At 51.4% G+C, this 132,598-nt stretch overlaps 2 protein-coding genes across 2 annotated transcripts; one reads left to right on the top strand and one right to left on the bottom strand.

The window, feature by feature from the left end:
- Nucleotides 1–16,647: 16,647 nt before the first annotated feature.
- LOC115313994 lies at nucleotides 16,648–34,735 on the bottom strand. The gene is made up of 8 exons (XM_040219417.2): nucleotides 34,619–34,735; nucleotides 33,135–33,376; nucleotides 31,770–31,875; nucleotides 30,093–30,317; nucleotides 28,716–28,874; nucleotides 25,912–26,049; nucleotides 25,072–25,200; nucleotides 16,648–18,356 (listed from the first exon to the last, which is right to left on the bottom strand). The coding sequence occupies exons 1-8, from the start codon at nucleotides 34,733–34,735 to the stop codon at nucleotides 17,637–17,639; spliced, it is 1,836 nt and encodes a 611-aa protein (XP_040075351.1). The 3' UTR covers nucleotides 16,648–17,636.
- A 24,173-nt stretch (nucleotides 34,736–58,908) lies between these two features.
- Nucleotides 58,909–113,687, top strand: LOC115318168. Its single transcript, XM_040219418.1, has 8 exons — nucleotides 58,909–59,616; nucleotides 103,753–103,994; nucleotides 105,201–105,306; nucleotides 106,425–106,649; nucleotides 110,725–110,883; nucleotides 112,408–112,545; nucleotides 113,258–113,386; nucleotides 113,670–113,687. Exons 1-8 carry the CDS (start codon nucleotides 58,909–58,911, stop codon nucleotides 113,685–113,687), a joined length of 1,725 nt encoding a protein of 574 aa, XP_040075352.1.
- The last annotated feature ends 18,911 nt before the right edge of the window (nucleotides 113,688–132,598 follow it).

The following is a 132,598-nucleotide window of genomic DNA, read 5'->3' as shown; positions in this document are numbered from 1 at the left end:
CAGGAGTACGGGATGAGTCTCCTGCAACTTTTCGCTGCCGCCGCTGACAAAGAAAGTGTCGCCTCTCGAAGGCTCCCTTCAGCTAGTTGTGGTGCTGACGTGTTTCTGCCGGCCTGTCTTAGTGTAATCCTTTGCAGCTTATCCCAAAAAGATGACGGTTCGTTCGGGACAGGATCGTAGATGAGTCTGTAAACAGGAGTACGGGATGAGTCTTCTGCAACCTTCCGCTGCCGCCATTGCCAAAGAAAACTTGTAACTAATCATGCCCAGTAAGCTTTTAGTGTAAAATGTGCAGTCCATTGTGCACACTGCTTCATCAAGTGGTGTCCAACATCTACCTGCCGCTAACCTTTCTAAGTATATCATGACAGAGCGCCAAGAAGCCGTCACCAAATTTAGAGGTCAAATGCTAGACATTGGCTGATCTTCGTGCGACAACTTAAGGAAATGTATGCTGTAAAGACGAAAAAAATTCAGCGAAAAGCCAGTCAGGTGCATGGAGTAAAACTTATTGCTTCAAAAGTACGAGCTCGAAAAGGGGCCTTAAGGCACGACCACATTGTCGTTTCGGAGGCCTGCGGCGCGACGGTCGTCGCTGCCGGTTGCCGGCGGAAACCAGTTTTCGGCTTCAACGTCACAACGTGCGGCGCCGCACACCCAACCGCTCCTTGCGCGGTTCAGAGCTCAGCGCCGCACGCCGCAGAAGAGAGGAGCCAATGGGAGGTGGCGTAGATAGTGACGTCGCGATGCCATGGCAACGCTCAAGCCGGTCCTCGGCCCGTCTCGAAGCGAAGGACGTGTTTCGTGTCGTCTGCTCCCCCCCTTTTCCGCCGATGCCTTCCCCAACGGAGCGGTTCCTTGAAACTAACCGCTGGGAAATTATAGGAGAGGAATTCGGAATTACAAGTGAGTTTCTCCGTGGCACTTGTTGCATGTCGTCTCTGTTGTGACGGATGTCGTGTTGATTTGGTGACACTTTCAAGAATAGCCTTCATCTCTGGCGCGCCGCCGGGGCAGCAAAGCCCCGGCGGCGCGCCAGACCTGTCCTGTCCTTCGGTGATTCGGTAGAACCAACTCGGCCGGACCCAAAACCTGCGCCTCCTTCCCTTCAGAGCGCGGCGACGTCGCAATATCAACGAGCAGGCTAGGATAATCACGTTCACGCTGATCACCAGGTCATTATGAACTCCTACCGTCTAGACAGCGAGTGCGGAACGGAAGAATGTAACGAAGAGCAGACGACGAAAGAGCGGGAAATCCGACGGGAGGCGCGATCGCGGGATCCAGTGCTGTCACATGACGCCTGCAAAACGGAAGCCAATATGGACTCCTCGCGCTGGGACGGCGGACGGCGGTGCCGCCCGGCGGCGCCGTTCACGCCAATGTGGTCGGGCCTTTACAGATCTCGACTCATAGGCAGCGCAATAAATAAGAAAACTGTACTTACGTCGCTCCCGCTCGACGTCGATCGTTCATACGCCAGTTGAACAACCGTTGATGGTAGGAGTCTTGAAGTGCTTGACGATTTTTAGCGTAGCCGCGGTTAAAGAGGGCTCGAAATAGAGGAGCAGCGAAATGGAAAAAGCGCGCCATGGGGTCAGATAGACGTATGGATGCTGAATAAATCCCGATGTCTGTACCTTGGCGGTGCCCTTTATATACATCGCTTGCACTCAGGGGCGGAGTCAGGAATTTCCTGAGGGAGGAGTCAGGTGTTGGTCAGCCTACCATATGCTTAGAAACCCCTCCCCGTCTCCTTCGTTTTACGCCCCAAATTGTATACATGCAGAATTCAAGAGGGGGGTCAGGGGGGTCGAACGAGTGGGCGCGCGAAAAACGAGCGAAAAACGAGCGGGCGCGCGAAAAACGAGCGGGCGCGCGAAAAAAACGAGCGGTCGCGCGAAAAACGAGCGGTCGCGCGAAAAACGAGCGGTCGCGCGAAAAACGAGCGGTCGCGCAAAAAAACGAGCAGTCGCGCGAAAAAACGAGCAGTCGCGCGAAAACAGAGCGGGCGCGCGAAAACCGAGCGGGCGCGCGAAAAAACGAGCGGGCGCGCGAAAAACGAGCGGGCGCGCGAAAAAAGGAGCGGGCGCACGAAATACGAGCGGGCGCGCGAAATACGAGCGGGCGCGCGAAAAAACGAGCGGGCGCGCGAAAAAACGAGCGGGCGCGCGAAAAAAAGAGCGGGCGCGCGAAAACCGAGCGGGCGCGCGAAAAACGAGCGGGCGCGCAAAAAAACGAGCGGGCGCGCGAAAAACGAGCGGTCGTGCGAAAAAACGAGTGGTCGTGCGAAAAACGAGCGGTCGTGCGAAAAACGAGCGGGCGCGCGAAAAAACGAGCGGGCGCGCGAAAAACGAGCGGGCGCGCATAAAACGAGCGGCCGCGCAAAAAAACGAGCGGTCGGGCGAAAAACGAGCGGGCGCGCGAAAAACGAGCGGGCGCGCGAAAAACGAGCGGGCGCGCAAAAAAACGAGCCGGCGCGCGAAAACCGAGCGGGCGCTCAAAAAAACAAGCTGGCGCGCTAAATACGAGCGGTCGTGCAAAAAAACGAGCGGGCGCGCGAAAAACGAGCGGGCGCGCGAAAAAACGAGCGGGCGCGCGAAAAACGAGCGGGCGCGCGAAAAACGAGCGGGCGCGCGAAAAACGAGCGGGCGCGCGAAAAACGAGCGGGCGCGGGAAAAAACGAGCGGTCGCGCGAAAAACGAGCGGGCGCGCGAAAAAAACGAGCGGGCGCGCGAAAAAACGAGCGGGCGCGCGAAAAAACGAGCGGGCGCGCGAAAAAACGAGCGGTCGCGCGAAAAAACGAGAGGTCGCGCAAAAAAAACGAAAAACGAGCGGGCGCGCGAAAAACGAGCGGGCGCGCGAAAAAAAGAGCGGGCGCGCGAACAACGAGCGGGCGCGCAAAAAAACGAGGGGGGCGCGCGAAAAACGAGCGGTCGTGCGAAAAAACGAGCGGTCGTGCGAAAAAACGAGCGGGCGCGCGAAAAACGAGCGGTCGTGCGAAAAACGAGGGGTCGTGCGAAAAACGAGCGGTCGTGCGAAAAACGAGCGGGCGCGCGAAAAAACCAGCGGGCGCGCGAAAAACCAGCGGGCGCGCGAAAAAGGAGCGGGCGCGCGAAAAAACGAGCGGTCGCGCGAAAAACGAGCGGTCGCGCGTATTTCATCATCGCAAATAAAAACTACAGGTTGCAGCGGTTGCACTCCTTCGTCCGACCCATGACGTCGAACAGCAAGGCGCTAGTGTCGGTTTGAGGTCGGTACTCTTTCTGCAACATAGATGGCGACAGCATCAGTCTTCTGCCCCAGATTTCTGCACCTATTCTGCACTCGGTGCATTTGGCAAGTTCGTTGGAGGCCAGCTCTCCGTACGACACTCCGCGAGTGCGATACATTCTGGGAACTCGGACGGTGCCAGTGCGTGTGAAACGAACTCGCCTTTAGCATTTGTGTCCTCGAATATCACCCAGATTTCTCATTTTGCGCATTCCAGGCTTGTGCTCAAGTTCAAGGTATTACTGGTGCGTATACCGTATGAACTTGAAGTATGCGATTTATCACGCGTTTTTATCACCCGAGAAAAGTGATTGGTGTTAGCAATTCTGAATGCTCGCAACATCTGTGTTGTCACGAAATCATATTTCTACCTCGCTATATCCCTGCTAAGATTACATAGTGTTTTGTAATCGTAGCAAAGGCGTGTGGCGAGTTCAGTGGCGTCACAAAGGGGGGGGGGGGGGGGGGGGGGTCGCCGCGGGCTACCGGCCTGGGTACCGCTGACCCTAGTGAGACGCCACAGGGCGAGATTTGTACTATTGGCAAGTCGTGTATTAAAGTCGTGATCGCCCAGGACAGCGTACTGCGTCTTTTTCTTTCCTTTTTTTTCAGCTACTCTTCCCTGCAAACCTATCGTAAAAAAAAAAAAGCGCGAGGCCATACAAAATTGTTTATTTTCTGTTACCCCTTCTTTTTAGAGGCACCGCAAAAACAGCTGGCTGCGGCGTAGAAGCGGCCGCCGTGCTGACGACCCGCTGGGCTTGTTCCAGTGGTTGCAGCTGTGTGAACGCGCGACGCAGAGCGGTCGTTCCGGTCACAGTTAGTAGAGTATTGAAGACAGGAAATCAAAGGAAGTGTTGCTGGGCCTGTGGCCGAGGCTATCACCTTGTCAGGTATAGGGCTGAGGAGAATGAAAGATAAGAGAGATAGAGCTAGACTGAGTAGCAGCAGTCGCCCCAGCAAGCAGCGTCCGGCAACATCGCGCCGCCGCGCAAAGGAGGCGCAAACGCGAAGGCGACCGAGGTCGCCGATCCGAAACGGACGCGCAGTCTTAGATAACGCGCTCGTTGCAGATATCTGAACCAGAGATTGGAAAGTCGAAGCATCAGTTAGCGTTGCGGGAAAGCTTTGTTCATTTATCTCGGCTGAAAACGAATTCATCCATCGAACGGTAGCGTGCCGACCGCACAAGGACAGAAAATTTGTTGAGATGAGAAGACAGTCGGAACGCTGCTGCTTAGCCCAGCGAATCCAGATACTTTGATTGGAAAGCCGAAACATATGAGTGAAGTGTTGCGGGAAAGCTTTGTTCGCGCATAGCGCCTAAGAACGAACTAACGTGCTATCGAATGACGGTGTGCCGGTATCGGCGAAGCTTCCGTTTCGCGCTGCGAGTCGAAACCACAGAATTTCTGACAAATTTGAGGGTTTCCTGCGTCGACAAGCGGGTTCAAGAATGTCGTCTTTAATTTATATCGGAACAGCATGCATGGTCAATAAATAGATCGGCGCAGTTAGCTTTCCACAAATGTGCCGGGAGCGAGCCTTCAAACCTTTTAGGAATATTCAAACGTTCGTAGAAACTTTACCACGTCGCCGTCTCTTTTGCTTTAGGCTCTGCCGCTCCACACGGGCCTAATTAATTTATCTCCGAAATAATTTAGGCTTCTGCCACCCGCATCCAGGAGAAGCCGGGTTTATCATGGCCGTGCGGTCGGAAGGAGCTCGTGGGGCCCGTCGACAGTTTCGGGCCGTGTTCCAAAATTTACGCGATCTGACTCTAGGGTAAACGTTGGGTATACTCAAGCGCATAGGCGTACACTACGGGGGGTGGGGAGGGGGGAGGGGGGCATGGGGGCTCGTGCAAGGTGTTGGCTCGTGTATCCTCTGGAGATATCCGGGGGGGGGGGGGGGCAGAGCCCCTTCGGGTCAGGGCCAAGATCGTTGACGAGACGCTGTTTACGTACCTCGTAACGAGCGTCTAGTAGCGGCATGTAAACAAAATGACGCCCACGTTGCCTTTATTGCCAAAATACATGGGAAATGGGATCCCAGAGTGCTTTTGTTGGCTTCAATGTCCAGTTCTGGCGAAAAGATAACGCGCCAGGTCCCGTGAGCTGTCCTTCTGCCGGTTGAAGTTGTGGAGGGAGGCCTGGAAAAGTCTCGGGTACGGCTGTGACTTCGGCGCCGGTGTCGACCTTGAAGTTCAAGGAGTGACCGTCGACGGAGACTTGCGTGAACTTGGCTAAGGGGCGCGGCATCACCGCGTGCAGACATGTACAAATTACTCAAGAAAGGTAGTTAAGTTACTGAGTATCGACGCCAAAAGTAATTGGAGTAGAGTAGAAATTACGCATTTGTAATAGTAATTGAGTAAACTACTAACTACTGTAAAAAGTAGCGAGTCACTTTGAAGTTACTTTCGAAGTTACTTTTTTATATTTTTGTGGTAGCAAAATGAACAGCAGTTTTGATCAATGAAGAACCCTCCGAGCGTAAAATAAATGCAGTCTATTTATGCCTTGCGTTTTCGCCAAAATAGTTTTGTTCGCTCGCAGAAGCAATTCACTTTCAAAGTTCTTGATAGGAGAGTTTTCCCCTTTTCCTTCTAAAGACGTCCCCAGCCAAGCTAAATAGACGTTTCACCGACGGGCTGGATGGAACGACAGCGTTGAATTTGAGAAACAGGCTGTGCAGGGTCGGGTAAGCGAGTGTCGGCATCTTAGGTATCCACGACGAAGCATATGTGAAATTTGCCTCGGGTAGAGGGTCTTTTATAACAAACTCGCCTTCTTTTTTCTTCGTCAAGTTGAGATTGTTATGACTGGCCCCTCTTTATTCCGACGTCGTTCTGAGAGTACGCTGAGCGAGTGCACCAGACCGTCAAGGGTTCAAATCTCGCACCACGACGATGAGATCACCCGGACGACTGCGCGTCCCGTTGTAGTGCTAGTGTAGTGTAGTGCGTGCATTACCCGATTAGGTCAATACCCGACCAAGGCTGTTTAAGCATCTCTTCCTGCGTTCGTGCGTGCCGGTGTTATGTTTTGGCTGCTCGTCGCCACCTTGGCCCAAGGACGCCTTCCCGAACAAGGGGGCCCCTTGTTCGGGAATGCCACTTCATCTGCCGGCGTCTTATTCATTTCTGCGCTCAAACTTTCGTGATGGGCAAAATTAGCACTATATAATTTCGAAAGTAGTTAGTAATTTGAGCAGAAGTTACCTGAAAAAAGTAGTTAAATTAAACTACTAATTACCCAAATAAGGTTGTAATTGAAAGTCACCAAGTTACTCGAAAAAGTAGTTAAACTACAGTAGTTTGAGTAGAGTAGTTGAACTATGTCCAAGTCTGACCGCGTGCAGCTGAAGAGAGCCAAGTCGGTCCCGCTGTTCGCAAACCGCTGCGTAGTGACCTTTCCGCTTGCGGCGGTTGCATATGGCGTCTCGTGCCGGGCAGTTCGCACGGGGGTGAGCGGTGCGGCCGCAGTAACGGCAGAGGTTGTCGCAGCCGTGCTTGTCGTGGGCCGCGTGCTTGCCAGTGCGTGTGTTCTTGCGCTTTTGTTCCCCGGAGCGTTGTCGACCGTCGGAGTCGTGCTTGCGTGTCTCGGCGACCACGTGGCCGGGAACAGACTGTGCGAAGAGCGTGTCACGTGCACGCCCGCCGTCCTCGTGGACACGAGCATGGAGGCGGGCTTCGTCCAGCGATAGCTTGAGACTTCGGCAAAGTTCGTCGACGAGTGCCCTTGTCGCGAAGCCCCACGACGAAGTGGTCCCTTGCGAGTCGGTCTTCAACTGCTGTCGACGCGTAACCTCATTTCTTGACGAGCGACCGGAGCCCCGTGAAAAACGCGTCCACGCTTTCGCCGGGTTCTTGGATGCGAAGATGAAACACGACGCTTGCGTATGCCTCGTTGGTAGTGTGCACGAAGTGGCGTGTGAAGGCTTCTTTGGCGGCGTCGAAGGACAGTAGCGCTTCCGAAGACAGGCCGAATGTCTCGAGTACGCGCCGAGCCTCGTGGGAGCCCGTAAGTTAGAGAAGAGTGCGTACCTAGACTAAACACTTTATGAAAGTTTTAACAATATCGGATGCGTGTGCAAGTTTTGAGAAGGCAATTTCCAAGGCAATGGGGTTTGAAGCAGACGATTCTCGCTCGCAGCAGAGATGGGCTTTTTGGGTTGGCCGGAGCGGGTCACGTGAATGGTGTGACGTCGCCGTGTCGTCTGCTGCATGATGCCGCTCAGGCAATTTTCAAGAAAAAGTTACGTCCTTGCGTAACTTTTTGCGTTAAACCTAGCGCAAATTATTCTAAAATGTTTCATTATTATGTCAAAAACTATTGTTATTCCGTACATCCCCACAATACTGAAGAAAGAACGATTTCCTCACGTTCCCCATGCATTTCTGACCGCAGTTGGAACCTCCGGGCGTTCGCCGCTAGTCGCCGAGAGACGGCGCTCTAGATTGTGCTACTCTGCTCCGAAGGAGCTATGTAGTGCTCTAGCGGAGCCATGCCGGCCGTGTCGAGCGGGCGAGCGAGCGAGCGAAGCGAAACGAGGCGAGGAGAGCGAGTGAGGCGAGCGAGCGAGCGAGCGGGCGGGCGAGCGAGCGTCGCTGCCGGAGCCAAGCTGGCTGTGTCGAGCGAGCGATTGAAGCGAGGCGCCATGCTGGCTGTGTCGAGCGACCGAGCGAGGCGAGGCGAGGCGAGGAGAGCGAGTGAGGCGAGCGGGCGGGCGAGCGAGCGGGCGTTCCGCCGCTGCTATCATGACCGCTTGTGACACCATGTCGCGGAGTCGAGTGAGACGCAGACGCATCGGGTTCCAGTCGGCAAGTGAAGTGACTTTATTCAGAAAACATGGAGCTGTGGAGGCTAGCGGGGGCGCGCTATCGCCACGCCTGTCCGTTCTGTTCGCTTCGCGATCGTTGTGGTTCTGAGGAATGGATTATATCGTGCTGCTGCGAGAAGTAGCCGCGACAAAGCCGTTCCACGACTGCAACAGGTAGCGATTTATGGCGGACATGCTAAATACGGGCACGGAAGAAAAATCGCGGTGGCTTAGCTTGGCTATGTCAGAATATACGTAGCGTGAGCTTATCCGTAAAAAATGAGGGGCGCATTATGCTAGCCACGCGAAACTGCTCAACCTCGGCCAATAGCGAGTTTTAGTAGACCGTGTTTCCCGCTCCGCTAAGCCCCTCCGCTACCCGGAACACTACAAACAAGGCCATCGGCGCGCAGGCGCAGTGGCGGTTTCTTCGTAGGGGAGGGCTAGCGGAGCGGGAAACACGGTCTACTAAAACTCCCTATTGTGTGCAGCTTACGCTATAAAAAAAAAAAAAATCTTTGCAGTCTGTGGTGTTGCGAGCAAAGGGTGCGGCCTGCTCGGCCACTTTGTCGTGAGGACTGAATCGACCAAGGAAGCGAGCAAGTCGGCGGATATGAGGGATTTCCGTGGCGTTCGGTGAACAACGACTCAACAGAAGAGCTACGGTTGTTGTCATTCATTTTTGAAGATTTTTCCGGTGGCTTTGGCGTTTCACTCATATCGTATTGGCTCAGGTGCGGGTCCAGAACTCCGTTTTTTTGTTCGTTTTTTTTATTCTGGAAGGGGGGGGGGCGCCCCCGTCACTACTCCTTTGGATCCGCCCCTGTATTGGCTTGGACAGCTTGGCCGTCAGTTGTATTCAGTTGGAAACATTTACTTACAAAACAAGCAACAATTAGCCCGTTTTACAATTAAGTAGAAAAATGTTCTATTAAGATAACGACGTTAATAAACAAATTGCGAAGAATTGCTTTACAACACTGTTAGCTCTCGTACCGCTGTAATCCGCAGCGGGTTGCGAACGTTTACAAAAACTTAATAGGGAGTTTTAGTAGACCGTGTTTTCCGCTCCGCTAAGCCCCCCCGCTACCCGGAACCCTACAGCCAAGGCCATCGGCGCGCAGGCGCAGTGACGGTTTCTTCGTAGCGGAGGGCTAGCGGAGCGGGAAACACGGTCTCCTAAAACTCCCTAATATGGTGTTTCCCGCTCCGCTAGCCCTCCGCTACGAAGAAAGCGCCACTGCGCCTGCGCGCCGATGGCCTTGGCTGTAGAGTTCCGGGTTACGGAGTGGCTTAGCGGAGCGGGAAACACGGTCTACTAAAACTCGCTAGTGGAGCTTGTAGCGGATAGCGCAGCGGGAATGACTGAACGGTCAGTTTTAGTAGCCCGACCCGCGACAAAGGAACACAGAAGGGGACGAACATAACACAGCGGTTTTTTTTTCTTTCCGCGCCTCTGACGTTCCGCTGGTTGCACTCGGCCGCTCGAGACAAGGGCCTCGCGCACTGGCGCATTTGACGCTACTTGCAATACCAACGCGAACACATCGAGAGGCTTCACTCCCCTTTTTCGGTTGCCCTGGGCGCTGCAAAAGCGCGTTATCGCCTTGCTCGCCCTTCACCGCCTTTACTTCACAATACTCCTCTCCCAGATCACGTGTTGATTATGCGATTACGCTCTGCGCCCCGCGGCCCGCGTGCTGACTCCCGACCACTCTTTGTTCTTCGGTCTTCGACGTGTTAGCACAGGCGCAGAGCAGCGTCGCGTTGGTCTTCCCGAGCGGCGCGCTTGCCGCCGCGACTTCGCGGTGCATCGTCTGGCGTTTCAGGATTACTTGACGCCCATCCCAGCCTGGATGGGTACAAACCCAAAGGTGTTCTATTTTTCTTTTTTTCTCTCTTTTTTTCTCGCGATAATGGGCCGGGAATAACCCTGGCCAACCTAAGCATCCGAATGATAGATTCGGCAGCTCGTAAACCCAATGCATGGCGAGGGCCTGACATTTCAGCAAAGGCCGTGCACTTAATTTCTATCGCAGATCGCGTGGTTAGTTCAGCCAAACTACAAGGAAAGAATGACACTCCGCAGCACTCTGCGGAATGCCCCTTATACATACAGTAGGCTCGACCGTCCCAGTTTAGCGTACGGAAAATATTCTATGTTCCCCCCAATCCTTTCACAATGTAAGGAGTGGCCGACCCATTGCACTTTGGCTCGAAATATAGATATGCATGGCTCTTGTGGGCTTGGTGACAATACTTGGACAACTCGGACACCGCTTGCCCCGGACCAGGCGCTCACCCCTAGATTTTAATAATAATTGGGTTGTGTGTGTGTTTAAACAGCCTAGAACTTGGTCTGCCTCACAGGGGTGACGAGTCTCCCAGCTGTAGATGAGAAATTTAGCCAGTGCGGTACAGCCGCCAGCCTGGGGTCTTTAACGTGCACCACGCAGTAGTGATACACGACCGCACGCCGGTACGATGCTCATCCTGATCGAAACGGGCAAGGGTGGGGCTCGAACCCAGGATCCCTGGGTTCTGCAGAGCGAGCTTTCGCTCCACGTGCTCCGAGCTGGTGTGCGTTAGACCACTCGGCCACCGATCCCCCCACCCCTAGATTTTGTGCTGGTGTGCTCTGTGTGTGTGCTCTGTGCGCCGTGTTTGTGGTGACGTCTCAGCGACCGTGCGCCGCCGGAAATACCTCCGCTCTCTTCTGGACAAAAAGGTTCCTTCCTTCATCGGTTCTGCCGCCCCCCCCCCCCTTTCAGCCGCGGTTTCTCGCGCCCCGCTGTGTCGGCTTTTGCGAAACACAACCCTCCTCTCTTTCACAATTTTCTCTTCTATCAGCTGTTATCCCCCTGCCCCTGCCTAACGATGGCCCTTCCCTGTAACTTCCACGTTAGTTTTTCCTCTTTCGAAAGTCGCTCTCTCGCAGACTCCGACGGCTCGAGTGCAGGCAAGTGTTTTGTTGATTGAGCTCTCGTGCGGCTGCGGAGCCGTTAGGCCTAGTTTGTAAATGTTACTTTGTGTACGGGCGGACTGTGTATTGTAGTTGTGACCAGAGCCGTCTCTGGTTGTGACAAGTATGCAGCGCCCCCTCCAGTCCACCCGTCTGTGGCCGCCAGGCTCGGCGGGCAACATTGATCACCGCAGCAATAAACGCCGTGGAGCGCACACCGCCCCGTCCAGTCATCGTTGACCCTCACAACCAGGCTGCGAGTCGACTCTTCTCGACGTCGGCACCCTTCCTCCACGTTCGAGGCGGATCGTGACACTGGCGACGAGGAACCGTGGCACTGGAAGCGAACAACGTGCACGGTTCGGCCGACGCCGCCGAGAGAGTCCGAACACCGCCCCCCGCTCCTGTCGCCATGCCGCTGTACGGGAGGCTCGAGCCGTTCGAGGGAGATGGGTTCGCCTAGCCAGTCTACGAAGAACAAGTCCACGTGTTTTTTCCAGGCAAACGACACACCCGAGGCGAAACAGCAGAACATCTTCTTGGCCAGCTGCGGAACCCGCGTCTTCAGTCTCCTGCTCGACCTCCTCAAGCCGGCCACACCGCTCGTGAAAACGCCGGGTTAGCTGCGCTTGCACTCGCACAGCGCTCGCACTTCAGAACGGCTCCGTCCACGTTTATGGAGCGGTTCCGCTTCAATAACCGGAGCCGCCGGGACGGGGAGACCCTCGAGCAGTTCGTCGCTGCGCTACGAGGGTTAGCGAACACCTGCGCCTTCGGCGACCAGTTGGACTCGCTACTCCGCGGGACCGTTTCGGCTGTGTCATCAACAACCCCGCCATGCCGACGCGACTCCTGGAGCTCCCCGACCCCTCGCTGGACGACGCGATAAAGGCAGCGCAGGGGATGGAAGCCGCAGCAAAGGTGGCCAGCGAGATAGCGCGTGCGGCCGGCTCGCCGTCGACGAAGACGCGGAAGCGGCGATGAACAAGATGGAGGCGAGGAGCGGTGCCTGCAGCCGCTGCGGTGCTGCTCACAGTGCCAGTTCGCCCAAGCACAATAGGGAGTTTTAGTAGACCGTGTTTCCCGCTCCGCTAAGCCCCTCCGCTACCCGGATCTCTACATCCAAGGCCATCGGCGCGCAGGCGCAGTGGCGGTTTCTTCGTAGTGGAGGGCTAGCGGAGGGGGAAACACGGTCTACTAAAACTGCCTAATGTTTCACGTGCGGGAGAACCGGGCACGTCGCACGAGTCTGCCGAGGGGGGAGGACGAGCGGAGGCCAACAGCAGCAGCAGCCTGGTTCAAGCCCGGGTTCCAGCCAAGTCCCCGGCCAGGGTGGCCGTCGCAAGAAAACGCGGCGGGGACGAGCAGCACCAGGCCCGGGTCCCTCTTCCACGTCGTGATTCGCCCGGGTCCACGTTGTGGCCGAGGCCGCAGACTTGCGACGTGTGGCACACCAATAAAATTTCACCATCTGTGCCACCTTACTTGATGAGGGGAGTTAACTCGCGTTAACGCCCCTCATCAGCTGTGGCAGTAACATTCCGGCAAACAGATTCCCCACCCTGAACTCTAACGACCAAACCAATCTCGCTCGGAGTCATACCGCCGCTTCTCGGCACCGTCGCTGTTGTTCGTGAAGACCCTGCTGTTGCTAGTTGAGATGGTGATTTCACAACACCTTCCGTGTCACCTCTGGGAGTTCGAATAATTTCGCAAACCACTAGAACAGTGGTTCCCAAATGGGGGTCTGCGAAGCCACTTCAGAAGTCCGCAAGACCCTCAACAATTTTTTTTTTTTAGTTGGCACGTTTTTTGTACTTTAGTCTGGACGTGACTAATTTGCAACCTGCTTCCGGAACTACGAGAGCAATCCGCACGAGATCATCTCGGTCACCTCCTTTCCCTCTTCCGCACACCTTCCGAACTACGTGTCTCCGGTGCCCCGCGGCGGGATTATCGTATCGCATATCCTGATTTTCGACTGGCATCGGTGGCTGTGCCGTGGAGTCTCACCCGGTTGGCCTAGGACGCAAAGTTACGTGTTTGTCTGAGCCGCGTAGCCATGTCCAAGTAGCAATAAAAGGTACCTGTTTCATGCTCCAGATCTGTTAACTTACTTATGTACCCCCCCCCCCCCCCCCCCCCCCCCCGCTGAAAGGGGTCCCCGACACATCTATGCCTGGGAACCACTGCACTAGAACGTTGTCACGAGAGCGTTTGAGACGCACACAGCACCGAACCAACCGATGATAACGGTCGTTTTCATATCTCACTTGTCCCCTTCTTGACACACTGGCGAAGCGCACGCAGGCACACAACTGTTGATAGCTGCCGCGCCGAAAACGGTATCTTCGGCATGGCTCTTTTTCTTTCGTTGTTCTTGGCAGCAGCCGATAAAAGTCGGCCGCGCCGCCGCCGGTTTGTGACATATTGAGCTTCCGGCTCAGCAACAGTTCCTTTGATTTCCTCCTCTCAATACTCTGACTGACTGCCGGTTTTGCACTTCGGAGTTCGTCTCTCGGCGAGCCTGCTTGGGGTTAAAAAGTCCGTCTGCTCTGCTTCGAGTTGTTTTCTTGGCGTGGCCTGGAGCCCCTCTCGGCCGAACGCAACAGGTGGTGACAGCGGTGGGATCGCGGATCTACGGGAGTGCTTCCGCAGCGGTCGATGGGGCTTTGGCTCTTGCCTTTCTAGAAAAGATTTGGAAAGGCGAAGGAAACGAGGTTCGCAAGGTCGCCGTATTGGCCGTAAAGGCCGGGACGTCAAGTTGGATCTGTTCGGATGCGTCGGTTGTTATCGCGGGATTGTGACGGCTCGAACGCTTGTATCTCGCGTAGACAACGAATGCAAAGCAGGGGCTGGAGCGTGGCAAGTTGCAAGCACTGACCTCTGTTATCGTGAGAGGAAGAACGAGAAAAAGACCGACAGACAGTCCGAAGGACGCAGACGCAAGGTTAGGCCTGTTCATTTTGCCGCCACTGATTGTTTACTTTTTTATACTGCTCGCCGCCGGCGTTTTTACGTGGAATAAAGCATGAACAGATTAGGCAACGACTGTGCAAGTGATGGTTTGTTACCTTTTTGTGTTTATTAAAGTCGTATCAGCAATCTGAGCTCTACCGATGGCAATCGCTGTGCACGCTTCGCCGTTTCGAGGCGGCCGGAAGGTGACGGTTGCCGAACGCGGTCGTCTTCTATGCCATGGGCTCCGTAGTACGGATAATTTCGCCCAGCCCGTGTCGCGTATTATTTCTGCAGCTCAGCAGTGACAGTTGTCACTGGTTGTCGGAAAGATCAATCGGCTGAAGCGTTGGTCGGCTTGTCAAGTTCGAGCAGCGGCCATTTCTAACGGCCGACCGTCTGGCGCAGGTCGGTTGGTCGCTCCAAGAATGCGAGTCCATCTTCCGTTCGTCGACTCGAAGCTGGTCCCACGGACCAGAATTTCGCCTGCCTGACTACGAAAGTTATCTGAATCGCCAAACTGAATCGTGACAACATTTTGACGTCACCCCTAACTTTATTATTTCAACAGCATAGCTCGAAGTCCATCGAAATCCGTAGGGAAAAACTCAATCCCAACGTCACACCACGTGACCAAAAGGGCAGCCAATCAGCGACCGATTGAGTTAACTTCATCGTTGAGTTTGCGATCTATAGTCAGTTACAGGTTAAGAAGGTAGCGGCAAATGCCCCTCAAAGGGAATCAGATATCCCTCCGCCACCTCCGCATCCAATAGCGTCCCACCGTTTCCGTGACGTCGCGGCCAACGCGCGAGGAGGGTCTTGGCTTTCTGTACATATTTGCTTTATCTTTCGACCTTGACTTAGCATTGTGGAAGCCACGAGAGGGAGATTAGAGTTCTCCCCCACCCACGGAAACAAATACGACTTTCGGGGATTAGCTTCCCCCCCGATGGATAGAAAGGCTGCTTTCAGGGGCTCGGTTAGCCTCTCCGATGAATACAAAGGTCGCTTTCTTAAACAGTGGGATCGGGGACAGGTTGGAATCCATTGAAGTGGAACAAGAAGCGTTTCCAGTGAACTCTTCTTTCGACTGCGGAGAGATTTGAAACGGGCACATCACACTTGTGGGAGGAGCTTCTCCTACCTTCTTGACTTGTAACCGACTATAGCATAGGCAGACAGATCGTCCTCCTCCCGAAAAAGGCTGCACGGAGAACTACTCTGGACCGCTCGACGATCTCCATGCGGCACACGGAGAGATTGCTCATATCTGGCGAGAAGAACAAGAATCCGCTCGGCGAGCGCGCGCCGAATGCTCGCTATTTGCCAGGAGAAGGGGCTGTTAGATTGGAAAGCCGAAGCATAAGTTAGCATTCCGGGAAAGGTTCGTTCGTGCATCTCGCTTGAAAACGAATTGGCGTGCAATCTATTGAACGACGGTGCGCCGGTATCGGTGTAGGCCATAGACGGCTTCTGTCTGGCACTGCAAGACGGAGGCACAAAATATCTGACAGGTTTGAGAGTTTTCTGCGTCGACAAGCGGGTTCAAGAATGTTGTCTTTACTTTAAATCTGAACAGTACACATGGTCTAAAAAAAAGATCGGCACAGAGTAACATTCCACATATCTGCTCGAAGCTATAGTCTTCAAAACTTCCAGGTGTTTTAAAACGTTGGTAGAAACTTGACGACGTCGCCTTCTTTTTGTTTTAGACTTTGCCGCTCCACGCGGGGGCCTAACTAATATGTCTCCAAAATAATTTCGGCTTCTGGCACCCGCGTCCACGAGATGCCGGGTTCGTCATGCCCGTGCGGTCGGTAGGAGCTCCTTCGGTTCGTCGATAGCTTCGGTGAGTCGCGCTCCTGTACGCCATGCGCCGTTTAGTTGCTGCACTCGGAGTATGAAACTCGGAGTGTCAGAGCAGGAGTAAAGGAGCGCGGACTTACGTGCCCAGTCGATACTGAAAATCGTAAGCAGAGTCGGACCAAGTAAATCAGTCCTAACAAGTCGGATGGCCACTGGAAACAATGATAAACATCTTGTATCTAATGTTCACACCGAGCCTTAACCCAACCAACCTTCATACTTAAAAGTTTTCGAGGTATGCACTTCTCCTCGCAATTACCCGGCCAACGTTTGGTCAACGGGCCGGTGTCAACTGGAAGAGCAGACGACGAGCAGAACCGTTTAAAAGAGCAGACAACAGTTCGAACGACCAGGCGGCCGTTTGAAGTTGAAGACGCAATGAACGTAGTCCGCAGATGGTTCGTACAACTTGCCACTTTTTCCCGCGATCATGCTGGAACAAAACAAATAAATTTGATGACCACATGTATCCGTGAAGTCAATCCAAAGTGCTTCCTGCCCAAGCAATTGTGGTCCGACAGCATTCGGTTTTCCCTTTTCACGGTGGGCAAGGAGGGCAAGGAGGGCCCGGATGCAATCCACGCTCTATCCTTTTAGGAAACATCAACAGGACAACCTACGAAGAGGTTGGCTTTAGCTGGAGCGGCGTTCCGTAAGTTTATGTCTGGTTAGCGACACCGTACTCTTTCCCTGCAGCCAAGACAGTGGCCGTTCAGCACCGGTTCAGCATGGCAGGCCGTAGTGCAACAAGGAAATGACAGTTGAAAGCTCTCACGCTCTTTATTCCCTTTTAAACCGTTTGTACACGTACATGTGGACAATTGAAGATGGCACAGACTGAGAATCACTGAACAAAAATTTTGTTTTCCTATGTAACACTGTAGAAAAAAAAAAAAACACCATGACACAAAATTGAGCAATATGTGTAGAAGCATACAGAGGATAACAATTGTCACCTGGCCTTAGATGAGCTGTGATATCCTTGCTATGGCAGTTATAGAACGGGGATCAATGTATGCATATGTTAAGAACAACGCCGCGGCATGGCAATAATACTTGAAGAAAGTTTGCGTCGTAGTCTTTTGTTTTAAAGCTTATTTAGAGGTGTCTGCTGGTCCTTCAGTGAGAGACCTTGCAAGTGCGGGAAACACAACAGGTTGTAACAAGAAAACTAAATGCACATGCAAATATACACCTCTCTTCCACTGGTTTCAAGGTATTCAGTCGTTGTATAAGGATAGCATTATTGTGACCACTAATGAGTGAGTATAGTCACTGCTTCTCTGGCCAAGTGGACCTTCGATAGGGGAGACAGATGTTGCCATATTCTCGACACAGCAACTTAGTGTCTGAGAATCATACAGTTGCTATTTCTCTTGAGGCTTTGGCACTGTCCTAAGAGAGATCTGGACAGCTTAAGGCACTGTAGCTGCAGCCTCAAACAACTAACCATCTAGAAGAAAAAAAACTTCTAATCCGCACAAAAGGCTTTGCAATCTTACATGATTGGTTCCTGGAGTCACATGTTTGCAACAATGTGAGATCCATAAGCTCCAACACTTTTGCCTCGGGCAATTTGGACACCAAACTAACCCATGCAGTATGATCAGGGAAAACAGTCATTAAAAATGGAACGTTTATATCAACAAAATGTGGCTGTGTGTCTGCGCTGTGTCTGCCTTTCTTGATCTGGTCCCTCGTCCTTTGTTCTGCTTTAATTTAAAAAAAAATAACATATAATGAACACACGTTAAATGGGCGTTTTCGTAGTAGAGACGTTCCTTATAACATTTGACCGTACAATGTTACTGCGTTGCATTCGCTTATTCGGTTCATTTGACAAGATGAACCGAATAAGCGTGCTCTTACGCCTATTGCGTATTCCTACGCTCTTAAGTATTCGACGAGATATAATGTTTACTTCAGTTTTCACCTCGCGAATTGCTGCATTCACCCCAAGAGGGTCTTCTTTTATTCTTGCAACCTCATTGATAGATTCAAGTTGTGCCATTCGGCTGTTGATATTCCTTATGCCTGCATTTATTTCCCTTAGTTTGTCCATTGTTTCTTTTATATACTGTTTGTTTGATTCCTCAGATTCCTTCACAGCTACTAGCATTTCATTAAGCTTATCATGGTCTAGGTCTGTTTCTACATCACCAGCGGACATCAACAGTTGGGTCGAACAATGTCGTGAGACATGGTTCCACGCATTATTTCTTGTGTTGTTCCACACGACGTCTCCCACGACAATGTCTGACGAAGGCCGGCCCTTCGGCTGGTTCTTCAAGACGAGCTCGTAGCACTGGTCAGGGAAGAGCCACAGCTTGCGCACGATGGCTTTGATTTGGCCACTGATGTTATCCCTGGTCTCTCTCGTGACCGTCTCGCTGAGGTCCACTTCCGGGTGGAAGATGAACGAAATAGCGGGCCCCGGTCGTGCCAGGGCGTGTCCCAGGCAATCCAGGACCTTGGGCGGGACAAAGAAACAAGAGTCCAGAGTTCAAGCAGATTCCACGGTCGCCTCTCCCAGGTGCGAGCCGAGGGGATCGAATGTATCTAGTTTTTTTCTTCGGCTCTTTGGGCGAGTGCCGTAGGGCGTCGAGAGAAGCGCATTTCAACACGAAAGAAATAATGTGTTTTTTTCCTGCATGAACCTTGTGTTTTTACTTAATCAAGGACATTTTGAACTTTTTCGCCTTCGTCCCTATTTTGACAAAAATCAACCTGGCGGTTGCTTTTTCAGGTTAATCTCTATGGTACATTGAAAACGTGGAACCCCACTTATGAATGTCAAGGATTCGTTTTAACCTGCGTTTGGCAAAAGTAAAACAAAACAAAACAAAATTGTTCCGTGTCTTTTTTTAAAGTTTACGGCAGCTGGGGCTTGCTGAACCAACCCATATAACTCATCCACTCCTCGGTACAATTCTTAACGGGTATAGGAGACTGCATGTTCTAGCTCCCGAATATGTTTTTACACTACCTGTAACATTACTTTCACCCTTTTAACCTTACTAACTTTTGACTCCGTTTTTGTCTCTTCCAGCTTGCATATTAATATAGACTGCCATCTAAGTCAGTGCAGACTATAATGACTGACATGTTGAGAACGGCCGGTGGTCCTTTAATTACCCCCACCCAGCGCGACTGCACGTTTCCACGTGCGGGACTCCTGGGCCTGCACAACATCCTACCAGGCTCTAGCTGGGACCATCGACACTCCCCGAATACAGCCTTGAGGGATCTCACATTCCAGTCCTTACTGCCCGGACATGAGCAGTGTAAATCAGTTCTGCGGGATCGCCACTCCCGAGTTGGAATGATTCCGGAACGATTCCGCACTTTCGCGACCACGGAAAGGAATGAAGTGGGGGCAGCACCAGGGGGAATGGAATGGGAATGCAATTAGATGCAGTTTGCCCGGAATTGAATAGAAATTGAATAGGTTCGGCTGATGGCACACTTTGCTAGCGCATATGAAATGGCTCTTGAAACAGCATTATTGCATTGGAGGTGACCGACGGCTTGATTGTCTCACTGGTTTAATGATCATTCGAGGATGAAAATGGCAGCGCCCTCAGTAGTGCAAACAAAACTGAATAGTTGTAGGCGGACAATATGTCGTTCCTGGTGCCGCGAGACGTGACAAAGCGGCTGTTGTAGTCGCGCGATTCTCATGTCGCTTTAACGAAGGAGTCGAACCAAAAACCGGAGAAAAACCGTTACTTTTAGCTGAACCAGAAAAAAACTGCAAATGAAATCGGACATTTGATATTAAACCACAAATAGAACGGAACCGTAATCTCATGTGGCAGTTACCGGTTCATTGGAAACGGTTTGGCTTAATAAAGTGTGATCCGCGCCTTCTTGCGGGTGGCGACGCGAAGTCGATTAAATATTCCTGACGGTGGCATCAGCGGCTTAGTTACCACACAAACGGCAGCAATGAAATGGTGACAGCTCAATAATAATGAAACAAAATAAGCATATTTCATGTCTATGTGCATCACGAACTCGCCTGCGCGAGTTCGTGATGTGGTGGCGTACACTTCTATGACTTGTTTTAGGACGGACCGCAAAGGATGCTACAAGTCACCAGAGCCAATAATAGCTCGGAGGGTGTCTCGCGTCCTACTAGTTGGGAGGATCGACGTGCACTCTAAGAAAAAAGGGAGGAGAAAGGTAGCAAAAGCGACTGTCCCTCCTTGTCGCGGACAAGTTGCCCAGAGAAGGGAGGAACGGCAGTTCAGATGAAAGGAGGAGGGCGAGTTCCTCCTTGTTCAGTTGGCGCAGGGGTAGAACATCGCGCTACTGACCAAGTGGTCAACGGTTCACTCCCCAGGAAAGTGTTTTTTTTTTTTTTGTGGTTTTTTTTTTTTTTTGTTTATTAAAACACACATAAACAAACCCAGACCGATGAAAGGAAAACTAAAGTCCTTATTATTCTCCGAGACGTTTTCCTCGTCCAGGCAGACCGGAGAAAGCTTTCGCCCTCCCGACCCATCTTCTTTCGGTTTCGTTTTTCGAGCACATCGCGCACGTTGTTTAATAAATTAATGTTGAGTTGATTGAGCTTCAGCGGCAGCGAAGGCCGCCTGTAATTCCGTCTTCTAGTCCAAACGTGCAGAACATTTCGGTTGCATTGACGTTTTTACCACTAATTTTATCAAACGAGCTAACGAAGCCGCTAGAAACAGCGAAGTTCCGGAGCAGTGCCAGCAGCGCTACATACACTGGGTAAGACGGCCGTCTCCAATTTGCGGGACACACGCGGAACTACAGCAGCGAAACCACGAGGAACTGTGTCGACGTTTTCGACGTTATGGAAATCGCGGGAACTGCGTCCAAGGAAGGCAGGTTTTCCTGCCGGCTGCCTGGGTGCCTTCCGTGCTGAGTTCGGTTCCGTTCTCCCGTGCCGAGTGCCAACCGGCGTTCAAGGTGATTCTTCTGCGTGTCAGCAACATCGTCAAAGTGGTTCTGTATTTCTTCGTGTCAGCGACATCGTGATGGCAGTGTTGTGGGTTGTGAACAGAAGTCTGGAATTATCGCCGATGTGACTGTGTGTTCGCGTATCAGTGGTGTAACAACAAGATGAGATGACGTAAACTGTCGGGCCGTTATCGGAGGGGCCGGGGTGTCGCAGGATGACATTCCGCTTTACATTAAAAAGTTTAAAACCACTTGAGGGATTAGGTGCAGTCGATCGACGTGTGGATAGTCATGTTGGAACGCTGGTCTGAAAGGTAAGCTCCTATCGTAAAGTGGCCAATGTGACTGTCGGTCCCTGAGAGCGATTGCGCTCTGGGGAAAAGACAACACTACGAAAGTATGACGGAAAGTACGTATATTTATAATGGAAGTTTAGCATAAAAAAAAAGACAGGCAAAATCGAAAAAAAAACAAAAAAACGCTATCCTTTATTTTACTGTTTAAATATATTACGGTTCCTGTAGAAACTGCCCTCTAAGTGGCGCGCTGGGATGAGCGCTAGAAGTTTTCGAGCTCGCAACGGCGCAGCTCCGTACACTTAACAGTTGTCGGAAGTCGCGGCTTTGACTGCATTCAAGTTGATCGAAAAGCGATTTTTGTGCCCGTGAAGCATCACTTCCAGCTGAGTGGATATCCGCTCTACAGAGATTAATTCAAGACGGCAATTGCAGCTTTGCGCGAACAGCATAAATAGAAAAACGAACACTACAATATAAATACTGGCTACGAAGGGCCATGCGGGAAAACAAACTCATGGCTTGGAACCACATTGGCGTGGCTCGATTTATTGGCTTTCAAATAATTATGGCATGATCGAGCGCCTTCTTTTTAATAAGAGATTCATCCCCTGAGCCATTAAAGATAGCCTCAGATGTATGACATTGCTGGAAAAAAATGAACATGTTCGGAATATTTTTTTTTGCTTAGGGAGTCACCGAAAAATTCCGTACGTTCAAAACGACCAGTATAAAAGACGGAAACGCAGGGCTCGGGTGTAGTGATCGGGGTAGTGTGCTGTTGTATTGATGTTTGTATGTGCGATGCCTGTGTATGCGTTCAATATATGTTGACCTGATGTTTGTAATGTGCGCAACGTGTCTCTATGTGTTAAAGATTCCGAAGAAAAGCAAACGCAATTGTGGCGTAAGGAAATGCAAATATTTTTTTGTGAAAACATGAATTGGGCGGTACCTAGCGCCACCTAGCCTAGCTACGTGCGATTACTCTGCTTGACCCTGCCATCTGGTGGCAAGCGATTTAACATCCTTTGACGCTACGCGGCTACGCCATAATTTCGTGTTACCGTGCTGAGTGAGCTAAGCCAAGAGGTTGCTTCGGATTTGCTTTTTTTTTTTGAGAGACGCTTTTGGTTTTGCGGGCGAATGATTTTCACTCCGTGATGTGCGGTTGACGCAACGGTTGACGAAGGAATTGTGGCTCGAGGAATAGCAAAGGTAGGATATAAAGTGCGCGAACTGAGTGCCGGTTATCTCCGTTGAACATCGCAGTGCTGACGATGAGAAGACTGAGTGACTGCATGCTTTCGAAACGTAAGTTTCTTTACCTGCAGGGGTAAAGAAACTTCGGAAATAAATCCAGTTCGCGGAAAGCTCGTGTTACGTTTTTATTTCCTGCTCCTCTCGCTTCGTGCAATAGACTTAGTGTTCTCGTTAAGCCTTACCGAGCTCGATTTGCTCGATTCGTGGCCGCCATAATGAGATGCAGTCGACGCAGGAACTTTTCCTCCCCTGCTTAAGGGACGAAAGTTTCTCCCTTTCTGAAGGAACATATGTGTCAAGAGCGTTCCTATCTTTAGGGAGGACTATACTGACCCTTTTTTCTAAGAGTGTGGGGATCGCTAAGTCGCGAGACTAGAAAGTGTTGATTGGCTAGTGTAGCTCGTGGCGTCCATCGCAGTACATCGTTAGATGAAACAGTACATCTGACTCACGAGAGGCTAAAGTGCCATTATTTGAGAGTGCGCGGGTGTGCACAACTTTCTGTTAAGCAATATTCCTCAAGGAAGAAGAAAGCGAGCCTAAACATAAAAATAAAACCAAAAAATTGACGGCTGTCAGCGCGTTTGGTCTGCGGTGGCAAAATCTGTATGCGCCAAGCGGCGAAACCGCATTACTGCGGCGCCGAAGGCCGGGACGTCGCCCAAAGCCCTGGACGCTGCTTGAAGAAAGTTTTTTCTGTGTGCGTTTCCAGAAACAACAAGTCGCCTGTTGTCGTTTATGTTCTTCTTTGTTTTCACAGTCTCTCGACCGGACCTCGCTGTCTTTCTGCTCTTCAACTCAGTCGTTCGAGCAAGTCGTTCGGGCGTACGGTGTGGGTATAGTTTGCCGTTTCAACCTGGACGAACATCGCCGGCGTGCGGTCGTGTATCGACTGCGTGATGCCCGTTAAAAGACCTACAATCAGCAATCGTACTGCGTTGGCTAAATTGCTCGTCTACAGTGGGTAACAATGTCGCCATAGTATGACGGACGAAACTCCTGTTGTTTAAACAACTATACGACTAATTTGTTTTTCAGGGTAGTTTGGGATTACGGTGCATGCTACCGTCACGACTCACGGTGTCACAGTGCGTGCCGGATGATTGACTTCACATGCGACAACTGTACTTTAATAGGGTTTCCAAGTGCCTGTACAATGACGTAATTTTCATATAACGGCATTTCCATTAAAAGGTAAAGACCACAAAACTAAATTAAGCGCACATTTGTTTTCCTTCCCTCGTTTCTGCAGCAGATCTTCTGATGAACTATTTTTTTTTGTTCAATTCAGTGAGAAGAAAGGTGTTGAATCCACCTTTTCTTCTCACTGACTGGAAGTTTACTTTTTTTGTTTCTTGAACCGCGCCGGTAACCGACCCATTATTTGAAAAGCATCACTGAACCAGAACGGAACCGGAACAAAATGCAAAGCTACTGAACTCTCAGCTTTTGAACCCATCCGATCTTCTAGTGTTTGTATGGAACACAAATAAAGAATTGGACGGAATATGTTAGGAAATAAAAAGCATCGTGCAGCAAGAGTAAACGTTCACGTTTTCAGGCGCGCTTCATAATAGGGTGCTACAGTCTCCTGTGCTGGCGCTGTGTACCGATCGCACTTTGTCAGCGGTTTTCTTTTCTTGCCGCAGTGCATGGAGATTTGGGAAAGGTATGCGCCCTGAAACTGAGGGAGAGGAGAAGACGAGAGCGCGCGGGGACGTCTGAACACCGAGCTCTGATTGGAGAGATTAGAGGGTAGACCAAGAGCTGTAGCTGCCCTTGTCTTCACTGCAGTCGTCGAACCCGTCTGAATGCGAACGTTAAAAGCCAGACGCCGGCATTCCGCGTTCTGACGCGTTCCACGAGTGTAGTGAAGACACAGGCAGCTAGCTTTAGGTCTAATCACTAATCATTTCAATCAGAACTTGGCGTTCTAAAGTCACTCTACTCTCATCTTCCTCAGTTTCTCGGCAGATACGCGGCGTGGCTTGGAAGAACGAACGAGTGGTACTGTTGGGCAAGTATTCGAAGCCCTGGACAAACTATAGACATTTTTAAGGCCTTATCAGACAAACAAAACGCTAAATACGTATCTATAAAGTATAACTAACGCTCGCAAAAAAAGATTTTTTTTTTTATGTTTGGCGTTTGTTGCCACTCACAAGCCTTTTGCGCTAGATCGCGCGATCGATGTTTGCAGTGACACGAAGTGCCCCAAAGTGCTTTGTGCGACAACCCTTCGGCTTTGTAGAAATAGCGCTTTGAGGAAGCATTCGTACGTTTTTTCACTCGTCTCCGCGTTCTATAACGTTAACAGCTTTATGATCCTTTTTTTCCAGTAACGCAGGGTGGCTGTCAGTGGCTGGCCGTTTTCCTTACGTTTGGGGATCAGAGGAATGAAACTCTCTGGAATGGAGTTGGAATAAAATGGGGAGGTTTCCATTCCGCAACACCGGTGTAAATAAACTTTTTTTTTTCTCTTTCCAGCGGAGCTTTCTGTCTTCAACTGTGCTTCGGCATTTCTGAAGCCTCACGCGTGCTTGCGCAGCCAAAGCACGACGGAAAGCAGAGGGCTCGTCCTGGAGGTCGAACATTCGGAAGGGAACCAAACGAAATGCACCCAGTGTTGCCGTGCACGTTTGTGCGCGCCGACACCAGCCGCTCGGGGGAAGTACTAAGAAACAGCCCGCTCACCCTGACGAAAAGCATCCCTTGGTTGTCAGGGTGCCAATATTGCGCGTCGTCATTTTCCAGGACCTGGCTCATGACAAACGTCTTGAGGGAATACGACGAGAGATTCCAGCCGTACGAGTCCCTCATGGCCTGGAGAAAAATTCGACAGTCACACTTTCGTTCGCCAGTCTGGCACTGCGATCTGACAATTGCAAATTGGCTCGCTTAGACGTGCAGTCGAACGCGAAGAATGGGAGATGGCGCTATTCCCCGCCAAATTTGACGGGAAAATTGTGACATCGTGTCGTGCGGTACTGACACCCCGATGACATGTCACACCATATCATGTGACACCGTTGTGCCACGTGAAACCAAAAGGTCGCATGGCAATGTGATGTCTTGCGACACCGTGCGACGCCACGTGAGAATGTGCTGTCGGACCAACACGACCCAGAAAGATCCGCGGAGGGTTCCCAAATAAAGGCGTAATTTTAAAAGTGCCGACTGGAGACAACAGACTGTCTCGAGTTCACCACTGCGGCATAACGATTGACCGCCGATTTCATTGTTTAGCCAAACTATAATCTAAAGTGTAAAAAGAAAAAAAAAAGAATGTTTTTTGTCCGTGAACCCCCCCCCCCCCCCCCCCAAAAAAAAAAAATCTAGGTTTATTTAGCCTTTCATTTTTATAGGGATATTTCTTTACTCAAATGGTGCTGATTCCCCTTATAGTGCTAATACACACCAAACAGATGGCAACGCCTTTCAGTAGAGGGGGCGGCGTCCCCTTGCCAAAACCACGGCAGCTGAGTTTTCGTCTACGGAGGTCCTCTCATGTACATCTCAGAATGTTCACGGTACCTTGAGTAAGCGAATGATGGGCTTCACACAACCCGTGTCTTCGATTAGCCTCTTTTCCATGTTCGGGAAGTGGAGCCGCCATAGGTGGGACTTGGGCATGGACATGGGAGGCTTGGGAATCAGGAACCAGTTGCAATCCTTCAGTAGGAAAGAAGATAGAAAAGTAAACACTGCGATAACAAGGAACTCTAGGTAAAAAAAAAGGAAAGCCGTTTACAACTCCCTGCAACGCCGAATTGGAGCGCAGCTCTTGAGGAGGAGGAGGGAAGGGTACTAAGGGGAGGGTAGACCACTCCTCCTCCTCCTCCTTCTCCTCCGCCTTCTCCACCTCGTCCCCTCAATCTCGAATATGCTCCGGGGGTTCACCTGACTCCCGGTGTCGCGTGACCTCGGGGAGGGGGTCACGTGACTTGGGGAGCCGTGACCTTGGGGGTCACGTGACCTCTGGGAGTTACGTGACCTCGGGTGTCACGTGACCTTGGGGTCACATGACCTTGGGGGGTCGCTGGGGGTCACGTGGACTTGGGGGTCACGTGACCTTGGTGGGTCCCGTGGCCTTGGGGTGGCCTTGGGGGGGGGGTCACGGAACCTCGCGGTTACGCCGACGGCGACGGCGACGCCGACGCCGCTCAAGCCGGAAACGGGAGCCTAAGAGCTGCGCTCTAAAAGTTAATAAGAGAAAACAACAAACAGTCAGTCCTAATCAAGATTAAAAATTAAAACACCGCAAGGACACGGACAAGAACAAGAAGGTAGGCGAACAAGGCGCGTTGTTCGTCTACCTTATTGTTCTTGTAGACGAACAAGCGCCTTGTTCATCTACCTTCTTGTTCTCGTCCGTGACCTCGCGCTGTTTTAATTTTTAATCATGAAATACCAACTAGCCCAAAACTTCCACGTTAGTCAACTTCATACCTAATCAAGAGTGAGTTAGGTAATCTGGTCGCTGGGCTCTTGCAGTCTCAGCCATTGATAAGCTCATCCGTTCCAATTGCATGGCGTGTGTCATATATTCTTATCATCTCTAGTCATGGCGTCATCTTCCATACCCCCCGGTCATTTCTGTGTGATTCTGTGTGACTCGAAATCTCAGGGAAGGTTGGCTCCTACAGGTAAGAAGATTGATCTATAAAAATGACAAGGAGGCTAAGCAAGCATGACCTCTCTGCTAGTTGTGCACGCGTCCCCTTTTCCCAATTTGTTTTCCTGTGCATGTAGCCAGATTCGATTGATTGGTTGTTAAAGGAACATTGAAGTGAATTCCAAGCCAGAATGTAATCGATATATTGGGATTGCATTTTCCCACAGATTTTCATTGAGTTAAATGTACAGGAGGGGCTTTGCAGCAGCCAAAAATCCAAAACCTAGGAACATCAAGAAGTTTGTAGCTTGCGGCGCTCCAACACCCATGACCACTGCTATGGCGATGTAGTCAAATTGTGAAGGCGAAGTAAAAATATTTTGGGTGAAATTCACGATTTTCAAAAGAACTGTGGCCTTTTGTTAGAAAGGGTGAACTTATGAAGACTTGCTCTGAGGATTCCTAGATAAAAAAAGGGCAAGATTAAAGGGGTAAGAAACCAGCATCTTTGAACGAACTTGGGAACAAAAGATAAGCCACATTGTGCACAGAAAGGACTATGTTAGAAGTGAATCTAAGTTCCTGCCAACGAGATCCAACAATATATAGCTTCATCGCTCAAGAGTCGAGCTCAAGCTTGCTCATGCCATGATCACGCACACTTTCTACCAAAACTTTTAAACCGGCGACTTCTGAAAACGGTAGGTTATGTATGGGCATGAACTGTGACTAATGTTTTGGTCACAAATGCGGCTGCTTCCCACCTTTATGATGAAAGTAATTCCCACGAGGAAGAAACCAAGAGGGACAAAGGACGAACACGAATCTCCAAACAAAGCTAGGTGACTGGCGCGCGACCTAAGAAATCCGCCAGCTCCTGGATCGCACCAGGGACCTCTCCATTTCCAATGAAGCAGTCTGCCAGCCGAGCTAACCAGAAGTTAGACGTCAGCAGAGCAAACGGGTTTTATCAACTGCCACTAGACTAACACCAATCAGGGCGAACGACTTGCATTTTTAAGGTATTAATTATTATGCAATTAAATGGAAAGGTGCAAGCGAGCTGGACAATAGTGCAGAATGCAATACATAGTTATGAGCTACAAAAGTGTTTTTATACCTCTAAAGAGCGTTGAGAATCCTAACTCATATTTCTCAAACAGGTTATTCCCAAAACCGATCAATTTTAAACCAGAACCAATTCATTGATCGTCATCATCACCGGCTCGGGGTGTCACGTGAAAATATTGTGTCCTTAATCGCCTGCTGCTGGTTCAAACATCTCCGAGTTGTCTGAGTTGCTCGTCCGTTTCGAGCCGGACGCGATCTGAGCAATTCGTCTTGTACATGGGATAGCCAGAGGAACTGCTCGCCAGCAACGCCGGAATTGCTGGGAAAGTTTTCTTGTCTGAAGCGGGCCTAAGGGCGCCCTGCCCCGGAGGTCACCCATCCCGTTTCTCTTGGTAAATATTCATAGCATCGTCACTTTAGACGAGATCGCTTGCACCTTACATTCATTTGCATTATCAATACCACCTGTCTCCCCAAAGAAGTTTACTACAAGAGTCGCTCGACCGTTTTGACGCCTTTCCGATGTCAAGCTCGCGTGTCTGTTTTTTGATTATGATTATTATGTTTTTATTATAATAAGGGCGGCAGTCGAGAGCAATGACAAAGCTGTACGCATCCAAGACTAAACTCCGAATGCTCTACAAAAGCTCACCTCTGGTAACATATTAGCCATCCAGCCTTTCTTCTGGACGCCTGTGGGCCAACTAGGGTGGCGAAATTCTATCACAGGCACGAGGTCCACGTCAATCTGGTTGCCATTTTTGAGTTTGATATGAAGTGTCACGGCAGGGCCGTGCTGCCTCAGCCGTATCTGAAAAAAAACAAAAAAAAAAAAACGTAAAAAACAACCCTCTCCCTCCATCTTTTTTTTTTTTTTTCACAAACGGAAAGTCCTTAATGGCTCAATAGACCACCTTCCTCTCGGGAAATAAAACTTCGAGCCTGTCCCAGCTGGAAATTTAACTTAATTTAAGCATGCATAACTTCAGCCAATATTTCAGGTCATTGCCATTGTAAGTTTTACTGTGTCCTTCTCCCCGGCGTAGGCCTTTGTGGAGGCTCGCAACTCCCGCTTGAGTGCCTCGGCATCTCGGTAAGACAAGAGAAGGTCGGCTATGGCGGCTCAATCTGGCGCGCGCTGAGAGCGTCTATACAATGCAACCCACTTGTAACGATAATGAGAAAACCCGAAATTTTAATCGTCATAATCGTTGTATCTGGACTACAAACTGATCGTTATCGGCGGTATATCGTTAAATGTGGTAAGGTCATAAATGGATTGCACTGTACCACGTTTCATCTTAGGACAGACCGCAACGAATGCTGCAAGCCGTTGAGGGCAATCCAATGGCGTGCGAGCGTCACACGACCTTTCAGAGGAACGCAGTGACGTGTGGGGTGCGAAGTCTCGGAATGAGGTAAAGTTTCGTTAAATAGAATCTTTTCGAAATTCAGTGCCATCTGGGGGTTTAGAAAGCAGTTTCACTTTCGACATACTGATGGTGGTCATAAAACTGCAGTTTATCGGGCACCGTCACCTTCGCACGTCAGTAGCACGCGAGAATAATCCATTCTTGATTTGTTTCGGTTTCCATTATGCAAACACAAGAACTGATCCATGAGCCCCTCGATTCAATTTATGTCATCGAAGGAGACCAAACTTGTGCCGAGAGATTGGTAGGACCAGACCCCGAAAGAAACACTTATGCAGTCATTTTATTCAATTCGTGCTTTTTTGTTACACTGATATCTCGCACGTACAGGCCTCGTATGTCCTACACTTGGTAGTACTTTCTTCAACTTCTTTCTTCGTCGGTCTCAATGAGTCCGCCATTAGGGGCTGGCATACACCAAGATGGTGATAGTGATCAAAGTTGCTACACTGAATTTAGCAAAGGCAAAAAGGGTCTATTGGGTGCGTCGAAACCAAGTTTCGAGCTCCGAAGCAAAACAGAACGCGCATAGAAAAACCGACTCGCGAATGGTGAAATTCGAATGCCCAACCACAACTACCGCGGACAGCCCTCACCTTTTCAATGGCCGAGCAGGGCCCAGAGGAGACGACGTAGGTCCCGAGAACAGAGCCGAGAACCGATTCGAGCCATTGTGTGACCCTGTCTGGAACGAGCCTCCTCTCGCCATCCATCCAATCCAGCAGGAGCGGAACCCACTTGGCGTCCCCCTCCCGGTGCAGCCTGTCCACGGCTGCCGGACTGACTTCGTAGCCGACGTGGCCGGGACATCCGTGCAACGCCTGGAAGGTGCGATTGACGTCGTTCAGAGGACGTACCTGGTACGTAGTTCCGCAGGGTACGGCCACTGACGAGGTGAGAAAGGAAGGGATGAGCTTCGCCTGTCTCGTCTCCAGTGCCTGCTTCCTACCTTCAACAATGCTTCAACGTATTGTGCACTTCGAGCGTGCACGCGCAGCCAAAGCACTGTGGAAGGCATGGAGCATGTGCTGGAGGCTGGGCATTTCAACAACATGGCCTGCCGTTCTCGCTTTGTAAGGGACTCAATCATAATCATCACCAAAGCGCTCGTGAAGGACTAGCGGCGTCATACGTATCCTGTGGTATGCAATCTTTCCGTTAAAAAAAGTGAAAGCCGTTTACGACTCCCTGTAACGCCGAATTGCGGTGCAGCTCTTGAGGAGGGGAGGAAGGTACTGAGGGGAGGGTAGACTCCTCCTGCTCCTCCTTCTCCTCCTCCTCCCCTCATTCTTTAATATGCTCCGGGGGGTCACCTGACCTCGGGGGGAGGGGGTGACGTGACCTCGGGGGGGGGGGGGTTGTCACGTGACTTCGGGGTCACGTGACCTTGGGAGGTCACGTGGTGTGGGGGTCACGTGACCTTGAGGTGACCTCGGGGGGTCGCGTGACCTTGGGGTGACCTTGGTTACGACGACGGAAACGGGCGCCTAAGAGCTGCGCTCTAAATTGAAGGACGTTTACAAATCTCTGTAACGCGAAATTAGAGCGCAGCTCTTGAGGAGGAGGGGGGAGGGTATGCCCCTCTTTCTCCTCCATGACTTTCCATCCTCCCACAGTTTCCCCGTCAAATTTAGCTGAAAAGTTGATGCCAGGTGACCGCAACAGCAATTCAATTCCCCGCTAAATGTGAATTGAATTGCTGTTGAGGTCACGTGAACTTAATTTTCCTGCTAAATTTAGCGCGGTTAGGCCGACACCGCGTCGCCCGGAACCTGGCGCCTAAGAGCTGCGCTCTAAAAGCACGTAGCTCGCCCTTGAATTGGGTTCTTTCTTGTGCCTTTTCTATCTCGAAATAGCCTTTCAGAAAAGCGTCTTGGTCATTTAACAGCAACCTGACTCGCACAAAATGAGACAACCAATTCTAGTGAAGCCGACACTTGATTTGTCAACTGCCATGTTGTATCTTTCTGCAGACTGGTACAATAATGTGAGACAACGGGTTAAATATTACTGTAGGGTAACCTGCACTAACACCTAACTGCACACACAAAAAAAACCTTTGAAAGGACAGGCCTATGGTCAATATGTTGACTCGATAAACACGCTAGTAAGTGATTGTCCCCTCACATATATATTAAAAAACCCGTCTGTTTATTTGCGTATGACCACGAATGACTTCACCCCGCTGCTTTAATCCGATGATACCGTCAATATACGTAAAAAATTAGTTAATAATAAACGATGGTTGTCACCGGTGCAGCTGCAAAACTTACGGTGAATTCGTCCTTCTCGAAAGGAAGGTTCAGCACAAGGTCAATGTCAAACTCGTCTGCCTTTTTGATCCGCAGCCCGTCATTGTAGCTTCCGGTGAATTCGAGCCTGGGAAGCAGCACATTGAAGTATGAGTCCTTACGAATGTTTGTGTGCTCTCAATCAATGGTTCCCACTTGATTTTAGTCCTTTTACAGTTGTCGCCGTACATGAGGCGGTGATTTCATACTTGAAATTTCCCGCACAAACGCCATACAATGTGCAACCCGACAGGTGTACGGTGTTAAAAAAAAAAAAAAGATTGGTTTGCTCTGTATGTTTATACAGCCTTGATGGAGATACGCCACGACGGGTAATCGGTCTCTTAGCTCTAGATGAGAAATTTAGCCAGTGCGGTACAACCGCTAACCTGGGATTTTTAACGTGCATCACGCACTAGTGTAGTGATTACATGAACGCGTGCCGGTACGAAACTCATCCAGATCGAAACGGGCGGGGGCGGTGGGGAATCGAACCCAGGAGGTTCCCAGCGCAAGCGTTCGCTTCACACTCCGAGCTGAGACGCGTTATCCCACTTGATCCCCTTGTACGGTGTTTTGCTTTGCTGTGGCTATTTATAGTTTCAAAGCAAAATAATTCGCGCACCTGATACGCCCGGAATTGTCGCTTCCCATGTCAACTGTTCGGACGATAGTGGCAATCGGAGCGCCGGCTATTTAGGTTACGATTTTTTCACACTATTCAAATATAAGTTCAGATGATGAGAGATTATCAGCCGATGAAGAAGCTTTGTAAAGTACCTTCGGTTCAGAATCAGAGATCCCCAGAGGTTCGCAGACGCTGGCATGTCAAAGTGAAATCGAATGAAAGAAAGGCGACATTTCCTCCTCAATATTCGCATTTGATGCTTCTCAACTGGAACAGCTTGCAAGTGCTGTTTGTGCTCCCATTAAATAAGATATAAAAAAATCCTGCGCATTGATTCTTTCTTGGTCATCCCCTTAAAAAACAACCCCCCCCCCAAAAAAAAAACAAAAAAAAAAACATCTTGTGGAAAAGAATTGCGAAAGGAATTTAAGAAAAAAAAAAGTTAAAAGGTCCTCAATAACGCACGCAACGTTTTCAAGGGCATGGGAACCAGAGTGTTCCCTATTTAAGGAGAAACAGTTTTATGAAGACTAGCGTATTGAGACGAAGGGAAGAAGTTCTATCCTTCTCTTCTAAAGAGAAAGCTTCTGCTTTCTCAACACGAGAAAGCAGACACTTATTTTTGCATATTTTAGGTTGCAAATGAGGAGGCTTTGATTATCGAATTGCCTAGTTCCACCGTCTACCTGAAGCCCACTAAAGAAGAGCAATTTCCTCACCTCTTGAAAAGCAGATGGAAGAGAGGATCCTTCCGCTTCATCTGAACTAAGATGTCGTCCAACAGGCTGTTCAGAATGGTAACATTGGTGGCGGTGACTTCGCTGTTCAGCTTGAGCGACGCATAGATCGACTGAAGCTGAGGCTTCAGATTGGCGTTCAGATCTCTCTCAGCGTGGTCGAAGGGCAGAGATAAACTTACTGTTAGCGGTCTACCAGAATTGGGTTCGTTTTCTCTGGTTCCCTGCACAGTGACATAGCAGAAACACTTTCAGCGCACTTCAAATTGAGGCGGCCATCCTGCCCTTGGCGCACCAGACATCCGAAATTGGCCACGGTAAACCTAGAGCCACTGAATGATCCCAGAGTAGAAGAACCTCATATGCTTCGGTTTGGAACGGCGGAGCAGTGCTTGAATATCGACGGCTACGGTGTGGTGGCACTCTGCAATCAGATTGAGTAGGGAAGACAAACCATAAATAGCCTTCTTCTTTTTTGTCCGATCGCCTTCCGAGTTTCGTCGAATTCTGAATAAATGTACTGTACCTCACCACGTTTTCAGAGTTCTAGTACGCGCACGTTTTTTTATTTCTCGCTTAGTTCCTCTAGAGCGCCGAGGCGCCCAGCCACGGCCGATGTCGTGCGGAACTCGGAGAACATTCACTGGCTCTAGGGGAAGTCACGTGAGGGACGAAAAATCCGCATGTTAGAAAGTGAAGCAAACAGAGTTTTCTGAAGAAGCAAAATGTAGAGGGCGAAGCAGTTGGGTGGTGTGAGCCGTGAACACCTGCTCAAAAACGGCATGCGCTAATGGCTCGCACGCAGCCTATTTCAATGGCACTTTCAATGTATAGACAAAAAGGAGTACTGTTACTTCAAAAGCCACGAGCTAATGGCTCGTGGTTTTCGAAGTACTAGCACTCCCGTTGCGTGAAACATAAAGAGAATAGTTTTGTTAACCACAGCATGGCTTTCCCAACTATGTTGGTACAAACTTACCCAAGTTCTTTTCCAACCTCTAAAATATTAGTCGAAGGCATTTAGGTTTGCTGTAGACGTGTTATATCTGTGTTTATACGGTACCATAGGCGAAGATCTGTCCAAACACACATTTTCAGCCGAGTTTTCTTCTTTGCAAGTGTCATGCCAAGCGGGCATGACGACGAATTGCTGCCGTTACGCGATTACATATGTCGATATCGCACGGAGCAGTCGGTTCGTCAATCAACTTATCAATTTTCTTCGCAGCTTCCGATCGATTTTCATTCGTCACCGGCGGAACGTTCTGGATTTCTATGTTGTGGTTTAGAGAGTATCGCTTGCAGCGCTAGCCGACTTTCATTCGGTTTAGCTTGTTTTTTTAAGGTTGCACATTCTTCGCGAAGACGAGCGTTTTCAGTTCCCGAACTGTCATGTTCTTTTTTTTTTTTTTTTTTCTCAACCCGTATTTTCTGAAAAAAACTTGGTTGAAACTTTCGAGACTGACCTTTATCACTCCGAGTTCTTTTCGCATTTCTCTCTCGAAAGCACAACGAAAGCCTCTTAGTTCTTGCCATAACTCTGTTTTAATGTTTTCACAGAATTTAGCGAAGTCTGCTGTCATTGTACAACTTACTAAACAAGAACGCAGAAGAGCAAAACACTAAGTGGCAGCAGCGTCCGCGCTACAAGAGACAAACGGATATGCGATAAAAAGATTTGTTCCCAACCTGTAAACAGGAGTACGGCACGAGTTTCCTGCAACTTTTCGCTGCCGCCGCTGACAAAGAAAGTGTCGCCTCTCGAAGGCTCCCTTCAGCTGCTTGTGGTGCTGACATTTTTCTGCCAGCCTGTCTTGGTTTAATCCATGGCAGCTTATCCCAAAAAGCTGACGGTTCGTTCGGGACAGGATCGTAGATGAGTCTGTAAACAGGAGTACGGAAGTCTTCTGCAACCTTCCGCTGCCGCCGCTGCCAAAGAAATCTTGTATTTAATCATGCCCAGTAAGCTTTTAGTGTAAAATGTGCAGTCCATTGTGCACACTGCTTCATCAAGTGGTGTCCAACATCTACCTGCCGCTAACCTTCCTAAATATATCATGACAGAGCGCCAAGAAGCCGTCACCAAATTTAGAGGTCAGATGCTAGACATTGGCTGATCACCGTGTGACAACTTAAGGAAATGTACGCTGTAAAGACGAAAAAAATTCAGTGAAAAGCCAATCACGTGCATGAAGTAGTGCTTATTGCTTCAACAGTACAAGCTCGAAAAGGGACCTCACAGATCTCGATTCATAGGCAGCGCAATAAAGAATAAAGCTGTACTTACGTCGCTCCCGCTCGTCGTCGATCGTTCATATGCCAGTTGAACAACCGTTGATGGCAGGAATCTTGAAGTGATTGACGATTTTTAGCGTAGCCGCGGTCAAAGAGGGCCCCAAATAGAGGAGCCGCGAAATGGAAAAAGCGCGCCATGGGCTCAGATAGATGGATGGATGCTGAACAAATCCTAATGTCTGTACCGTGGCGGTGCCCTTTATATACATCGCTTGCACTGACGTCACATCCCATACCTTTGACCACCATGTAAGAGGAGGAGAGGGAAGCTGTCCTTGTAAGAATTTTGAAGGACGGGTTAATCTACTATGATCTTCTATAGGAGGTGAATAGCGACGCTTGTGTCGACGTGGGTGTGAGTCCCCGTGCTCTTTTTAGCGTTTGAACTGTTGATTCCAGATCCTCCTGGCAATGTCTGACTAGTTGAGCGGCCTCAGTGAAATTACCGAGGCTCGTTACACAGCAAAACTTCGCGTGAATAATAGGCGAGTTAAGTCCGTGCTCCAGAGCGCCAGAGTTTGGCGCTCCCTTCACTGAACGGACAGGAGTGTGCCCGTTCACACACTTGCGTTCGGAGCGACCACTACGCTTACGAACGAATGTAACCGGTTGGAACGACGAGTTTCCATACCAGCGAAGTGCCAAACTGCCGTTTCGTTCGTGTTCGTTCGCAACGCAAGGAGTTGAGCCGGGCTGAATGTTTTCCTAACTCATGTTCACAAGCGAACCGGAGCGCCCCTGGTGGACGCCACCGGCGCCGCGCATGCACGATGGGAGCGTTGGCAAGAAGCTCGCTGTCGCCCATAAACAAACCACTGGAATGGGATGTTGTCGGCGTCGGTGTGAGTCCCCGCGCTCTTTTTCGCGTTTGAGTGAGTAGACGAGAGCTCGAACGATGAGGCGGCCGTTTGTGTTTATGTGTTTATTTTTCCACCTTGTAAAAATACAAATGGAGGGGCTGTGAAAAAAAAAAAACGCTGCGCTTAGAAGTTTGACGAGCCCACAGTCCCTGCATTAATGGCAACTAAGCAGCACTACGGTGCAAGTTGGCGGTTTTCCCGCGTTCATTCTGGGACAAAACAAATAAATCTGACGATCACAAGTATCCGTGAATTCAATCCTAAGTGCTTTCCGCCCAAGCAATCGTGGTCCGACGGCGTCTGTTTTTCCTTTTTCGCGGCCCCTGTTCAGGTTTTCTGACGAACCGAGCAGGCAGAAAACGCATAAAAACAGACCTTCAAACCTTTCCCGACCCTTTTGGTAAAGGCTCAGTCGCGGCGTTTTGACAAGAAGGCAAGTTTTGTCGGGTTTCTTCCGAAGTAACACAATAATGCACGTGCCCCATGGCCGCTTCCGCCCACAGCCTCAGACCGGAAGTGCGTCCGACGCGCCACCACCGCGCCGTGACGTAACAGACGCGAGTTCGGGAACGAAGGGAGCGACCACACCGACAGACAATCACAGGTCAGCGCGTTGCATGCCGGTGGTGCCGGTCGCGGTTCCTGCTATCTGCACACATAGCGTCGGTGGTGATCGTCGACGTGGTCGGCGTAGTGGAAGCTCATCGTTCAGCGGGAAAAGCGCAATCCTTAGGCGCGTGAATTCGGCCCTCCTTTACCTTTATCTGACCGCTCCGAGTTTCATATTCCGAGCGCTGCAACTACACGACGCATGGCGTACAGGAGCGCAAAATACCGAAACTAGGGACGAGCCGAACGAGCTCCTTCCGACCGCACGGTTATGGCGAACCCGCCATCTAGTGGATGCGGCTGGCAGAAGCCGAAATGATTTCGAAGCGAAAAATTAATTAGGCCTGTGTGGAGCGGCAGAGTAAGAGACGGTGACGTTATGAAGTTTCTACGAACGTTTTAATATTTCTGAAACGTTTCAGGACTCTCTTCCAGCACATTGGTGAAAAGTTACCTCGGCCGACCTACCTAGTGACCGTGCATGCTGTTCATATATAAATTTAAGATATGAACATATTTGAGCCCGCTTGTCCACGGAGGAAATCCTCAGTCTTGTCGGATATTTCGTAGTTCCGTCTAAAAGCACGAGACGGAAGCTGTCGATGTGGCCGATACCGGCACATCGTCATTCAATATACAGTACGGCAGTTCGTTTTCAGGCGAGAAGCATGAACAAACCTTTTCCGCGACGCTAATCGCAGCATCGCGCAGCCGCATAAAGGAGGCGCAAACGCGAAGGCGCCCGAGGGCGCCGATCCGAAACGGTCGGGCAGTCGTAGATAGCGCGCTCGTTGCAGATGTCTGAACCAGAGATTGGAAAGCCGAAGCATCAGTTGGCGTTGCGGGAAAGCTTTGTTCATTTATCTCGGCTGAAAACGAATTCATCCATCGAACGGTAGCGTGCCGACCGCACAGCGACAGAAAATTTGTTGAGATGAGACGACAGTCGGAACGCTGCATGCTGCTTTGCCCAGCGAATCAAGATACTTTGATTGGAAAGCCGAAACATATGAGTGAAGTGTTGCGGGAAAGCTTTGTTTGTGCATACCGCCTAAAAACGAACTGACGTGCTATCGAATGACGGTGTGCCGGTATCGGCGAAGCTTCGGTTTAACGCTGCGAGTCGGAACCACAGAATTTCTCACAAATTTGAGAATTTCCTGCGTCGACAAGCGGGTTCAAGAATGTCGTCTTTAATTTCAGTCGGACAAGCATGCATGGTCAATAAATAGATCGGCGCAGTTAGCTTTCCACATATATGCCGGGAACGAGCCTTCAAACCTTTTAGGAGTATTCAAACGTTCGTAGAAACTTTACAACGTCGCCGTCTCTTTTGCTTTATGCTCTGCCGCTCCACACACAAGCACATAATTTATCTTCGAAATAATTTCGGCTTCTGCCACCCGTATCCAGGAGAAGCCGTGTTCGTCATACCCGTGCGGTCGGAAGGAGCTCGTGGGGCCCGTCGACAGTTTCGGGCCGTGTTCCAAAGGTCCCGTGAGCTGTCCTTCTGCCGGTTGAAGTTGTGGAGGGAGGCCTGGAAAAGTCTCGGGTACGGCTGTGACTTCGGCGCCGGTGTCGACCTTGATGTTCACGGAGTGACCGTCGACGGAGACTTGCGTGAACTTGGCTAAGGGGCGCGGCATCACCGCGTGCAGCTGAAGAGAGCCAAGTCGGTCCCGCTGTTCGCAAACGGCTGCGTAGTGACCTTTCCGCTTGCGGCGGTTGCACGGGGGTGAGCGGTGCGGCCGCAGTAACGGCAGAGGTTGTCGCTGCCGTGCTTGTCGCGGGCCGCGTGCTTGCCAGTGCGTGTGTTCTTGCGCTTTTTTTGCCCCGGAGCGTTGTCGACCCTCGGAGTCGTGCTTGCGTGTCTCGGCGACCACGTGGCCAGGAACAGACTGTGCGAAGAGCGTGTTACGTGCACGCCCGGCGTCCTCGTGGACACGAGCCTGGAGGCGGGCTTCGTCCAGCGATAGCTTGGGACTTCGGCAAAGTTTGTTGACGACTGCCCTTGTAGTGAAGCCCCACGACGAAGCGGTCCCTTGCGAGTCGGTCTTCAACTGCTGTCGACGCGTAACCGCTTTTCTTGACGAGGGACCGGAGCCCCGTGAAAAACGCGTCCACGCTTTCGCCGGGTTCTTGGATGCGACGATGAAACACGACGCTTGCGTATACCTCGTTGGTGGGATGCACGAAGTGGCGTGTGAAGGCTTCTTTCACGGCGTCGAAGGACAGTAGCGCTTCCGAAGACAGGCCGAATGTCTCGAGTACGCGCCGAGCCTCGTGGGAGCCCATGAGGTGGAGAAGAGTCCGTACCTGGACTTCGTCGGCGGCTAGGTGTAGTCCCGAAGCGAAGCCGAAGTCTTCGAAGACTGTAATTCATTGTTCCCAAGTGCTGGGGATCGCAAAGTCGAACGCAGGCGGCGACGGGAGGGACATGTGGGGGGACTGTCGAGCGGCTGTCCGCTAAGACTTGTCTCCTGCTGCGTAGCTGGCGGAGCCATGCCGGCCGTGTCGAGCGAGCGTAGCTGGCGGAGCCATGCCGGCCGTGTCGAGCGAGCGGGCGAGCCAGCGAGCGTAGCTGCGTAGCTGGCGGAGCCATGCCGGCCGTGTCGAGCGAGCGTAGCTGGCGGAGCCATGCCGGCCGTGTCGAGCGGGCGAGCGAGCGAGCGTAGCTGCGTAGCTGGCGGAGCCATGCCGGCCGTGTCGAGCGGGCGAGCGAGCGAGCGTAGCTGCGTAGCTGGCGGAGCCTAGAGGACTGTATAGCTCCTACGGAGCAGAGTAGCGCAATCCTTTGAACCGCGTGTTTTTACGACAACATGGCCGACAGAGCGGTTCGGCGCGTTTCAAGTGGTACGCAGGGTTCCAGGAGGCGGCCCCCCTATGGGAGGTTACATGGAGATCTACACAACACGGGTAATTAAAAAATGAACGGCAAGTTCACACTTTTAAAAACTAGTCTGTCGTGAAGTTAGTAAAGCACTAAACACTTTATCAGAGTTTTAACAATATCGGATGCGTGTGCAAGTTTTGAGAATGCAATTTCCAAGGCAATGGCGTTTGAAGCAGACGATTCTTGCTCGCAGCGGAGATGGGCTTTTTGGGTTGGCCGAAGTGGGTCATGTGAATGGTGTGACGTCGACGTGTCATCTGCTGCATGATGCCGACAAGCAATTTAAAAAAAAAAGTTACGTCCTTGCGTGGCACAAACCTTGGCGGAAATTATTCTAAAATGTTTCATTATTATGTCAAAAACTATTGCTATTCCGTACATCCCCACAATACTGAAGAAACAACGATTTCCTCACGTTCCCCATGCATTTCTGACCGCAGTTGGAACCTCCGGGCGTTCGCCGCTAGTCGCCGAGAGACGGCGCTGCTCTAGATTGTGCTACTCTGCTCCGAAGGAGCTATATAGTGCTCTAGCGGAGCCATGCCGGCCGTGTCGAGGGGTCGAGCGAGCGTAGCTGGCGGAGCCATGCTGGCTGTGTCAAGCGAGCGAGCGAGTGAGGAGAGCGAACGGGCGGGCGAGCGAGCGTAGCTGGCGGAGCCATGCTGGCTGTGTCGAGCGAGCGAGCGAAGCGAGGCGAGGCGAGCGAGTGAGGCGAGCGAACGGGCGGGCGGGCGAGCGTAGCTGGCGGAGCCATGCTGGCTGTGTCGAGCGAGCGAGCGAAGCGAGGCGAGGCGAGCGAGTGAGGCGAGCGAACGGGCGGGCGAGCGAGCGCAGCTGGCGGAGCCATGCTGGCTGTGTCGAGCGAGCGAAGCGAGGAGAGGCGAGGCGAGCGAGTGAGGCGAGCGAGCGGGCGGGCGAGCGAGCGTAGCTGGCGGAGCCATGCTGGCTGTGTCGAGCGAGCGAGCGAAGCGAGGCGAGGCGAGCGAGTGAGGCGAGCGAACGGGCGGGCGAGCGAGCGTAGCTGGCGGAGCCATGCTGGCTGTGTCGAGCGAGCGAGCGAAGCGAGGCGAGGCGAGCGAGTGAGGCGAGCGAGCGGGCGGGCGAGCGAGCGCAGCTGGCGGAGCCATGCTGGCTGTGTCGAGCGAGCGAAGCGAGGAGAGGCGAGGCGAGCGAGTTAGGCGAGCGAACGGGCGGGCGGGCGAGCGTAGCTGGCGGAGCCATGCTGGCTGTGTCGAGCGAGCGAGCGAAGCGAGGCGAGGCGAGCGAGTGAGGCGAGCGAACGGGCGGGCGAGCGAGCGTAGCTGGCGGAGCCATGCTGGCTGTGTCGAGCGAGCGAGCGAAGCGAGGCGAGGCGAGCGAGTTAGGCGAGCGAACGGGCGGGCGGGCGAGCGTAGCTGGCGGAGCCATGCTGGCTGTGTCGAGCGAGCGAGCGAAGCGAGGCGAGGCGAGCGAGTTAGGCGAGCGAACGGGCGGGCGGGCGAGCGTAGCTGGCGGAGCCATGCTGGCTGTGTCGAGCGAGCGAGCGAAGCGAGGCGAGGCGAGCGAGTGAGGCGAGCGAACGGGCGGGCGAGCGAGCGTAGCTGGCGGAGCCATGCTGGCTGCGTCGAGCGAGCGAGCGAAGCGAGGCGAGGCGAGCGAGTGAGGCGAGCGAACGGGCGGGCGAGCGAGCGTAGCTGGCGGAGCCATGCTGGCTGTGTCGAGCGAGCGAGCGAAGCGAGGCGAGGCGAGCGAGTGAGGCGAGCGAACGGGCGGGCGAGCGAGCGTAGCTGGCGGAGCCATGCTGGCTGCGTCGAGCGAGCGAGCGAAGCGAGGCGAGGCGAGCGAGTGAGGCGAGCGAACGGGCGGGCGAGCGAGCGTAGCTGGCGGAGCCATGCTGGCTGTGTCGAGCGAGCGAGCGAAGCGAGGCGAGGCGAGCGAGTGAGGCGAGCGGACGGGCGGGCGAGCGAGCGTAGCTGGCGGAGTCATGCCGGCCGTGTCGATCGAGCGAAGCGAAGCGAGGCGAGGCGAGCGAGTGAGGCGAGCGAGCGGGCGGGCAGATTTCGTTAAAAACGTGACCACTTTTCTCCGGAGCTGAATGCCGCCGCAACATCGAGCTACAAGACCCCCCTCGTGGAACAAAAGCCGTATTCTGAGAGCAGATTTCGTTAAAAACGTGACCACTTTTCTCCGGAGCTCAGTGGCACCGCAACACCGAGCTAAGAGACCCCCTCGTGCAACAAAAGCTGGTTTTTGAGAGCAGATTTCGTTAAAAACGTGACCACTTTTCTCCGGAGCTGAATGCCGCCGCAACATCGAGCTACAAGACCCCCCTCGTGGAACAAAAGCCGTATTCTGAGAGCAGATTTCGTTAAAACTGTGACCACTTTTCTCCGGAGCTCAGTGGCACCGCAACACCGAGCTAAGAGACCCCCTCGTGCAACAAAAGCTGGTTTTTGAGAGCAGATTTCGTTAAAAACGTGACCACTTTTCTCCGGAGCTGAATGCCGCCGCAACATCGAGCTACAAGACCCCCCTCGTGGAACAAAAGCCGTATTCTGAGAGCAGATTTCGTTAAAAACGTGACCACTTTTCTCCGGAGCTCAGTGGCACCGCAACACCGAGCTAAGAGACCCCCTCGTGCAACAAAAGCTGGTTTTTGAGAGCAGATTTCGTTAAAAACGTGACCACTTTTCTCCGGAGCTGAATGCCGCCGCAACATCGAGCTACAAGACCCCCCTCGTGGAACAAAAGCCGTATTCTGAGAGCAGATTTCGTTAAAAACGTGACCACTTTTCTCCGGAGCTCAGTGGCACCGCAACACCGAGCTAAGAGACCCCCTCGTGCAACAAAAGCTGGTTTTTGAGAGCAGATTTCGTTAAAAACGTGACCACTTTTCTCCGGAGCTGAATGCCGCCGCAACATCGAGCTACAAGACCCCCCTCGTGGAACAAAAGCCGTATTCTGAGAGCAGATTTCGTTAAAAACGTGACCACTTTTCTCCGGAGCTCAGTGGCACCGCAACACCGAGCTAAGAGACCCCCTCGTGCAACAAAAGCTGGTTTTTGAGAGCAGATTTCGTTAAAAACGTGACCACTTTTCTCCGGAGCTGAATGCCGCCGCAACATCGAGCTACAAGACCCCCCTCGTGGAACAAAAGCCGTATTCTGAGAGCAGATTTCGTTAAAAACGTGACCACTTTTCTCCGGAGCTGAATGCCGCCGCAACATCGAGCTAAGAGACCCCCTCGTGCAACAAAAGCTGGTTTTTGAGAGCAGATTTCGTTAAAAACGTGACCACTTTTCTCCGGAGCTGAATGCCGCTGCAACATCGAGCTAAAAGACCCCCCTCGTGCAACAAAAGCCGTATTTTGAGAACAGATTTCGTTAAAACTGTGACCACTTTTCTGCGGAGCCGAATGGCACCGCAACATCGAGCTACAAGACCCCCCTCGTACAACAAAAGCTGTATTTTGAGAACAGATTTCGTTAAAACTGCGACCACTTTTCTGCGGAGCCGAATGGCACCGCAACATCGAGCTACAAGACCCCCCTCGTGGAACAAAAGCCGTATTCTGAGAGCAGATTTCGTTAAAAACGTGACCACTTTTCTCCGGAGCTGAATGCCGCCGCAACATCGAGCTACAAGACCCCCCTCGTACAACAAAAGCTGTATTTTGAGAACAGATTTCGTTAAAACTGTGACCACTTTTCTACGGAGCCGAATGGCACCGCAACATCGAGCTACAAGACCCCCCTCGTGCAACAAAAGCCGTATTCTGAGAGCAGATTTCGTTAAAAACGTGACCACTTTTCTCCGGAGCTCAGTGGCACCGCAACACCGAGCTAAGAGACCCCCTCGTGCAACAAAAGCTGGTTTTTGAGAACAGATTTCGTTAAAAACGTGACCACTTTTCTCCGGAGCTGAATGCCGCCGCAACATCGAGCTACAAGACCCCCCTCGTGCAACAAAAGCCGCATTTTGAGAACAGATTTCGTTAAAACTGTGACCACTTTTCTGCGGAGCCGAATGGCACCGCAACATCGAGCTACAAGTCCCCCCTCGTGCAACAAAAGCCGTATTCTGAGAGCAGATTTCGTTAAAAACGTGACCACTTTTCTCCGGAGCTCAGTGGCACCGCAACACCGAGCTAAGAGACCCCCTCGTGCAACAAAAGCTGGTTTTTGAGAGCAGATTTCGTTAAAAACGTGACCACTTTTCTCCGGAGCTGAATGCCGCCGCAACATCGAGCTACAAGACCCCCCTCGTGCAACAAAAGCCGCATTTTGAGAACAGATTTCGTTAAAACTGTGATCACTTTTCTGCGGAGCCGAATGGCACCGCAACATCGAGCTACAAGTCCCCCCTCGTGCAACAAAAGCCGTATTCTGAGAGCAGATTTCGTTAAAAACGTGACCACTTTTCTCCGGAGCTCAGTGGCACCGCAACACCGAGCTAAGAGACCCCCTCGTGCAACAAAAGCTGGTTTTTGAGAGCAGATTTCGTTAAAAACGTGACCACTTTTCTCCGGAGCTGAATGCCGCCGCAACATCGAGCTACAAGACCCCCCTCGTGCAACAAAAGCCGCATTTTGAGAACAGATTTCGTTAAAACTGTGACCACTTTTCTCCGGAGCTGAATGCCGCCGCAACATCGAGCTACAAGACCCCCCTCGTGGAACAAAAGCCGTATTCTGAGAGCAGATTTCGTTAAAAACGTGACCACTTTTCTCCGGAGCTCAGTGGCACCGCAACACCGAGCTAAGAGACCCCCTCGTGCAACAAAAGCTGGTTTTTGAGAGCAGATTTCGTTAAAAACGTGACCACTTTTCTCCGGAGCTGAATGCCGCCGCAACATCGAGCTACAAGACCCCCCTCGTGGAACAAAAGCCGTATTCTGAGAGCAGATTTCGTTAAAAACGTGACCACTTTTCTCCGGAGCTCAGTGGCACCGCAACACCGAGCTAAGAGACCCCCTCGTGCAACAAAAGCTGGTTTTTGAGAGCAGATTTCGTTAAAAACGTGACCACTTTTCTCCGGAGCTGAATGCCGCTGCAACATCGAGCTAAAAGACCCCCCTCGTGCAACAAAAGCCGTATTTTGAGAACAGATTTCGTTAAAACTGTGACCACTTTTCTGCGGAGCCGAATGGCACCGCAACATCGAGCTACAAGACCCCCCTCGTACAACAAAAGCTGTATTTTGAGAACAGATTTCGTTAAAACTGCGACCACTTTTCTGCGGAGCCGAATGGCACCGCAACATCGAGCTACAAGACCCCCCTCGTGCAACAAAAGCCGTATTCTGAGAGCAGATTTCGTTAAAAACGTGACCACTTTTCTCCGGAGCTCAGTGGCACCGCAACACCGAGCTAAGAGACCCCCTCGTGCAACAAAAGCTGGTTTTTGAGAGCAGATTTCGTTAAAAACGTGACCACTTTTCTCCGGAGCTGAATGCCGCCGCAACATCGAGCTACAAGACCCCCCTCGTGCAACAAAAGCCGCATTTTGAGAACAGATTTCGTTAAAACTGTGATCACTTTTCTGCGGAGCCGAATGGCACCGCAACATCGAGCTACAAGTCCCCCCTCGTGCAACAAAAGCCGTATTCTGAGAGCAGATTTCGTTAAAAACGTGACCACTTTTCTCCGGAGCTCAGTGGCACCGCAACACCGAGCTAAGAGACCCCCTCGTGCAACAAAAGCTGGTTTTTGAGAGCAGATTTCGTTAAAAACGTGACCACTTTTCTCCGGAGCTGAATGCCGCCGCAACATCGAGCTACAAGACCCCCCTCGTGCAACAAAAGCCGCATTTTGAGAACAGATTTCGTTAAAACTGTGATCACTTTTCTGCGGAGCCGAATGGCACCGCAACATCGAGCTACAAGTCCCCCCTCGTGCAACAAAAGCCGTATTCTGAGAGCAGATTTCGTTAAAAACGTGACCACTTTTCTCCGGAGCTCAGTGGCACCGCAACACCGAGCTAAGAGACCCCCTCGTGCAACAAAAGCTGGTTTTTGAGAACAGATTTCGTTAAAAACGTGACCACTTTTCTCCGGAGCTGAATGCCGCCGCAACATCGAGCTACAAGACCCCCCTCGTGCAACAAAAGCCGCATTTTGAGAACAGATTTCGTTAAAACTGTGACCACTTTTCTACGGAGCCGAATGGCACCGCAACATCGAGCTACAAGACCCCCCTCGTGCAACAAAAGCCGTATTCTGAGAGCAGATTTCGTTAAAAACGTGACCACTTTTCTCCGGAGCTCAGTGGCACCGCAACACCGAGCTAAGAGACCCCCTCGTGCAACAAAAGCTGGTTTTTGAGAACAGATTTCGTTAAAAACGTGACCACTTTTCTCCGGAGCTGAATGCCGCCGCAACATCGAGCTACAAGACCCCCCTCGTGCAACAAAAGCCGCATTTTGAGAACAGATTTCGTTAAAACTGTGACCACTTTTCTGCGGAGCCGAATGGCACCGCAACATCGAGCTACAAGTCCCCCCTCGTGCAACAAAAGCCGTATTCTGAGAGCAGATTTCGTTAAAAACGTGACCACTTTTCTCCGGAGCTCAGTGGCACCGCAACACCGAGCTAAGAGACCCCCTCGTGCAACAAAAGCTGGTTTTTGAGAGCAGATTTCGTTAAAAACGTGACCACCTTTCTCCGGAGCTCAGTGGCACCGCAACACCGAGCTAAGAGACCCCCTCGTGCAACAAAAGCTGGTTTTTGAGAACAGATTTCGTTAAAAACGTGACCACTTTTCTCCGGAGCTGAATGCCGCCGCAACATCGAGCTACAAGACCCCCCTCGTGCAACAAAAGCCGCATTTTGAGAACAGATTTCGTTAAAACTGTGACCACTTTTCTGCGGAGCCGAATGGCACCGCAACATCGAGCTACAAGTCCCCCCTCGTGCAACAAAAGCCGTATTCTGAGAGCAGATTTCGTTAAAAACGTGACCACTTTTCTCCGGAGCTCAGTGGCACCGCAACACCGAGCTAAGAGACCCCCTCGTGCAACAAAAGCTGGTTTTTGAGAGCAGATTTCGTTAAAAACGTGACCACCTTTCTCCGGAGCTCAGTGGCACCGCAACACCGAGCTAAGAGACCCCCTCGTGCAACAAAAGCTGGTTTTTGAGAGCAGATTTCGTTAAAAACGTGACCACTTTTCTCCGGAGCTCAGTGGCACCGCAACACCGAGCTAAGAGACCCCCTCGTGCAACAAAAGCTGGTTTTTGAGAGCAGATTTCGTTAAAAACGTGACCACTTTTCTCCGGAGCTCAGTGGCACCGCAACACCGAGCTAAGAGACCCCCTCGTGCAACAAAAGCTGGTTTTTGAGAGCAGATTTCGTTAAAAACGTGACCACCTTTCTCCGGAGCTCAGTGGCACCGCAACACCGAGCTAAGAGACCCCCTCGTGCAACAAAAGCTGGTTTTTGAGAACAGATTTCGTTAAAAACGTGACCACTTTTCTCCGGAGCTGAATGCCGCCGCAACATCGAGCTACAAGACCCCCCTCGTGCAACAAAAGCCGCATTTTGAGAACAGATTTCGTTAAAACTGTGACCACTTTTCTGCGGAGCCGAATGGCACCGCAACATCGAGCTACAAGTCCCCCCTCGTGCAACAAAAGCCGTATTCTGAGAGCAGATTTCGTTAAAAACGTGACCACTTTTCTCCGGAGCTCAGTGGCACCGCAACACCGAGCTAAGAGACCCCCTCGTGCAACAAAAGCTGGTTTTTGAGAACAGATTTCGTTAAAAACGTGACCACTTTTCTCCGGAGCTGAATGCCGCCGCAACATCGAGCTACAAGACCCCCCTCGTGCAACAAAAGCCGCATTTTGAGAACAGATTTCGTTAAAACTGTGACCACTTTTCTGCGGAGCCGAATGGCACCGCAACATCGAGCTACAAGTCCCCCCTCGTGCAACAAAAGCCGTATTCTGAGAGCAGATTTCGTTAAAAACGTGACCACTTTTCTCCGGAGCTCAGTGGCACCGCAACACCGAGCTAAGAGACCCCCTCGTGCAACAAAAGCTGGTTTTTGAGAGCAGATTTCGTTAAAAACGTGACCACTTTTCTCCGGAGCTGAATGCCGCCGCAACATCGAGCTAAAAGACCCCCCTCGTGCAACAAAAGCCGTATTTTGAGAACAGATTTCGTTAAAACTGTGACCACTTTTCTGCGGAGCCGAATGGCACCGCAACATCGAGGTACAAGACCCCCCTCGTGCAACAAAAGCTGTATTCTGAGAGCAGATTTCGTTAAAAACGTGGCCACTTTTTTCCGGAGCCCAGTGGCGCCGCAAACTCGATCGAAAAGACCCCCCTCGTGCAACAAAAGCCGTATTCTGAGAGCAGATTTCGTTAAAAACGTGACCGCTTTTTTCTGGAGCTTAGTGGCACCGCAACATCGAGCTAAAAGACCCCCCTCGTGCAACGAAAGCCGTATTCTGAGAGCAGATTTCGTTAAAAACGTGACCACTTTTTTCCGCAGCTTAGTTGCACCGCAACATCGATCGAAAAGACCCCCCTCGTGCAACAAAAGCTGGTTTTTTGAGAAGAGATTTCGTTAAAAACGTGGCCACTTTTCTCCGGAGCTTAGTGGCACCGCAACATCGAGCTAAAAGGCCCCCCTCGTGCAACAAAGGCTGGTTTTTTGAGAACAGATTTCGTTAAAAACGTGGCCACTCTTCTCCGGAGCTTAGTGGCACCGCAACATCGAGCTAAAAGGCCCCCCTCGTGCAACAAAAGCTGGTTTTTTGAGAACAGATTTCGTTAAAAACGTGGCCACTCTTCTCCGGAGCTTAGTGGCACCGCAACATCGAGCTAAAAGGCCCCCCTCATGCAACAAAAGCTGGTTTTTTGAGAACAGATTTCGTTAAAAACGTGGCCACTCTTCTCCGGAGCTTAGTGGCACCGCAACATCGAGCTAAAAGGCCCCCCTCGTGCAACAAAAGCTGGTTTTTTGAGAACAGATTTCGTTAAAAACGTGGCCACTTTTCTCCGGAGCTTAGTGGCACCGCAACATCGAGCTAAAAGGCCCCCCTCGTGCAACAAAAGCTGGTTTTTTGAGAACAGATTTCGTTAAAAACGTGGCCACTCTTCTCCGGAGCTTAGTGGCACCGCAACATCGAGCTAAAAGGCCCCCCTCGTGCAACAAAAGCTGGTTTTTTGAGAACAGATTTCGTTAAAAACGTGGCCACTTTTCTCCGGAGCTTAGTGGCACCGCAACATCGAGCTAAAAGGCCCCCCTCGTGCAACAAAAGCTGGTTTTTTGAGAACAGATTTCGTTAAAAACGTGGCCACTCTTCTCCGGAGCTTAGTGGCACCGCAACATCGAGCTAAAAGGCCCCCCTCGTGCAACAAAAGCTGGTTTTTTGAGAACAGATTTCGTTAAAAACGTGGCCACTCTTCTCCGGAGCTTAGTGGCACCGCAACATCGAGCTAAAAGGCCCCCCTCGTGCAACAAAAGCTGGTTTTTTGAGAACAGATTTCGTTAAAAACGTGGCCACTCTTCTCCGGAGCTTAGTGGCACCGCAACATCGAGCTAAAAGGCCCCCCTCGTGCAACAAAAGCTGGTTTTTTGAGAACAGATTTCGTTAAAAACGTGGCCACTTTTCTCCGGAGCTTAGTGGCACCGCAACATCGAGCTAAAAGGCCCCCCTCGTGCAACAAAAGCTGGTTTTTTGAGAACAGATTTCGTTAAAAACGTGGCCACTCTTCTCCGGAGCTTAGTGGCACCGCAACATCGAGCTAAAAGGCCCCCCTCGTGCAACAAAAGCTGGTTTTTTGAGAACAGATTTCGTTAAAAACGTGGCCACTCTTCTCCGGAGCTTAGTGGCACCACAACATCGAGCTAAAAGGCCCCCCTCGTGCAACAAAAGCTGGTTTTTTGAGAACAGATTTCGTTAAAAACGTGGCCACTCTTCTCCGGAGCTTAGTGGCACCGCAACATCGAGCTAAAAGGCCCCCCTCGTGCAACAAAAGCTGGTTTTTTGAGAACAGATTTCGTTAAAAACGTGGCCACTTTTCTCCGGAGCTTAGTGGCACCGCAACATCGAGCTAAAAGGCCCCCCTCGTGCAACAAAAGCTGGTTTTTTGAGAACAGATTTCGTTAAAAACGTGGCCACTCTTCTCCGGAGCTTAGTGGCACCGCAACATCGAGCTAAAAGGCCCCCCTCGTGCAACAAAAGCTGGTTTTTTGAGAACAGATTTCGTTAAGAACGTGGCCACTTTTCTCCGGAGCTTAGTGGCACCGCAGCATCGAGCTAAAAGGCCCCCCTCGTGCAACAAAGGCTGGTTTTTTGAGAACAGATTTCGTTAAAAACGTGGCCACTTTTCTCCGGCGCTTAGTGGCACCGCAACATCGAGCTAAAAGGCCCCCCTCGTGCAACAAAAGCTGGTTTTTTGAGAACAGATTTCGTTAAAAACGTGGCCACTTTTCTCCGGAGCTTAGTGGCACCGCAACATCGAGCTAAAAGGCCCCCCTCGTGCAACAAAAGCTGGTTTTTTGAGAACAGATTTCGTTAAAAATGTGGCCACTCTTCTCCGGAGCTTAGTGGCACCGCAACATCGAGCTAAAAGGCCCCCCTCGTGCAACAAAAGCTGGTTTTTTGAGAACAGATTTCGTTAAAAACGTGGCCACTTTTCTCCGGAGCTTAGTGGCACAGCAACATCGAGCTAAAAGGCCCCCCTCGTGCAACAAAAGCTGGTTTTTTGAGAACAGATTTCGTTAAAAACGTGGCCACTTTTCTCCGGAGCTTAGTGGCACCGCAACATCGAGCTAAAAGGCCCCCCTCGTGCAACAAAAGCTGGTTTTTTGAGAACAGATTTCGTTAAAAACGTGGCCACTCTTCTCCGGAGCTTAGTGGCACCGCAACATCGAGCTAAAAGGCCCCCCTCGTGCAACAAAAGCTGGTTTTTTGAGAACAGATTTCGTTAAAAACGTGGCCACTCTTCTCCGGAGCTTAGTGGCACCGCAACATCGAGCTAAAAGGCCCCCCTCGTGCAACAAAAGCTGGTTTTTTGAGAACAGATTTCGTTAAAAACGTGGCCACTCTTCTCCGGAGCTTAGTGGCACCGCAACATCGAGCTAAAAGGCCCCCCTCGTGCAACAAAAGCTGGTTTTTTGAGAACAGATTTCGTTAAAAACGTGGCCACTTTTCTCCGGAGCTTAGTGGCACCGCAACATCGAGCTAAAAGGCCCCCCTCGTGCAACAAAAGCTGGTTTTTTGAGAACAGATTTCGTTAAAAACGTGGCCACTCTTCTCCGGAGCTTAGTGGCACCGCAACATCGAGCTAAAAGGCCCCCCTCGTGCAACAAAAGCTGGTTTTTTGAGAACAGATTTCGTTAAAAACGTGGCCACTCTTCTCCGGAGCTTAGTGGCACCACAACATCGAGCTAAAAGGCCCCCCTCGTGCAACAAAAGCTGGTTTTTTGAGAACAGATTTCGTTAAAAACGTGGCCACTCTTCTCCGGAGCTTAGTGGCACCGCAACATCGAGCTAAAAGGCCCCCCTCGTGCAACAAAAGCTGGTTTTTTGAGAACAGATTTCGTTAAAAACGTGGCCACTTTTCTCCGGAGCTTAGTGGCACCGCAACATCGAGCTAAAAGGCCCCCCTCGTGCAACAAAAGCTGGTTTTTTGAGAACAGATTTCGTTAAAAACGTGGCCACTCTTCTCCGGAGCTTAGTGGCACCGCAACATCGAGCTAAAAGGCCCCCCTCGTGCAACAAAAGCTGGTTTTTTGAGAACAGATTTCGTTAAGAACGTGGCCACTTTTCTCCGGAGCTTAGTGGCACCGCAGCATCGAGCTAAAAGGCCCCCCTCGTGCAACAAAGGCTGGTTTTTTGAGAACAGATTTCGTTAAAAACGTGGCCACTTTTCTCCGGCGCTTAGTGGCACCGCAACATCGAGCTAAAAGGCCCCCCTCGTGCAACAAAAGCTGGTTTTTTGAGAACAGATTTCGTTAAAAACGTGGCCACTTTTCTCCGGAGCTTAGTGGCACCGCAACATCGAGCTAAAAGGCCCCCCTCGTGCAACAAAAGCTGGTTTTTTGAGAACAGATTTCGTTAAAAATGTGGCCACTCTTCTCCGGAGCTTAGTGGCACCGCAACATGGAGCTAAAAGGCCCCCCTCGTGCAACAAAAGCTGGTTTTTTGAGAACAGATTTCGTTAAAAACGTGGCCACTTTTCTCCGGAGCTTAGTGGCACAGCAACATCGAGCTAAAAGGCCCCCCTCGTGCAACAAAAGCTGGTTTTTTGAGAACAGATTTCGTTAAAAACGTGGCCACTTTTCTCCGGAGCTTAGTGGCACCGCAACATCGAGCTAAAAGGCCCCCCTCGTGCAACAAAAGCTGGTTTTTTGAGAACAGATTTCGTTACAAACGTGGCCACTTTTCTCCGGAGCTTAGTTGCACCGCAACATCGATCGAAAAGACCCCCCTCGTGCAACAAAAGCTGGTTTTTTGAGAACAGATTTCGTTAAAAACGTGGCCACTTTTCTCCGGAGCTTAGTGGCACCGCAACATCGAGCTAAAAGGCCCCCCTCGTGCAACAAAAGCTGGTTTTTTTAGAACAGATTTCGTTAAAAACGTGGCCACTTATTTTCCGGAGCTCAGTGGGACCGCAACATCGATCTAAAATACCCCCCTCGTGCAACAAAAGCTGTATTCTGAGAGCAGATTTCGTTAAAAACGTGGCCACGTATTTTCGGAGCCCAGTGGCACCGCAAACTCGATCTAAAAGACCCCCCTCGTGCAACAAAAGCCGTATTTTAAGAGTTGATTTCGTTAAAAACGTGACCACTGTTTTTTTTTCGGAGCCCCTGGTTTGGAACGCACGTCCGTTTATTCTACACCTTGAATATTGGCGTGACTAAAACCTTACATGCACGAAGTTTTCCGTCGCCGAGATCTAAACTTTTTCACTCTAACGACGCTAAAACGATTCAAATTAGTCATGTCACAAACTTAGAGCACACGACCACCACTAGGGGCTGTTTCTCGGGCTGTGGTTGTTGGCCCCGAAATGAGCGCCTATTCAAACCAAATGTATGGCCAAACTCTCTCAATAAACGGCTCTGGATCGAGAAGACCCCCCTCGTGCACCAAAAGCCGTATTCTGAGAGCAGATTTCTTTAAAACTGTGACCACTTTTCTGCGGAGCCGAATGGCACCGCAACATCGAGTTACAAGACCCCCCTCGTACAACGAAAGCTGTATTTTGGAGAACAGATTTCGTTAAAACTGTTACCACTTTTCTGCGGAGCCGAATGGCACCGCAACATCGAGTTACAAGACCCCCCTCGTACAATAAAAGCTGTATTTTGAGAACAGATTTCGTTAAAACTGTGACCACTTTTCTGCGGAGCCGAATGGCACCGCAACATCGAGTTACAAGACCCCCCTCGTACAACAAAAGCTGTATTTTGAGAACAGATTTCGTTAAAACTGTGACCACTTTTCTGCGGAGCCGAATGGCACCGCAACATCGAGTTACAAGACCCCCTCGTGCAACAAAAGCTGGATTTTGAGAACAGATTTCGTTAAAACTGTGACCACTTTTCTTCAGAGCCGAATGGCGCCGCAACATCGAACTAAAAGACCCCCCTCGTGCAACAAAAGCTGTATTCTGAGAGCAAATTTCGTTAAAAACGTGGCCACTTTTTTTTTTTTTTGGAGCCCCTGGTTTGGAACGCACGTCCGTTTATTCTACACCTTGAATATTGGCGTGACTAAAACCTTACATGCACGAAGTTTTCCGTCGCCGAGATCTAAACCTTTTCACTCTAACGACGCTAAAACGATTCAAATTAGTCATGTCACAAACTTAGAGCACACGACCACCACTAGGGGCTGTTTCTCGGGCTGTGGTTGTTGGCCCCGAAATGAGCGCCTATTCAAACCAAATGTATGGCCAAACTCTCTCAATAAACGGCTCTGGATCGCAAAAGCCCCCCTCGTGCAACAAAAGCTGTATTTTGAGAACAGATTTCGTTAAAAACGTGGCCACTTTTCTGCGGAGCCTAGTGGCACCGCAAACTCGATCGAAAAGACCCCCCTCGTGCAACAAAAGCTGTATTTTGAGAACAGATTTCGTTAAAAACGTGGCCACTTTTCTGCGGAGCCTAGTGGCACCGCAAACTCGATCGAAAAGACCCTCCTCGTGCAACAAAAGCTGTATTTTGAGAACAGATTTCGTTAAAAACGTGGCCCCTTTTCTGCGGAGCCTAGTGGCACCGCAAACTCGATCGAAAAGACCCCCCTCGTGCACCAAAAGCCGTATTCTGAGAGCAGATTTCTTTAAAACTGTGACCACTTTTCTGCGGAGCCGAATGGCACCGCAACATCGAGTTGCAAGACCCCCCTCGTACAACAAAAGCTGTATTTTGAGAACAGATTTCGTTAAAACTGTGACCACTTTTCTGCGGAGCCGAATGGCACCGCAACATCGAGTTACAAGACCCCCCTCGTACAACAAAAGCTGTATTTTGAGAACAGATTTCGTTAAAACTGTGACCACTTTTCTGCGGAGCCGAATGGCACCGCAACATCGAGTTACAAGACCCCCCTCGTACAACAAAAGCTGTATTTTGAGAACAGATTTCGTTAAAACTGTGACCACTTTTCTGCGGAGCCGAATGGCACCGCAACATCGAGTTACAAGACCCCCCTCGTACAACAAAAGCTGTATTTTGAGAACAGATTTCGTTAAAACTGTGACCACTTTTCTGCGGAGCCGAATGGCACCGCAACATCGAGTTACAAGACCCCCCTCGTACAACAAAAGCTGTATTTTGAGAACAGATTTCGTTAAAACTGTGACCACTTTTCTGCGGAGCCGAATGGCACCGCAACATCGAGTTACAAGACCCCCCTCGTACAACAAAAGCTGTATTTTGAGAACAGATTTCGTTAAAACTGTGACCACTTTTCTGCGGAGCCGAATGGCACCGCAACATCGAGTTACAAGACCCCCCTCGTACAACAAAAGCTGTATTTTGAGAACAGATTTCGTTAAAACTGTGACCACTTTTCTGCGGAGCCGAATGGCACCGCAACATCGAGTTACAAGACCGCCCTCGTGCAACAAAAGCTGGATTTTGAGAACAGATTTCGTTAAAACTGTGACCACTTTTCTGCGGAGCCGAATGGCACCGCAACATCGAGTTACAAGACCCCCCTCGTACAACAAAAGCTGTATTTTGAGAACAGATTTCGTTAAAACTGTGACCACTTTTCTACGGAGCCGAATGGCACCGCAACATCGAGTTACAAGACCCCCCTCGTACAACAAAAGCTGTATTTTGAGAACAGATTTCGTTAAAACTGTGACCACTTTTCTGCGGAGCCGAATGGCACCGCAACATCGAGTTACAAGACCCCCCTCGTGCAACAAAAGCTGTATTTTGAGAACAGATTTCGTGAAAACTGTGACCACTTTTCTGCGGAGCCGAATGGCACCGCAACATCGAGTTACAAGACCCCCCTCGTACAACAAAAGCTGTATTTCGAGAACAGATTTCGTTAAAACTGTGACCACTTTTCTGCGGAGCCGAATGGCACCGCAACATCGAGTTACAAGACCCCCCTCGTGCAACAAAAGCTGTATTTTGAGAACAGATTTCGTGAAAACTGTGACCACTTTTCTGCGGAGCCGAATGGCACCGCAACATCGAGTTACAAGACCCCCCTCGTGCAACAAAAGCTGTATTTTGAGAACAGATTTCGTTAAAACTGTGACCACTTTTCTGCGGAGCCGAATGGCACCGCAACATCGAGTTACAAGACCCCCCTCGTACAACAAAAGCTGTATTTCGAGAACAGATTTCGTTAAAACTGTGACCACTTTTCTGCGGAGCCGAATGGCACCGCAACATCGAGTTACAAGACCCCCCTCGTGCAACAAAAGCTGGATTTTGAGAACAGATTTCGTTAAAACTGTGACCACTTTTCTGCGGAGCCGAATGGCACCGCAACATCGAGTTACAAGACCCCCCTCGTACAACAAAAGCTGTATTTTGAGAACAGATTTCGTTAAAACTGTGACCACTTTTCTGCGGAGCCGAATGGCACCGCAACATCGAGCTACAAGACCCCCCTCGTGCAACAAAAGCTGGATTTTGAGAACAGATTTCGTTAAAAACGTGACCACTTTTTTCCGGAGCCGAATGGCGCCGCAACATCGAGCTAAAACACCCCCCTCGTGCAACAAAAGCTCTATTTTGAGAGCAGATTTCGTTAAAAACGGGACTAATTTTTTTTTCTGTCGACGATTTCCCTCTCGACGTATAGGGGAAAGTCTAATAAAATATCACATGTACACGTTAGAAGACGTGGTCTGTCATTACAACAAACACTCGAACGAACTGGCCACCGTGATCTTAGCCGCCAGACTCACGAGGGATCCGGAGCGCACGAGTCCACGAGGGATCCGGAAGCGGCCCTCGTGGACCTGTGGCGCACGTACGGGTCCGTCTTCGACGCTCTGGATCTTTTCCGAACACGCGGCACGCGTTCGACGCAAGGGCGTCAGGGATCTCATGCACGCCGTCGTTCCGTGGGAAGCTTCCGTAGACACTTCCTTCGTAGATCACGGTTTTCGCAAGTGCTGGTGGAGCGTTTACTTGCGAGATCACCTGGCCGTCGAACCGTTGAGCCCTAAAGAAAGGAAAGTCTACCTCGCAGATTTACGTTCGTTGGGAATAGACGATTGGAAACCCGTCGCGAATAACAACGAGAGGGCGATCCCTTCCTCGGCTCGAGTGCGAGGAGGAGGGCCCGTGGCCGGACGTCCCAAATACGACCCTCGATTCGCTTACTGGCGAGACAACGTCAAAGACGATCCGACTAATCTACTCGGCGAAGAGACTTGGATATACGCATCCCACTTCCAAAAACAACTTCGGAGACGCATCGAAGAGATCGATCGTTACAGGAGCGTCTACGACGTAAAAGAAGAAGAAATACCGCGGCATTCGGACTACGAAAGACGGACGACGTTAACGCTCAAAAAGTACGGAGTGGCCGCCGACAAAAACGTGGCGCGAGAGTTTGCGCACTTGGAAATGGCGTACGCCGGACTTCGCGACCTGACCGAAACGGAAACGTACGTCGCGCGCACCAACGCCAGAAAAGCGTCTCCGGCGACGTACGAGGCGTTCGACGGGTTGCTGGTCACGCGAGACGCGCCCGCGAATCGCAGGATCGCGGCTTTCTATAGACTGGCGAGCGAGGCGGTGACCGGAGAAGTACTCCAGGCCCTGCGCGAATTGATCGTCGGACGACTGGAAATCGGATCGCGGCAGTTGCCGCCGCCGCAACGGCGGCCGCGTTCGGAGGAGACCGACGACGATCGGGAAGCCGTCTCCTCGTTTCTCCGTTTCCGACCGCCGCCACCACCACCACCGCCTTCGTCTAAAGAAAAAGAGACCGTAGTAGTAGATTTGGATCGGCTTACGACAAAGTCTTTATTTCCTTACAAACTATGTACTTACTGGGAGAAGCGAGTGAGGGACGCGGGAGGTCCCGGTCCATTACGACGCGTGGCTGTTCTTGGAAATGGCACACCGTTTTGGTGACGCGATCGATAGCGCTCGAACCAACGTTCTGTACGGATTGCCGAGGTCTCTCGAAGACTTTGTAGGTAGAGACTTGTCTTTCGAATGCGAAACGTCCGCCGAGTACCTGCGAATGCGGAGAGACGCCCTGCGAAGTCTGAACCTGGCCGCCTCCGACGACATCGAATACCGTCTACAGCTCGTTTCGTTACACGAACTCTCCCAAGAGATCGGGCGTTTGAATCGATCCGAAATCGAACGGGCGCGGACCGCAGTCGCCGGTGCGGCGGCCGTTCTGTTCGAGGTGTTTCGTCTTTCGGAAATTCCATTTTACGTAAAGATGCACATGTTACGTCCCGTACAACACCTCCTGACCACCAGTCTCCTCGAAGACGTCTTGACGGTGGTCACGTTTCGTCTGGGTGGAACGACGACGAAAAAAGACTCCGAGACTAGAGCCAGGATACTGGCGAAAGCTCGGGCGTACGTACTACCACCACCGCCGCCGCCACTACTAAAGACGGTTGCCCGACACGCTAACGAGTCCGGAGTTTTGAGTTATCTCGTGGTAGAAGGTCTGACCGCTGCCGCGGTGACCACCGCCGTAGCGGTAGCCGCCACGACGAGACGCGAACGTTGAAGAAAAAAACAAAAACATTCCGTTTATCACCTATACACGAAAGACTACGCGATGTCCGTCAAAGTCACCGCCGCGTACTGGGTCCGTTACATTCGCAATCGCACGCCGACTGGGACTCATTTGGCCGGATGGAAAATATTGGAGTATCTGCGTACCAAGCCGAGGGTATTCGTCGAATGGTTCAGAAACCTTCCAGATGCCAACGACGAATGGATCCTGTCGTGTTACGAATCGCTGAGCAAATCGTACGACGAACCCCAATTGCGCAGCGGCGCTTATTTAGAAGAGTCGGAGGGGATATTTAGAGAGATGAAGTTGTTGTCTGCCATCGGCTTGCAAGAACTTAGGTCTCTATACAACAGATTGAAAGAGTTTCCCGAAGATCTTGGCACTCGCCGTACTTGGCGATTCGAGTCCGAGGCCTGGAGCCTGATGGAATTGCTGCGTTACTACATTAGCAATGGCGAGGACTTTTCCAATTTCTTCGAACGCTTTCAATCGGGACCGTCCGACATCAAAAACCGTCATTTACTCGCTTCGGATTGCCATCAAAGAAGATTCGTCGTCCCCTATAGACGTCTTTCTTCCGAACAATTCGAATCGTACTCCAAAGACTTTGAAGGCTTCTCTTTACGACTTGGACACGAAACACTTGAACGACATACGAGTGGTGGGACCCAGGGACCGCGATCCTTCGCCACCACTTCCACCTGGTTTAAAGGACCGCGAAGAACCCCCGCAACCACCTCAACAGCAGCAGCAAGAGCAGCAGCAAGAGCAACAGCAGACGTTCGACGACACGGAAGTGTCCGACGCGAAACCTTCGGCCGCGTCAAATTTCTACGCGTACGCCATACCGGCGTCTGTCGTCGCGTTCTGTCTTTCGGCCGTGGTCGTCGCCAAGTCGTAACAAAAAAAAAAATGTTTTTCTTCTGGCCGGTCTACGAAGTCTACATGAACGATTACGAAAATTCGGTTCTAGCCACTCGAGCGTTTTGGTATCGACACGTTCGTGATCGCGAACCGACCGACGTCCAAACGAACCCCTGGAAAGTCATGGAATATCTGCGCACGAGACCGTCCAAACCGGCTTTCGTCAAATGGACGAAATCGACGGAGGAAGGATACAACACTCGAGTTCGCAGAGTACTCGTGGAGGCCTTGAAAGTTCGCGAAAAGTACATTTCGGAGTATTACGACGAAATCTACGCCGAACATCTCGAACGAATCTTTAGAGAAATGAAATTGTTTTCTCTGGCGGCTCTGCGCAATTTGGCTTCTCTATACAACGTACTGAACGAAAAGCCCAAAGAAACCCTACTGTCTCTTTTGATGCAGACGTGGCGATTGAAATCGCCGGGATGGATCCTGTTGGAGCTGATGCGCTACCACCTTCGCCGGGGAGACGACTTGGAAACGTTTCGACAACGAATTCAATCGATGGGACCTTCGGAGATGAAAAACGCGAGAGAAATCCGTTTAATACGAACTCGTCTGGACGAAAACGAGAATAAACGAGTAGACTTTCGCGTTTCGTTCGAAGACTTGGAATCCTATTCCAGAGATTTAAGGAGCGTCGTAGAAACTTACGACATAGACGCGCAGCATTTGGACGCCATGCACCCTTTCGTGCGCGCTCCCGCTCGGGACGACACTTCTTTACTACCGCATTGGTCCCCGCCGTCGAAGAAGAACCGCCATCGTCGCCGTCGCCACCGCCACCGCCGTCGCCGGAGATAACGGACGCGGGGTCGTCGTCGTGGTCGTCGACCCAGACGTACTACGCGCACGCCGTACCAATTTCGATAGTTGCTTTCGGTATGTCGGTGTTGGTTGCGACGAAAATACGGAAGAATCAATAAATATTGGGGGGGGGGGGGGTATAGAACACAAGTGGTCACGTTTTTAACGAAATCTGCTCTCGAAATACGGATTTTGTTGCACGAGGGGGATCTTTTAGTTCGATGTTGCGACGCCATTCGGCTCCCGAAAATAAGTGGTCACGTTTTTAACGAAATCTGCTCTCGAAATACGGCTTTTGTTGCACGAGGGGGTTCTTTTAGTTCGATGTTGCGACGCCATTCGGCTCCCGAAAATAAGTGGTCACGTTTTTAACGAAATCTGCTCTCGAAATACGGATTTTGTTGCACGAGGGGGGTCTTTTAGCTCGATGTTGCGGCGCCACTAAGCTCCGAAAATAAAATGGACACGTTTTTAACGAAATCTGCTCTCGAAATACGGCTTTTGTTGCACGAGGGGGGTCTTTTAGCTCGATGTTGCGGTGCCACTAAGCTCCGAAAATAAAGTGGACACGTTTTTGACGAAATCGCATCTCAGAATATAGCTTTTGTTGCACGAGGGGGGTCTTTTAGTTCGATGTTGCGGTGCCATTCGGCTCCGGAGAAAAGTGGTCACGTTTTTAACGAAATCTGCTCTCGAAATACGGATTTCGTTGCACGAGGGGGGTCTTTTAGCTCGATGTTGCGGCGCCACTAAGCTCCGAAAATAAAATGGACACGTTTTTAACGAAATCTGCTCTCGAAATACGGCTTTTGTAGCACGAGGGGGGTCTTTTAGCTCGATGTTGCGGTGCCACTAAGCTCCGAAAATAAAGTGGACACGTTTTTGACGAAATCGCATCTCAGAATATAGCTTTTGTTGCACGAGGGGGGTCTTTTAGCTCGATGTTGCGGCGCCATTCGGCTCCGGAAAAAAGTGGTCACAGTTTTAACGAAATCTGTTCTCGAAATACGGCTTTTGTTGCACGAGGGGGGTCTTGTAGCTCGATTTTGCGGTGCCATTCGGCTCCGGAAAAAAGTGGTCACAGTTTTAACGAAATCTGTTCTCGAAATACGGCTTTTGCTGCACGAGGGGGGTCTTTTAGCTCGATGTTGCGGTGCCAGTAAGCTCCGAAAATAAAGTGGACACGTTTTTGACGAAATCGCATCTCAGAATATAGCTTTTGTTGCACGAGGGGGGTCTTTTAGCTCGATGTTGCGGCGCCATTCGGCTCCGGAAAAAAGTGGTCACAGTTTTAACGAAATCTGTTCTCGAAATACGGCTTTTGCTGCACGAGGGGGGTCTTGTAGCTCGATGTTGCGGTGCCACTAAGCTCCGAAAATAAAGTGGACACGTTTTTGACGAAATCGCATCTCAGAATATAGCTTTTGTTGCACGAGGGGGGTCTTTTAGCTCGATGTTGCGGCGCCATTCGGCTCCGGAAAAAAGTGGTCACAGTTTTAACGAAATCTGTTCTCGAAATACGGCTTTTGCTGCACGAGGGGGGTCTTGTAGCTCAATGTTGCGGCGCCATTCGGCTCCGGAAAAAAGTGGTCACAGTTTTAACGAAATCTGTTCTCGAAATACGGCTTTTGTTGCACGAGGGGGGTCTTGTAGCTCGATGTTGCGGCGCCATTCGGCTCCGGAAAAAAGTGGTCACAGTTTTAACGAAATCTGTTCTCGAAATACGGCTTTTGTTGCACGAGGGGGGTCTTGTAGCTCGATTTTGCGGTGCCATTCGGCTCCGGAAAAAAGTGGTCACAGTTTTAACGAAATCTCTTCTCGAAATACGGCTTTTGTTGCACGAGGGGGGTCTTGTAGCTCGATGTTGCGGCGCCATTCGGCTCCGGAAAAAAGTGGTCACAGTTTTAACGAAATCTCTTCTCGAAATACGGCTTTTGTTGCACGAGGGGGGTCTTGTAGCTCGATGTTGCGGCGCCATTCGGCTCCGGAAAAAAGTGGTCACAGTTTTAACGAAATCTGTTCTCGAAATACGGCTTTTGTTGCACGAGGGGGGTCTTGTAGCTCGATTTTGCGGCGCCATTCGGCTCCGGAAAAAAGTGGTCACAGTTTTAACGAAATCTGTTCTCGAAATACGGCTTTTGCTGCACGAGGGGGGTCTTGTAGCTCGATGTTGCGGTGCCACTAAGCTCCGAAAATAAAGTGGACACGTTTTTGACGAAATCGCATCTCAGAATATAGCTTTTGTTGCACGAGGGGGGTCTTTTAGCTCGATGTTGCGGCGCCATTCGGCTCCGGAAAAAAGTGGTCACAGTTTTAACGAAATCTGTTCTCGAAATACGGCTTTTGCTGCACGAGGGGGGTCTTGTAGCTCAATGTTGCGGCGCCATTCGGCTCCGGAAAAAAGTGGTCACAGTTTTAACGAAATCTGTTCTCGAAATACGGCTTTTGTTGCACGAGGGGGGTCTTGTAGCTCGATGTTGCGGCGCCATTCGGCTCCGGAAAAAAGTGGTCACAGTTTTAACGAAATCTGTTCTCGAAATACGGCTTTTGTTGCACGAGGGGGGTCTTGTAGCTCGATGTTGCGGCGCCATTCGGCTCCGGAAAAAAGTGGCCACAGTTTTAACGAAATCTGTTCTCGAAATACGGCTTTTGCTGCACGAGGGGGGTCTTGTAGCTCGATGTTGCGGTGCCACTAAGCTCCGAAAATAAAGTGGACACGTTTTTGACGAAATCGCATCTCAGAATATAGCTTTTGTTGCACGAGGGGGGTCTTTTAGCTCGATGTTGCGGCGCCATTCGGCTCCGGAAAAAAGTGGTCACAGTTTTAACGAAATCTGTTCTCGAAATACGGCTTTTGCTGCACGAGGGGGGTCTTGTAGCTCAATGTTGCGGCGCCATTCGGCTCCGGAAAAAAGTGGTCACAGTTTTAACGAAATCTGTTCTCGAAATACGGCTTTTGTTGCACGAGGGGGGTCTTGTAGCTCGATGTTGCGGCGCCATTCGGCTCCGGAAAAAAGTGGTCACAGTTTTAACGAAATCTGTTCTCGAAATACGGCTTTTGTTGCACGAGGGGGGTCTTGTAGCTCGATTTTGCGGTGCCATTCGGCTCCGGAAAAAAGTGGTCACAGTTTTAACGAAATCTCTTCTCGAAATACGGCTTTTGTTGCACGAGGGGGGTCTTGTAGCTCGATGTTGCGGCGCCATTCGGCTCCGGAAAAAAGTGGTCACAGTTTTAACGAAATCTCTTCTCGAAATACGGCTTTTGTTGCACGAGGGGGGTCTTGTAGCTCGATGTTGCGGCGCCATTCGGCTCCGGAAAAAAGTGGTCACAGTTTTAACGAAATCTGTTCTCGAAATACGGCTTTTGTTGCACGAGGGGGGTCTTGTAGCTCGATTTTGCGGCGCCATTCGGCTCCGGAAAAAAGTGGTCACAGTTTTAACGAAATCTGTTCTCGAAATACGGCTTTTGTTGCACGAGGGGGGTCTTGTAGCTCGATTTTGCGGTGCCATTCGGCTCCGGAAAAAAGTGGTCACAGTTTTAACGAAATCTCTTCTCGAAATACGGCTTTTGTTGCACGAGGGGGGTCTTGTAGCTCGATGTTGCGGTGCCATTCGGCTCCGGAAAAAAGTGGTCACAGTTTTAACGAAATCTCTTCTCGAAATACGGCTTTTGTTGCACGAGGGGGGTCTTGTAGCTCGATGTTGCGGTGCCATTCGGCTCCGGAAAAAAGTGGTCACAGTTTTAACGAAATCTCTTCTCGAAATACGGCTTTTGTTGCACGAGGGGGGTCTTGTAGCTCGATGTTGCGGCGCCATTCGGCTCCGGAAAAAAGTGGTCACAGTTTTAACGAAATCTCTTCTCGAAATACGGCTTTTGTTGCACGAGGGGGGTCTTGTAGCTCGATGTTGCGGCGCCATTCGGCTCCGGAAAAAAGTGGTCACAGTTTTAACGAAATCTCTTCTCGAAATACGGCTTTTGTTGCACGAGGGGGGTCTTGTAGCTCGATTTTGCGGTGCCATTCGGCTCCGGAAAAAAGTGGTCATAGTTTTAACGAAATCTCTTCTCGAAATACGGCTTTTGTTGCACGAGGGGGGTCTTGTAGCTCGATGTTGCGGCGCCATTCGGCTCCGGAAAAAAGTGGTCACAGTTTTAACGAAATCTCTTCTCGAAATACGGCTTTTGTTGCACGAGGGGGGTCTTGTAGCTCGATTTTGCGGTGCCATTCGGCTCCGGAAAAAAGTGGTCACAGTTTTAACGAAATCTCTTCTCGAAATACGGCTTTTGTTGCACGAGGGGGGTCTTGTAGCTCGATGTTGCGGTGCCATTCGGCTCCGGAAAAAAGTGGTCACAGTTTTAACGAAATCTCTTCTCGAAATACGGCTTTTGTTGCACGAGGGGGGTCTTGTAGCTCGATGTTGCGGTGCCATTCGGCTCCGGAAAAAAGTGGTCACAGTTTTAACGAAATCTCTTCTCGAAATACGGCTTTTGTTGCACGAGGGGGGTCTTGTAGCTCGATGTTGCGGTGCCATTCGGCTCCGGAAAAAAGTGGTCACAGTTTTAACGAAATCTCTTCTCGAAATACGGCTTTTGTTGCACGAGGGGGGTCTTGTAGCTCGATGTTGCGGTGCCATTCGGCTCCGGAAAAAAGTGGTCACAGTTTTAACGAAATCTCTTCTCGAAATACGGCTTTTGTTGCACGAGGGGGGTCTTGTAGCTCGATGTTGCGGTGCCATTCGGCTCCGGAAAAAAGTGGTCACAGTTTTAACGAAATCTCTTCTCGAAATACGGCTTTTGTTGCACGAGGGGGGTCTTGTAGCTCGATGTTGCGGTGCCATTCGGCTCCGGAAAAAAGTGGTCACAGTTTTAACGAAATCTCTTCTCGAAATACGGCTTTTGTTGCACGAGGGGGGTCTTGTAGCTCGATTTTGCGGCGCCATTCGGCTCCGGAAAAAAGTGGTCACAGTTTTAACGAAATCTGTTCTCGAAATACGGCTTTTGTTGCACGAGGGGGGTCTTGTAGCTCGATGTTGCGGTGCCATTCGGCTCCGGAAAAAAGTGGTCACAGTTTTAACGAAATCTCTTCTCGAAATACGGCTTTTGTTGCACGAGGGGGGTCTTGTAGCTCGATGTTGCGGTGCCATTCGGCTCCGGAAAAAAGTGGTCACAGTTTTAACGAAATCTCTTCTCGAAATACGGCTTTTGTTGCACGAGGGGGGTCTTGTAGCTCGATGTTGCGGTGCCATTCGGCTCCGGAAAAAAGTGGTCACAGTTTTAACGAAATCTCTTCTCGAAATACGGCTTTTGTTGCACGAGGGGGGTCTTGTAGCTCGATGTTGCGGTGCCATTCGGCTCCGGAAAAAAGTGGTCACAGTTTTAACGAAATCTCTTCTCGAAATACGGCTTTTGTTGCACGAGGGGGGTCTTGTAGCTCGATGTTGCGGTGCCATTCGGCTCCGGAAAAAAGTGGTCACAGTTTTAACGAAATCTCTTCTCGAAATACGGCTTTTGTTGCACGAGGGGGGTCTTGTAGCTCGATGTTGCGGTGCCATTCGGCTCCGGAAAAAAGTGGTCACAGTTTTAACGAAATCTCTTCTCGAAATACGGCTTTTGTTGCACGAGGGGGGTCTTGTAGCTCGATTTTGCGGCGCCATTCGGCTCCGGAAAAAAGTGGTCACAGTTTTAACGAAATCTGTTCTCGAAATGCGGCTTTTGTTGCACGAGGGGGGTCTTGTAGCTCGATTTTGCGGTGCCATTCGGCTCCGGAAAAAAGTGGTCACAGTTTTAACGAAATCTCTTCTCGAAATACGGCTTTTGTTGCACGAGGGGGGTCTTGTAGCTCGATGTTGCGGTGCCATTCGGCTCCGGAAAAAAGTGGTCACAGTTTTAACGAAATCTCTTCTCGAAATACGGCTTTTGTTGCACGAGGGGGGTCTTGTAGCTCGATGTTGCGGTGCCATTCGGCTCCGGAAAAAAGTGGTCACAGTTTTAACGAAATCTGTTCTCGAAATACGGCTTTTGTTGCACGAGGGGGGTCTTGTAGCTCGATGTTGCGGCGCCATTCGGCTCCGGAAAAAAGTGGTCACAGTTTTAACGAAATCTGTTCTCGAAATACGGCTTTTGTTGCACGAGGGGGGTCTTGTAGCTCGATTTTGCGGCGCCATTCGGCTCCGGAAAAAAGTGGTCACAGTTTTAACGAAATCTGTTCTCGAAATACGGCTTTTGTTGCACGAGGGGGGTCTTGTAGCTCGATTTTGCGGTGCCATTCGGCTCCGGAAAAAAGTGGTCACAGTTTTAACGAAATCTCTTCTCGAAATACGGCTTTTGTTGCACGAGGGGGGTCTTGTAGCTCGATGTTGCGGTGCCATTCGGCTCCGGAAAAAAGTGGTCACAGTTTTAACGAAATCTCTTCTCGAAATACGGCTTTTGTTGCACGAGGGGGGTCTTGTAGCTCGATGTTGCGGTGCCATTCGGCTCCGGAAAAAAGTGGTCACAGTTTTAACGAAATCTCTTCTCGAAATACGGCTTTTGTTGCACGAGGGGGGTCTTGTAGCTCGATGTTGCGGCGCCATTCGGCTCCGGAAAAAAGTGGTCACAGTTTTAACGAAATCTCTTCTCGAAATACGGCTTTTGTTGCACGAGGGGGGTCTTGTAGCTCGATGTTGCGGCGCCATTCGGCTCCGGAAAAAAGTGGTCACAGTTTTAACGAAATCTGTTCTCGAAATACGGCTTTTGTTGCACGAGGGGGGTCTTGTAGCTCGATTTTGCGGCGCCATTCGGCTCCGGAAAAAAGTGGTCACAGTTTTAACGAAATCTGTTCTCGAAATACGGCTTTTGTTGCACGAGGGGGGTCTTGTAGCTCGATTTTGCGGTGCCATTCGGCTCCGGAAAAAAGTGGTCACAGTTTTAACGAAATCTCTTCTCGAAATACGGCTTTTGTTGCACGAGGGGGGTCTTGTAGCTCGATGTTGCGGTGCCATTCGGCTCCGGAAAAAAGTGGTCACAGTTTTAACGAAATCTCTTCTCGAAATACGGCTTTTGTTGCACGAGGGGGGTCTTGTAGCTCGATGTTGCGGTGCCATTCGGCTCCGGAAAAAAGTGGTCACAGTTTTAACGAAATCTCTTCTCGAAATACGGCTTTTGTTGCACGAGGGGGGTCTTGTAGCTCGATGTTGCGGCGCCATTCGGCTCCGGAAAAAAGTGGTCACAGTTTTAACGAAATCTCTTCTCGAAATACGGCTTTTGTTGCACGAGAGGGGTCTTGTAGCTCGATGTTGCGGCGCCATTCGGCTCCGGAAAAAAGTGGTCACAGTTTTAACGAAATCTCTTCTCGAAATACGGCTTTTGTTGCACGAGGGGGGTCTTGTAGCTCGATGTTGCGGCGCCATTCGGCTCCGGAAAAAAGTGGTCACAGTTTTAACGAAATCTCTTCTCGAAATACGGCTTTTGTTGCACGAGGGGGGTCTTGTAGCTCGATTTTGCGGTGCCATTCGGCTCCGGAAAAAAGTGGTCACAGTTTTAACGAAATCTCTTCTCGAAATACGGCTTTTGTTGCACGAGGGGGGTCTTGTAGCTCGATGTTGCGGCGCCATTCGGCTCCGGAAAAAAGTGGTCACAGTTTTAACGAAATCTCTTCTCGAAATACGGCTTTTGTTGCACGAGGGGGGTCTTGTAGCTCGATTTTGCGGTGCCATTCGGCTCCGGAAAAAAGTGGTCACAGTTTTAACGAAATCTCTTCTCGAAATACGGCTTTTGTTGCACGAGGGGGGTCTTGTAGCTCGATGTTGCGGTGCCATTCGGCTCCGGAAAAAAGTGGTCACAGTTTTAACGAAATCTCTTCTCGAAATACGGCTTTTGTTGCACGAGGGGGGTCTTGTAGCTCGATTTTGCGGCGCCATTCGGCTCCGGAAAAAAGTGGTCACAGTTTTAACGAAATATGTTCTCGAAATACGGCTTTTGTTGCACGAGGGGGGTCTTGTAGCTCGATTTTGCGGTGCCATTCGGCTCCGGAAAAAAGTGGTCACAGTTTTAACGAAATCTCTTCTCGAAATACGGCTTTTGTTGCACGAGGGGGGTCTTGTAGCTCGATGTTGCGGTGCCATTCGGCTCCGGAAAAAAGTGGTCACAGTTTTAACGAAATCTCTTCTCGAAATACGGCTTTTGTTGCACGAGGGGGGTCTTGTAGCTCGATGTTGCGGCGCCATTCGGCTCCGGAAAAAAGTGGTCACAGTTTTAACGAAATCTGTTCTCGAAATACGGCTTTTGTTGCACGAGGGCGGTCTTGTAGCTCAATGTTGCGGCGCCATTCGGCTCCGGAAAAAAGTGGTCACAGTTTTAACGAAATCTGTTCTCGAAATACGGCTTTTGTTGCACGAGGGAAGTCTTGTAGCTCAATGTTGCGGTGCCATTCGGCTCCGGAAAAAAGTGGTCACAGTTTTAACGAAATCTCTTCTCGAAATACGGCTTTTGTTGCACGAGGGAAGTCTTGTAGCTCAATGTTGCGGCGCCATTCGGCTCCGGAAAAAAGTGGTCACAGTTTTAACGAAATCTCTTCTCGAAATACGGCTTTTGTTGCACGAGGGAAGTCTTGTAGCTCAATGTTGCGGTGCCATTCGGCTCCGGAAAAAAGTGGTCACAGTTTTAACGAAATCTCTTCTCGAAATACGGCTTTTGTTGCACGAGGGAAGTCTTGTAGCTCAATGTTGCGGTGCCATTCGGCTCCGGAAAAAAGTGGTCACAGTTTTAACGAAATCTCTTCTCGAAATACGGCTTTTGTTGCACGAGGGAAGTCTTGTAGCTCAATGTTGCGGTGCCATTCGGCTCCGGAAAAAAGTGGTCACAGTTTTAACGAAATCTCTTCTCGAAATACGGCTTTTGTTGCACGAGGGAAGTCTTGTAGCTCAATGTTGCGGCGCCATTCGGCTCCGGAAAAAAGTGGTCACAGTTTTAACGAAATCTCTTCTCGAAATACGGCTTTTGTTGCACGAGGGGGGTCTTGTAGCTCGATGTTGCGGCGCCATTCGGCTCCGGAAAAAAGTGGTCACAGTTTTAACGAAATCTGTTCTCGAAATACGGCTTTTGTTGCACGAGGGCGGTCTTGTAGCTCAATGTTGCGGCGCCATTCGGCTCCGGAAAAAAGTGGTGACAGTTTTAACGAAATCTGTTCTCGAAATACGGCTTTTGTTGCACGAGGGGAGTCTTGTAGCTCAATGTTGCGGCGCCATTCGGCTCCGGAAAAAAGTGGTCACAGTTTTAACGAAATCTCTTCTCGAAATACGGCTTTTGTTGCACGAGGGGGGTCTTGTAGCTCGATGTTGCGGCGCCATTCGGCTCCGGAAAAAAGTGGTCACAGTTTTAACGAAATCTGTTCTCGAAATACGGCTTTTGTTGCACGAGGGAAGTCTTGTAGCTCAATGTTGCGGTGCCATTCGGCTCCGGAAAAAAGTGGTCACAGTTTTAACGAAATCTCTTCTCGAAATACGGCTTTTGTTGCACGAGGGAAGTCTTGTAGCTCAATGTTGCGGCGCCATTCGGCTCCGGAAAAAAGTGGTCACAGTTTTAACGAAATCTCTTCTCGAAATACGGCTTTTGTTGCACGAGGGGGGTCTTGTAGCTCGATGTTGCGGCGCCATTCGGCTCCGGAAAAAAGTGGTCACAGTTTTAACGAAATCTGTTCTCGAAATACGGCTTTTGTTGCACGAGGGCGGTCTTGTAGCTCAATGTTGCGGCGCCATTCGGCTCCGGAAAAAAGTGGTGACAGTTTTAACGAAATCTGTTCTCGAAATACGGCTTTTGTTGCACGAGGGGAGTCTTGTAGCTCAATGTTGCGGCGCCATTCGGCTCCGGAAAAAAGTGGTCACAGTTTTAACGAAATCTCTTCTCGAAATACGGCTTTTGTTGCACGAGGGGGGTCTTGTAGCTCGATGTTGCGGCGCCATTCGGCTCCGGAAAAAAGTGGTCACAGTTTTAACGAAATCTGTTCTCGAAATACGGCTTTTGTTGCACGAGGGGGGTCTTGTAGCTCGATGTTGCGGCGCCATTCGGCTCCGGAAAAAAGTGGTCACAGTTTTAACGAAATCTCTTCTCGAAATACGGCTTTTGTTGCACGAGGGGGGTCTTGTAGCTCGATGTTGTGGCGCCATTCGGCTCCGGAAAAAAGTGGTCACAGTTTTAACGAAATCTGTTCTCGAAATACGGCTTTTGTTGCACGAGGGCGGTCTTGTAGCTCAATGTTGCGGCGCCATTCGGCTCCGGAAAAAAGTGGTCACAGTTTTAACGAAATCTGTTCTCGAAATACGGCTTTTGTTGCACGAGGGGAGTCTTGTAGCTCAATGTTGCGGCGCCATTCGGCTCCGGAAAAAAGTGGTCACAGTTTTAACGAAATCTCTTCTCGAAATACGGCTTTTGTTGCACGAGGGGGGTCTTGTAGCTCAATGTTGCGGTGCCATTCGGCTCCGGAAAAAAGTGGTCACAGTTTTAACGAAATCTGTTCTCGAAATACGGCTTTTGTTGCACGAGGGCGGTCTTGTAGCTCAATGTTGCGGCGCCATTCGGCTCCGGAAAAAAGTGGTCACAGTTTTAACGAAATCTGTTCTCGAAATACGGCTTTTGTTGCACGAGGGGAGTCTTGTAGCTCAATGTTGCGGCGCCATTCGGCTCCGGAAAAAAGTGGTCACAGTTTTAACGAAATCTCTTCTCGAAATACGGCTTTTGTTGCACGAGGGGGGTCTTGTAGCTCAATGTTGCGGTGCCATTCGGCTCCGGAAAAAAGTGGTCACAGTTTTAACGAAATCTGTTCTCGAAATACGGCTTTTGTTGCACGAGGGGGGTCTTGTAGCTCGATGTTGCGGTGCCATTCGGCTCCGGAAAAAAGTGGTCACAGTTTTAACGAAATCTGTTCTCGAAATACGGCTTTTGTTGCACGAGGGGGGTCTTGTAGCTCGATGTTGCGGCACCATTCGGCTCCGGAAAAAAGTGGTCACAGTTTTAACGAAATCTCTTCTCGAAATACGGCTTTTGTTGCACGAGGGGGGTCTTGTAGCTCGATGTTGTGGTGCCATTCGGCTCCGGAAAAAAGTGGTCACAGTTTTAACGAAATCTGTTCTCGAAATACGGCTTTTGTTGCACGAGGGGGGTCTTGTAGCTCAATGTTGCGGCGCCATTCGGCTCCGGAAAAAAGTGGTCACAGTTTTAACGAAATCTGTTCTCGAAATACGGCTTTTGTTGCACGAGGGGGGTCTTGTAGCTCAATGTTGCGGCGCCATTCGGCTCCGGAAAAAAGTGGTCACAGTTTTAACGAAATCTGTTCTCGAAATACGGCTTTTGTTGCACGAGGGGGGTCTTGTAGCTCGATGTTGCGGTGCCATTCGGCTCCGGAAAAAAGTGGTCACAGTTTTAACGAAATCTGTTCTCGAAATACGGCTTTTGTTGCACGAGGGGGGTCTTGTAGCTCAATGTTGCGGCGCCATTCGGCTCCGGAAAAAAGTGGTCACAGTTTTAACGAAATCTGTTCTCGAAATACGGCTTTTGATGCACGAGGGGGGTCTTGTAGCTCAATATTGCGGCGCCATTCGGCTCCGGAAAAAAGTGGTCACAGTTTTAACGAAATCCGTTCTCGAAATACGGCTTTTGTTGCACGAGGGGGGTCTTGTAGCTCAATGTTGCGGTGCCATTCGGCTCCGGAAAAAAGTGGTCACAGTTTTAACGAAATCTGTTCTCGAAATACGGCTTTTGTTGCACGAGGGGGGTCTTGTAGCTCAATGTTGCGGCGCCATTCGGCTCCGGAAAAAAGTGGTCACAGTTTTAACGAAATCTCTTCTCGAAATACGGCTTTTGTTGCACGAGGGGGGTCTTGTAGCTCAATGTTGCGGTGCCATTCGGCTCCGGAAAAAAGTGGTCACAGTTTTAACGAAATCTGTTCTCGAAATACGGCTTTTGTTGCACGAGGGCGGTCTTGTAGCTCAATGTTGCGGCGCCATTCGGCTCCGGAAAAAAGTGGTCACAGTTTTAACGAAATCTGTTCTCGAAATACGGCTTTTGTTGCACGAGGGGAGTCTTGTAGCTCAATGTTGCGGCGCCATTCGGCTCCGGAAAAAAGTGGTCACAGTTTTAACGAAATCTCTTCTCGAAATACGGCTTTTGTTGCACGAGGGGGGTCTTGTAGCTCGATGTTGCGGCGCCATTCGGCTCCGGAAAAAAGTGGTCACAGTTTTAACGAAATCTCTTCTCGAAATACGGCTTTTGTTGCACGAGGGGGGTCTTGTAGCTCGATGTTGCGGCGCCATTCGGCTCCGGAAAAAAGTGGTCACAGTTTTAACGAAATCTGTTCTCGAAATACGGCTTTTGTTGCACGAGGGCGGTCTTGTAGCTCAATGTTGCGGCGCCATTCGGCTCCGGAAAAAAGTGGTCACAGTTTTAACGAAATCTGTTCTCGAAATACGGCTTTTGTTGCACGAGGGGAGTCTTGTAGCTCAATGTTGCGGCGCCATTCGGCTCCGGAAAAAAGTGGTCACAGTTTTAACGAAATCTCTTCTCGAAATACGGCTTTTGTTGCACGAGGGGGGTCTTGTAGCTCAATGTTGCGGTGCCATTCGGCTCCGGAAAAAAGTGGTCACAGTTTTAACGAAATCTGTTCTCGAAATACGGCTTTTGTTGCACGAGGGCGGTCTTGTAGCTCAATGTTGCGGCGCCATTCGGCTCCGGAAAAAAGTGGTCACAGTTTTAACGAAATCTGTTCTCGAAATACGGCTTTTGTTGCACGAGGGGAGTCTTGTAGCTCAATGTTGCGGCGCCATTCGGCTCCGGAAAAAAGTGGTCACAGTTTTAACGAAATCTCTTCTCGAAATACGGCTTTTGTTGCACGAGGGGGGTCTTGTAGCTCGATGTTGCGGCGCCATTCGGCTCCGGAAAAAAGTGGTCACAGTTTTAACGAAATCTCTTCTCGAAATACGGCTTTTGTTGCACGAGGGGGGTCTTGTAGCTCGATGTTGCGGCGCCATTCGGCTCCGGAAAAAAGTGGTCACAGTTTTAACGAAATCTGTTCTCGAAATACGGCTTTTGTTGCACGAGGGCGGTCTTGTAGCTCAATGTTGCGGCGCCATTCGGCTCCGGAAAAAAGTGGTCACAGTTTTAACGAAATCTGTTCTCGAAATACGGCTTTTGTTGCACGAGGGAAGTCTTGTAGCTCAATGTTGCGGTGCCATTCGGCTCCGGAAAAAAGTGGTCACAGTTTTAACGAAATCTCTTCTCGAAATACGGCTTTTGTTGCACGAGGGAAGTCTTGTAGCTCAATGTTGCGGCGCCATTCGGCTCCGGAAAAAAGTGGTCACAGTTTTAACGAAATCTCTTCTCGAAATACGGCTTTTGTTGCACGAGGGGGGTCTTGTAGCTCGATGTTGCGGCGCCATTCGGCTCCGGAAAAAAGTGGTCACAGTTTTAACGAAATCTGTTCTCGAAATACGGCTTTTGTTGCACGAGGGCGGTCTTGTAGCTCAATGTTGCGGCGCCATTCGGCTCCGGAAAAAAGTGGTCACAGTTTTAACGAAATCTGTTCTCGAAATACGGCTTTTGTTGCACGAGGGGAGTCTTGTAGCTCAATGTTGCGGCGCCATTCGGCTCCGGAAAAAAGTGGTCACAGTTTTAACGAAATCTCTTCTCGAAATACGGCTTTTGTTGCACGAGGGGGGTCTTGTAGCTCGATGTTGCGGCGCCATTCGGCTCCGGAAAAAAGTGGTCACAGTTTTAACGAAATCTCTTCTCGAAATACGGCTTTTGTTGCACGAGGGGGGTCTTGTAGCTCGATGTTGCGGCGCCATTCGGCTCCGGAAAAAAGTGGTCACAGTTTTAACGAAATCTGTTCTCGAAATACGGCTTTTGTTGCACGAGGGGGGTCTTGTAGCTCGATGTTGCGGCGCCATTCGGCTCCGGAAAAAAGTGGTCACAGTTTTAACGAAATCTCTTCTCGAAATACGGCTTTTGTTGCACGAGGGGGGTCTTGTAGCTCGATGTTGCGGCGCCATTCGGCTCCGGAAAAAAGTGGTCACAGTTTTAACGAAATCTCTTCTCGAAATACGGCTTTTGTTGCACGAGGGGGGTCTTGTAGCTCGATGTTGCGGCGCCATTCGGCTCCGGAAAAAAGTGGTCACAGTTTTAACGAAATCTGTTCTCGAAATACGGCTTTTGTTGCACGAGAGGGGTCTTGTAGCTCGATGTTGCGGCGCCATTCGGCTCCGGAAAAAAGTGGTCACAGTTTTAACGAAATCTCTTCTCGAAATACGGCTTTTGTTGCACGAGGGGGGTCTTGTAGCTCGATGTTGCGGCGCCATTCGGCTCCGGAAAAAAGTGGTCACAGTTTTAACGAAATCTCTTCTCGAAATACGGCTTTTGTTGCACGAGGGGGGTCTTGTAGCTCGATGTTGCGGCGCCATTCGGCTCCGGAAAAAAGTGGTCACAGTTTTAACGAAATCTGTTCTCGAAATACGGCTTTTGTGGCACGAGGGGGGTCTTGTAGCTCGATGTTGCGGCGCCATTCGGCTCCGGAAAAAAGTGGTCACAGTTTTAACGAAATCTGTTCTCGAAATACGGCTTTTGTTGCACGAGGGGGGTCTTGTAGCTCGATGTTGCGGCGCCATTCGGCTCCGGAAAAAAGTGGTCACAGTTTTAACGAAATCTGTTCTCGAAATACGGCTTTTGTTGCACGAGGGGGGTCTTGTAGCTCGATGTTGCGGCGCCATTCGGCTCCGGAAAAAAGTGGTCACAGTTTTAACGAAATCTCTTCTCGAAATACGGCTTTTGTTGCACGAGGGGGGTCTTGTAGCTCGATGTTGCGGCGCCATTCGGCTCCGGAAAAAAGTGGTCACAGTTTTAACGAAATCTCTTCTCGAAATACGGCTTTTGTTGCACGAGGGGGGTCTTGTAGCTCGATGTTGCGGCGCCATTCGGCTCCGGAAAAAAGTGGTCACAGTTTTAACGAAATCTGTTCTCGAAATACGGCTTTTGTTGCACGAGAGGGGTCTTGTAGCTCGATGTTGCGGCGCCATTCGGCTCCGGAAAAAAGTGGTCACAGTTTTAACGAAATCTCTTCTCGAAATACGGCTTTTGTTGCACGAGGGAAGTCTTGTAGCTCAATGTTGCGGCGCCATTCGGCTCCGGAAAAAAGTGGTCACAGTTTTAACGAAATCTGTTCTCGAAATACGGCTTTTGTTGCACGAGGGAAGTCTTGTAGCTCAATGTTGCGGTGCCATTCGGCTCCGGAAAAAAGTGGTCACAGTTTTAACGAAATCTCTTCTCGAAATACGGCTTTTGTTGCACGAGGGAAGTCTTGTAGCTCAATGTTGCGGCGCCATTCGGCTCCGGAAAAAAGTGGTCACAGTTTTAACGAAATCTGTTCTCGAAATACGGCTTTTGTTGCACGAGAGGGGTCTTGTAGCTCGATGTTGCGGCGCCATTCGGCTCCGGAAAAAAGTGGTCACAGTTTTAACGAAATCTCTTCTCGAAATACGGCTTTTGTTGCACGAGAGGGGTCTTGTAGCTCGATGTTGCGGCGCCATTCGGCTCCGGAAAAAAGTGGTCACAGTTTTAACGAAATCTCTTCTCGAAATACGGCTTTTGTTGCACGAGGGAAGTCTTGTAGCTCAATGTTGCGGCGCCATTCGGCTCCGGAAAAAAGTGGTCACAGTTTTAACGAAATCTGTTCTCGAAATACGGCTTTTGTTGCACGAGGGAAGTCTTGTAGCTCAATGTTGCGGTGCCATTCGGCTCCGGAAAAAAGTGGTCACAGTTTTAACGAAATCTCTTCTCGAAATACGGCTTTTGTTGCACGAGGGAAGTCTTGTAGCTCAATGTTGCGGCGCCATTCGGCTCCGGAAAAAAGTGGTCACAGTTTTAACGAAATCTCTTCTCGAAATACGGCTTTTGTTGCACGAGGGGGGTCTTGTAGCTCGATGTTGCGGCGCCATTCGGCTCCGGAAAAAAGTGGTCACAGTTTTAACGAAATCTCTTCTCGAAATACGGCTTTTGTTGCACGAGGGAAGTCTTGTAGCTCGATGTTGCGGCGCCATTCGGCTCCGGAAAAAAGTGGTCACAGTTTTAACGAAATCTCTTCTCGAAATACGGCTTTTATTGCACGAGGGGGGTCTTGTAGCTCGATGTTGCGGCGCCATTCGGCTCCGGAAAAAAGTGGTCACAGTTTTAACGAAATCTCTTCTCGAAATACGGCTTTTGTTGCACGAGGGGGGTCTTGTAGCTCGATGTTGCGGCGCCATTCGGCTCCGGAAAAAAGTGGTCACAGTTTTAACGAAATCTCTTCTCGAAATACGGCTTTTGTTGCACGAGGGAAGTCTTGTAGCTCGATGTTGCGGCGCCATTCGGCTCCGGAAAAAAGTGGTCACAGTTTTAACGAAATCTCTTCTCGAAATACGGCTTTTGTTGCACGAGGGGGGTCTTGTAGCTCGATGTTGCGGCGCCATTCGGCTCCGGAAAAAAGTGGTCACAGTTTTAACGAAATCTCTTCTCGAAATACGGCTTTTGTTGCACGAGGGAAGTCTTGTAGCTCAATGTTGCGGCGCCATTCGGCTCCGGAAAAAAGTGGTCACAGTTTTAACGAAATCTCTTCTCGAAATACGGCTTTTGTTGCACGAGGGAAGTCTTGTAGCTCGATGTTGCGGCGCCATTCGGCTCCGGAAAAAAGTGGTCACAGTTTTAACGAAATCTCTTCTCGAAATACGGCTTTTGTTGCACGAGGGGGGTCTTGTAGCTCGATGTTGCGGCGCCATTCGGCTCCGGAAAAAAGTGGTCACAGTTTTAACGAAATCTCTTCTCGAAATACGGCTTTTGTTGCACGAGGGAAGTCTTGTAGCTCAATGTTGCGGTGCCATTCGGCTCCGGAAAAAAGTGGTCACAGTTTTAACGAAATCTCTTCTCGAAATACGGCTTTTGTTGCACGAGGGGGGTCTTGTAGCTCGATGTTGCGGCGCCATTCGGCTCCGGAAAAAAGTGGTCACAGTTTTAACGAAATCTCTTCTCGAAATACGGCTTTTGTTGCACGAGGGAAGTCTTGTAGCTCAATGTTGCGGCGCCATTCGGCTCCGGAAAAAAGTGGTCACAGTTTTAACGAAATCTCTTCTCGAAATACGGCTTTTGTTGCACGAGGGAAGTCTTGTAGCTCGATGTTGCGGCGCCATTCGGCTCCGGAAAAAAGTGGTCACAGTTTTAACGAAATCTCTTCTCGAAATACGGCTTTTGTTGCACGAGGGGGGTCTTGTAGCTCGATGTTGCGGCGCCATTCGGCTCCGGAAAAAAGTGGTCACAGTTTTAACGAAATCTCTTCTCGAAATACGGCTTTTGTTGCACGAGGGAAGTCTTGTAGCTCGATGTTGCGGCGCCATTCGGCTCCGGAAAAAAGTGGTCACAGTTTTAACGAAATCTCTTCTCGAAATACGGCTTTTGTTGCACGAGGGGGGTCTTGTAGCTCGATGTTGCGGCGCCATTCGGCTCCGGAAAAAAGTGGTCACAGTTTTAACGAAATCTCTTCTCGAAATACGGCTTTTGTTGCACGAGGGAAGTCTTGTAGCTCAATGTTGCGGTGCCATTCGGCTCCGGAAAAAAGTGGTCACAGTTTTAACGAAATCTCTTCTCGAAATACGGCTTTTGTTGCACGAGGGGGGTCTTGTAGCTCGATGTTGCGGCGCCATTCGGCTCCGGAAAAAAGTGGTCACAGTTTTAACGAAATCTCTTCTCGAAATACGGCTTTTGTTGCACGAGGGAAGTCTTGTAGCTCAATGTTGCGGCGCCATTCGGCTCCGGAAAAAAGTGGTCACAGTTTTAACGAAATCTCTTCTCGAAATACGGCTTTTGTTGCACGAGGGAAGTCTTGTAGCTCGATGTTGCGGCGCCATTCGGCTCCGGAAAAAAGTGGTCACAGTTTTAACGAAATCTCTTCTCGAAATACGGCTTTTGTTGCACGAGGGGGGTCTTGTAGCTCGATGTTGCGGCGCCATTCGGCTCCGGAAAAAAGTGGTCACAGTTTTAACGAAATCTCTTCTCGAAATACGGCTTTTGTTGCACGAGGGAAGTCTTGTAGCTCAATGTTGCGGTGCCATTCGGCTCCGGAAAAAAGTGGTCACAGTTTTAACGAAATCTCTTCTCGAAATACGGCTTTTGTTGCACGAGGGAAGTCTTGTAGCTCAATGTTGCGGCGCCATTCGGCTCCGGAAAAAAGTGGTCACAGTTTTAACGAAATCTGTTCTCGAAATACGGCTTTTGTTGCACGAGAGGGGTCTTGTAGCTCGATGTTGCGGCGCCATTCGGCTCCGGAAAAAAGTGGTCACAGTTTTAACGAAATCTCTTCTCGAAATACGGCTTTTGTTGCACGAGAGGGGTCTTGTAGCTCGATGTTGCGGCGCCATTCGGCTCCGGAAAAAAGTGGTCACAGTTTTAACGAAATCTCTTCTCGAAATACGGCTTTTGTTGCACGAGGGAAGTCTTGTAGCTCAATGTTGCGGCGCCATTCGGCTCCGGAAAAAAGTGGTCACAGTTTTAACGAAATCTGTTCTCGAAATACGGCTTTTGTTGCACGAGGGAAGTCTTGTAGCTCAATGTTGCGGTGCCATTCGGCTCCGGAAAAAAGTGGTCACAGTTTTAACGAAATCTCTTCTCGAAATACGGCTTTTGTTGCACGAGGGAAGTCTTGTAGCTCAATGTTGCGGCGCCATTCGGCTCCGGAAAAAAGTGGTCACAGTTTTAACGAAATCTCTTCTCGAAATACGGCTTTTGTTGCACGAGGGGGGTCTTGTAGCTCGATGTTGCGGCGCCATTCGGCTCCGGAAAAAAGTGGTCACAGTTTTAACGAAATCTCTTCTCGAAATACGGCTTTTGTTGCACGAGGGAAGTCTTGTAGCTCGATGTTGCGGCGCCATTCGGCTCCGGAAAAAAGTGGTCACAGTTTTAACGAAATCTCTTCTCGAAATACGGCTTTTGTTGCACGAGGGGGGTCTTGTAGCTCGATGTTGCGGCGCCATTCGGCTCCGGAAAAAAGTGGTCACAGTTTTAACGAAATCTCTTCTCGAAATACGGCTTTTGTTGCACGAGGGGGGTCTTGTAGCTCGATGTTGCGGCGCCATTCGGCTCCGGAAAAAAGTGGTCACAGTTTTAACGAAATCTCTTCTCGAAATACGGCTTTTGTTGCACGAGGGGGGTCTTGTAGCTCGATGTTGCGGCGCCATTCGGCTCCGGAAAAAAGTGGTCACAGTTTTAACGAAATCTCTTCTCGAAATACGGCTTTTGTTGCACGAGAGGGGTCTTGTAGCTCGATGTTGCGGCGCCATTCGGCTCCGGAAAAAAGTGGTCACAGTTTTAACGAAATCTCTTCTCGAAATACGGCTTTTGTTGCACGAGAGGGGTCTTGTAGCTCGATGTTGCGGCGCCATTCGGCTCCGGAAAAAAGTGGTCACAGTTTTAACGAAATCTCTTCTCGAAATACGGCTTTTGTTGCACGAGGGGGGTCTTGTAGCTCGATGTTGCGGCGCCATTCGGCTCCGGAAAAAAGTGGTCACAGTTTTAACGAAATCTCTTCTCGAAATACGGCTTTTGTTGCACGAGGGAAGTCTTGTAGCTCAATGTTGCGGCGCCATTCGGCTCCGGAAAAAAGTGGTCACAGTTTTAACGAAATCTCTTCTCGAAATACGGCTTTTGTTGCACGAGGGGGGTCTTGTAGCTCGATGTTGCGGCGCCATTCGGCTCCGGAAAAAAGTGGTCACAGTTTTAACGAAATCTCTTCTCGAAATACGGCTTTTGTTGCACGAGGGAAGTCTTGTAGCTCGATGTTGCGGCGCCATTCGGCTCCGGAAAAAAGTGGTCACAGTTTTAACGAAATCTCTTCTCGAAATACGGCTTTTGTTGCACGAGGGAAGTCTTGTAGCTCAATGTTGCGGCGCCATTCGGCTCCGGAAAAAAGTGGTCACAGTTTTAACGAAATCTCTTCTCGAAATACGGCTTTTGTTGCACGAGGGGGGTCTTGTAGCTCGATGTTGCGGCGCCATTCGGCTCCGGAAAAAAGTGGTCACAGTTTTAACGAAATCTCTTCTCGAAATACGGCTTTTGTTGCACGAGGGAAGTCTTGTAGCTCGATGTTGCGGCGCCATTCGGCTCCGGAAAAAAGTGGTCACAGTTTTAACGAAATCTCTTCTCGAAATACGGCTTTTGTTGCACGAGGGAAGTCTTGTAGCTCGATGTTGCGGCGCCATTCGGCTCCGGAAAAAAGTGGTCACAGTTTTAACGAAATCTCTTCTCGAAATACGGCTTTTGTTGCACGAGGGAAGTCTTGTAGCTCAATGTTGCGGCGCCATTCGGCTCCGGAAAAAAGTGGTCACAGTTTTAACGAAATCTCTTCTCGAAATACGGCTTTTGTTGCACGAGGGGGGTCTTGTAGCTCGATGTTGCGGCGCCATTCGGCTCCGGAAAAAAGTGGTCACAGTTTTAACGAAATCTCTTCTCGAAATACGGCTTTTGTTGCACGAGGGGGGTCTTGTAGCTCGATGTTGCGGCGCCATTCGGCTCCGGAAAAAAGTGGTCACAGTTTTAACGAAATCTGTTCTCGAAATACGGCTTTTGTTGCACGAGGGGGGTCTTGTAGCTCGATGTTGCGGCGCCATTCGGCTCCGGAAAAAAGTGGTCACAGTTTTAACGAAATCTCTTCTCGAAATACGGCTTTTGTTGCACGAGGGGGGTCTTGTAGCTCGATGTTGCGGCGCCATTCGGCTCCGGAAAAAAGTGGTCACAGTTTTAACGAAATCTGTTCTCGAAATACGGCTTTTGTTGCACGAGGGGGGTCTTGTAGCTCGATGTTGCGGCGCCATTCGGCTCCGGAAAAAAGTGGTCACAGATTTAACGAAATCTCTTCTCGAAATACGGCTTTTGTTGCACGAGGGGGGTCTTGTAGCTCGATGTTGCGGCGCCATTCGGCTCCGGAAAAAAGTGGTCACAGTTTTAACGAAATCTCTTCTCGAAATACGGCTTTTGTTGCACGAGGGGGGTCTTGTAGCTCGATGTTGCGGCGCCATTCGGCTCCGGAAAAAAGTGGTCACAGTTTTAACGAAATCTGTTCTCGAAATACGGCTTTTGTTGCACGAGAGGGGTCTTGTAGCTCGATGTTGCGGCGCCATTCGGCTCCGGAAAAAAGTGGTCACAGTTTTAACGAAATCTCTTCTCGAAATACGGCTTTTGTTGCACGAGGGAAGTCTTGTAGCTCAATGTTGCGGCGCCATTCGGCTCCGGAAAAAAGTGGTCACAGTTTTAACGAAATCTGTTCTCGAAATACGGCTTTTGTTGCACGAGGGAAGTCTTGTAGCTCAATGTTGCGGTGCCATTCGGCTCCGGAAAAAAGTGGTCACAGTTTTAACGAAATCTCTTCTCGAAATACGGCTTTTGTTGCACGAGGGAAGTCTTGTAGCTCAATGTTGCGGCGCCATTCGGCTCCGGAAAAAAGTGGTCACAGTTTTAACGAAATCTGTTCTCGAAATACGGCTTTTGTTGCACGAGAGGGGTCTTGTAGCTCGATGTTGCGGCGCCATTCGGCTCCGGAAAAAAGTGGTCACAGTTTTAACGAAATCTCTTCTCGAAATACGGCTTTTGTTGCACGAGGGAAGTCTTGTAGCTCAATGTTGCGGCGCCATTCGGCTCCGGAAAAAAGTGGTCACAGTTTTAACGAAATCTGTTCTCGAAATACGGCTTTTGTTGCACGAGGGAAGTCTTGTAGCTCAATGTTGCGGTGCCATTCGGCTCCGGAAAAAAGTGGTCACAGTTTTAACGAAATCTCTTCTCGAAATACGGCTTTTGTTGCACGAGGGAAGTCTTGTAGCTCAATGTTGCGGCGCCATTCGGCTCCGGAAAAAAGTGGTCACAGTTTTAACGAAATCTCTTCTCGAAATACGGCTTTTGTTGCACGAGGGGGGTCTTGTAGCTCGATGTTGCGGCGCCATTCGGCTCCGGAAAAAAGTGGTCACAGTTTTAACGAAATCTGTTCTCGAAATACGGCTTTTGTTGCACGAGGGCGGTCTTGTAGCTCAATGTTGCGGCGCCATTCGGCTCCGGAAAAAAGTGGTCACAGTTTTAACGAAATCTGTTCTCGAAATACGGCTTTTGTTGCACGAGGGGAGTCTTGTAGCTCAATGTTGCGGCGCCATTCGGCTCCGGAAAAAAGTGGTCACAGTTTTAACGAAATCTCTTCTCGAAATACGGCTTTTGTTGCACGAGGGGGGTCTTGTAGCTCGATGTTGCGGCGCCATTCGGCTCCGGAAAAAAGTGGTCACAGTTTTAACGAAATCTCTTCTCGAAATACGGCTTTTGTTGCACGAGGGGAGTCTTGTAGCTCAATGTTGCGGCGCCATTCGGCTCCGGAAAAAAGTGGTCACAGTTTTAACGAAATCTCTTCTCGAAATACGGCTTTTGTTGCACGAGGGGGGTCTTGTAGCTCGATGTTGCGGCGCCATTCGGCTCCGGAAAAAAGTGGTCACAGTTTTAACGAAATCTCTTCTCGAAATACGGCTTTTGTTGCACGAGGGGAGTCTTGTAGCTCAATGTTGCGGCGCCATTCGGCTCCGGAAAAAAGTGGTCACAGTTTTAACGAAATCTCTTCTCGAAATACGGCTTTTGTTGCACGAGGGGGGTCTTGTAGCTCGATGTTGCGGCGCCATTCGGCTCCGGAAAAAAGTGGTCACAGTTTTAACGAAATCTGTTCTCGAAATACGGCTTTTGTTGCACGAGGGGAGTCTTGTAGCTCAATGTTGCGGCGCCATTCGGCTCCGGAAAAAAGTGGTCACAGTTTTAACGAAATCTCTTCTCGAAATACGGCTTTTGTTGCACGAGGGGGGTCTTGTAGCTCGATGTTGCGGCGCCATTCGGCTCCGGAAAAAAGTGGTCACAGTTTTAACGAAATCTCTTCTCGAAATACGGCTTTTGTTGCACGAGGGGGGTCTTGTAGCTCGATGTTGCGGCGCCATTCGGCTCCGGAAAAAAGTGGTCACAGTTTTAACGAAATCTGTTCTCGAAATACGGCTTTTGTTGCACGAGGGGGGTCTTGTAGCTCGATGTTGCGGCGCCATTCGGCTCCGGAAAAAAGTGGTCACAGTTTTAACGAAATCTCTTCTCGAAATACGGCTTTTGTTGCACGAGGGGGGTCTTGTAGCTCGATGTTGCGGCGCCATTCGGCTCCGGAAAAAAGTGGTCACAGTTTTAACGAAATCTCTTCTCGAAATACGGCTTTTGTTGCACGAGGGGGGTCTTGTAGCTCGATGTTGCGGCGCCATTCGGCTCCGGAAAAAAGTGGTCACAGTTTTAACGAAATCTCTTCTCGAAATACGGCTTTTGTTGCACGAGGGAAGTCTTGTAGCTCGATGTTGCGGCGCCATTCGGCTCCGGAAAAAAGTGGTCACAGTTTTAACGAAATCTCTTCTCGAAATACGGCTTTTGTTGCACGAGGGAAGTCTTGTAGCTCGATGTTGCGGCGCCATTCGGCTCCGGAAAAAAGTGGTCACAGTTTTAACGAAATCTCTTCTCGAAATACGGCTTTTGTTGCACGAGGGAAGTCTTGTAGCTCAATGTTGCGGCGCCATTCGGCTCCGGAAAAAAGTGGTCACAGTTTTAACGAAATCTCTTCTCGAAATACGGCTTTTGTTGCACGAGGGGGGTCTTGTAGCTCGATGTTGCGGCGCCATTCGGCTCCGGAAAAAAGTGGTCACAGTTTTAACGAAATCTCTTCTCGAAATACGGCTTTTGTTGCACGAGGGGGGTCTTGTAGCTCGATGTTGCGGCGCCATTCGGCTCCGGAAAAAAGTGGTCACAGTTTTAACGAAATCTGTTCTCGAAATACGGCTTTTGTTGCACGAGGGGGGTCTTGTAGCTCGATGTTGCGGCGCCATTCGGCTCCGGAAAAAAGTGGTCACAGTTTTAACGAAATCTCTTCTCGAAATACGGCTTTTGTTGCACGAGGGGGGTCTTGTAGCTCGATGTTGCGGCGCCATTCGGCTCCGGAAAAAAGTGGTCACAGTTTTAACGAAATCTGTTCTCGAAATACGGCTTTTGTTGCACGAGGGGGGTCTTGTAGCTCGATGTTGCGGCGCCATTCGGCTCCGGAAAAAAGTGGTCACAGATTTAACGAAATCTCTTCTCGAAATACGGCTTTTGTTGCACGAGGGGGGTCTTGTAGCTCGATGTTGCGGCGCCATTCGGCTCCGGAAAAAAGTGGTCACAGTTTTAACGAAATCTCTTCTCGAAATACGGCTTTTGTTGCACGAGGGGGGTCTTGTAGCTCGATGTTGCGGCGCCATTCGGCTCCGGAAAAAAGTGGTCACAGTTTTAACGAAATCTGTTCTCGAAATACGGCTTTTGTTGCACGAGAGGGGTCTTGTAGCTCGATGTTGCGGCGCCATTCGGCTCCGGAAAAAAGTGGTCACAGTTTTAACGAAATCTCTTCTCGAAATACGGCTTTTGTTGCACGAGGGAAGTCTTGTAGCTCAATGTTGCGGCGCCATTCGGCTCCGGAAAAAAGTGGTCACAGTTTTAACGAAATCTGTTCTCGAAATACGGCTTTTGTTGCACGAGGGAAGTCTTGTAGCTCAATGTTGCGGTGCCATTCGGCTCCGGAAAAAAGTGGTCACAGTTTTAACGAAATCTCTTCTCGAAATACGGCTTTTGTTGCACGAGGGAAGTCTTGTAGCTCAATGTTGCGGCGCCATTCGGCTCCGGAAAAAAGTGGTCACAGTTTTAACGAAATCTGTTCTCGAAATACGGCTTTTGTTGCACGAGAGGGGTCTTGTAGCTCGATGTTGCGGCGCCATTCGGCTCCGGAAAAAAGTGGTCACAGTTTTAACGAAATCTCTTCTCGAAATACGGCTTTTGTTGCACGAGGGAAGTCTTGTAGCTCAATGTTGCGGCGCCATTCGGCTCCGGAAAAAAGTGGTCACAGTTTTAACGAAATCTGTTCTCGAAATACGGCTTTTGTTGCACGAGGGAAGTCTTGTAGCTCAATGTTGCGGTGCCATTCGGCTCCGGAAAAAAGTGGTCACAGTTTTAACGAAATCTCTTCTCGAAATACGGCTTTTGTTGCACGAGGGAAGTCTTGTAGCTCAATGTTGCGGCGCCATTCGGCTCCGGAAAAAAGTGGTCACAGTTTTAACAAAATCTCTTCTCGAAATACGGCTTTTGTTGCACGAGGGGGGTCTTGTAGCTCGATGTTGCGGCGCCATTCGGCTCCGGAAAAAAGTGGTCACAGTTTTAACGAAATCTGTTCTCGAAATACGGCTTTTGTTGCACGAGGGCGGTCTTGTAGCTCAATGTTGCGGCGCCATTCGGCTCCGGAAAAAAGTGGTCACAGTTTTAACGAAATCTGTTCTCGAAATACGGCTTTTGTTGCACGAGGGGAGTCTTGTAGCTCAATGTTGCGGCGCCATTCGGCTCCGGAAAAAAGTGGTCACAGTTTTAACGAAATCTCTTCTCGAAATACGGCTTTTGTTGCACGAGGGGGGTCTTGTAGCTCGATGTTGCGGCGCCATTCGGCTCCGGAAAAAAGTGGTCACAGTTTTAACGAAATCTCTTCTCGAAATACGGCTTTTGTTGCACGAGGGGAGTCTTGTAGCTCAATGTTGCGGCGCCATTCGGCTCCGGAAAAAAGTGGTCACAGTTTTAACGAAATCTCTTCTCGAAATACGGCTTTTGTTGCACGAGGGGGGTCTTGTAGCTCGATGTTGCGGCGCCATTCGGCTCCGGAAAAAAGTGGTCACAGTTTTAACGAAATCTCTTCTCGAAATACGGCTTTTGTTGCACGAGGGGAGTCTTGTAGCTCAATGTTGCGGCGCCATTCGGCTCCGGAAAAAAGTGGTCACAGTTTTAACGAAATCTCTTCTCGAAATACGGCTTTTGTTGCACGAGGGGGGTCTTGTAGCTCGATGTTGCGGCGCCATTCGGCTCCGGAAAAAAGTGGTCACAGTTTTAACGAAATCTGTTCTCGAAATACGGCTTTTGTTGCACGAGGGGAGTCTTGTAGCTCAATGTTGCGGCGCCATTCGGCTCCGGAAAAAAGTGGTCACAGTTTTAACGAAATCTCTTCTCGAAATACGGCTTTTGTTGCACGAGGGGGGTCTTGTAGCTCGATGTTGCGGCGCCATTCGGCTCCGGAAAAAAGTGGTCACAGTTTTAACGAAATCTCTTCTCGAAATACGGCTTTTGTTGCACGAGGGGGGTCTTGTAGCTCGATGTTGCGGCGCCATTCGGCTCCGGAAAAAAGTGGTCACAGTTTTAACGAAATCTGTTCTCGAAATACGGCTTTTGTTGCACGAGGGGGGTCTTGTAGCTCGATGTTGCGGCGCCATTCGGCTCCGGAAAAAAGTGGTCACAGTTTTAACGAAATCTCTTCTCGAAATACGGCTTTTGTTGCACGAGGGGGGTCTTGTAGCTCGATGTTGCGGCGCCATTCGGCTCCGGAAAAAAGTGGTCACAGTTTTAACGAAATCTCTTCTCGAAATACGGCTTTTGTTGCACGAGGGGGGTCTTGTAGCTCGATGTTGCGGCGCCATTCGGCTCCGGAAAAAAGTGGTCACAGTTTTAACGAAATCTGTTCTCGAAATACGGCTTTTGTTGCACGAGAGGGGTCTTGTAGCTCGATGTTGCGGCGCCATTCGGCTCCGGAAAAAAGTGGTCACAGTTTTAACGAAATCTCTTCTCGAAATACGGCTTTTGTTGCACGAGGGGGGTCTTGTAGCTCGATGTTGCGGCGCCATTCGGCTCCGGAAAAAAGTGGTCACAGTTTTAACGAAATCTCTTCTCGAAATACGGCTTTTGTTGCACGAGGGGGGTCTTGTAGCTCGATGTTGCGGCGCCATTCGGCTCCGGAAAAAAGTGGTCACAGTTTTAACGAAATCTGTTCTCGAAATACGGCTTTTGTTGCACGAGGGGGGTCTTGTAGCTCGATGTTGCGGCGCCATTCGGCTCCGGAAAAAAGTGGTCACAGTTTTAACGAAATCTCTTCTCGAAATACGGCTTTTGTTGCACGAGGGGGGTCTTGTAGCTCGATGTTGCGGCGCCATTCGGCTCCGGAAAAAAGTGGTCACAGTTTTAACGAAATCTGTTCTCGAAATACGGCTTTTGTTGCACGAGGGGGGTCTTGTAGCTCGATGTTGCGGCGCCATTCGGCTCCGGAAAAAAGTGGTCACAGTTTTAACGAAATCTCTTCTCGAAATACGGCTTTTGTTGCACGAGGGGGGTCTTGTAGCTCGATGTTGCGGCGCCATTCGGCTCCGGAAAAAAGTGGTCACAGTTTTAACGAAATCTCTTCTCGAAATACGGCTTTTGTTGCACGAGGGGGGTCTTGTAGCTCGATGTTGCGGCGCCATTCGGCTCCGGAAAAAAGTGGTCACAGTTTTAACGAAATCTGTTCTCGAAATACGGCTTTTGTTGCACGAGAGGGGTCTTGTAGCTCGATGTTGCGGCGCCATTCGGCTCCGGAAAAAAGTGGTCACAGTTTTAACGAAATCTCTTCTCGAAATACGGCTTTTGTTGCACGAGGGGGGTCTTGTAGCTCGATGTTGCGGCGCCATTCGGCTCCGGAAAAAAGTGGTCACAGTTTTAACGAAATCTCTTCTCGAAATACGGCTTTTGTTGCACGAGGGGGGTCTTGTAGCTCGATGTTGCGGTGCCATTCGGCTCCGGAAAAAAGTGGTCACAGTTTTAACGAAATCTGTTCTCGAAATACGGCTTTTGTTGCACGAGGGGGGTCTTGTAGCTCGATGTTGCGGCGCCATTCGGCTCCGGAAAAAAGTGGTCACAGTTTTAACGAAATCTCTTCTCGAAATACGGCTTTTGTTGCACGAGGGGGGTCTTGTAGCTCGATGTTGCGGCGCCATTCGGCTCCGGAAAAAAGTGGTCACAGTTTTAACGAAATCTCTTCTCGAAATACGGCTTTTGTTGCACGAGGGGGGTCTTGTAGCTCGATGTTGCGGCGCCATTCGGCTCCGGAAAAAAGTGGTCACAGTTTTAACGAAATCTGTTCTCGAAATACGGCTTTTGTTGCACGAGGGGGGTCTTGTAGCTCGATGTTGCGGTGCCATTCGGCTCCGGAAAAAAGTGGTCACAGTTTTAACGAAATCTGTTCTCGAAATACGGCTTTTGTTGCACGAGGGGGGTCTTTTAACTCGATGTTGCGGCGCCATTCGGCTCCGGAAAAAAGTGGTCACAGTTTTAACGAAATCTGTTCTCGAAATACGGCTTTTGTTGCACGAGGGGGGTCTTTTAACTCGATGTTGCGGCGCCATTCGGCTCCGGAAAAAAGTGGTCACAGTTTTAACGAAATCTCTTCTCGAAATACGGCTTTTGTTGCACGAGGGGGGTCTTGTAGCTCGATGTTGCGGCGCCATTCGGCTCCGGAAAAAAGTGGTCACAGTTTTAACGAAATCTCTTCTCGAAATACGGCTTTTGTTGCACGAGGGGGGTCTTGTAGCTCGATGTTGCGGTGCCATTCGGCTCCGGAAAAAAGTGGTCACAGTTTTAACGAAATCTGTTCTCGAAATACGGCTTTTGTTGCACGAGAGGGGTCTTTTAACTCGATGTTGCGGCGCCATTCGGCTCCGGAAAAAAGTGGTCACAGTTTTAACGAAATCTGTTCTCGAAATACGGCTTTTGTTGCACGAGGGGGGTCTTGTAGCTCGATGTTGCGGTGCCATTCGGCTCCGGAAAAAAGTGGTCACAGTTTTAACGAAATCTGTTCTCGAAATACGGCTTTTGTTGCACGAGGGGGGTCTTTTAACTCGATGTTGCGGCGCCATTCGGCTCCGGAAAAAAGTGGTCACAGTTTTAACGAAATCTGTTCTCGAAATACGGCTTTTGTTGCACGAGGGGGGTCTTGTAGCTCGATGTTGCGGCGCCATTCGGCTCCGGAAAAAAGTGGTCACAGTTTTAACGAAATCTGTTCTCGAAATACGGCTTTTGTTGCACGAGGGGGGTCTTTTAACTCGATGTTGCGGCGCCATTCGGCTCCGGAAAAAAGTGGTCACAGTTTTAACGAAATCTGTTCTCGAAATACGGCTTTTGTTGCACGAGGGGGGTCTTTTAACTCGATGTTGCGGCGCCATTCGGCTCCGGAAAAAAGTGGTCACAGTTTTAACGAAATCTGTTCTCGAAATACGGCTTTTGTTGCACGAGGGGGGTCTTGTAGCTCGATGTTGCGGCGCCATTCGGCTCCGGAAAAAAGTGGTCACAGTTTTAACGAAATCTCTTCTCGAAATACGGCTTTTGTTGCACGAGGGGGGTCTTGTAGCTCGATGTTGCGGTGCCATTCGGCTCCGGAAAAAAGTGGTCACAGTTTTAACGAAATCTCTTCTCGAAATACGGCTTTTGTTGCACGAGGGGGGTCTTTTAACTCGATGTTGCGGTGCCATTCGGCTCCGGAAAAAAGTGGTCACAGTTTTAACGAAATCTGTTCTCGAAATACGGCTTTTGTTGCACGAGGGGGGTCTTGTAGCTCGATGTTGCGGCGCCATTCGGCTCCGGAAAAAAGTGGTCACAGTTTTAACGAAATCTCTTCTCGAAATACGGCTTTTGTTGCACGAGGGGGGTCTTGTAGCTCGATGTTGCGGTGCCATTCGGCTCCGGAAAAAAGTGGTCACAGTTTTAACGAAATCTGTTCTCGAAATACGGCTTTTGTTGCACGAGGGGGGTCTTGTAGCTCGATGTTGCGGCGCCATTCGGCTCCGGAAAAAAGTGGTCACAGTTTTAACGAAATCTCTTCTCGAAATACGGCTTTTGTTGCACGAGGGGGGTCTTTTAACTCGATGTTGCGGCGCCATTCGGCTCCGGAAAAAAGTGGTCACAGTTTTAACGAAATCTGTTCTCGAAATACGGCTTTTGTTGCACGAGGGGGGTCTTGTAGCTCGATGTTGCGGCGCCATTCGGCTCCGGAAAAAAGTGGTCACAGTTTTAACGAAATCTCTTCTCGAAATACGGCTTTTGTTGCACGAGGGGGGTCTTGTAGCTCGATGTTGCGGTGCCATTCGGCTCCGGAAAAAAGTGGTCACAGTTTTAACGAAATCTGTTCTCGAAATACGGCTTTTGTTGCACGAGGGGGGTCTTGTAGCTCGATGTTGCGGCGCCATTCGGCTCCGGAAAAAAGTGGTCACAGTTTTAACGAAATCTGTTCTCGAAATACGGCTTTTGTTGCACGAGGGGGGTCTTTTAACTCGATGTTGCGGCGCCATTCGGCTCCGGAAAAAAGTGGTCACAGTTTTAACGAAATCTCTTCTCGAAATACGGCTTTTGTTGCACGAGGGGGGTCTTTTAACTCGATGTTGCGGTGCCATTCGGCTCCGGAAAAAAGTGGTCACAGTTTTAACGAAATCTGTTCTCGAAATACGGCTTTTGTTGCACGAGGGGGGTCTTGTAGCTCGATGTTGCGGTGCCATTCGGCTCCGGAAAAAAGTGGTCACAGTTTTAACGAAATCTGTTCTCGAAATACGGCTTTTGTTGCACGAGGGGGGTCTTGTAGCTCGATGTTGCGGCGCCATTCGGCTCCGGAAAAAAGTGGTCACAGTTTTAACGAAATCTGTTCTCGAAATACGGCTTTTGTTGCACGAGGGGGGTCTTTTAACTCGATGTTGCGGCGCCATTCGGCTCCGGAAAAAAGTGGTCACAGTTTTAACGAAATCTCTTCTCGAAATACGGCTTTTGTTGCACGAGGGGGGTCTTTTAACTCGATGTTGCGGTGCCATTCGGCTCCGGAAAAAAGTGGTCACAGTTTTAACGAAATCTGTTCTCGAAATACGGCTTTTGTTGCACGAGGGGGGTCTTGTAGCTCGATGTTGCGGCGCCATTCGGCTCCGGAAAAAAGTGGTCACAGTTTTAACGAAATCTCTTCTCGAAATACGGCTTTTGTTGCACGAGGGGGGTCTTGTAGCTCGATGTTGCGGTGCCATTCGGCTCCGGAAAAAAGTGGTCACAGTTTTAACGAAATCTGTTCTCGAAATACGGCTTTTGTTGCACGAGGGGGGTCTTGTAGCTCGATGTTGCGGCGCCATTCGGCTCCGGAAAAAAGTGGTCACAGTTTTAACGAAATCTCTTCTCGAAATACGGCTTTTGTTGCACGAGAGGGGTCTTGTAGCTCGATGTTGCGGTGCCATTCGGCTCCGGAAAAAAGTGGTCACAGTTTTAACGAAATCTGTTCTCGAAATACGGCTTTTGTTGCACGAGGGGGGTCTTGTAGCTCGATGTTGCGGTGCCATTCGGCTCCGGAAAAAAGTGGTCACAGTTTTAACGAAATCTGTTCTCGAAATACGGCTTTTGTTGCACGAGGGGGGTCTTGTAGCTCGATGTTGCGGTGCCATTGGGCTCCGGAAAAAAGTGGTCACAGTTTTAACGAAATCTGTTCTCGAAACACGGCTTTTGTTGCACGAGGGGGGTCTTGTAGCTCGATGTTGCGGCGCCATTCGGCTCCGGAAAAAAGTGGTCACAGTTTTAACGAAATCTGTTCTCGAAATACGGCTTTTGTTGCACGAGGGGGGTCTTTTAGCTCGATGTTGCGGCGCCATTCGGCTCCGGAAAAAAGTGGTCACAGTTTTAACGATATCTGTTCTCGAAATACGGCTTTTGTTGCACGAGGGGGGTCTTGTAGCTCGATGTTGCGGTGCCATTCGGCTCCGGAAAAAAGTGGTCACAGTTTTAACGAAATCTGTTCTCGAAATACGGCTTTTGTTGCACGAGGGGGGTCTTTTAGCTCAATGTTTTGGCGCCATTCGGCTCCGGAAAAAAGTGGTCACAGTTTTAACGAAATCTCTTCTCGAAATACGGCTTTTGTTGCACGAGGGGGGTCTTTTAACTCGATGTTGCGGCGCCATTCGGCTCCGGAAAAAAGTGGTCACAGTTTTAACGAAATCTGTTCTCGAAATACGGCTTTTGTTGCACGAGGGGGGTCTTGTAGCTCGATGTTGCGGCGCCATTCGGCTCCGGAAAAAAGTGGTCACAGTTTTAACGAAATCTCTTCTCGAAATACGGCTTTTGTTGCACGAGGGGGGTCTTGTAGCTCGATGTTGCGGCGCCATTCGGCTCCGGAAAAAAGTGGTCACAGTTTTAACGAAATCTGTTCTCGAAATACGGCTTTTGTTGCACGAGGGGGGTCTTGTAGCTCGATGTTGCGGCGCCATTCGGCTCCGGAAAAAAGTGGTCACAGTTTTAACGAAATCTCTTCTCGAAATACGGCTTTTGTTGCACGAGGGGGGTCTTGTAGCTCGATGTTGCGGCGCCATTCGGCTCCGGAAAAAAGTGGTCACAGTTTTAACGAAATCTGTTCTCGAAATACGGCTTTTGTTGCACGAGGGGGGTCTTGTAGCTCGATGTTGCGGCGCCATTCGGCTCCGGAAAAAAGTGGTCACAGTTTTAACGAAATCTCTTCTCGAAATACGGCTTTTGTTGCACGAGGGGGGTCTTGTAGCTCGATGTTGCGGCGCCATTCGGCTCCGGAAAAAAGTGGTCACAGTTTTAACGAAATCTCTTCTCGAAATACGGCTTTTGTTGCACGAGGGGGGTCTTGTAGCTCGATGTTGCGGCGCCATTCGGCTCCGGAAAAAAGTGGTCACAGTTTTAACGAAATCGCTTCTCGAAATACGGCTTTTGTTGCACGAGGGGGGTCTTGTAGCTCGATGTTGCGGCGCCATTCGGCTCCGGAAAAAAGTGGTCACAGTTTTAACGAAATCTCTTCTCGAAATACGGCTTTTGTTGCACGAGGGGGGTCTTGTAGCTCGATGTTGCGGTGCCATTCGGCTCCGGAAAAAAGTGGTCACAGTTTTAACGAAATCTGTTCTCGAAATACGGCTTTTGTTGCACGAGGGGGGTCTTGTAGCTCGATGTTGCGGCGCCATTCGGCTCCGGAAAAAAGTGGTCACAGTTTTAACGAAATCTGTTCTCGAAATACGGCTTTTGTTGCACGAGGGGGGTCTTGTAGCTCGATGTTGCGGTGCCATTCGGCTCCGGAAAAAAGTGGTCACAGTTTTAACGAAATCTCTTCTCGAAATACGGCTTTTGTTGCACGAGGGGGGTCTTGTAGCTCGATGTTGCGGCGCCATTCGGCTCCGGAAAAAAGTGGTCACAGTTTTAACGAAATCTGTTCTCGAAATACGGCTTTTGTTGCACGAGGGGGGTCTTGTAGCTCGATGTTGCGGTGCCATTCGGCTCCGGAAAAAAGTGGTCACAGTTTTAACGAAATCTCTTCTCGAAATACGGCTTTTGTTGCACGAGGGGGGTCTTGTAGCTCGATGTTGCGGTGCCATTCGGCTCCGGAAAAAAGTGGTCACAGTTTTAACGAAATCTGTTCTCGAAACACGGCTTTTGTTGCACGAGGGGGGTCTTGTAGCTCGATGTTGCGGCGCCATTCGGCTCCGGAAAAAAGTGGTCACAGTTTTAACGAAATCTGTTCTCGAAATACGGCTTTTGTTGCACGAGGGGGGTCTTTTAGCTCGATGTTGCGGCGCCATTCGGCTCCGGAAAAAAGTGGTCACAGTTTTAACGAAATCTGTTCTCGAAATACGGCTTTTGTTGCACGAGGGGGGTCTTGTAGCTCGATGTTGCGGTGCCATTCGGCTCCGGAAAAAAGTGGTCACAGTTTTAACGAAATCTGTTCTCGAAATACGGCTCTTGTTGCACGAGGGGGGTCTTTTAGCTCGATGTTGCGGCGCCATTCGGCTCCGGAAAAAAGTGGTCACAGTTTTAACGAAATCTGTTCTCGAAATACGGCTTTTGTTGCACGAGGGGGGTCTTGTAGCTCGATGTTGCGGTGCCATTCGGCTCCGGAAAAAAGTGGTCACAGTTTTAACGAAATCTGTTCTCGAAATACGGCTTTTGTTGCACGATGGGGGTCTTGTAGCTCGATGTTGCGGTGCCATTCGGCTCCGGAAAAAAGTGGTCACAGTTTTAACGAAATCTGTTCTCGAAATACGGCTTTTGTTGCACGAGGGGGGTCTTTTAGCTCGATGTTGGGGCGCCATTCGGCTCCGGAAAAAAGTGGTCACAGTTTTAACGAAATCTGTTCTCGAAATACGGCTTTTGTTGCACAAGGGGGGTCTTGTAGCTCGATGTTTCGGTGCCATTCGGCTCCGGAAAAAAGTGGTCACAGTTTTAACGAAATCTGTTCTCGAAATACGGCTTTTGTTGCACGAGGGGGGTCTTGTAGCTCGATGTTGCGGTGCCATTCGGCTCCGGAAAAAAGTGGTCACAGTTTTAACGAAATCTGTTCTCGAAATACGGCTTTTGTTGCACGAGGGGGGTCTTTTAGCTCGATGTTGCGGTGCCATTCGGCTCCGGAAAAAAGTGGTCACAGTTTTAACGAAATCTGTTCTCAAAATACGGCTTTTGTTGCACGAGGGGGGTCTTGTAGCTCGATGTTGCGGTGCCATTCGGCTCCGGAAAAAAGTGGTCACAGTTTTAACGAAATCTGTTCTCGAAATACGGCTTTTGTTGCACGAGGGGGGTCTTGTAGCTCGATGTTGCGGTGCCATTCGGCTCCGGAAAAAAGTGGTCACAGTTTTAACGAAATCTGTTCTCGAAATACGGCTTTTGTTGCACGAGGGGGGTCTTGTAGCTCGATGTTGCGGTGCCATTCGGCTCCGGAAAAAAGTGGTCACAGTTTTAACGAAATCTGTTCTCGAAATACGGCTTTTGTTGCACGAGGGGGGTCTTGTAGCTCGATGTTGCGGTGCCATTCGGCTCCGGAAAAAAGTGGTCACAGTTTTAACAAAATCTGTTCTCGAAATACGGCTTTTGTTGCACGAGGGGGGTCTTGTAGCTCGATGTTGCGGTGCCATTCGGCTCCGGAAAAACGTGGTCACAGTTTTAACGAAATCTGTTCTCGAAATACGGCTTTTGTTGCACGAGGGGGGTCTTGTAGCTCGATGTTGCGGTGCCATTCGGCTCCGGAAAAAAGTGGTCACAGTTTTAACGAAATCTGTTCTCGAAATACGGCTTTTGTTGCACGAGGGGGGTCTTGTAGCTCGATGTTGCGGTGCCATTCGGCTCCGGAAAAAAGTGGTCACAGTTTTAACGAAATCTGTTCTCGAAATACGGCTTTTGTTGCACGAGGGGGGTCTTGTAGCTCGATGTTGCGGTGCCATTCGGCTCCGGAAAAAAGTGGTCACAGTTTTAACGAAATCTGTTCTCGAAATACGGCTTTTGTTGCACGAGGGGGGTCTTGTAGCTCGATGTTGCGGTGCCATTCGGCTCCGGAAAAAAGTGGTCACAGTTTTAACGAAATCTGTTCTCGAAATACGGCTTTTGTTGCACGAGGGGGGTCTTTTAGCTCGATGTTGCGGCGCCATTCGGCTCCGGAAAAAAGTGGTCACAGTTTTAACGAAATCTGTTCTCGAAATACGGCTTTTGTTGCACGAGGGGGGTCTTGTAGCTCGATGTTGCGGTGCCATTCGGCTCCGGAAAAAAGTGGTCACAGTTTTAACGAAATCTGTTCTCGAAATACGGCTTTTGTTGCACGAGGGGGGTCTTGTAGCTCGATGTTGCGGTGCCATTCGGCTCCGGAAAAAAGTGGTCACAGTTTTAACGAAATCTGTTCTCGAAATACGGCTTTTGTTGCACGAGGGGGGTCTTGTAGCTCGATGTTGCGGCGCCATTCGGCTCCGGAAAAAAGTGGTCACAGTTTAAACGAAATCTGTTCTCGAAATACGGCTTTTGTTGCACGAGGGTTGTCTTTTAGCTCGCTCGCCCGCTCGACACGGCCGGCATGGCTCCGCCAGCTACGCTCGCTCGCCCGCCCGTTCGCTCGCCTCACTCGCTCGCCTCGCCTCGCTTCGCTCGCTCGCTCGACACAGCCAGCATGGCTCCGCCAGCTACGCTCGCTCGCCCGCCCGTTCGCACGCCTCACTCGCTCGCCTCGCCTCGCTTCGCTCGCTCGCTCGACACAGCCAGCATGGCTCCGCCAGCTACGCTCGCTGGCCCGCCCGTTCGCTCGCCTCACTCGCTCGCCTCGCCTCGCTTCGCTCGCTCGCTCGACACAGCCAGCATGGCTCCGCCAGCTAAGCTCGCTCGCCCGCCCGTTCGCTCGCCTCACTCGCTCGCCTCGCCTCGCTTCGCTCGCTCGCTCGACACAGCCAGCATGGCTCCGCCAGCTACGCTCGCTCGCCCGCCCGTTCGCTCGCCTCACTCGCTCGCCTCGCCTCGCTTCGCTCGCTCGCTCGACACAGCCAGCATGGCTCCGCCAGCTACGCTCGCTCGCCCGCCCGTTCGCTCGCCTCACTCGCTCGCCTCGCCTCGCTTCGCTCGCTCGCTCGACACAGCCAGCATGGCTCCGCCAGCTACGCTCGCTCGCCCGCCCGTTCGCTCGCCTCACTCGCTCGCCTCGCCTCGCTTCGCTCGCTCGCTCGACACAGCCAGCATGGCTCCGCCAGCTACGCTCGCTCGCCCGCCCGTTCGCTCGCCTCACTCGCTCGCCTCGCCTCGCTTCGCTCGCTCGCTCGACGCAGCCAGCATGGCTCCGCCAGCTACGCTCGCTCGCCCGCCCGTTCGCTCGCCTCACTCGCTCGCCTCGCCTCGCTTCGCTCGCTCGCTCGACACAGCCAGCATGGCTCCGCCAGCTACGCTCGCTCGCCCGCCCGTTCGCTCGCCTCACTCGCTCGCCTGCTTGACACAGCCAGCATGGCTCCGCCAGCTACGCTCGCTCGACCCCTCGACACGGCCGGCATGGCTCCGCTAGAGCACTATATAGCTCCTTCGGAGCAGAGTAGCACAATCTCGAGCGTCGTTTCTCGGCGACTAGCGGCGAACGCCCGGAGGTTCCAACTGCGGTCAGAAATGCATGGGGAACGTGAGGAAATCGTTGTTTCTTCAGTATTGTGGGGATGTACGGAATAGCAATAGTTTTTGACATAGTAATGAAACATTTTAGAATAATTTCCGCCAAGGTTTGTGCCACGCAAGGACGTAACTTTTTTTTTTAAATTGCTTGTCGGCATCATGCAGCAGATGACACGTCGACGTCACACCATTCACATGACCCACTTCGGCCAACCCAAAAAGCCCATCTCCGCTGCGAGCAAGAATCGTCTGCTTCAAACGCCATTGCCTTGGAAATTGCATTCTCAAAACTTGCACACGCATCCGATATTGTTAAAACTTTGATAAAGTGTTTAGTGCTTTACTAACTTCACGACAGACTAGTTTTTAAAAGTGTGAACTTGCCGTTCATTTTTTAATTACCCGTGTTGTGTAGATCTCCATGTAACCTCCCATAGGGGGGCCGCCTCCTGGAACCTTGAGTACCACTTGACACGCGCCGAGCCGCTCTGTCGGCCATGTTGTCGGAAAAACACGCGGTTCAAAGGATTGCGCTACTCTGCTCCGTAGGCTCCGCCAGCTACGCAGCTACGCTCGCTCGCTCGCCCGCTCGACACGGCCGGCATGGCTCCGCCAGCTACGCTCGCTCGACACGGCCGGCATGGCTCCGCCAGCTACGCTCGCTCGACACGGCCGGCATGGCTCCGCCAGCTACGCAGCAGGAGACAAGTCTTAGCGGACAGCCGCTCGACAGTCCCCCCACATGTCCCTCCCGTCGCCGCCTGCGTTCGACTTTGCGATCCCCAGCACTTGCGAACAATGAATTACAGTCTTCGAAGACTTCGGCTTCGCTTCGGGACTACACCTAGCCGCCGACGAAGTCCAGGTACGGACTCTTCTCCACCTCATGGGCTCCCACGAGGCTCGGCGCGTACTCGAGACATTCGGCCTGTCTTCGGAAGCGCTACTGTCCTTCGACGCCGTCAAAGGAGCCTTCACACGCCACTTCGTGCATCCCACCAACGAGGTATACGCAAGCGTCGTGTTTCATCGTCGCATCCAAGAACCCGGCGAAAGCGTGGACGCGTTTTTCACGGGGCTCCGGTCCCTCGTCAAGAAATGCGGTTACGCGTCGACAGCAGTTGAAGACCGACTCGCAAGGGACCGCTTCGTCGTGGGGCTTCGCTACAAGGGCAGTCGTCAACAAACTTTGCCGAAGTCCCAAGCTATCGCTGGACGAAGCCCGCCTCCAGGCTCGTGTCCACGAGGACGCCGGGCGTGCACGTGACACGCTCTTCGCACAGTCTGTTCCTGGCCACGTGGTCGCCGAGACACGCAAGCACGACTCCGAGGGTCGACAACGCTCCGGGGAAAAAAAAAGCGCAAGAACACACGCACTGGCAAGCACGCGGCCCGCGACAAGCACGGCAGCGACAACCTCTGCCGTTACTGCGGCCGCACCGCTCACCCCCGTGCAACCGCCGCAAGCGGAAAGGTCACTACGCAGCGGTTTGCGAACAGCGGGACCGACTTGGCTCTCTTCAGCTGCACGCGGTGATGCCGCGCCCCTTAGCCAAGTTCACGCAAGTCTCCGTCGACGGTCGCTCTGTGAACTTCAAGGTCGACACCGGCGCCGAAGTCACAGCCGTACCCGAGACTTTTCCATGCCTCCCTCCACAACTTCAACCGGCAGAAGGACAGCTCACGGGACCTTTGGAACACGGCCTGAAACTGTCGACGGGCCCCACGAGCTCCTTCCGACCGCACGGGTATGACGAACACGGCTTCTCCTGGATACGGGTGGCAGAAGCCGAAATTATTTCGAAGATAAATTATGTGCTTGTGTGTGGAGCGGCAGAGCATAAAGCAAAAGAGACGGCGACGTTATAAAGTCGCTTCGAACGTTTTAATATTTCTAGAAAGTTTGAAGGCTCGCTTCGGGCACATATGTGGAAAGCTAACTGCGCCGATCTATTTATTGACCATGCATGCTTGTCCGACTGAAATTAAAGACGACATTCTTGAACCCGCTTGTCGACGCAGGAAATTCTCAAATTTGTCAGAAATTCTGTGGTTCCGACTCGCAGCGTGAAACGGAAGCTTCGCCGATACCGGCACACCGTCATTCGATAGCACGTCAGTCCGTTTTTAGGCGGTATGCACAAACAAAGCTTTCCCGCAACACTTCACTCCTATGTTTCGGCTTTCCAATCAAAGTATCTTGATTCGCTGGGCTAAGCAGCAGCGTTCCGACTGTCTTCTCATCTGAACAAATTTTCTGTCCTTGTGCGGTCGGCACGCTACCGTTCGATGGATGAATTTGTTTTCAGCCGAGATAAATGAACAAAGCTTTCCCGCAACGCCAACTGATGCTTCGGCTTTCCAATCTCTGGTTCAGACATCTGCAACGAGCGCGTTATCTACGACTGCCCGACCGTTTCGGATCGGCGCCCTCGGGCGCCTTCGCGTTTGCGCCTCCTTTATGCGGCTGCGCGATGCTGCGATTAGCGTCGCGGAAAAGGTTTGTTCATGCTTCTCGCCTGAAAACGAACTGCCGTACTGTGTATTGAATGACGATGTGCCGGTATCGGCCACATCGACAGCTTCCGTCTCGTGCTTTTAGACGGAACTACGAAATATCCGACAAGGCTGAGGATTTCCTCCGTGGACAAGCGGGTTCAAATAAGTTGATATCTTAAATTTATATCTGAACAGCATGCACGGTCACTAGGTAGGTCGGCCGAGGTAACTTTTCACCGATGTGCTAGAAGAGAGTCCTGAAACGTTTCAGAAATATTAAAACGTTCGTAGAAACTTCATAACGTCACCGTCTCATACTCTGCCGCTCCACACAGGCCTAATTAATTTTTCGCTTCGAAATCATTTCGGCTTCTGCCAGCCGCATCCACGAGATAACGGGTTCGCCATAACCGTGCGGTCGGAAGGAGCTCGTTCGGCTCGTCCCTAGTTTCGTTATTTTGCGCTCCTGTACGCCATGCGTCGTGTAGTTGCAGCGCTCGGAATATGAAACTCGGAGCGGTCAGATAAAGGTAAAGGAGGGCCGAATTCACGCGCCTAAGGATTGCGCTTTTCCCGCTGAACGATGAGCTTCCACTACGCCGACCACGTCGACGATCACCACCGACGCTATGTGTGCAGATAGCAGGAACCGCGACCGGCACCACCGGCATGCAACGCGCTGACCTGTGATTGTCTGTCGGTGTGGTCGCTCCCTTCGTTCCCGAACTCGCGTCTGTTACGTCACGGCGCGGTGGTGGCGCGTCGGACGCACTTCCGGTCTGAGGCTGTGGGCGGAAGCGGCCATGGGGCACGTGCATTATTGTGTTACTTCGGAAGAAACCGGACAAAACTTGCCTTCTTGTCAAAACGCCGCGACTGAGCCTTTACCAAAAGGGTCGGGAAAGGTTTGAAGGTCTGTTTTTATGCGTTTTCTGCCTGCTCGGTTCGTCAGAAAACCTGAACAGGGGCCGCGAAAAAGGAAAAACAGACGCCGTCGGACCACGATTGCTTGGGCGGAAAGCACTTAGGATTGAATTCACGGATACTTGTGATCGTCAGATTTATTTGTTTTTTCCCAGAATGAACGCGGGAAAACCGCCAACTTGCACCGTAGTGCTGTTTGTTTGCCATTAATGCAGGGACTGTGGGCTCGTCAAACTGCTAAGCGCAGCGTTTTTTTTTTCTCCACAGCCCCTCCATTTGTATTTTTACAAGGTGGAAAAATAAACACATAAACACAAACGGCCGCCTCATCGTTCGAGCTGTCGTCTACTCACTCAAACATTTCTGCTTGTCGTCTGCTCGTCCAAACGACAGCGGCCCGTAGACCAAGCGTTGAACCGGTAATTCCGATAAGAAGTGCAGACCTCAAAAAACGTTTAAGTTTGAAGGTTGCTTCGGGTAAGTAGGTCCGGTGTAAACTGTAGATAAAAGGATATCTTGATAATTGTTACCAGTGGCCATCACCGACTTGTTATGCCTGATTCAATCTGTCTGGTTCTGCTTGCAATTTTTAGTATCGACGTCGACATCTCAGTTACGGTTCAGCCTTTCGCAGCCCGAGCGACGTTATGACTGAAAATAACGAGCAGAACCTCACCATGTGAATAAGGCTGTATCGTCCATTCTGCGGCGTCTAAGCGGAATGAATTGCCGCATGTTACAATATTCACGCCATGTTTTGCGGAGTAACGAGATGCGATATTTTCACTTAGGCCGCTCAAATAGTCAGACATTGCCAGGAAGACGCAAAACCAACAATTCCAACGCGAAAAAGAGCGCGGGGACTCACACCGACGCCGACAACATCCCATTCTAGTGGTTTGTTTATGGGCGACAGCGAGCTTCTTGCCAACACTCCCATCGTGCATGCGCGGCGCCGGTGGCGTCCGCCAGGGGCGCTCCGGTTCGCTTGTGAACATGAGTTAGGAAAACATTCAGCCCGGCTCAACTCCTTGCGTTTCGAACGAACACGAACGAAACGGCAGTTTGGCACTTCGCTGGTATGGAAACTCGTCGTTCCAACCGGTTGCATTCGTTCGTAAGCGTAGTAATCGCTCCGAACGCAAGTGTGTGAACGGGCCCATCTCCTGTCCGTTGAGTGAAAAGAGCGCCAAACTCTGGCGCTCTGGAGCACGGACTTAACGCGCCTATTATTCACGCGAAATTTTGCTGTGTAACGAGCCTCGGTAATTTCGCTGAGGCCGCTCAGGTAGTCAGACATTGCCAGGAAGATCTGGAATCAACAGTTCGAACGCGAAGAAGAGCACGGGGACTCACACCCACGTCGACACAGACGTCGCTATTCACCTCCTGTAGAAGATCGTAGTAGATTAACCCGTCCTTCAAAATTCTTACAAGGACAGCTTCCCTCTCCTCCTCTTACATGGTGGTCAAAGGTATGGGATGTGACGTCAGTGCAAGCCATGTATATAAAGGGCACCGCCACGGTACAGACATTGGGATTTATTCAGCATCCATCCATCCATCTGAGCCGATGGCGCGGTTTTTCCATTTCGCTGCTCCTCTATTTCGCGCCTTCTTTGACCGCGGCTACGCTAAAAATCGTCAAGCACTTCAAGATTCCTACCATCAACGGTTGTTCAACTGGAGTACGAAGGATCGACGACGAGCGGGAGCGACGTAAGTACAGTTTTATTCTTTATTGCGCTGCCTATGAGTCGAGATCTGTGAGGTCCCTTTTCGAGCTCGTACTTTTGAAGCAATAAGCACTACTCCATGCACCTGATTGGCTTTTCACTGAATTTTTTTCGTCTTTACAGCGTACATTTCCTTAAGTTGTCGCAGGGTGATCAGCCAATGTCTAGCATCTGACCTCTAAATTTGGTGACGGCTTCTTGGCGCTCTGTCATGATATATTTAGGAAGGTTAGCGGCAGGTAGATGTTGGACGCCACTTGATGAAGCAGTGTGCACAATGGAGTGCACATTTTACACTAAAAGCTTACTGGGCATGATTAGATACAAGATTTCTTTGGCAGCGGCGGCAGCGGAAGGTTGCAGAAGACTCCCGTACTCCTGTTTACAGACTCATCTACGATCCTCTCCCGAACGAACCGTCAGCTTTTTGGGATAAGCTGCCATGGATTAAACCAAGACAGGCTGGCAGAAAAATGTCAGCACCACAAGCAGCTGAAGGGAGCCTTCGAGAGGCGACACTTTCTTTGTCAGCGGCGGCAGCGAAAAGTTGCAGGAAACTCGTGCCGTGCTCCTGTTTACAGGTTGGGAACAAATCTTTTTATCGCATATCCGTTTGTCTCTTGTAGCGCGGACGCTGCTGCCACTTAGTGTTTTGCTCTTCTGCGTTCTTGTTTAGTAAGTTGTACAATGACAGCAGACTTCGCTAAATTCTGTGAAAACATTAAAACAGAGTTATGGCAAGAACTAAGAGGCTTTCGTTGTGCTTTCGAGAGAGAAATGCGAAAAGAACTCGGAGTGATAAAGGTCAGTCTCCAAAGTTTCAACCAAGTTTTTTTTCAGAAAATACGGGTTGAGAAGAAAAAAGAAAAAAAGAACATGATAGTTTGGGAACCGAAAACGCTCATCTTCGCGAAGAATGTGCAACCTTAAAAAAACAAGCTAAACCGAATGCAAGTCGGCTAGCGCTGCAAGCAATACTCTCTAAACCACAACATAGAAATCCAGAACGTTCCGCCGGTGACGAATGAAAATCGATCGGAAGCTGCGAAGAAAATTGATAAGTTGACTGACGAACCGACTGCTCCGTGCGATATCGACATATGTAATCGCGTAACGGCAGGCAATTCGTCGTCATGCCCGCTTGGCATGACACTTGCAAAGAAGAAAACTCGGGTGAAAATTTGTGTGGACAGAGCTTCGCCTATGGTACCATATAAACATAGATATGACACGTTTACAGCAAACCTAAATGCCTTCGACTAATATTTTAGAGGTTGGAAAAAAACTTGGGTAAGTTTGTTCCAACATAGTTGGGAAAGCCACGCTTGTGGTCAACCCCACTATTCTCTTGATGTTTCACGCAACGGAAGTGCTCGTACTTCCAAAAACCACGAGCCATTAGCTGGTGGTTTTTGAAGTAACAGTACTCCTTTTTGTCTATACATTGAAAGCGCCATTGAAATAGGCTGCGTGCGAGCCATTAGCGCATGCCGCTTTTGAGCAGGTGTTCACGGTTCACGCCACCCAACTGCTTCGCGCTCTACATTTTGCTTCTTCAGAAAACTCTGCTTCACTTTCTAACATGCGGATTTTTCGTCCCTCACGTGACTTCCCCTAGAGCCAGTGAATGTTCTCCGAGTTCCGCACGACATCGGACGTGGCTGGGCGCCTCGGCGCTATAGAGGAACTAAGCGAGATATAAAAAAACGTGCGCGTACTAGAACTCTGAAAACGTGGTGAGGTACAGTACATTTATTCAGAGTTCGACGAAACTCGGAAGGCGATCGGACAAAAAAGAAGAAGGCTATTTATGGTTTGTCTGCCCTACTCAATCTTATTGCAGAGTGCCACCACACCGTAGCCGTCGATATTCAAGCACTGCTCCGCCGTTCCGAACCGAAGCATGTGAGGTTCTTCTACTCTTGGATCATTCAGTGGCTCTAGGTTTACCGTGGCCAATTTCGGATGTCTGGTGCGCCAAGGGCAGGATGGCCGCCTCAATTAGAAGTGCGCTAAAATTGTCTCTGCTATGTCACTGTGCAGGGAACCAGAGAAAACGAACCCAATTCTGGTAGACCCCTAACAGTAAGTTTATCTCTGCCATTCGACCACGCTGAGAGCGATCTGAACGCCAAGCTGAAGCCTCAGCTTCAGTCGATCTATGCGTCGCTCAAGCTGAACAGCGAAGTCACCGCCACCAATGTTACCATTCTGAACAGCCTGTTGGACGACATCTTAGTTCAGATGAAGCGGAAGGATCCTCTCTTCCATCTGGTTTTCAAGAGGTGAGGGAATTGCTCATCTTTAGTGGGCTTTAGGTAGGCGGTGGAACTAGGCAATTTGATAATCAAAGCCTCCTCATTTGCAAGCTAAAATATGCAAAAATAAGTGTCTGCTTTCTCGTGTTGAGAAGGCAGAAGCATTCTCTTTAGAAGAGAAGGATAGAACTTCTTTCCTTCGACTCAATACGGTAGTCTTCATAAAGCTGTTTGTCCTTAAATAGGGAACACTCTGGTTCCCATGCCCTTGAAAACGTTGCGTGCGTTATTGAGGACCTTTTAACTTTTTTTTTTTCTTAAATTCCTTTCGCAATTCTTTTCTACAAGATTTTGTAGAAATCTTGTAGAAAAGATTTTTGTTTTTCAAGGGGAGGACCAAGAAAGAATCAATGTGCAGGATTTTTTTATATCTTATTTAATGGGAGCACAAACAGCACTTGCAAGCTGTTCCAGTTGAGAAGCATCAAATGCGAATATTGAGGAGGCAATGTCGCCTTTCTTTCATTCAATTTCACTTTGACATGCCAGCGTCTGCGACCTTCCGGGGATCTCTGATTCTGAACCGAAGGTACTTTACAAAGCTTCTTCATCGGCTGATAATCTCTCATCATCTGAACTTATAATTGAATAGTGTGAAAAAATCTTAACCTAAATAGCCGGCGCTCCGATTGCCACTATCGTCCGAACAGTTGACATGAGCGACTTTGAAACTATAAATAGAAACAGCAAAGCAAAACACCGTACAAGGGGATCAAGTGGGATAACGCGTCTCAGCTCGGAGTGTGAAGCGAAAGCTTGCGCTGGGAACCTCCTGGGTTCGATTCCCCACCGCCCCCGCCCGTTTCGATCTGGATGAGTTTCGTACCGGCACGCGTTCATGTAATCACTAGTGCGTGATGCACGTTAAAAATCCCAGGTTAGCGGTTGTACTGCACTGGCTAAATTTCTCATCTACGGCTAAGAGACCGATTACCCGTCGTGGCGTATCTCCATCAAGGCTGTATAAACATACAGAGCAAACCAATTTTTTTTATAAACACCGTACACCTCTCGGGTTGCACATGGTATGGCGTTTGTGCGGGAAATTTCAAATATGAAATCACCGCCCCATGTACGGCGACAACTGTCAAAGGATTAAAAACTAGTGGGAACCATTGATTGAGAGCCCACTAACATTCGTGTGGGCTCATATTTCTATGTGCTGCTTCCCAGGTGCGAATTCACCGGAAGCTACTATGACGGGCTGCGGATCAAAAAGGCAGACGAGTTTGACGTTGACCTTGTGCTGAACCTACCTTTCGAGAAGGACGAATTCATCGTAAGTTTGCAGCTGCACCGGTGACAACCATCGTTTATTATAAATTGATTTTTTACGTATATTGACGGTATCATGGGATTAAAGCAGCGGGGGTGAAGTCATTCGTGGTCATAAGCAACCAAACAGACGTTTTTTTTTAATATATATAAAAAGGGGACAATCACTTACTAGCGTGTTTATTGAGTCAACATATTGACCATCGGCCTGTCCTTTCAAATGTTTTTTTTTTGTGTGTGTGCAGTTAGGTGTTAGTGCAGGTTACCCTACAGTAATATTTAACCCGTTGTCTCACATTATTGCACCAGTCTGCAGAAAGATACAACATGGCAGTTGACAAATCAAGTGTCGGCTTCAATAGAATCGGTTGTCTCATTTTGTGCGAGTCAGGTTGCTGTTGAATGACTAAGTCGCCTTTCTGAAAGGCTATTTCGAGATAGAAAAAGGACAAGAAAGAACCCAATTCAAGGGCGAGCTACGTGCTTTCAGAGCGCAGCTCTTAGGCGCCAGGTTCCGGGAGTCGCGGTGTCGGCCTAACCGCGCTAAATTTAGCAGGCAAATTAACGTCACGTGACCTCAACAGCAATTCAATTCACATTTAGCGGGGAATTGAATTGCTGTTGCGGTCGCCTGGCATCAACTTTTCAGCTAAATTTAGCGGGGAAACTGTGGGAGGAGAGAAAGTCATCGAGGAGGAAGAGGGGCTTACTCTCCCCTCCTTTTCCTCAAGATCTGTGCTCTAATTTCGCGTTACAGAGATTTGTAAACGTCTTTCATATTTTAAAGGAAAGATTGCATACCGCAGGATACGTAGGACGTCGCTAGTCCTTCACGAGCGCTTTGGTGATGATTATGATTGAGTCCCTTACAGAGCGAGAACGGCAGGGCATGTTGTTCGAATGCCCAACCTCCAGCACATGCTCCATGCCTTCCACAGTGCTTTGGCGTCACGTGCGTTCTCGAAGTGCACATTACGTTGAAGCATTGTAGAAGGTAGGAAGCAGGAGCTTGAGACGAGACAAGCGAAGCTCATCCCTTCCTTTCTCACGTCGTCAGTGGCCGTACCTTGCGGAACTACGTACCAGGTACGTCCTCTGAGCGACGTCAATCGCACCTTCCAGGCGTCGGACGGATGTCCCGGCCACGTCGGCTACGAAGTCAGTACGGCAGCCGTGGACAGGCTGCACCGGGAAGGAGACGCCAAGTGGGTTCCGCTCTTGCTGGATTTGATGGATGGCGAGAGGAGGCTCGTTCCAGAGAGGGTCACGCGGTGGCTCGAATCGGTTCTCGGCTCTGTTCTCGGGACCTACGTCGTCTCCTCTGGGCCCTGCTCGGCCATTGAAAAGGTGAGGGGTGTCCGCGGCAGTTGTGGTTGGGCCCTCGGATTTCACCAGGCACGAGTCGGTTTTTCTATGTGCGTTCTGTTTTGCTCTAGAGCTCGAAACTTGGTTTCGACGCACCCAATAGACCCTTTTTGCCTTTGCTAATTTCAGTGTAACAACTTTGATCACCATCATCATCTCGGTGTATGCCAACCTAATGGCGGACTCATTGAGACCGATGAAGAAAGAAGTTGAAGAATGTACTAGCAAGTGGAGGACATATTCGAGGCCTGTACGTGCGAGATATCAGTATAACAAAAAGCACGAATTAAATAAAATGGCTGCATAAGCGTTTATTTCGGGGTCTGGTCCCACCAATCTCTTGGCACCAGTTTGGCTCCCTTTGCTGGCATAAATTGAATCGAGGGGCTCATGGATCAGTTCTTGTGTTCGCATAATGGAAACCGAAACAAATCAAGAATGGATTATTCTCGCGTGCTACTGACGTGCGAAGGTGACGGTGCCCGATAAGCTGCAGTTTTATGACCACCATCAGTATGTTGAAAGTGAAACCGCTTTCTGAGCCCCCAGATGGCACTCAATATTAAAAAGCTTCTTTTTAACTAAATTTTATCTCATCCCGAGACTTCGCACCACACACGTCACTGCTGTTACTCTGAAAGGTCATGTGAGGCTCGCACGCCATTGGATTGCCTTCAGCGGCTTGCAAAATTCTTTGCGGTCTGTCCTAAGATGAAACGTCGTACAGTACAATCCACTTATGACCATACCACATTTAACAATATACCGCCGATAACGATCAGTTTCTAGTTCAGATACGACGATTTTAACGAATAAAATTTTGGGTTTTCTCATCATCGTTACAAGTGGGTTGCATTGTATAGACGCTTTCCGCGCGCGCTAGATTGAGCCGCCATAGCCGACCTTCTCTTGTCTTACCGAGATGCCGAAGCACTGAAGCGGGCGTTGCGAGCCTCCACAAGGGCCTACGCTGGAAGAAGGACACAGTAAAACTTAAAATGGCAATAACCTGTCCTGCTGTGGTAATGATAAAGTGGAGCCGACGGAATAAGAGGAAACAAAAACTGAAGGTCGGTTATGGCGGCGCCCAAGAACAGCTGCCTGAAAGCGTCTATCGAAATGCTAACTTTTGCAGACATTTATGTTTTGTTATGCTTTATGCGAAGTATGCAGAGGTGAAAGTTTGTGAGACCGTAGTTATACCACCTATTCAGATAAGGTAAAATATTTATAATCTTTGGGTCAAGTGGCTTTCAAGATTCGAGGCCAACGCACAGAGAAATCTGTTTAATGTTTACCGCATCGCCGAAGAAATACGCAAATACATAGAAACAGGCAGCGAGAGGTACATGGCGATTTTTAAATAAGCCGAGTGACGGTGTTTTAATTCCTACCTCACGGCGTATCGCAGCGGACGCTACAAGCCACCTCGGCCAATCCAACGCTGCGAACACGTCACGTGACCACGTGCGTCACTGCGTCCTTTCAGGAAGTCACTTCCGCCCTGTGTATTGCTAGACTGAAGGCTCTGCCGGACATACGAGATCAAATCTAGGCACTACCTATAAGAGACCGACGGCATTCACTGGACGCCGTATTTGAGGTCACCGCTCACATCTCATGTTTGGGATAGATCTTTATTTGTGGTCTCCCAAAGAATGCATTATTGATGGTCTATGCCAGGGGTGGCCAGGCTGGCCTGGCCTAAGAGCCGCAAACAAAACCACGGAACTTCTAAGAGCCGCGGGGGGGGGTTGGTGGAGGGCAAATTTAACTTTTCCTCAGAGTCTGACGGTACGTATGGGGGCACAAGGCTGTACGACTGTACGTATGGGAGTACAAGGCTGTCAAACTGCAAGCTGCAGTGTGCTTTATTCTGAAATCCTTTGTCGTTGTTTTTTTCCTGGGGAAACAAGGAAAGGGGCGAAAGGGGGGGTCCTTTTACGAGGGATCCAGGAGCCGCGCTTGGACCAGAAAAGAGCCGCATCCGGCTCTCGAGCCGCAGTTTCGCCACCCCTGGTCTATGCAATCTACGTGTTGGAAGCGCTGTGGAAGCTGGCCGTGAGCACATGCTCAGCAGCAGCGAGCTTAGCTATGGCCGCCAGTGAATGCCACCCATAGTCACTGATACTGCAGACTAGGGACACGGCAAATTCGTGTTTCACAATGCGATGAACACGCGGGGATTCGCTACGAACTCTTGTGTCGCGGGAAGGGATACCACAGACTGCGAATGCAACAAAATCGTGTTTCACGGCGCGATAAACACGCAGACACCGGCTACAAACTCGCGTATACCAATATCGTGCCCGCCGATCGCAGACAAAAAGCGCGAACACCAATGTTGGGCGTTCAGATCACACGGTTGACGTGATTCACTTGGGACATCAAGTGATGACCTGTGAAAATCGAGGATGAGGCGATGTTTAGGAATTTTTATGCAACGGACATTTAGCCAGTAAAACGGGCGATCTCTCGGGGCCGGGCGCCCTTAGGCCCAGACAAAACAACTTTCCCAGCAATTTCGGTGTTGGTGGCGAGCACTTCCCCTAGCGTTCCCTACTGCGACACCAACTGCTCAGATCGGCTAGACACGAAGGAGCAACTCGGGCAGCTTGGAGACGTTTCAAGTGTCAGCACCCGATTGGGGACGCATTATTTTCACGTGACGGCGATGATGACAACTAAAGACTTGGTTCTGGTTTGAAATTGATCGTTTCGGGGAATAAGTTGTTTCAGAAAAATGAATAAGTGTCCTCAACGAATTTTAAAGGTATAAAAACACTTTTGTAGTGCATAACCGTGCATCTAAATACTGCAAGAAAAATAAAATTGAATGGTGATGATAGCAAATCGCAGCAATTGGTAGCGGCGAGTTAACGCGGACGGCTCGTGTCGCTGGCGTTGCGACGTCAAGTTGCTGGGAGAAATTACGCCGTCTGAAGCGGGCCTAACGGGATTTTACTGTCAGCTTCCGTGTTTCGGGGATGTATTTCTTTTTTTCAAACTGGAAGTGTTTTTCTAGGGTTTACTGTCTCCTTAAGAATCTGTGTTTATAACATCCGAGTCAGAAATCGGGGAATATCTTTAAAAATATGTGTCCCCTCCCAGGGTCCATGGAACTTACATCCGTGACCCAAATACTCGAAAAAACGTCAATGCCGTACTGACAGCAGGAGACGGTGGGCCCGGGGCGAGGGACGTGGTTCTCAACGAAAACAACAGTCGTATGGGGTCACGAAAAACAATGCGACAGATCCCAGTTGAAAATTCCAATAAGATTCGAATTCGAATTTCCCATTGGTACCAGTGAGGCTTTGGGACAACAACTTGGTCACTGCCAATGGGAACCAAACGAAACAATTTGGAACCCATTCAGGTTCCAACTTGAAAACTTATTCCAATCGGTGAGACCGATTTGCAACCGTGATTCTCTCTAAAACCCACAAACACCAATTGGTTCCAATTAAAACGAGTTGAAATCCCCATTGGATAATTGGAATGTTTATCTGGGACTTCATTCCCCCTAACCAGGGATTTTCCTATTCAAGGGCAGGTCTGAATCAGGGAATTTCGGTTTTCCCCGTACAAAAAAAAAGTGTTTGCGGATTATTTGTTGGGGCCTAAAATATTTACCGTAAACACTAAACGCCATATAAACATTGTAACAATTATTTCAAGTGCTTGGTGAAGGAAAGATATGTGAATGCTGCCTGGATGTCTACCGAAACCGATAGATGGCGTGGCAGTCTCTTATCGTATCGTAAGTGGTCGCACGCGCTTTTAACATAGTCTATCACACTTGGACGCACCTGCATCAACCAGACTTCGGCCCTGCAGGGTTTTCATAACAAACTTATCTTGTCTTTTTTTTGTGTGTGTGTGACTTTGAAATTTTGGCTGGAGTTATGCATGCATGGCAGTTAAATTTCCAGCTGGGACAGGCTTAAAGTTGTATTGTTTGAGAGGAAGGTGGGCTATTGAGGCATTAAGGATTTTCCGTTTGTAAAGAAAATAGGGAGGGAGAGGATTTTTCTTTTTACCTTTCCTTTTTCAGATACGGCTGAGGCAGCACGGCCCTGCCGTGACACTTTATATCAAACTCAAAGATGGCAACCAGATTGACGTGGACCTCGTGCCTGTGATAGAATTTCGCCACCCTAGTTGGCCCACAGGCGTTCAGAAGAAAGGCTGGATGGCTAATATGTTACCAGAGGTGAGCATTTGTAGAACATTTTGAGTTTAGTCCTGGATGCGTACAGCTTTGTCATTGCTCTCGACTGCCGCCCTTATAATAATAAAAAATAAAATAAAAACAGACACGCGGGTTCGACAACGGGAAGGCATCTAAACGGTCGTGCAACTTTTGTAGTAATCTTTTTTGGAGAGACAGATGGGATTGATAATGCAAATGAATGTAAGGTGCAAGCGATCTGGTCTAAAATGACGATGCTATAGATATTTAGCCAGAAGAACGGGATGGGCAACCTCTGGGGCAGGGCGCCCATAGGCCCGCTTGAGACGACACAACTTTCCCCGTAATTACGGCGTTGCAGGCGAGCCCTTCCCTCGGCTTTCCCTTGTGCGACACGAATTGCTCCGATCGCATCTGGCTCGAAACGGACGAGCAACTCAGACAACACGGAGATGTTTGAACCGGCAGCAGGCGATTGGGGACAGAATATTTTCCCATGTCACCCCGTGACGGATATGATGACAATCAAAGAATTGTTTCTGGTATGAAACTGATCGTTTTTGGAAATAAGCTGTTTCAGAAAGATGAGTTAGTATTCTCAACGCTCTTTAAAGGTATAAAAACACTTTTGTAGCTCATAACTATGTATTACATTCTGCACTCTTGTCCAGCTCGCTTGCACATTTCCATGTAATTCCATATCGATTACAACCTTAAAAGTGCAAGTTGTTCGACCTTCTTAGTGTTAGACTAGTGGCAGTTGATAAAACCCGTTTGCTCTGCTGACGTCTAACTCCTGGTTAGCTCAGTTGGTAGAGTGCTCCATTGGAAATGGAGAGGTCCCTGGTGCGATCCAGGAGCTGGCGGATTTCTTCGGTCACGCACCAGTCACCTTGCTATGTTCGGAGATTTGTGTTCGCCCTTTGTCCCCTTGTTCCCTTTCTCGAGGAGATTATTTTCATCATACAGGTGGAAAGCAGCTGGATGTGTGACCAAAACACTAGTCGCAGGTCATGCCCATACATAACCTACTTTTATTCTTACCTGTAGGAGCCAACCTTCCCTGAGATTATGAGTCACAGAGAATCACGCAGAAATGACCAGGGGGCATGAAAGATGACGCCATGACTAGAGATAAGAATATATGACACACGCCATACAATTGGAACTGTGGAGCCAGGCACGTAGCCAGGATTTTTTTTTTCTTGTGGGGAGGGGAGCCGCCCATGACAAAATGCTGTATGAGGGGGAGGGGGGAGAGGAGGTCCTAGCAAAATCGAAGATTTCGGAGGGGGGGGGGGGCCCGGGCCCCACGGGCCACCCCCCTGGCTACGTGCCTGTGTGGAGCTTATCGCTGGCTGAGATTCGAATAGCCCAGCGACCAGTTTACCTAACTTTTCTTTTTAGACGAAACCGACTATGACATTCTAAGTTCTCTCATTCTTGATTAGGACTGAGGCTTTGTTGTTTTCTCGCATTAACTTTTTTTGCATAGAGTTCCTCGTTATCTTAGTGTTCACTTTTCTATCTTCTTCTCTACGGAAGGATTCCAACTGGTTCCTGATTCCCAAGCCTCCCATGTCCATGCCCAAGTCCCACCTATGGCGGCTGCACTTCCCGAACATCGAAAAGAGGCTCATCGAAGACAAGGGTTGTGTGAAGCCCATCATTCGCTTACTCAAGGTACCGTGAACATTCTGAGATGTACGTGAGAGGACCTCTGTAGACGAAAACTTAGCTGCATGGTTTTGGCAAGGGGACGCCGCACCCTCTACTGAAAGGCGTTGCAATCTGTTTGGTGTTTGTTAGCACTATAAGGAGAATAATCACCATTTGAGTAAAGAAATATCCCTATGGAAATGAGAGGCTAAGTGGGTCTAGATGTTTTTTTGGGGGAGGGGGGGGGGCACGGACAAAAAACATTCTTTTTCTTTCTTTTGTTTTTGTACAATTTAGATTATAGTTTGCCTAAAGAATGAAGTCGACGGTCATTCGTTATGTCGCAGTGGTGAACTCGAGACAATCTGTTTTGTCGAGTCGGCACTTTTAAAATTACGGCTTTATTTGGGAACCCTCCGCGGATCTTTCTGGGTCGTGTTTGTCCAACAGCTCATTCTCACGTGGCGTCGCACGGTGTCACAAGACATCACATTGCCATGCGACCGTTTGGTGTCACGTAGCACAAAGGTGTCATATAATATGGTGTGTCATGTCATTGGGCTGTCAGTGTCGCATGACACGATGCCATAATTTTCCCGTCAAATTTGGTGGGGATCGAGTAGTGCCATCTCCCATTCATCGCGTTCGACTGCACGTCTAAGCGAGCCGATTTTCAATTGTCAGATCGCAGTGCCAGACTGGCGAACGAGAGTGTGACTGTTGAATTTTTCTCCAGGCCATGAGGGACTCGTACGGCTGGAATCTCTCGTCGTATTCCCTCAAGATGTTTGTCATGAGCCAGGTCGCGGCAAATGACGACGCGCAATATTGGCACCCCGACAACCAAGGGATGCTTTTCGTCAGGGTGAGTGGGCTGTTTCTTCGTAGTTCCCCCGAGCGGCTGGTGTCGGCGGCGCGCACACACGTGCACGGCAACACTGGGCGCTTTTTGTTTGGCTCCCTTTCGAATGTTCGACCTCCAGGACGGGTCCTTTGCCTTCCGTGGTGCTTTGGCTACGCATGCACGCGTGAGGCTCGCGAAATGCCGAAGCATTGTTGAAGACAGAAAACTTCCGCTGGAGAGAGAGAAAAAAAAAGTTTATTTACACCAGTATTACGGAATGGGAACCTTTCCAACTCCATTCCAGAGTGTTTCATTCCTCTAGTTCCCAAAAGTGAGGAAAATGGCCAGCCACTGACAGCCACACTGCGTTACTGGAAAAAAAGGATCACAAAGCTGTTGACATTATCAAACGCGGAGACGAGTGAAAAAGCATGTGAATGCTTCCTCAAAGCTCTAATTCTAGAAAGCCGAAGGGTGGTCGCACAAAGCACTTTGGGGCACTTGGTGTCACTGCAAACATCGATCGCGCGATCTAGCGCAAAAGGCTCGTGAGTGGCAACAAACGCCAAACATTGAAAACCACTTTTTTTTTTCAAGCGTTTGTTATACTTTACAGATACATATTTAGCATTTTGTTTGTCTGATAAGGCCTTAAGAATGTCTAGTTTGTCCAAGGCTTCGAATATTTGCGCAACAGTACCGCTCGTTTGTTCTTCCAAGCCACGCCGCGTATCTGCCGAGAAACTGAGGAAGATGAGAGTAGAGTGACTTTAGAACGCCGAGTTCTGATTGAAATGATTAGTGATTAGACCTAAAGCTAGCTGCCTGTGTCTTCACTACACAATGCATCAGAACGCAGAATGCCGGCGTCTGGCTTTTAGCTTTGGCATTCAGACGGGTTCGACGACTGCAGTGAAGACGAGGGCAGCTACAGCTCTTGGTCTACCCACTAATCTCTCCAATCAGAGCTCGGTGTTCAGACGTCCCCCCGCGCTCTCGTCTTCTCCGCTCCCTCAGTTTCAGGGCGCATACCTTTCCCAAATCTCCATGCACTGCGGCAAGAAAAGAAAACCGCTGACAAAGTGCAATCGCTACACAGTGCCATCACAGGAGAGTGTAGCACCATATTATGAAGCCTGCCTGAAAACGTGAACGTTTACGTTTGCTGCACAATGCTTGCTATTTCTTAACATATTCCGTCCAATTCTTTATTTGTGTTCAATACAAACACTAGAAGATCGGATGGGTTCAAAAGCTGAGACTTCAGTAGCCTTGCATTTTGTTCCGGTTCCGTTCTGGTTCAGTGATGCTTTTGAAATAATGGTTCGGTCACCGGTTCCACCCAGCGTGAACCAATTCAAACCGGTTCAAGAAACAAAAGAACAGTCAACTTCCAGTCAGTGAGAAGAAAAGGCGAATTCATCACCGCATCGTCTGCATTAAAAAAATAGTTCATCGGAAGATCTGCTGCAGAAACGAGGGAAGGAAAACAAATTTGTGCTTAATTTAGTTTTGTGGTCTTTACCTTTTAATGGAAATGCCGTTATATGAAAATTACGTCATTGTACAGGCACTTGGAAACCCTATTAAAGTACAATACTCGCATGTGAAGTCAATCATCCAGCACGCACTGTGACACCGTGAGTCGTGACGGTAGCATGCACAGTACTCGCAAACTACCCTGAAAAACAAATTAGTCGTATAGTTGTTTAAACAACAGGAGTTTCGTCCGTCATACTATGACGACATTGTTACCCACTGTAGACAAGAAATTTAGCCAACGCGGTACGATTGCTGAATGTAGGTCTTTAACGGGCATCACGCAGTCGATACACGACCGCACGCCGGGGATGTTCGTCCAGGTTGAAACGGCAAATTATACCCACATCGTACGCTCGAACGACCTGCTCGAACGGCTGAGTTGAAGAGCAGAAAGACAGCGAGGTGCGGTCGAGAGACTGTGAAAACAAAAAGAACATAAACGACAACAGGCGGCTTGTTGTTTCTGAAAACGCAGAAAAAAACTTTTTTCAAGCAGCGTCCAGGACTTTGGGCGACGTCCCGGCCATCGGCGCCGCAGTAATGCGGCTTCGCCTCTCGGCGCCTACAGATTTTGCCACCGCAAACCAAACGCGCTGACAGCCGTCAATTTTTTGGTTTTATTGTTATGTTTAGGCTCGTTTTCTTCTTCCTTGAGGAATTTTGCTTAACAGAAAGTTGTGCACACCCGCGCACTCTCAAATAATGGCACTTCAGCCGCTCGTCAGTAAGATGTACTGTTTCATCTAACGATGTACTGCGATGGACGCCACGAGCTACACTGGCCAATCAACACTTTCTAGTCTCGCGACTTAGCGATCCCCACGTCGATCCTCCCAACTAGTAGGACACGAGACACCCTCCGAGCTATTATTGGCTCTGGTGACTTGTAGCATCCTTTGCGGTCCGTCCTAAAACAAAGAATAGAAGTGTACGCCACCACATATACTAGCCCAGGCGAGTTCGTGATGCACATAGACATGAAATATGCTTATTTTGTTTCATTATTATTGAGCTGTCACCATTTCATTGCTGCCGTTTGTTTAGTCAAACTAAGCCGCTGATGCCACCGTCAGGAATATTTAATTGACTTCGCGTCGCCACCCTCAAGAAGGCGCGGCTCACACTAATGGTGAATTCCACTCGTAGATCTGGAGTGCTTTCCAAAATCCGCGAGGGAGGCAAAATTCCGCTCCGTGGGACCCGCTCCGAATCGACGAGGGGAAGATAAACTTGCATTTCTGGAGCGACCTCCCCCACACCCCTCCCCACCCCTTCTCCCTCCGCCGTACAGAATGGCCGCTGCTCGAACTTGACAAGCCCACCAACGCCTCAGCCGGCTGATCTTTCCGACGACCAGTGACGACTGTCACTGCTTAGCTGCAGAAGTAACACGCGACACAGGCCGGGCGAAATTATACGTACCGCGGCGCAGTCACAAATAACGAAGACGTCCGCGTTCGGCACCGTCACATACCTTTCGGCCGCCTCGAAGCGGCGGGGAACGGACATGCAGCGATTGCCAGCGGTGGAGTTCAGATTTGTAGTACGACTTTAATGAACACAGGTAACAAACCATCACTTGCGCGGTCGTTGCCCAACCCCCTTCTTGCTTTATTTCACGGGAAAACGCCGAGGGAATGCAGTGTAAAAAGGTAAACAATCACTGGCTGCAAAATGAATAGGCCTAACCTTGCGTCTGCTTCCGGCTTTTCTGTCGTTCTTCCTCTCACGATCACAGACGTCAGCGCTTACGATTTGCCATGCTCCACATTCCCGGCTTTTTATCCCTGATCTACGCGAGGTAGAAGCGTTCGAGCCGTCACAATCCAGAGTAAACAACCGACGCACCCGAACAGATCCAACTCCACGACCCGACCGGCCCGCCGATCTCCCCAACCTCGCCGCGCATGCGCACCGCCGATTTAGACGGAAATCACGTGGGCCGCTTTGTCAGCTTCCGGAGAGATCCGTGAAAACCCGCAGAGCAAGTTCGGCGGAGTTTGGGGCGCTCCGTGGAGCGGCCGCTGCCAGAGATCTACGAGCGGAAGATGACCAACTTGAGCCAGATCTGCGAGCGGAATATGCGCGCTCCAAATGGAGCGCTTTTGGAGCGCTCGAGATCTGCGCGCGGAATTCACTATTAATTAAGCCAAACCGTTTCCAATGAGCCGGTAACTGCCACATGAGATTACGGTTCCGTTCTATTTGTGGCTTAATATCAAATGCTCGATTTCATTTGCAGTTTTGTTCTGGTTCAGTTAAAAGTAACGGTTTTTCTCCGGTTGTTGGTTCGACTCCTTCGTTAAAGCGACATGAGAATCGCGCGACTGCAACAGCCGCTTTGTCGTGTCTCGCGGCACCAGGAACGACATATTGTCCGTCTACAACTATTCAGTTTTGTTTGCTCTACTGAGGGCGCTGCCATTTTCATCCTCTAATGATCATTAAACCAGTGAGACAATCAAGCCGTCGGTCACCTCCAATGCAATAATGCTGTTTCAAGAGCCATTTCTATGAGCTAGCAAACTGTGCCATCAGCCGACCCTATTCAATTTCTATTCAATCCCGGGCAAAATGCATCTAATTGCATTCCCATTCCATTCCCCCCAGTATACTGCCCCCACTTCATTCCTTTCCGTGGTCGGGAAAGTGCGGAATCATTCCGGAATCATTCCAACTCTGGAGTGGCAATCCCGCAGCACTGATTTACACTGCCCGTGTCCGGGCAGTAAGGACTGGAATGTGGGATCCCTCTGGGCTGTATCCGGGGAGTGTCGATGGTCCCAGCTGGAGCCTGGTGGGATGTTGTGCAAACCCGAGAATACCGCACGTGGAGACGTCCAATCGCGCTGGGTGGGGGTGACTGAAGGACCACCTGCCGTTCTCAACATGTCAGTCATTATAGTCTGCACTGACTGGGGGGCAGTCTATAATAAAATGCATGCTGGAATAGACAAAAACGGAGTCAAAAGTTTGTAGGATTCACAGGGTAAAGTAATAAGATCAAGAAAGGCAGACACAGCGCAGACTCACAACCAAATTTTATTGATATAAACGTTCCATTTTTAATGACTGTTTTCCCTGATCATACTGCATGTGTTAGTTTGGTGTTCAAATTGCCCGAGGCAAAAGTGTTGTAGCTTATGGATCTCACATTGTTGCAAATATGTGACTCCATGAACCAATCATACAAGATTGCGAAGCCTTTTGTGCTAATTTTAAGTTGTTGTTTTTGTGGGTTATTTTTCTAGACGGGTTTGTTGTTTGAGGCTGCAGCTACAGTGCTTTAAACTGTCCACATCTCTCTTAGGACAGTGCCAAATCCTCAAGTGAAATAGCAACTGTATTCTTAGACACTAAGTTGTTGTGTCGAGAGTATGGCAACATCTGTCTCCCCTCTCGAAGGTCCACTTGGCCAGCGCAGCAATTACTGCTCACTAGTTAGTGATCACAATAATGCCTATATTTCAATGTGCATCTAGTTTTTTTTGTTACAATCTGTTGTGTTTCCCGCACTTGCAAGGTCTCTCACTGAAGAACCAACAGACACCACTGAATAAGCTTAAAAAAAAAAGAGGTACAACTTATGACTACGACGCAAACTTTCTTCAAGTATCATTGCCATATGCCGCGGCGTTGTTCTTAACATATGCATACATTGATCCCCGTTCTGTAACTGCCATAGCAAGGAGATGACAACTCATCTAAGGCCAGGTGACAATTGTTATCCTCTGTATGCATCTACACATATTGCTCAATTTTGTGTCGTGATGTTTCCTTTTTTTTTTCTTCTACAGTGTTACATAGTGAAACAAAAGGTTTGTTCAGTGATTCTCATTCTGTGCCATCTTCAGTTGTCCACATCTACGTGTCCAAACGGTTTAAAAGGAAATAAAGAGCGTGAGAGCTTTCAATTGTCATTTTCTTGTTGCACTGTGGCCTGCCATGCTGAACCGGCGTGCTAAATGGCCACTGTCTTGGCTGCAGGGAAAGCGTTCACGGTGTCGCTAACCGCACATAAACTTACGGAACGCCGTTCCAGCTAAAGCCAACCTCCTCGTTGCTTGTCCTGTTGATATTTGACAAAAAATTACAACGCGGATTGCATCCGGGCCCGCCTTGCCCGCCGTGACAAGGGAAAACCAGACGCCGTCGGACCACAATTGCTTGGGCAGGAAGCACTTTGGATTGACTTCACGGATACTTCTGGTCATCAAATTGATTTGTTTTGTTCCAGCATGAACGCGGGAAAACTGTCAAGTTGTACGGACCACCTGCGGACTACGTTCAGTGCGTCTTTAAGTTCAAACGGCCGCCTGATCGTTCGAACTGTCGTCTGGTCTTTTAAACGTTTTTTCTCGTCGTCTGCTCCTCCAGATGACACCGGCCCATTGACCAAACGTTGGCAGGGTAATTCCGATGAGGAGTGCATACCTCGAAAGATTTCTAAGTTTGGGGTTGGTTGGGTTAAGCAGGCTCGGTGTAAAGATTAGATACAAGATGTTTATCATTGTTTCCAGTGGCCATCCGACTTGTTAGGACTGATTTACTTGGTCCGACTCTGCTTGCGATTTTCAGTATCGACTGGGCACGTAAGTCCGCGCTCCTTCACTCCTGCTCTGACGCTCTGAGCTTCATACTCCGAGTGCAGCAACTAAACGGCGCATGGCGTAGAGGAGCGCGACACACCGAAGCTATCGATAAACCGAAGGAGCTCCTTCCGATCGCTCGGGTATGACGAACCCGGCATCTCGTGGAGGCGGGTGCTAGAAGCCGACATTATTTCGGAGACATATTAATTAGGCCCCCGCGTGGAGCGGCAAACTCTAAAACAAAAAGACGGCGACGTCATCAAGTTTCTACCAACGTTTTAAAACACCTGGAAGTTTTGAAGACTAGCTTCGAGCACATATGTGGAATGTTACTCTGTGCCGATCTATTTATTGGCCATGCATACTCTTCAGATTTAAAGTAAAGACAACAATCTTGAACCCGCTTGTCGACGCAGAGAGCTCTTGAACCTGTCAGATTTTTGTGCCTCCGTCTTGCAGTGCCAGACAGAAGCCGTCTATGTCCTACACCGATACCGGCGCACCGTCGTTCAATAGATTGCACGTCAATTCGTTTTCAAGCGAGATGAACGAACCAACCTTTCCCGGAATGCTCTGATGCTTCTGCTTTCCAATCTAACAGCCCCTTCTCCTGGCAAATAGCGGGCATTCGGCGCGCGCTCGCCGAGCGGATTCTCGTTCTTCTCGCCAGATATGAGCAATCTCTCCGTGTGACGCATGGAGATCGTCGAGCGGTCAGCAGTAGTTCTCCGTGCAGCCTTTTTCGGGAGGAGGACGATCTGTCTGTCTATGCTAGATCGCAAAACTCAACGATGAAGTTAACTCCATCGATCGCTGATTGGCTGCCCTTTTGGTAACGTGGTGTGATGTTGGGATTGAGTTTTTCCCTACGGATTTCGATGGAGTTCGAGCTATGCTGTTGAAATAATAAAGTTAGGGGTGACGTCAAAATGTTGTCACGAGTCAGTTTGGCGATTGAGATAACGTTGTAGTAGTCAGGCAGGCGAAATTCTGCTCCGTGGGACCAGCTTCGAATCAACGAACCGAAGATGGACTCGCATTCTTCGACTAACCGACCCGGAACAGACGGTCGGCCGTTAGAAATGGCCGCTGCTCGAACTTGACAAGCCGACCCACGCCTCAGCCGATTCATCTTTCCGACGACCGCTGACAACTGTTACAGCTTAACTGCAGAAATAACATGCGACACGGACTGGGCAAAATTATCCGTACCAGGGAGCCCATGTCAGAGTAGACAACCGTGTTCGCCACCGTCACCTTTCGGCCGCCTCGAAACGACGGAGCACGCACAGGGATTGCCATCGGTAGAGCTGAGGTTGCTGGTACGACTTTATTAAACACAAAAGGGTTATAAACCATCATTTGCACAGTCGTTGCCTAATATGTTCTTGTTTCATTCTACGTAAAAACGCCGGCGGCGAGCAGTGTAAAAAAGTAAACAATCAGTGGCGGCAAAATGAACAGGCCTAACCTTGCGTCTGCCTCCTTCGGACTGTCTGTCGGTTCTTTTTCTCGTTCTTCCTCTCACGATAAAGGCCCATTCACACTCTTGCGACTGCTTGCGACCTCTTAAACCTGGGTTGCCTGGGTTGCTTAAAACTTCTTAAAACAGAGAACACACTGGCGCCATCTATTGGGAAGCAGTGTAAACTCGGCGGTCCGGCATATTTTTTTTTTTTTTTTTTTTTTATTTCTCGCGCAATATCTTTTCTTTTTTGTCTCGAAAAGCTTTTGTCAATGTTATAAACGAGCCTTTCTATGGGTATTACGCACATTTGACCTCGGAAATCCCGCAAAACCTTCGCTTTTGTGAAATGCAGTTCTAGGGTCACCGCATAGATGGCGCCACAATGTCAGTGTGTTCCCTTATTCTAGAAACATTTAAGAAGTTGTAAGAGATCTCGACTCTCTCAGTTGTACTCGGTCGCAAGAGTGTGAACGGGACGCTCCAGTCCCGGCCTTGAATTCGTTATCTACGTGAGATAGAAGCGTTCCAGCCGCCACAACCCCGCGTAAACAACCGACGCATCCCAACAAATCCAACTCGACGTCCCGGTCTTTACGGCCAATACGGCGACATGCGAACCTCGTTTCTTTAGCCTTTCCAAATTTTTTATTAAGTAAAAGCAAGAGCCAAAGCCCCACCGACCGCTGCCGGAGCGCTGCGGTAGCGCTCCCGTATAGATCTGCGATCCCACCGCTGTCACCAGCTGTTGCGTTCGGCCGAGAGGGGTTCCAGGCCACGGCAAGACGACGACTCCAGAAGTAGAACAGACGGACTCTTTAACCCCAACCAGGCTCACCGAGAGACGAACTCCGAAGTACGGTACAAACCCGGCGGAGGCGCGACCGACTTTTATCGGCTGCTGCCAAGAACAACGAAAGAAAAAGTGCCTTGCCGAAGATAGCGTTTCGGCGCGGCAGCTATCAACAGTTGCGCGCCTGCGTGCGCTTCGCCAATGTCTCAAGAAGGGGACACATAAGATATGTAAAAACGACCGTTTTCATCGATTTAGTTTGGGTTCGGTGCAGTGTGCGTTTCAAACGCTCTCGTGACTACGTTCTAGTGGTTTGAGAAATTATTCGAACTCCCAGAGCCTAGAGGTGACACGGAAGGTGTTGTGATATCACCACCTCAACTAGCAACAGCCGGGTCTTCACGAACAACAAAGACGGTGCCGAGAAGCGGCGGTATGACTCCGAGCGAGATTGGTTTGGTCTTGGCGGTTTGAGTTCAGGGTGGAGAATCTGTGTGCCGGAATGTTACTGCCACAGCTGATGAGGGGCGTTAAAGCGAGTTAACTCCCCTCATCAAGTGAGGTGGCACTGATGGTGGTGTGTCACACGTCGCAAATCTGCGGCTGCTCGGCCACGACGTGGACCCCGGGCGAATCACGACGTGGAAGAGGGACCCGGACCTGGTGCTGCTCGTCCCCGCCGCGTTTTCTTGCGATGGCCAACCTGGCCGCGGACTTGGCTGGAACCCGGGCTTAAACCAGGCTGCTGCTGCTGGTCTCCGCTCGTCCTCCCCCCTCGGCACACACGTGCGAGGTGCCCGGTTGTCCCGCACGTGAAACATTGTGCTTGGGCGAACTGGCACTGTGAAAGGGAGTGCGCACCACCGCAGCGGCTGCAGGCACCGCTCCTTGCCTCCATCTTGTTCACCGCCGCTTCCGCGTCTTCGTCGACGGCGAGCCGGCCGCACGCGCTATCACGCTGGCGACCTTTGCTGCGGCTTCCATCGCCTGCGCTGCCAACTGGTCGCCGAAAGCGCAGGTGTTCGCTAACCCTCGTAGCGCAGCGACGAACTGCTCGAGGGTCTCCTTGTCCCGGCGGCTCCGGTTGTCGACGCGGAACCACTCCATAAGCGTGGACGGAGCCGGGCTGAAGTGTGAGCGTAGTGGGAGTGCGAGCGCAGCTCACCCAGCGTTTTCACGTGCGGTGTTGCCAGTTTGAGGAGGTCGAGCAGGAGACTGGTGAGACGCGGGTCCCGCAGCTGGCCAAGAAGACGTGCCGCTGTTTCGCCTCGGGTGTGTCGTTTGCCAGGAAAAACACGTGGACTTGTTCTTTGTAGACTGGCCAGGCGAACCCATCTCCCTCGAACGGCTCGAGCCTCCCGTACAGCGGCATGGCGACAGGAGCGGGGGCAGTTTTCCGACTCTCTTGGCGGCGTGGGCGGAACCGTGCACGTTGTTCTATCTATCCAGGCTGGGATGGGCGTCAAGTAATCCCGAAACGCCAGACGATGCGCCCCGAAGTCGCGGCGGCAAGCCCGCCGCTCGTAAAGACCAACGCGACGCTGAAAAAACAAGCACGCCGAGCAGGAGGCCTCAAGCGCCGATGCTCTGCGCCTCTGCTATCGCGTCGAAGACCGAAGAACAAAGAGTGGACGGGAGTCAGCACGCGGGCCGCGGGGCGCAGAGCGTAATCGCGTAATCAACACGTGATCTGGGAGAGGAGTATTGTGAAGTAAAGGCGGTGAAGGCCGAGCAAGGCGATAACGCGCTTTTGCAGGGCCCGGGGCAACCGAAAGAGGGGACTGAAGCCTCTCGATGTGTTCGCGTTGGTATTGCAAGTAGCGTCAAATGCGCCAGTGCGCGAGACCCTTGTCTCGAGCGGCCGTTGGAAGTACGGTGTTCTTGGAAGCGAATGGCGGTGGAGCACCCGCCCATGGCACGTGTCTCGCGCGTTTCCATGAGAACAATTGGCTTGCTTGATGGTGGTACGCCTGAACGGGTGATCGGTCTCTTCGCGGTAGATGGAAAATTTAGCTAATGCAGTACAACCGATAACCTGGAGTTTTTAGCGTGCATCACGCAGCAGTGATTACACGAACACGTGCCTGTACGAAACTCATCCAGATCGAAGCGGGCGGGGGCGGCGGAGATCGAGCCCAGGAAGTTCCCAGCGCAAGTTTTCGCTCCACGCTTCGAGCTGAGACTTTAGCCAACTCGCCCACTTCCTCCCCAACCCGTTTCCACGACAATGGTTGTCGGTACTTGTAAAAAAACGCCTCAAGGGGCAACTGGAGGGGAGGCGACGGCGCAGCCACCTGGCGAGTGACAGGAACACCACTCGCCCCGCTACGGCGGCAGCGTCGCAGTGCAACGTCGGAGACGCGGAAAAAAAAAACTCTGTGTTATGTTCGTCCCCTTCTGTGTTCCTGTGTCTCGGGTCGGGCTACTCAAACAGACCGTTCAGTCACTCCCGCTGCGCTATCCGCTACAAGCTCCGCTATATATAACGTAGCGGAAACACCATTTTAAGCTTTAGTAACCGTTCGCAACCCGCTGCGGATTACAGCGGTACGAGAGCTAACATAATAGGGAGTTTTAGTAGACCGTGTTTCCCGCTCCGCTAGCCCTCCGCTACGAAGAAACCGTCACTGCGCCTGCGCGCCGATGGCCTTGGCTGTAGAGTTCCGGGTAGCGGAGGGGCCTAGCGGAGCGGGAAACACGGTCTACTAAAACTCCCTAATAGCAGCTCTTTCGGACACCAAGGCCAGCATAAAACAGAGTTGTAAAGCAATTCTTCGCAATTTGTTTATTAACGTTGTTATCTTAATAAAATATTTTTCTTCTTAATTGATAAACGGGTTAATTGTTGCTTGTTTTGTAAATAAATGACTATTATTTTTGCAACTGAATACAACTGACGGCCAAGCTGTCCAAGGCAATACGGGGGCGGATCCAAGGGGGGACCGACGAGGGCGCCCCCCCCCCCCTCCAGAATAAGAAAACAAACAAAAAAACGGAGTTCTGGACCCGCCCCTGAGCCAATCCGATATGAGTGAAGCGCCAAAGCCACCGGAAAAATCTTCAAAAATGAATAACAACAACCGTAGCTCTTCCTGTTGAGTCGTTGTTCACCGAACGCCATGGAGATCCGTCATATCCGCAGACTCGCTCGCTTCCTTGGTCGATTTTGTCCTCACGACAAAGCGGCCGAGGACGCTGCACCCTTCGCTCGCAACACCACGGACTGCAAAGATTTTTTTTTTTTTTTTATAGCGTAAGCTACACACATTAGCGAGTTTTAGTAGACCGTGTTTCTCGCTCCGCTAAGCCCCTCCGCTACCCGGAACTCTACGGCCAAGGCCATCGGCGCGCAGGCGCAGTAGCGGTTTCTTCGTAGCGGAGGGCTAGCGGAGCGGGAAACACGCTCTACTAAAACTCCCTATTGGCCGAGGTTGAGAAGTTTCGCGTGGCTAGCATAATGCGCCCCTCATTTTTTACGCATAAGCTCACGCTACGTATATTCTGACATAGCCGAGCTAAGCCACCACCATTTTTTTTCCGTGCCCGTATTTAGCATGTCCGCCATAAATCGCTACCTGTTGCAGTCGTGGAACGGCTTTGTAGCGGCTACTTCTCGCAGCAGCACGATATAATCCATTCCTCAGAACCAAAACGATCGCGCAGCGAACAGAACGGACAGGCGTGGCGATAGCGCGCCCCCGCTAGCCTCCACAGCTCCATGTTTTCTGAATAAAGTCACTTCACTTGCCGACTGGAACCCGCTGCGTCTGCGTCTCACTCGACTCCGCGACATGGTGTCACAAGCGGTCATGATAGCAGCGGCGGAACGCCCGCTCGCTCGCCTCGCCTCGCTTCGCTCGCCCGCTCGACACACCCAGCATAGCTCCGCCAGCTACGCTCGCTCGCTCGCCTCGCCTCGCCTGGCTTCGTTCGCTCGCCCGCTCGCTCGCCTCACTCGCTCGCCTTGCCTCGCCTCGCCTCGCTTCGCTCGCTCGCTCGACACAGCCGGCATGGCTCCGCCAGCTACGCTCGCTCGCTCGCCCGCTCGTTCGCCTCGCTCGCTCGCCTCGCCTGGCTTCGTTCGCTCGCTCGCACGACACAGCCAGCATGGCTCCGCCAGCTACACTCGCTCGCATCACTCGCTCGCCTCGCCTCGCCTGGCATCGTTCGCTCGCTCGCTCGACACAGCCAGCATGGCTCCGCTAGCTACGCTCGCTCGCCCGCCCGCTCGCTCGCCTCACTCGCTCGCCTCGCCTCGCCTGGCTTCGTTCGCTCGCTCGCTCGACACAACCGGCATGGCTCCGCCAGCTACGCTCGCTCGCCTCACTCGCTCGCCTCGCCTCGCCTGGCATCGTTCGCTCGCTCGCTCGACACAGCCAGCATGGCTCCGCTAGCTACGCTCGCTCGCCCGCCCACTCGCTCGCCTCACTCGCTCGCCTCGCCTCGCTGCGCCCGCTCGCTCGACACAGCCAGCATGGCTCCGCCAGCTACGCTCACTCGATCGCCCGCTCGCTCGCCTCGCTCGCTCGCCTCGCCTCGCTGCGCCCGCTCGCTCGACACAGCCAGCATGGCTCCGCTAGCTACGCTCGCTCGCCCGCCCGCTCGCTCGCCTCACTCGCTCGCCTCGCCTCGCCTGGCTTCGTTCGCTCGCTCGCTCGACACAGCCAGCATGGCTCCGCTAGCTACGCTCGCTCGCCCGCCCACTCGCTCGCCTCACTCGCTCGCCTCGCCTCGCTGCGCCCGCTCGCTCGACACAGCCAGCATGGCTCCGCTAGCTACGCTCGCTCGCCCGCCCGCTCGCTCGCCTCACTCGCTCGCCTCGCCTCGCCTGGCTTCGTTCGCTCGCTCGCTCGACACAGCCAGCATGGCTCCGCTAGCTACGCTCGCTCGCCCGCCCACTCGCTCGCCTCACTCGCTCGCCTCGCCTCGCTGCGCCCGCTCGCTCGACACAGCCAGCATGGCTCCGCTAGCTACGCTCGCTCGCCCGCCCGCTCGCTCGCCTCACTCGCTCGCCTCGCCTCGCCTGGCATCGTTCGCTCGCTCGCTCGACACAGCCAGCATGGCTCCGCTAGCTACGCTCGCTCGCCCGCCCACTCGCTCGCCTCACTCGCTCGCCTCGCCTCGCTGCGCCCGCTCGCTCGACACAGCCAGCATGGCTCCGCTAGCTACGCTCGCTCGCCCGCCCGCTCGCTCGCCTCACTCGCTCGCCTCGCCTCGCCTGGCTTCGTTCGCTCGCTCGCTCGACACAACCGGCATGGCTCCGCCAGCTACGCTCGCTCGCCTCACTCGCTCGCCTCGCCTCGCCTGGCTTCGTTCGCTCGCTCGCTCGACACAGCCAGCATGGCTCCGCCAGCTACGCTCACTCGCTCGCCCGCTCGCTCGCCTCGCCTCGCTGCGCTCGCTCGCTCGACACAGCCAGCATGGCTCCGCCAGCTACGCTCACTCGCTCGCCCGCTCGCTCGCCTCACTCGCTCGCCTCGCCTCGCCTGGCTTCGTTCGCTCGCTCGCTCGACACAGCCAGCATGGCTGCGCCAGCTACGCTCGCTCGCCCGCCCGCTCGCTCGCCTCGCCTCGCTGCGCTCGCTCGCTCGACACAGCCAGCATGGCTCCGCCAGCTACGCTCAGTCGCTCGCCCGCTCGCTCGCCTCGCCTCGCCTGGCTTCGTTCGCTCGCTCGCTCGACACAGCCGGCATGGCTCCGCCAGCTACGCTCACTCGCTCGCCCGCTCGCTCGCCTCGCTCGCTCGCCTCGCCTCGCCTGGCTTCGATCGCTCGCTCGCTCGACACAGCCGGCAAGGCTCCGCCAGCTACGCTCACTCGCTCGCCCGCTCGCTCGCCTCGCTCGCTCGCCTCGCCTCGCCTGGCTTCGATCGCTCGCTCGCTCGACACAGCCGGCATGGCTCCGCCAGCTACGCTCGCTCGCCTCGCCTCGCCTGGCTTCGATCGCTCGCTCGCTCGACACAGCCGGCAAGGCTCCGCCAGCTACGCTCACTCGCTCGCCGGCTCGCTCGCCTCGCTCGCTCGCCTTGCCTGGTTTCGTTCGCTCGCTCGCTCGACACAGCCAGCATGGCTCCGCCAGCTACGCTCGCTCGCCCGCCCACTCGCTCGCCTCACTCGCTCGCCTCGCCTCGCTGCGCCCGCTCGCTCGACACAGCCAGCATGGCTCCGCCAGCTACGCTCACTCGATCGCCCGCTCGCTCGCCTCGCTCGCTCGCCTCGCCTCGCCTGGCTTCGTTCGCTCACTCGCTCGACACAGCCAGCGTGGCTCCGCCAGCTACGCTCGCCTCGCCTCGCTCGCTCGCTCGACACAGCCAGCTACGCTCGCTCGCCCGCCCGCTCGCTCGCCTCACTCGCTCGTCTCGCCTCGCTTCGCTCGCTCGACACAGCCAGCTACGTTCGCTCGCCCGCCCGCTCGCTCGCCTCACTCGCTCGCCTCGCCTCGCCTCGCTTCGCTCGACACAGCCAGCTACGCTCGCTCGCCCGCCCGCTCGCTCGCCTCACTCGCTCGTCTCGCCTCGCGTCGCTCGCTCGACACAGCCAGCTACGCTCGCTCGCCCGCCCGCTCGCTCGCCTCACTCGCTCGTCTCGCCTCGCTTCGCTCGCTCGACACAGCCAGCTACGCTCGCTCGCCCGCCCGCTCGCTCGCCTCACTCGCTCGCCTCGCCTCGCCTCGCTTCGCTCGACACAGCCAGCTACGCTCGCTCGCCCGCCCGCTCGCTCGCCTCACTCGCTCGCCTCGCCTCGCGTCGCTCGCTCGCTCGCTCGACACAGCCAGCTACGCTCGCTCGCCCGCCCGCTCGCTCGCCTCACTCGCTCGCCTCGCCTCGCCTCGCTTCGCTCGCTCGCTCGACACAGCCAGCTACGCTCGCTCGCCCGCCCGCTCGCTCGCCTCACTCGCACGCCTCGCCTCGCCTCGCTTCGCTCGCTCGCTCGACACAGCCAGCTACGCTCGCTCGCCCGCCCGCTCGCTCGCCTCACTCGCACGCCTCGCCTCGCTTCGCTCGCTCGCTCGCTCGACACAGCCAGCATGGCTCCGCCAGCTACGCTCGCTCACCCGCCCGCTCGCTCGCCTCACTCGCACGCCTCGCCTCGCCTCGCTTCGCTCGCTCGCTCGACACAGCCAGCTACGCTCGCTCGCCCGCCCGCTCGCTCGCCTCACTCGCACGCCTCGCCTCGCTTCGCTCGCTCGCTCGCTCGACACAGCCAGCATGGCTCCGCCAGCTACGCTCGCTCGCCCGCCCGCTCGCTCGCCTCACTCGCACGCCTCGCCTCGCCTCGCTTCGCTCGCTCGCTCGACACAGCCAGCTACGCTCGCTCGCTCGCCCGCTCGCTCGCCTCACTCGCTCGCCTCGCCTCGCCTCGCTTCGCTCGCTCGCTCGACAAAGCCAGCATGGTTTCGCCAGCTACGCTCGCTCACCCGCCCGCCCGCTCGCTCGCCTCACTCGCTCGCCTCGCCTCGCATCGCTCGCTCGCTCGCTCGACACAGCCAGCTACGCTCGCTCGCCCGCCCGCTCGCTCGCCTCACTCGCTCGCCTCGCCTCGCCTCGCTTCGCTCGCTCGCTCGACACAGCCAGCTACGCTCGCTCGCCCGCCCGCTCGCTCGCCTCACTCGCACGCCTCGCCTCGCTTCGCTCGCTCGCTCGCTCGACACAGCCAGCATGGCTCCGCCAGCTACGCTCGCTCGCCTCACTCGCTCGCCTCGCCTCGCCTCGCTTCGCTCGCTCGCTCGACACAGCCAGCTACGCTCGCTCGCTCGCCCGCTCGCTCGCCTCACTCGCTCGCCTCGCCTCGCCTCGCTTCGCTCGCTCGCTCGACACAGCCAGCATGGTTTCGCCAGCTACGCTCGCTCACCCGCCCGCCCGCTCGCTCGCCTCACTCGCACGCCTCGCCTCGCTTCGCTCGCTCGCTCGACACAGCCAGCTACGCTCGCTCGTTCGCCCGCTCGCTCGCCTCACTCGCTCGCCTCGCCTCGCTTCGCTCGCTCGCTCGACACAGCCAGCTACGCTCGCTCGCCCGCCCGCTCGATCGCCTCACTCGCTCGCCTCGCCTCGCGTCGCTCGCTCGCTCGCTCGACACAGCCAGCTACGCTCGCTCGCCCGCCCGCTCGCTCGCCTCACTCGCACGCCTCGCCTCGCCTCGCTTCGCTCGCTCGCTCGACACAGCCAGCATGGCTCCGCCAGCTACGCTCGCTCGCCTCACTCGCTCGCCTCGCCTCGCCTCGCTTCGCTCGCTCGCTCGACACAGCCAGCTACGCTCGCTCGCCCGCCCGCTCGCTCGCCTCACTCGCACGCCTCGCCTCGCTTCGCTCGCTCGCTCGCTCGACACAGCCAGCATGGCTCCGCCAGCTACGCTCGCTCGCCTCACTCGCTCGCCTCGCCTCGCCTCGCTTCGCTCGCTCGCTCGACACAGCCAGCTACGCTCGCTCGCTCGCCCGCTCGCTCGCCTCACTCGCTCGCCTCGCCTCGCCTCGCTTCGCTCGCTCGCTCGACACAGCCAGCATGGTTTCGCCAGCTACGCTCGCTCACCCGCCCGCCCGCTCGCTCGCCTCACTCGCTCGCCTCGCCTCGCATCGCTCGCTCGCTCGCTCGACACAGCCAGCTACGCTCGCTCGCCCGCCCGCTCGCTCGCCTCACTCGCTCGCCTCGCCTCGCCTCGCTTCGCTCGCTCGCTCGACACAGCCAGCTACGCTCGCTCGCCCGCCCGCTCGCTCGCCTCACTCGCACGCCTCGCCTCGCTTCGCTCGCTCGCTCGCTCGACACAGCCAGCATGGCTCCGCCAGCTACGCTCGCTCGCCTCACTCGCTCGCCTCGCCTCGCCTCGCTTCGCTCGCTCGACACAGCCAGCTACGCTCGCTCGCTCGCCCGCTCGCTCGCCTCACTCGCACGCCTCGCCTCGCTTCGCTCGCTCGCTCGCTCGACACAGCCAGCATGGCTCCGCCAGCTACGCTCGCTCGCCCGCCCGCCCGCTCGCTCGCCTCACTCGCTCGCCTCGCCTCGCCTCGCTTCGCTCGCTCGCTCGACACAGCCAGCTACGCTCGCTCGCTCGCCCGCTCGCTCGCCTCACTCGCTCGCCTCGCCTCGCCTCGCTTCGCTCGCTCGCTCGACACAGCCAGCATGGCTCCGCCAGCTACGCTCGCTCGCCCGCCCGCTCGCTCGCCTCGCCTCGCTTCGCTCGCTCGCTCGACACAGCCAGCTACGCTCGCTCGCCCCCCCCCCCCTCGCTCGCCTCATTCGCTCCCCTCGCCTCGCCTCGCTTCGCTCGCTCGACACAGCCAGCTACGCTCGCCCGCCCGCCCGCTCGCTCGCCTCACTCGCTCGCCTCCCCTCGCTTCGCTCGCCTCACCTCGCTTCGCTCGCTCGCTCGACACAGCCAGCATGGCTCCGCCAGCTACGCTCGCTCGCCTCGCCTCTCCTCGCTTCGCTCGCTCGCTCGACACGGCCGGCATGGCTCCGCCAGCTACGCTCGCTCGCTCGCCCGTTCGCTCGCCTCACTCGCTCGCCTCGCCTCTCCTCGCTTCGCTCGCTCGCTCGCTCGACACGGCCGGCATGGCTCCGCCAGCTACGCTCGCTCGCCCGCCCGCTCGCTCGCCTCGCCTCTCCTCGCTTCGCTCGCTCGCTCGCTCGACACGGCCGGCATGGCTCCACCAGCGACGCTCGCTCGCCCGCCCGTTCGCTCGCCTCACTCGCTCGCCTCGCCTCGCTTCGCTCGCTCGCTTGACACAGCCAGCATGGCTCCGCCAGCTACGCTCGCTCGCCCGCCCGTTCGCTCGCCTCACTCGCTCGCCTCGCCTCGCTTCGCTTCGCTCGCTCGCTCGCTCGACACGGCCGGCATGGCTCCACCAGCTACGCTCGCTCGCCTCCTTCGCTCGCCTCGCCTCGCTTCGCTCGCTCGCTCGACACAGCCAGCATGGCTCCGGCAGCTACGCTCGCTCGCCCGCCCGTTCGCTCGCCTCACTCGCTCGCCTCGCCTCGCTTCGCTCGCTCGCTTGACACAGCCAGCATGGCTCCGCCAGCTACGCTCGCTCGCCCTCCCGTTCGCTCGCCTCACTCGCTCGCCTCGCCTCTCCTCGCTTCGCTCGCTCGCTCGCTCGACACGGCCGGCATGGCTCCACCAGCTACGCTCGCTCGCCTCCCTCGCTCGCCTCGCCTCGCTTCGCTCGCTCGCTCGACACAGCCAGCATGGCTCCGCCAGCTACGCTCGCTCGCCCGCCCGTTCGCTCGCCTCACTCGCTCGCCTCGCCTCGCTTCGCTCGCTCGCTTGACACAGCCAGCATGGCTCCGCCAGCTACGCTCGCTCGCCCGCCCGTTCGCTCGCCTCACTCGCTCGCCTCGCCTCGCTTCGCTCGCTCGCTCGACACAGCCAGCATGGCTCCGCCAGCTACGCTCGCTCGCCCGCCCGTTCGCTCGCCTCACTCGCTCGCCTCGCCTCGCTTCGCTCGCTCGCTCGACACAGCCAGCATGGCTCCGCCAGCTACGCTCGCTCGCCCGCCCGTTCGCTCGCCTCACTCGCTCGCCTCGCCTCTCCTCGCTTCGCTCGCTCGCTCGCTCGACACGGCCGGCATGGCTCCACCAGCGACGCTCGCTCGCCTCACTCGCTCGCCTCGCCTCGCTTCGCTCGCTCGCTCGACACAGCCAGCATGGCTCCGCCAGCTACGCTCGCTCGACCCCTCGACACGGCCGGTATGGCTCCGCTAGAGCACTATATAGCTCCTTCGGAGCAGAGTAGCACAATCTAGAGTGCCGTCTCTCGGCGACTAGCGGCGAACGCCCGGAGGTTCCAACTGCGGTCAGAAATGCATGGGGAACGTGAGGAAATCGTTGTTTCTTCAGTATTGTGGGGATG

The sequence above is a fragment of the Ixodes scapularis genome, unplaced genomic scaffold, assembly GCF_016920785.2.
Source record: "Ixodes scapularis isolate PalLabHiFi unplaced genomic scaffold, ASM1692078v2 PGA_scaffold8__174_contigs__length_109621045, whole genome shotgun sequence".
In the NCBI taxonomy this organism is placed as follows: Eukaryota; Metazoa; Arthropoda; class Arachnida; order Ixodida; family Ixodidae; genus Ixodes; species Ixodes scapularis.
Note: the sequence above shows the minus strand (reverse complement) of the source record. Positions and strands in the feature narration are given on the sequence as shown.

Excerpts from the sequence above, each read along its gene's own strand:
- LOC115313994 (XM_040219417.2), bottom strand. The coding sequence starts at position 34,735 with ATGACAGCAGACTTCGCTAAATTCTGTGAAAACATTAAAACAGAGTTA. Across the intron at positions 28,875-30,092 it reads CCTGCTCGGCCATTGAAAAG|ATACGGCTGAGGCAGCACGG; the intron begins GTGAGGGCTGTC and ends GTTTTTTTTCAG. Across the intron at positions 25,201-25,911 it reads CCATCATTCGCTTACTCAAG|GCCATGAGGGACTCGTACGG; the intron begins GTACCGTGAACA and ends ATTTTTCTCCAG.
- LOC115318168 (XM_040219418.1), top strand. The coding sequence starts at position 58,909 with ATGTTTTTCTTCTGGCCGGTCTACGAAGTCTACATGAACGATTACGAA. Across the intron at positions 59,617-103,752 it reads TGGACGCCATGCACCCTTTC|GGAACCAGAGAAAACGAACC; the intron begins GTGCGCGCTCCC and ends GTCACTGTGCAG. Across the intron at positions 105,307-106,424 it reads TCGAGAAGGACGAATTCATC|GCGTCGGACGGATGTCCCGG; the intron begins GTAAGTTTGCAG and ends CGCACCTTCCAG.